The 142,490-nt window shown below is 45.3% G+C and overlaps 10 protein-coding genes and 1 pseudogene across 15 annotated transcripts; 3 read left to right on the forward strand and 8 right to left on the reverse strand.

Moving 5' to 3' along the window:
- Window positions 1-393: 393 nt before the first annotated feature.
- On the reverse strand, window positions 394-6,088 carry LOC124015348 (P43 5S RNA-binding protein-like). Its single transcript, XM_046330529.1, has 7 exons — window positions 5,948-6,088; window positions 5,372-5,476; window positions 5,049-5,123; window positions 3,610-3,657; window positions 2,972-3,202; window positions 2,005-2,058; window positions 394-1,590 (listed from the first exon to the last, which is right to left on the reverse strand). Exons 1-7 carry the CDS (start codon window positions 6,086-6,088, stop codon window positions 1,306-1,308), a joined length of 939 nt encoding a protein of 312 aa, XP_046186485.1. The 3' UTR covers window positions 394-1,305.
- Window positions 6,089-13,208: 7,120 nt separating this feature from the next.
- Window positions 13,209-14,798, reverse strand: LOC124015590. 2 transcript variants are annotated; one of them, XM_046330933.1, is made up of 2 exons: window positions 13,956-14,798; window positions 13,209-13,898 (listed from the first exon to the last, which is right to left on the reverse strand). In XM_046330933.1, the coding sequence occupies exons 1-2, from the start codon at window positions 14,793-14,795 to the stop codon at window positions 13,389-13,391; spliced, it is 1,350 nt and encodes a 449-aa protein (XP_046186889.1). In that variant the 5' UTR covers window positions 14,796-14,798; the 3' UTR covers window positions 13,209-13,388. The 2 variants fall into 2 exon arrangements, with proteins under 2 accessions (XP_046186889.1, XP_046186890.1); XM_046330934.1 differs by having other exon boundaries at window positions 13,209-13,886; window positions 13,944-14,798.
- A 1,474-nt stretch (window positions 14,799-16,272) lies between these two features.
- LOC124015231 (disintegrin and metalloproteinase domain-containing protein 11-like) lies at window positions 16,273-77,680 on the forward strand. Of its 3 annotated transcripts, XM_046330291.1 has the most exons (26): window positions 16,273-16,722; window positions 17,179-17,372; window positions 20,769-20,845; window positions 24,542-24,608; window positions 54,950-55,032; window positions 55,251-55,314; window positions 55,470-55,530; window positions 55,644-55,816; window positions 55,915-55,986; window positions 57,238-57,404; window positions 57,702-57,786; window positions 58,003-58,093; window positions 58,439-58,490; window positions 58,969-59,068; window positions 59,378-59,449; window positions 59,668-59,760; window positions 60,025-60,105; window positions 60,212-60,262; window positions 60,429-60,492; window positions 60,708-60,813; window positions 61,270-61,389; window positions 61,615-61,783; window positions 62,014-62,125; window positions 62,904-62,994; window positions 65,673-65,690; window positions 66,104-66,254. In XM_046330291.1, exons 1-26 carry the CDS (start codon window positions 16,665-16,667, stop codon window positions 66,117-66,119), a joined length of 2,337 nt encoding a protein of 778 aa, XP_046186247.1. In that variant the 5' UTR covers window positions 16,273-16,664; the 3' UTR covers window positions 66,120-66,254. The 3 variants fall into 3 exon arrangements, with proteins under 3 accessions (XP_046186247.1, XP_046186246.1, XP_046186245.1); XM_046330290.1 differs by lacking the exons at window positions 62,904-62,994; window positions 65,673-65,690; window positions 66,104-66,254 and adding exons at window positions 76,903-77,008; window positions 77,343-77,680; XM_046330289.1 differs by lacking the exon at window positions 62,904-62,994 and having other exon boundaries at window positions 66,104-67,260.
- LOC124015233 (endoplasmic reticulum protein SC65-like) lies at window positions 68,523-76,941 on the reverse strand. Its single transcript, XM_046330293.1, has 7 exons — window positions 76,325-76,941; window positions 74,928-75,077; window positions 74,071-74,242; window positions 73,012-73,140; window positions 72,692-72,837; window positions 71,209-71,292; window positions 68,523-70,385 (listed from the first exon to the last, which is right to left on the reverse strand). Exons 1-7 carry the CDS (start codon window positions 76,790-76,792, stop codon window positions 70,239-70,241), a joined length of 1,296 nt encoding a protein of 431 aa, XP_046186249.1. The 5' UTR covers window positions 76,793-76,941; the 3' UTR covers window positions 68,523-70,238.
- Window positions 77,681-77,913: 233 nt separating the features above from the next.
- Window positions 77,914-83,566, forward strand: LOC124015232 (peptidyl-prolyl cis-trans isomerase FKBP10-like). Its single transcript, XM_046330292.1, has 10 exons — window positions 77,914-78,261; window positions 78,970-79,115; window positions 79,287-79,476; window positions 79,569-79,714; window positions 80,858-81,047; window positions 81,147-81,292; window positions 81,446-81,635; window positions 81,978-82,120; window positions 82,266-82,429; window positions 82,653-83,566. Exons 1-10 carry the CDS (start codon window positions 78,068-78,070, stop codon window positions 82,839-82,841), a joined length of 1,698 nt encoding a protein of 565 aa, XP_046186248.1. The 5' UTR covers window positions 77,914-78,067; the 3' UTR covers window positions 82,842-83,566.
- A 2,794-nt stretch (window positions 83,567-86,360) lies between these two features.
- On the reverse strand, window positions 86,361-90,486 carry LOC124015970 (cytosolic 5'-nucleotidase 3-like). The gene is made up of 9 exons (XM_046331472.1): window positions 90,324-90,486; window positions 89,518-89,616; window positions 89,303-89,372; window positions 89,116-89,162; window positions 88,841-88,926; window positions 88,039-88,128; window positions 87,695-87,857; window positions 87,287-87,487; window positions 86,361-87,061 (listed from the first exon to the last, which is right to left on the reverse strand). Exons 1-9 carry the CDS (start codon window positions 90,324-90,326, stop codon window positions 86,951-86,953), a joined length of 870 nt encoding a protein of 289 aa, XP_046187428.1. The 5' UTR covers window positions 90,327-90,486; the 3' UTR covers window positions 86,361-86,950.
- Window positions 90,487-91,475: 989 nt separating this feature from the next.
- LOC124015099 (kelch-like protein 10) lies at window positions 91,476-93,621 on the forward strand. The gene is made up of 4 exons (XM_046330040.1): window positions 91,476-91,907; window positions 92,022-92,636; window positions 92,723-92,872; window positions 92,983-93,621. The coding sequence occupies exons 1-4, from the start codon at window positions 91,491-91,493 to the stop codon at window positions 93,349-93,351; spliced, it is 1,551 nt and encodes a 516-aa protein (XP_046185996.1). The 5' UTR covers window positions 91,476-91,490; the 3' UTR covers window positions 93,352-93,621.
- A 478-nt stretch (window positions 93,622-94,099) lies between these two features.
- LOC124015526 (kelch-like protein 11) lies at window positions 94,100-98,289 on the reverse strand. Its single transcript, XM_046330794.1, has 2 exons — window positions 97,712-98,289; window positions 94,100-97,400 (listed from the first exon to the last, which is right to left on the reverse strand). Exons 1-2 carry the CDS (start codon window positions 98,239-98,241, stop codon window positions 95,816-95,818), a joined length of 2,115 nt encoding a protein of 704 aa, XP_046186750.1. The 5' UTR covers window positions 98,242-98,289; the 3' UTR covers window positions 94,100-95,815.
- Window positions 98,290-98,829: 540 nt separating this feature from the next.
- LOC124015518 (ATP-citrate synthase-like) lies at window positions 98,830-127,548 on the reverse strand. 2 transcript variants are annotated; one of them, XM_046330776.1, is made up of 28 exons: window positions 127,363-127,548; window positions 122,532-122,711; window positions 119,214-119,336; window positions 116,948-117,010; window positions 116,406-116,596; window positions 115,089-115,168; window positions 114,099-114,229; window positions 112,530-112,648; window positions 111,724-111,922; window positions 111,497-111,614; window positions 111,166-111,320; window positions 109,734-109,827; window positions 109,175-109,204; window positions 108,289-108,430; window positions 107,950-108,118; window positions 107,770-107,874; window positions 107,470-107,666; window positions 107,298-107,379; window positions 106,933-107,043; window positions 106,661-106,788; window positions 106,436-106,529; window positions 101,446-101,600; window positions 101,144-101,294; window positions 100,836-100,979; window positions 100,632-100,745; window positions 100,456-100,538; window positions 100,221-100,297; window positions 98,830-100,072 (listed from the first exon to the last, which is right to left on the reverse strand). In XM_046330776.1, exons 2-28 carry the CDS (start codon window positions 122,688-122,690, stop codon window positions 99,978-99,980), a joined length of 3,309 nt encoding a protein of 1,102 aa, XP_046186732.1. In that variant the 5' UTR covers window positions 122,691-122,711; window positions 127,363-127,548; the 3' UTR covers window positions 98,830-99,977. The 2 variants fall into 2 exon arrangements, with proteins under 2 accessions (XP_046186732.1, XP_046186733.1); XM_046330777.1 differs by lacking the exon at window positions 109,175-109,204 and having other exon boundaries at window positions 127,363-127,547.
- Window positions 127,549-131,406: 3,858 nt separating this feature from the next.
- LOC124015688 (2',3'-cyclic-nucleotide 3'-phosphodiesterase-like) lies at window positions 131,407-137,284 on the reverse strand. Of its 2 annotated transcripts, none has more exons than XM_046331090.1 (5): window positions 137,117-137,284; window positions 134,920-135,647; window positions 133,782-134,802; window positions 133,540-133,667; window positions 131,407-132,919 (listed from the first exon to the last, which is right to left on the reverse strand). In XM_046331090.1, exons 2-5 carry the CDS (start codon window positions 135,625-135,627, stop codon window positions 132,458-132,460), a joined length of 2,319 nt encoding a protein of 772 aa, XP_046187046.1. In that variant the 5' UTR covers window positions 135,628-135,647; window positions 137,117-137,284; the 3' UTR covers window positions 131,407-132,457. The 2 variants fall into 2 exon arrangements, with proteins under 2 accessions (XP_046187046.1, XP_046187045.1); XM_046331089.1 differs by having other exon boundaries at window positions 133,782-134,796; window positions 134,836-135,647.
- A 932-nt stretch (window positions 137,285-138,216) lies between these two features.
- LOC124015349 lies at window positions 138,217-142,253 on the reverse strand (annotated as a pseudogene).
- Window positions 142,254-142,490: the final 237 nt, after the last annotated feature.

Below are 142,490 nucleotides of genomic sequence, written 5' to 3' on the forward strand. Positions count from 1 at the left end.
TTTGCTCAACCGAAGAATTTCTGCACAAACTGTCTCAGGGAAGCTCATCGTCCTCACCAGGGTGTTGACCTGACTGCAGTTCAGAGTCGTAACAGAGATCAGTGGGGAAATGTTCACCTTTGTTGGCCACTGGAGAAGTGCACTCTCCACAAAAGAATCCCGGTTTCAATTGTTCCAGGCAGATAGTGCATGGCTTAGTGTGGTTGAGCAGTTTGCTGATGTCAACATTGTGAACAGAGTGCCCCATGGTGGCAGTGGGGTTCTGTGAAATCCATAGACTAGGGCCCAATTTAACTGATTTCCATATCTGAACTGTAACCCAGTAAGATCTGTGAAATTGTTGCATTTATATTCAGTATTTATTTATTCAGTATTTATTGGACAAGTTCAGGTGGAAACTGATTGAATCACAGAGCGCACTCTGTAGGCAGCAACACAGCAGACTAGCCATTAGCAGTCAGCTGAAGTCATACAGAGTTCTGATGGAACAAACACTAGAAAGCCATCCACATTACAGAGCAATTCAGTTGAAGTGGCAGATAGGGGCAGAGACTGATGGAAGAAATGTTTGATACAAGCCGTCACTGGTCAGACTTAAATTATTCTGCAGTCTTTCAAAAGACACACCAATTGTAAAGCTGACAATTTTGTACTGCCAGTTCTCAGCTCTCCCCCTCTACCGGGGGTTTGGATTGAGGAGTCATCTAGTGACGTGGACCTGGTGCCTGAGCAGAGCCCTGCACTTTGAAGAATCAATGGTGGGGGACTCATCACTCATAGGTCAGGAAAAGTTCACGTCAATGCAAGTCAACCTGCACACCCACTATGGCACTAGGTCTGTATACTGACATCACACGAAATGGTTTGTGCCAAAATTTGCTTCGCTGGTTCCGGTTGCATTCCTTGGCATCATTAAAATGCAACCGAGTCATTACCTCCCTCTAATCAAAGGACACGACCCAAGCCGTATTTACACTAAGGACTGATGCAGGGTGATTGATCACCCTGACAGGTCATTACTGATTTAGTCGGAGAGAAACTAGGTGGCACAAACCCATCTTCCCTGAACATTTAGACAAACAACTTCAAATTATTTATTTATATTGGGTCAGGTCTGATCAGGCAAAGGATGCAAACAAAACTCAAGTGCTTCTATACAGGAAAACAATGAGACAAATAGCTTTATATGTACCATTAAAAAAATCATTCAAGATCTCAGTTTAGTGCAACTAAGAGAGCAATGGTACTTCACTAGTATTTACAATTTAACCTCAATATAGTACTACGGCACTTTCAGACAACAAGTTAAACCCTTGACCACAGTGATCTCTGGCTGTGTGACCTCCACAGGGCCTCGCTCTGCAGGGAAGGAGGCTTGAGGCTGAAGAGGTCACACAGGTTGACCTCCGATTCCACAAAGTGAGGGATCTTGCGCTCGTTGAAGAGGCCTGAGAGGTTAACCTCCACCGTGGCCCGTCGTGACACCCTCATGCGCAATGCGAAGAGGCGCCGCAGGTCGTCCTCCATCAGGGGCAGCTGGTGACCTTCCAGACGCTTCTGCCAGTCCTTCTTGGGTCGCTTGTGCTTCTGCTACAGAGAGAAAAACAAGATGCGACAGAGGAAAATGGATTTCGGAGGCATAAAATGTTTAGTGGAACAATTCACCACTACAACTGTTCAGAACAGTCATTAACTTTAACTGCCCAGTAGACAGGAAGCCTGTGTAGAAGGACTTCAGTTCCTGTAGGGGCTTCAGAGCCGGACAAATTGAGACAAGACCGACGTTGTGTGAGTAAACACCACCCCTCCCTCGAGCCCCACTATGCCCAAAGCTGCTATAGATTCCCATCAATCTACCAGACATCTAAGGGACTCCACTTTCAACTGGTTCAAAGACATGGTTCAGGGCACACATACAGACCAATGATCACCTAGCCAGAGCCAGACACAGTAGACCCACGTCATCTTACCCACAGAGGATAGTTGGCCTAAAACCATGCTTACCTTCTCAGGGTTGGCATCTGGGTCGTGGTGAGCCAGGTGTCTGCTTAGGCTCTCCTGGACAATTGAACAGAGGTGTTCATCACAACAATGATGGAGTACAAACATTATGACAGCAGGAAAGTATGAACATCAAATCTATTCTAAACATTTATACCGTACCAATGCCACGACGGCAAACATCTCCATCCACTACATGGACAAATATTTATTGGGATTAAAAATGACATTTTGTCCACGGGGAGGTGAAAATAAGCCACTAGTAGTTAATTGACAAGACATTCAGTGCCGACTTAGAAATTCATCAGGCTGCTTTGCACGCAGCGATTGAAACCCAACTGCACGTCGTCACTGTAGAAGACGAGACAGTTATGGATGCGTGTTCTTAGTAAGACAGCTGACAGGCAGGCTGAAGAGGCAGCTTAGGGCAGAAAGCTACAAGTGTGTTCAATAGAGAACAGCAAAATAGACTGCCTAAAATCAGGGAGAGGCATCTCCAGTCGTCAGAGACCGGAGCGGTGTCACCCACCCCCCATCCTAGCAAACAGCTGATTAATTGCATTCCAAGCAGATAATTGTTGGAGTGGTGTGTTAACTTAGGCAAAATTGGGACACCAATCAGGCCCCTCCCCCCTCCCCTCCCCGAGACTGGAGTTGCCCATCCCTCATCTAAACAAATTATATGCCTAAGACAATGGAAAGGGCAAACAGTTCCACTATACCTAGGGCCTTGAATGACTCAATGCCCTCTGGAAAGTTCACACACTTGTATAAATGAACTGCAAACCCTTACCTGGCCAGATAAAAGGAACCCTTAACCAGGGGAGCACAGGAAGTGTAACAACTAGGGTCCGTACTCAGTAGGAGTGTTGATAGAGGATCAGTTTCACCTTAGAGCATATTGAACTGCAGGACCTGATCCTAGAACACGAGTCTCACGCCGTCGGAACACAGACCCCACAGTACATACCCGCATGGCAAAGGTCCTGTGGCAGTCGGGGAAGTAGCAATGGTACTTGAGGAGCTGCAGGTGGGCCTTGCGGATGTGGTGCTGCAGGTTGAAGGTAGTGGAGAAGTAGGACTTGCAGCCACTGCTGGGGCAGAGCAGGACAGGCTTCTGCAGGGCGTGGGTCCGCTTGTGTCTACGCAGAGAGTCCACATGCTTAAACACCTTCTGGCACAGCTTTACAGGTGAATGTGGCTGCAGGGACAGGAGAGAGGCAAATGTCACTGCTGGATTCCTGCCCAACAAGTTGTCCATTAGTCAAAACAGATGGTATGAGCAGGCAGCTGGTGGCAGAGTAAAGGGTATGAATGTTCGACACGGAAGGTTACCAATAAAAATAAAACTTCCCCTTAATTGCATTAATAGACAGCCAACACATCTTAGGCCGTTTCCCCCAAACACTGTCACAATAGAACTAGCAGGGTAGAAGGCAGGACATTTACAGAAATGGTAGAAGACTGAGGAAAAATATTAAAAAGTGTGAAAACAATGACAGTCGAACAGTAAAGGCAGGTTGGCCTGGACTGGTACAGTAATTTGTGCTTTTTGTAGTCCTTCAGTAACCAGTTAAGGGGGTTTGGTGCGGTGCTTGTGCATTTTACCCCAGGTTTGCTCAAAATGATTGCATTCAGGCTGTGGGCAACGGTAACCTGCAGAGTGCGAGAGATGTATGGGCATGTGTTAGGTTAAGAGTCAATGACAACTGCTTACCGTCATCTTCCTCAACGTGATCAAGACAAAGGAGATTGTGGACTATGGGAAAAAGAGGACCGAGCACACCCCCATTCTCATCAATGGGGCTGTAGTGGAACTGGTTGAGAGCATCAAGTTCCTTGCTGTCCACATCACCAACAAACTAACATGGTCCGAGCACACCAAGACAGTCGTGAAGAGAGCACGACCAAACCTATTCCCCCTCAGGGGACTGAAAAGACTTGCCATTGGTCCTCAGATCCTCAAAAGGTTCTAGAGCTGCACCATAGAGAGGATCCTGATTGGCTGCATCACTGCCTGGTATGGCAACTGAGCAGAGCTACAGATGGAAGTGCGAACGGCACAGTATATCCCCGGGGCCGAGCTTCCTGCCATTCAGGACCTTTATACCAGGCGGTGTCAGAGGAAGGCCCTAAAAATTGTCAAAGATTCCAGCCACCCTAGTCATAGACTGTCCTCTGCTACTACACAGCAAGCGGTACCGGAGTGCAACGTCTAGGTCCATGAGGCTTCTAAACAGCTACTACCCCAAAGCCATAAGACTCCTGAACATCTAGTCAAATGGCTACCCAGACTATTTGTATTGCAAATGTTTCTTCTCATGGGCTTTTGCGAGCGACAATGCGTGTCAAACCTGACTCCACATCCTCTCTTTGAACATCTGAAGAGAAAAACCAGGGACCGAATAATTTAACCTTTAAAATCTACTAAAACGTCCACTTGTGTTTTAAATAGAGAGTGTGCATCAACAGCTTAGGCCTTGTGCAATTTTCAAAGGCTGTAAGGCCTACCGGATCAATTAAAGATTGTGACTTACTTGAAATCAGAACATATTCCACGCTCCTTCAAATGTAATTTATACACCCTCCGTTTCTTGAATGTCAATAAGCAGTTTGGGAAACTGCACTGCACATGGGGAAAATTAAGCAAGTCAATATAACATTCAGCACATTGAGATGATGGTAAATAAAAGGAAATGGTTTCTTAAATGGCAAGAACACATTTCATAACATACCACATGCCAGGGCCAAAGGGGTCCGTTAAAAAGGGAATAGAGGATACTGAATGTGGGCAATCTCCAAATAGCAACGTGGTTATTCGGCGCCATCTAGTGGACTAGAACCTTAAAGCACTTGTCCTTTTCGCCGTGGGCATAATGGGCGTGTCTCTTCAACTTGTCCGCGTTGAAGAAAGCAGTTGTGCGACTCACAAATGTGCATCTGTTGGGTGAAACATTAACCAGTGTGAGTGAAATCTGAAACTATAGCCGAACCCATGGGTACGAAATGAAACGTAAACTGAAATTTACACAACTGCATTTTTTCACCCAGGTGTGGCGGCTCAGGTGAGATTTCGGTGAGAAACGACGGCCACATTCAGCCACTTCGCATTGAAAAGGTTGCTGAGAAACGAGAACCAATAGGGCAATAAATTATAGTTTACACAATCGTAATCTTTGACTCCTATCACGAGGCTCAAACTTCAGAAGTAACTTTCCCATTCGAACTATCGCGAGTCTACACACTTCAGCAAAACATGTTTTTTTTTACACGAAATCAATTAGCTTGGGAATGGGGTTAAATCCACATGAACCATAGTTGAATTCGAATATCGCTCAATTATCAAGCCATGTCCCCATATCATATTTACTGCTCCTGTGTACACGGTCTCGTGCTCTTTCAAACGCCACTCCCGTTTGAACGTCGCCCCACAAAAAAAAAAACTGTTGTCGAGGACCGGAGTCCTGTTCCTGGGCTACGGCGTTCATTGCCTCTTGAAAACAGTCGTCTATTCGGTTACACATTGTCAATCAAGAGGAGAGTGTTCCCCACGCCAACAACTCTTGTAGCCTCTAAGAGTGCACTGAAAGTGAATTGACCCAGGTTGCACGTGTGCCGAATAAATTGCTAAAGTTAGGTGTCAGTGTTTGCAGTGAATGGCCGTGTTCCAGGCTGACTGATTACAGACATGTAAGATCTCACGATGCCTGAGGTGGCTACAGTTCGCTTGAACGTTTGCTACTTTGCGAGACGGTTTACAGTGAACGACACAATTTCCCAGCAATGGGGCGGCAGGTAGCTTAGTGGTTAGAGCGTTGGGCCAGTAACCGAAAAATTTCTCGATCGAATCCCCGAGCTGGCAAGATACAAATCTGTCGTTCTGAACAAGGCAGTTAATTGACTTGCCTATTGAAATAAAGCTACAAAAACATGTTATTGAACAGACCTCGGGGTACTTTTGGTGGGTGTGGCGGACTGGCTTGAAGCAATGCGTGACGTCTTTAAAGGCCAGTGGCCATGCTGACAGCGTTCCCAACCCATAAACCAAACCGTACCCGCTCTTCAACTGGTCGTTCAGTAACAGCATCGTTTCCGTTCAATTGAACATTCCAGAACTCAAAAACATACAAAACGCAGGTCACGTCAAAAATGTATCATATTATACATATATACATTTTTAAATCAACACAGATCACCACTGTTCATCATGTATTCAACACGCTGCGACGCAACTACTGTATTCTTACAGCAGAGGGTGGCTTATCTTACTACAGATTTGAGAGAGAGATAAGGTGCAAGAGTTGATTAATTCCTTCGTCAAACGAAACTATTATTACCGATCCCAAGGATTGGACGCAACATTTCTTGTTTACTGTTATTATGTTGGTAACTAGTTTATAATAGAAATAAGGCACCCCAGCCCGTGACCTGGAGTCCCATAGGGCAGCACACAATTGTCCCAAGTGGCACAGCAGTCTAAAGCACTGCATCTCAGTACTACAGACACCCTGTTTCAAATCCAGGCTGTATCACAACTGGCTGTTGAGTTTGGCCAATGTAGGCCGTCATTGTAAATAAGAGTGAGATCTTAACTGACTTACCTAGTTAAATCAAGTTTACACATTTTTACGTGGCTCTAGCGACTCCTTGTGGCAGGCCGGGTGCCTGCAGGCTGACTTCAGTTGTCAGTTGAACGTGTTTCCTCCGACACATTGGTTAAACACATTGGTTAAACGAGCGGCTTTTAAAAGAAGGGATTTAAAAATAATAATAATAATAAGGCACCTGTATCCAGGCACTCCTCATTGTGTCATGCATTTTTTAAACCTTTATTTAACTAGGCAAGTCAGTTAAGAACAAATTCTCATTTTCAATGACAGCCTAGGAACAGTGGGTTAAATGCCTTGTTCAGGGACAGAATGACAGATTTTTACCTTGTCGGCTCGGGGAGTTGATCTTGCAGCCTTTCGGTTATAAGTCCAACACTCTAACCACTAGGCTACCTGCATAGGAACATCCCTTATTAATGGTATATTGGCCATATACCACACCTCCTCGAGTATTTTAGCTTAAATACACCACGGATAGGGGCTGTTCGTATGCTGCCTTCATAACCTTTATTCATAGACGGTATTAGGAAAAATCATGAACGCCCCTCTTACTGGTAATCCCTGTGCTCCGACTTCTCTGACTTCTCCCACATGCATATACTTATACATTTTTAGATTTGTTGGTATTTTGATCCAGTAATATTATTTAAATTAATTTTATCCACTTTAAAATGGATATACCTCAATAATTTCAAATCTCACTACATTAAATTACACAGCATTTAACATCCCAATTCATAGAGAGTGTTACAAACTGGACTATATTTAGTAACTTTGAAGAGATGGTGATTAGGTCTAAATAGGCGTTTGTTAGTCTAAATTCAGTGTATTTGTCTTTAACTGCCATTTCCCGAAAGGCAGACTCTTCCCACACGCCAACTCGTTTTTTCTCAGCTTCAGAAGCATCTGCATTCATACATTTTTTTTAAATGGTTGATATGTTGTAAATTGTTTATTGTAAATAACACTTTCTTTGTAAAAATACGGCAAAATTGCATTTTACGTTTTATGTCTTTAGTATTTTACAGATGGAAATTTGAAAAAAATATTTATCCACAATCTGCTCTGGACAAGTCCGGTCCTGGAGTGTCTCAACAAAATTAAATCAAAATATTTAGGCTGACTTCATTCAGTATCCAGAAAAATGGATTTGCACGATATGCATATATTTAATGAGATTTCACCTCATTTGCACATTTTAATAAAGTGTTTATTTGAATGTGTAATATAAAATAGTCTTATATTTGTGTCTACATTCAACTGGTAAAAGTTGATTATGATATGATTAAGGTTGAAAAAATTACCCTATGAATTAAATGCAACAAAACTTGATTTATAAAAAGCAATCTATTAAATTATGTGAGCATGATAGCTGTAATTTTAGTTTATTGTTGACCCAGCTTGTTTGCCATGAGCTAATCAGCGTTTCTCAACAAGTTCAAAGCGCATGAATTCATTCAACTCATATTTACTACTTCACAACTGGAAATGACCAACTTCCCACTTGGTTATGAATATGAATGCAGCATTAGGCAGAACGCAAAGTTGGCAAGTGCATCTCAGTCATGGCCTTAGTGCACTCCAGCTATACGGGCTCTCCTGAAGTAGAAGGATGGTCTGGGTGGCCCATGGCCTGGGTGGCTGAGGAGAAGATATTCACTTTCGAGTTCTCATTTTTAGCACACAAATCTGAGGGACCAACATCACTATACTGAGAGTGTTTCCATTTTTAAAATGACATATTTGGGTATTTTTGGAGCATTTGTTCATGTTTTTTCAGAGCCCCCGTACTGCACGATGAGGATGAGGAAGTGAATTGCCTGTTGGGGTAAGTGTCTCAAAAATAAGTGAAATCTCCAAAAAAGTGGTCTTCTTGGGTCCAAAAAGTTGGACCTGGACCCAAACAGACCCGATCATCAACGAAACAAAGGAGGACGTTGACCGGAGAAAATCCGACCTGAACCCGAATAGACCCGACGACAACCAGACCTAGACTCGACCTGTACCTGTATCTAACGGGTTCCGGGTCTAGACCAGAACCGATTGGAACCGAGTAACCCAAAAATCAGCCAAGTTGCTATTTTTGTTAATAAATATGTATTTATATGTTAATAAATATGTCAATAAATTCACCATATTAGCGTAAAATAAATATGCTATAGGCTATACAAAGCTGTGGTCAGGTCCATTCGGTTCCACTCGAGTCTATCAGCTATAGTTACATAGACCCAAGACCCAATGACAAACAAACAGGACCCGAACCAGACCCGATGGAGAAGATAGAATTTTGGACCCAGACCCACTCGGTTCCCGGGCCAGGTCTCTGGTATTCGGGTTCAGTCAGAATAGTGAAGACCTCTAGTCTGGACCCTTCTATAACATTCCATTTAAATCAAAAATGTTGATTTGGTTGTAAAAAAAAAGCTAAATTCTCCTTTAATGAAATGGCACATTATGGCATGATTATTATTCTGTGCACAACAATAGCCCTCGTTCTGCACATTCAGCTATCTGTATGATCATCTAAGACATCCAACTTACATGGAGTCACCTCAGGACACTTCTTATCAGCTCCAACACACACACAGCCTGCTAGTCAAGCCCACTTCTTCCAACAATAGCTAGTCATCGCTCTTCACTGTCCCATTTATCGATGTGTGCCTGCAGCTTCTGTGTCTCCTCGTGGTAGTGGACAGCTGGAGATAGGGAGGGAGAATGGCGTCTCTATTTACCATACACACCTCTGGGCACAATGGTTGCACCATGTCCTGCTATTAGATACCACTTTTCAATTGCTGTGTGGATCTCCATTTTGTTCACTACAATACATTCTGTTCGTGAGTTTAGCTGCACCACAATACTGACCAATTTTTTCTTTTGGAAATGTTTTATTGACACAATTCCTTTAAAAACAGCTCATACATTTTTTACATCATTTACACACATAAAAAACGGCAAAGCATAAAACACAGCATTTGACAGTTACATTTAAATTTGTTAAAAAGTACATGTTGTTAAAACCAATGAAAACAACCTTGAATAAAAGTACTTTCTTTGTAAAAAAACATCAAATCTGTAAAAGCCATTTAAAATGTGTGCTGATGATCTAACAAAGGTAAAACAATTTTAAGGCATGAAAAACATGTTAAAAAGCCACTTTGTTAAGAAGCTGTCTTCAGTCCCTTGTACAGGAGCGGGGTGAGTCTTTATCAAGCTCACCTCATCCTGCTCTTCTGAATAGATCATCGTCCAGTCCTTCGGGGCCCAGAGGAGATCCCTCCCCTAGGCGCATCGCCCTAGGCGCCGCAGCGCTGTCAGGCCGTGGCCGCCGGGACCTAGGGTGTTGTGGGGGACCCTTCGCCTGGGGTCGAGGCCCCCTTCCTTTCGTACCACCCCAGGGCTTCCGTGGCTACCATGGCCACTGCCTGGGGGGTGGTCTCTACGTTTTTCGCTACCCGCAGGTTACGGGAGGACCACAGTGCTTCCTTCAGGCACGTGAGGGTGGGCCAGAGCTTGGTGAAGGTCTTTGATGGAATGGGCCTTCGGCCCACCCCATACAGCACGAGCTGAGGTGTTAGGTCCTCCCCTGCTGGCAGACAAGAGGATATCAGGGGGCCTGCTTCCTTCCACAGGTCCCTGGCGGCTCTGCACTCCCAGAGCATGTGCCTCACAGACTCTTCTTGTCCGCAGCCTGGTCGGGGGCACGCGGATGTCCTCGCCATGCCCCATGAGTGCATAACGGCCCTGACCGGGAGAATCTCGTGGGCGACCATCCAGGACAGGTCCCGATGCCGATTCAGGAGAGCAGGATGGGCCACGTTGCGCCAAACCGTTGTGGGCTCACCTATAGCGAGCCCACACACTGGACATACTGGTTCCCGCTCCTGCACAAGAGAGAGAAGAGAGCGGTGTTTTGTTAAGACCGTGACTGTTTCTTTTTCCAGTTTAAAATGTCTTAAAAACTTCTGGAGCTGGACTTAGGGCGGGGGTAGCAGGAAAGAGACTGGGGCTCGCAGGTCGACTGGGATCAGCCTCAGAGTCCTGAGGTAAGATCCCAGCCAGAACCGTGCGAGGGCCTGAGTCTTGTTGTTGACCGGGGAGGTGGCAAGAGTCAGATGTAACGCTGTGTAGCGGCTGCCCAGGAACAAGTAGAGGTCAGGCAAGCCTTTCCCCCCCCCCTGGACCTGGGCCTCTTGACCACCTCTCTCCTCAGCCTCTCCCACCTGCCTCCCCACAGGAAGTAAAAAAGCATTCGCTCCAGGTCTAAAAATACTCCTTCGAGGGGGGATAAAAACAGAACTGATTAATAAAAGCACAGGTAAAATCACAGCTTTAATGATTAAAACCTTGCCCTCAAAAGTCAGCTGTCGTAGTCCCCAAAAACCCAGTCTCTGTCTTACAGTCCCCAGGATTCCACTCCAGGTACCGCTCCCTCCTCCCCCCCGGTCAAACTTTACCCCCAGTACCCTTATGTCCGTCCGTCCGTTTAACCGTCAGAGGTAGTCTGGTCAAGTCTGGGTCTGCCCACGGTCCGAAGAATTGGGCCTCTGTCTTGTCTCTGTTCAGTCTCGCCCCAGAGGCTCGTCCGTACCAGTCAGTCCTGTCCAGAGTCCTGTCGACGGATAAAAGGTCAGTACATAAAATGTTGACGCCGTCCATGTAAAAGACGCACTTGGCGGTCATCCCCCCCACTCCCCGGGATACCCACCCCACTGATCCCTTGGTCCCTTCTCAAGACCTTTGCCAGTGGTTCAATACAGGCCACGAACAGAAGAGGAGATAACGGACAGCCCTGACGGACGCCGCAGTGTACTCCCACTGCTTTTGACAGATGCCCATTTACAAGGATTTTGCTGGTGATATCCCCGTACAGCAGTCCCACCCAAGCTAAGAACCTGTCCGGGAAGCCCATTTTTTGCAGTACCTTAGAGGTACTGGTGCGAGACCCGATCAAAGGCTTTTTCAAAATCTAAATTTAGGACTACAAGCCGCATGTTTCTGTCTCTCGCATAACAGATGGCATCTCGGATCAGTATCAGGCTGTCCGTGATCTTCCTTCCGGGCACGGCACAGGTTTGATCCAGGTGGATCACCTCCCCTAAAACAGAAGACATTCTGAGTGTTAAAACTTTGGTAAAAAGTTTACAATCAAAGTTTAAAAGGGTAATCGGTCTCCAGTTTTTCAAGTCTGTCCTGTCGTTTTTCTTGTATAAAAGAGTCACGATCCCCACTCTAAAACTGTCAGGTAGTCTGTCAAGGTGTTCGAAGTCAGTAAAAACAGTCAGAAGTTCGTCGGCTAAAACATCCCAAAAGGTCAGATAAAACTCCAAAGGGAGGCCGTCCTCCCCCGGTGATTTACCCCTCTTAAAACGTTTCAGTCCTTGGTCGATTTCTGTCCTCGTCAAGTCTTTTTTCAGGTCGTCTGTATTGGGTAGGGTCTTGTCGAGGTATGTTAAAAGGTCCCCCATTGTTCCCTCGCACACATCTTTTTCCCCAAACAGTTCCCCATAAAAGTCCTCGACCACTTCCTTTATTCCCTCTGTGTCTGTTTTTAAAACCCCGTCCTTGTTTTTCAATCCTGTCATAATCCTACCCTTGCTAACTATTTTCTTAAAAAAGTACCTCGTGCACTTCTCCCCCTCTTCTAATTCCCTTTCCTTGCTTCTTAAAATAACCCCCTTGCTTCTCTGTTCTGCTAAAAATGCCATTTCCTTTTTTACTTCTTTAATTTCTTGGTTAAAATCAAGGCCCTGTTGGCATAGGTTAACATACCTTTCCAGTCGCTTTTGCAGTCCCACCATGCGTCTATCTTTTTCTTTGCTTTTTCCTTTCCTATCTCTCTAAAGAAGGTCCTCGTCCTTCCCTTCACCATTTCCCACCACTGTGCTCCTGTGTCAAAGAAGTCCTGTAGCGTCTGCCACTGGCTGAACTGCTCTCTGTACTGACTAACTACTCTATCATCTTCTAAAAGGGAGCAGTTCAATTTCCAGGGCCCTCTTCCCACAGTCACACCCGAAGATAGTGAAAGGGTGCACGTCAGCATTACGTGATCTGAGAAGAAAGCAGGGGTTATTCTAGCAACAGTTGGGGGACAGTCCCGGGTAAACAGATAATCAATGCGAGAGGCTCTGGTGCCGTCACCACTGGTCCAGGTGAAGCCCTCCTCTCTTGGATGCAGGGTTTTAAAACAGTCGTCAGTTTAAAATCCCTGCACAGCCCTTGCAATAAAACACTTGACCTGTCTACCTTAAACTCCTCTCCTGCCCCTCTCCTGTCTGCTCTACTTAAAACACAATTAAAATCTCCACCCACCACTAGAGGATCCCTCCCTAGCATGTGGGACTGCAGGTCCTCTAAAAGTGTGCACCGTTCATGTTTGTCGTTAAAACCATATACGTTTAGCACGTTAAAATCCCTCCCCATAAAAGTACAATTGGCTAAAAGAGCACGCCCACCTACCACCACCGTGCTCCCCTTCACCACCACCTGTGGGGTCTTGATTAAAATGACAACACTGTCATTCTTGTTAAAATTGGAACCACTCCAAATGGAGTGCTGCCACTTATCCTCCCATTTCCTGTAAGAGGATAAAAAGGGTAGGCCACACTCCTGTAGTAAAAACACATCAGAGTTAAACCTTTCTAAAAAGGATAAAACCGACTGTGCTCTTATTGCTGTTCTAACACTCCTCACATTTATTGTGGTGATTTTAAAAGCCATAAAAGGGGTGAATAAAAACAGTGCTAAAAGCAAAGGCATTGAACAGTTAAAAGGGGGTTAGTTCTCAGGGACTTTCTCTCTCTCCCTCTGGGGTAAAGGGGTTTGGAAGGGAGAGGAGGTTAAAACAGGACTTAAAAAGGAGACTTGATTGGGGGAGTTGGAGGGGAAGGTTCTGGGTTCCTCCTCCCCCTGGGAGCTCTCCCACTCCACCTTTCCCTTTTTCTCCTCGCCCTGTTCGGGGTCAGAGAGCTCCTCAACATTTCTTTTACGTGGCGGGAGGTATAACTCCAGACTCTTCCCCTCCTCCCCCGTACCTTCTGACACCGTCTCCATGGTGCTTTCCGACACCGACCCTATGATGTCTGACCCGCTTGGGGAGCTTTCACTGAAAATCTCTCCAGAGCCGTCTTTCTCGGCACTTTCTCCTTCAGGGGTCACATTAGTCTGGGGCAGGGGGGTTGGGGTGGGGAGGGTTTTGTCCTCTCCACCCACTTCTTCCACCACTGCACCTTCCGCGTCCTCCACTACAACCACCACCACCGGCTCCACAACTGTCTCCTCCACCACCACTACAGACTCCACTACTACCTCCTCCTCCACCACCACTACTACCTCCTCCTCCACCACCACTGCTACCGGCTCCTCCACTACCACCGGCTCCTCCACAACCACCTCGGCAACTGCCGTTCCAGCCCTCTGGCGCTCGTATGCCCGGTCCGCGGCCGCCCACTTCCTCCTTCCCGCCTTGGCCCTGTTGGCCCAGGAGGAGGGGCAGTCGCGGATGAGGTGGGACCGCTCGCCACAGAGGTTGCACGACCTTCCATTCGTGCATTCCTCGTAGCGGTGGCCCACCTCCCGGCACTTCATGCAGACCACCTTCTGACAGGCGTCTGCAAGGTGGCCATGTTCACCACACTTACGGCACAGCTTGGGCTGGTCCTGGTAGTGAACATGGCCCCTGTTCTCTCCGAGGACTATGGTGGATGGGATGGCTTTCAACCCACCATAGCCCCCAGGGTCCTCCCTTTGCTGGACAGTGACCCTCCAGGCCCCTGTCCAGATCCCATCGAGGTCTTTAACCTGGATCAGGGGACCCTTCACGTTGCAGTACCTGTCCAGCCATACTGCAACGTCCTCCGGCTGTACGGTTTCATTGTACATACGGATAATAACTGTTTTAATGCTATTATCCGTCAGCTTGGTCACCTCAAACATTGCTGTGAGGGACCCCTGGGTGTTCAGGGCGTTCTGGAGTTTCCCCCAGAACTCCCTCAGGAAGCTGGCGTTAGCAAAACTGACATCGAAGCCCTTCCTATAGGGGAGGGCTAAGATGCAGTTTACCTGCGCGGGATGAAAGCCGAGCTCTTTCTGGAGGAATTTTCTGGAGAAATCCAATCGGGATAACTCCATTACTTTTCCTCCCCTCTCCTTTAGAAGAAGGCGCACTGCATGGTGCCTGCTCATGCCAGTCTGTGCTGCTGACATGATGGAGGCCCACTCCCTTTACAGCCCAACACCAGTGAGAGGGGAGGGGGGAGGGGAAAGTGTGAGGGTGAGGGAGAAGGGGGGGGGTGTAAAACAACCAAGGAACTAGCAGGCCCAGCCAGGCTATGCTGAACAGGGCCTACCAGTACCACGGGACACACAACAAACTATCTAGCACAGCACCAAACTAATCTTATCGACAATGGGAAGGGACACAAGGAGGGTTTTTTTTTGTGTGTAATTTTTAAAAATTAAAGACACGAAGGGGAAGGACAAAAATTAACAAGGCGCAAACCAAACAAAGAACGGGGGGGGGGGCGAACTAAAAAACAAATTTAGGTGAAGGGAAATAAGGGGAAAACACAAAAAAAGGAACACTGACCAACACAACACCTGCCAAACTTGAGGGCCGAGAGGGCTGGCCGGCCTCACCAGCAGACCAGGCCAAGCTGACCAGCTAGCGAGCCTCGCCAGCAGACCAGGCCAAGCTAACCAGCTAGCAAGCCGGCCAGCAAGGTCCCCCAGTTGACAACACAAAACAAGAAACAGAGACAAAGGCAATTTTAGGGGGTGAACTAAGAAGTACAAGGTGGATGAGAACAAGGAAAATACAGTCAGACAAACGCGCAACAATGCAATGCCTGCCGCGCCTAAAGGGCCAGGAGGCTAGCGTTCCAACAAGCCAGAAAGCCCCTCCGGCAAGCAGGCAACACAAAACTCAAACAGTAGGGAAAATTGAAGGCGGGGAAGGGTAGGATACAAAGGGGAGGAAAGGTACAAAACGGGACAAACAAGGGGAAAACTGAAATTTAAATAAAATAAGAAAGAAAAAGGACCAGAGGGCCTTCAAACTCACCCTACAGGTGCTGGTGCACCTGTAGTCCGCCACCAGAACCACCACCTAACCCAGGACAAAAACAATAGTGAAACAATACAACAATATTGATTTTAAACAAAAATAAATAGCACAAACTCCCGGCGCCCTCCGGCCTGCGATCGCTTCTCTGATCAGGCACAGCACTGTCAAGGACACTGCACGTGATCTTAGCCAAAAGGCCGAGAATACTGACCAATATGTAGGCCCCTGGACAATGAAAGTCCATTTCTATAGGATACTGCAGGCTATTGTGTTTTCTCTGAAGAACTTTTTCCCCCACCTCATCCATCCATGGATAAACCTATCTATTCAGGATCTTCATGAATTACTCCTGTTGACTGGAGCAATCCATAAATCCTCATAGAAAATGAATGAACACACAAAACCCTACTATGTTTACCTCAATTGGCACCTTGGTACCCGGGTTGTCGCATCCGCTCTTGTGCAGATAGAGAACTGCATGGCAACGGAAGGACGCTTGGAGATAGAATGAGGGGAGGGTACTATGGTCCCACGTGTCCTCATCACCACAGACCCAACGCAATTCTATTCATTTTCTATCTACCATTTCCACATACCGCAGATTCGCATACACTCATGCATACATACAGCTTACACACACACAATCATGTAGGATGTATGCATACGTGCACTCAAATCTCCCCATTTGACCTATTCTACATAATCTAGGCTAATTTGCCAATTCCAATATTGATCGGCTCTGGCATAGGCTATTAGGCCTGTTTTTTTCTTCATTTGGTGATAGGCTATTTAATTCCATTGCCTGATATCGGTGAGACTGTATGCTACGAGTTGAATGGGAGATGAGAGGACGAGCGTCAGCTGTCAACCAGATTCATTCGGTGTTTTTTTCTCTCTCGCCATAATCGTTTGAGAATCGGTTTTCTTTTTATCTGCGCCTGTTACATTGTAACGCACTCGATGTTAATTCGGGGGAATATGTGAACATCATGCTGGCGGTGTGGTGCTTGGTTTTTGCTGCAGTGGGTGAGAGGCTTGCCGTGTCAGGTAAGAGGGATGACGGGAGAGGGAGGAAGCACCCTTTTCATTTCCAAGTTTACCCCTGCCGGATGTAGGCTTTCCCCAATTTTTGCATCTGCAATCACTTCTTCCTCTGTAGACTAGTCTACAATAGTGTGTGTGTGTGTGTGTGGGGGGGGGGGGGGTAGCGCGCAGCGCGCAGCTGGAGATAGTTGCCCCTGTGCCAAGAACGTAGTGTTTTTAATAAGATCCCTCTCCTTCAGTTCTACGGATGCGGTAGATTTGCTGCATCAACACATTTTCACCGCAGCGCTGTCGCCTTTTATATCAAGGGCTTGCACGTACTGTAGAACCAGCGCCTGACGCGGTGCCATGTCAGCCTATTTATGTCAAATGTCATTTAAAAAAATAAGTATCGTTTTTCTGTGTGATAAACCGTGTGTGGTTTAAAGTTGGCAGTTATCAGGTCTCCTGCGTTTACAGGCGACGGCAGGTCGACTTTGCTGCGGGATGCGAGTTTGTGGGATTGGTTCTCGCCAGAGGAGCGGGGAGACCGTAACGACATTGCGGTCGAAGTCGCCTATCCAAAGCGGCTGGTGCAGCAGATGGAGTCGGAGGAAGAAATGTCCCACGGCTATTTGGATACTCGCATGAAGAATACCACGGGAGGTAGCCCCGTAAGTATAGACCACTGTCTGCAATGGAGAAGTGGGTGTGGCAACCCGTTCTTATTGGGGTGTTATTGATTCGTTTTCGTTCTCTCTCACGCATTACATTCCCAGTTCATTGTTGACACTGTCATGGTTTCTCCCCACCCAAATTACTTGTGCGAACCCTGTCTTGCCTGTTTTGGCCTGTCTCTTGTTTTCAAGTGTATCATAAGATCCATCCCAAACTGCACAAGTCTATCATCAGTCCCATAATGCCCTAACTTCCACTCTGTGACTGGCAGGTGTGCTGTTCTTACTCTGAACCCTCCAGGTGTCTTCAGCTTGCTTGTATATACACTGAACAAAAATGTAAGCGCAACATGTGTGTTGGTCCCATGTTTCATGAGCTGAAATACAAGAACCCAGAAATGTTCCATATGCACAAATAGTGTATTTCTCTCAAATGTTGTGCACACATTTGTTTACATCCCTGTTAGTGAGCATTTCTCCTTTACCAAGATAATCCATCTGTCTGACAGGTGTGGCATATCAAGAAGCTGATTAAACAGCATGATCATTACACCTTGTGCTGGGTACAAGAAAGGCCACTCTAAAATGTGCAGTTTTGTCACACAACACAATGCCACAGATGTCTTAAGTTTAGAGGGAGCGTGCAATTCACATGCTGACTACAGGAATGTCCACCAGAGCTGTTGCCAGAGAATTTAATGTTAATTTCTCTACCATAAGCCGCCTCCAATGTCATTCTTAGAGAATTTGGTCGTACGTTCAACTGGCTTCACAACCGCAGTATTTGCGTTGTGTGGGTGAGTGGTTTGCTGTTATGAACAGAGTGCACCATGGTGGTGGTGGGGTGATGGTATGGGCAGGTATAAGTAACGCACAGGCAATGAACACAATTGCGTTTTATCGATGACAATTGGAATGCACAGAGATACCGCGATGAGATCCTGATGCCCATTGTCGTGACATTTGTCTGCTTCTGGAAGCTGAAAATGTCCCCAGTTCTTTCATGGCCAACATACTCACCAGACATGTCACCCATTGAGCATGTTTGGGATGCTCTGGTGTCTGGATCAATGTGTACAACAGCGTGTTCCAGTTCCCGCCAATATCCAGCAACTTCGCACAGGCATTGAAGAGGAGTAGGACTACATTCCACAGGCCACAGTCAATAGCCTGATCAACTCTATGCGAATGAGATGTTTTGCATTGCATGAGGCAAATGGTACTGGCTGGTTTTCTGATCCACGCCTCTACCTTTTTTTAAATATATATCCGTGGCCAACAGATACATATCTGTAAGCTGTCTTAACAACCGTTCCACAGGTGCATGTTCATTAATTGTTTATGGTTCATTGAACAAGCATGGTAAACAGTGTTTAAACCTTTTGCAATGAAGATCTGTTATTTGGATTTTTACGAATTATCTTTGAAAGACAGGGGCCTGAAAAAGGGCCATTTATTTTTTCACTGAGTTTATGTCCCCATCAGTGATTCAACAGGCCTGTGTGAGAAGTGCTACTTGGGCTAAAATCTCCACTGGTACAAAATCCCCCTCTTTTTTCCCCTTTTATCTCTACCTCACCCTAAAACCCCTTTCTTTAAAGAAATAAATCATACACCTGCTCTCTTTCTCTGAAGAGGAAGTTGTAAGTGGGATTGAGGGTGTGATTCTATGTAGGTCTATATCTATCAGTGGGACACCAGAGATCAATGAGTTAACAAGATAACTCACCTAAATATTCGGAAATAACTTCATTTGTTTTAAGGATAAGCTTGAAATGAGTATGGTCGAAGTGATTCAACAACCAAAAACACATTTCTAAGTTAATAAGCTCTTAAAGAATCAGAAAATCAATAGCTATTTCTGGTTGTTTATCAATGTTACCTGGCTAACTTATTGATCCTGCTTTGTAATATACCCTTCTGGTGGGTTGAGTGTTGAGTTGAGTTGGTTGAGAGAATCATTACACTCATCTGGAGATAAATCTGGCTCTCATTACGCTGCTTGGTTTAACCTACCGTGGGATGTGATTGAAATATTTAAAGAGGCTCATGGGTATTTGGATGGGGATCGTGTAAAAGCCCGGTGCTGTTGTTTTTGGAGATGTTTTTGAGAAGTGGTTTAATTGGTAAAGGGTGATATTTTTACTTAATTAGGAAGGTTCTGTTGGTTACAAGTAATACATTTTTTTTGCCTTAGTTCTATTTTTTTTAAGTGATATTTTTCTTCTTTTTTTTAACTTTTTTTTTTACAGAGGATTCTAAATAAGTTTAGATGGAACTTTCCTAGCTGTCATTCTGACTCATGAATTGATCAATTTTTCCATAGGTAAACTTTGATTCCAAGTTGTACAGCCTACTGTTTCCTCAGATGTCTTTATTTAATCAATGGACTGGAAGTGAAGACACATCTGTTTCTACAGCATGTTTCAGATTGATTTACAATCACTGGTTGTTACTGAGTAATGAACCTGCTATCCCAAGGTTCTCAGAGGACTGACTGGCATGAGAACAGTATCAAGATGCCTTGATGTTACAGACAGGGGTGCTGTTGGTTGCTACCTAAATATCCTGAGGGATGTTATGATTCAGGGCTGGTAAATACTGATCGATTCAAACAAATCTACTGATCTATTGATTGATCATTAAAACGTTACAGAACTCCTTGGATTGATATCCATGACACCACATTTGAATCCTTCCTTTAGCCAAGCAGAACTGCCCTCGCCCTGCTCCAGCTGAAGTTGAGTGGTGTGGAATCATTGGAGGGAATGATTTCCGAATGGGAGTCTTGTCTCAGTGAAAGTCCAACGATTCACTGCAGCCTGTATCCTGCAGACAGAATTACAGTGGGCTGGGATTGAATGCTGGCACTGTTTGGGCTTTTGGCGACACTGTGTTTTGACTGCTATAAATCTCTGGCAGCCAGTAAAGCTCCTCATTGCCTTCTCCTTACCTCTCCATTTATTTTGGCTGCCGACAGTAGGAACACATTGGCTTCACACCAGCTTAATGTAGATGGAAATGTAAAGCTTTCTCCTTTCCCGTTAACCCTCTTCCCGTCCATCTCTATCGCTGAATCCAAATGCACTTCCTGGATGGCTTCAGTACTGCCTGTTGGAATGGATTCAGTCCAGCCAAATCAATGGACACTTTATCAATCCGACTATGTTAGCTGCTAAAGTGCTTTTGATACATATTTGATACATATACGTATTGCGCTGGCAGAAATGCATTTGTACAGTACATATGTTGGTTTGTGATACTTCTTACTTTCATTGTGACTCACCAAATGGGCGAACCGCTATTAGTGGTTTACTTTTAAGTGGTTCTTCCTGTAATGTCTCTCTCTCTCTCTCTCTTTTCGATCCTCATCTCACCTTCTCCCTATTTAAGCCAGTCCATTTGGCCCAGAGTTGTTTCCAGGTGGAAACCTTCGGACACACCTTCACCCTGGACCTGGAGTTAAACCAGTGAGTACATTTGATTTGTCAACTTGATTGACGTATTCGCCGCACCCCATTTCCATCAGTCCGTATTTCCTTAATCGCCACAATCATCAACGTTGGCATTTCCATAACCGCTACCGTTAGCAAATACACTTTTCTCCTTCCATGTATGACACATGATCAAATGCTTAGTGGAGCGTCAGGGACACAGAGACCCTGAGAGCTCCTTCAATACAGCTACCCACCCTAGAGAGAGAGAAGAGACAGAGAGAGACGGGAGACAGAAACAGAGAAAGAGGGTAATGGGGGGACAGAGAGAGGAGACAGAAAGAGAGAAAGAGGGGGATGGGGGGACAGAGAGAGAGGAGACGGGAGACAGAAACAGAGAAAGAGGGGGATGGGGGGGACAGAGAGAGGAGACAGGAGACAGAAAGAGAGAAAGAGGGGGATGGTGGACAGAGAGAGAGAGAGGAGACAGGAGACAGAAAGAGGGGGATGGGGGACAGAGAGAGAGAGAGAGAGAGGAGACAGGAGACAGAAAGAGAGAAAGAGGGGGATGGGGGACAGAGAGAGAGGGGAGACAGAAAGAGAGAAAGAGGGGGATGGGGGACAGAGAGAGAGAGGGGAGACAGAAAGAGAGAAAGAGGGGGATGGGAGGGCAGAGAGAGAGGGGAGACAGAAAGAGAGAAAGAGGGGGATGGGGGACAGAGAGAGAGAGAGGAGACAGGAGACAGAAAGAGGGGGATGGGGGGACAGAGAGAGAGAGAGAGAGAGGAGACAGGAGACAGAAAGAGAGAAAGAGGGGGATGGGGGACAGAGAGAGAGAGGGGAGACAGAAAGAGAGAAAGAGGGGGATGGGGACAGAGAGAGAGAGGGGAGACAGAAAGAGAGAAAGAGGGGGATGGGGACAGAGAGAGAGAGGGGAGACAGAATGAGAGAAAGAGGGGGATGGGGGACAGAGAGAGAGAGGGGAGACAGAAAGAGAGAAAGAGGGGGATGGGGGACAGAGAGAGAGAGAGGAGACAGGAGACAGAAAGAGGGGGATGTGGGGACAGAGAGAGAGATAGAGAGAGAGGAGACAGGAGACAGAAACAGAGAAAGAGGGGGAGGGACAGAGAGAGAGAGAGGAGACAGGAGACAGAAAGAGAGAAAGCGGGGGATGGGGGGACAGAGAGAGAGAGAGAGGAGACAGGAGACAGGAGACAGAAAGAGAGAAAGAGGGGGATGGGGGGCAGAGAGAGAGAGGAGACAGAAAGAGAGAAAGAGTGGGATGGGGGGCAGAGAGAGAGAGGAGACCGGAGACAGAAAGAGAGAAAGAGGGGGATGGGGGGACAGAGCGAGAGAGAGGAACAGGAGACAGAAGGTGAGAAAGAGGGGGATGGGGGGACAGAGCGAGAGAGAGGAACAGGAGACAGAAGGTGAGAAAGAGGGGGATGGGGGACAGAGAGAGAGAGAGGAGACAGGAGACAGAAAGAGAGAAAGAGGGTGATGGGGGCAGAGAGAGAGAGGAGACAGAAAGAGAGAAAGAGGGGGATGGGGGGCAGAGAGAGAGAGGAGACAGAAAGAGAGAAAGAGGGGGATGGGGGACAGAGAGAGAGAGGAGACAGGAGACAGAAAGAGGGGGATGGGGGGACAGAGAGAGACAGGAGACAGAAAGAGAGAAAGAGTGGGATGGGGGGACAGAGAGAGGAGACAGAAAGAGAGAAAGAGGGGGATGGGAGGGCAGAGAGAGAGAGGAGACAGGAGACAGAAAGAGAGAAAGAGGGGGATGGGGAGACAGAGAGAGAGAGGAGGCAGAAAGAGAGAAAGGGGAGGATGGGGGACAGAGAGAGAGAGGAGACAGGAGACAGAAAGAGAGAAAGAGGGGGATGGGGGACAGAGAGAGAGAGGAGACAGGAGACAGAAAGAGGGGGATGGGGGGACAGAGAGAGACAGGAGACAGAAAGAGAGAAAGAGTGGGATGGGGGGACAGAGAGAGGAGACAGAAAGAGAGAAAGAGGGGGATGGGAGGGCAGAGAGAGAGAGAGGAGACAGGAGACAGAAAGAGAGAAAGAGGGGGATGGGGAGACAGAGAGAGAGGAGACAGGAGACAGAAAGAGAGAAAGAGGGGATGGTGGACAGAGAGAGAGAGAGGAGACAGGAGACAGAAAGAGAGAAAGAGGGGGATGGGGAGACAGAGAGAGAGAGGAGACAGAAAGAGAGAAAGGGGGATGGGGGCAGAGAGAGAGAGGAGACAGAAAGAGAGAAAGAGGGGGATGGGAGGGCAGAGAGAGAGGGGAGACAGAAAGAGAGAAAGAGGGGACGGGGGACAGAGAGAGAGGAGACAGGAGACAGAAAGAGAGAAAGAGGGGGATAGGGGGACAGAGAGAGAGAGAGAGAGGAGACAGAAAGAGAGAAAGGGGGGATGGGGGCAGGGGAGAGAGGAGACAGAAGGAGAGAAAGAGGGGGATGGGAGGGCAGAGAGAGAGGGGAGACAGAAAGAGAGAAAGAGGGGACGGGGACAGAGAGACAGAAAGAGAGAAAGGGGGGATGGGGGCAGGGGAAGAGAGGAGACAGAAAGAGAGGGATGGGGGAGAGGGGAGAGAGGGAGACAGAAAGAGAGAAAGAGGGGGATGGGGAGACAGAGAGAGAGAGGAGACAGAAAGAGAGAAAGGGGGATGGGGGCAGGGGAGAGAGGAGACAGAAAGAGAGAAAGAGGGGGATGGGAGGGCAGAGAGAGACAGGAGACAGAAAGAGAGAAAGGGGGGGATGGGGGACAGAGAGAGAGGAGACAGGAGACAGAAAGAGAGAAAGAGGGGGATGGGGGGACAGTGAGAGAGAGAGGAGACAGGAGACAGAAAGAGAGAAAGAGGGGGATGGGGGACAGAGAGAGAGAGGGAGACAGAATGAGAGAAAGAGGGGGATGGGGGGACAGAGAGAGAGAGAGAGGAGACAGGAGACAGAAACAGAGAAAGAGGGGAATGGGGGGACAGAGAGAGAGGAGACAGGAGACAGAAAGAGAGAAAGTGGGTGATGGGGGACAGAGAGAGAGAGGAGACAGAAAGAGAGAAAGGGGAGGATGGGGGGACAGACAGAGAGAGAGAGAGAGAGAGAGAGAGACAGAAAGAGAGAAAGAGGAGGATGGGGGGACAGAGAGAGAGAGGAGACAGAAAGAGAGAAAAAGGGGGGATGGGGGGACATAAAAAGAGAGAGAGGAGACAGGAGACAGAAAAAGAGAAAGAGGAGGATGGGGGGGGGACAGAGAGAGAGATGAGACAGAAAGAGAGAAAGGGGGGGATGGGGGAGACAGAGAAAGAGAGAGAGAGAGTGGCCCGGATTGTCATGACTTTATTATTAATGTGCTTAATGTACTGTAACTCCCCTACAGCACAGTAAAGGAGTCAACACAGCAGCCAGACCACCGCTACTCTGTTATGGCTACTGCCTGGCTACGATAACGTCATAAATCACATCCATATGCTGTACGCTACAGCCATGCATTACACAACGCCCTCATGCATGAACTCTGAAATGGAATTCCGTTTAAGAACGGACCATATTCGTACAGACTGCGTATCTATTCCCAAGCAGAATAGATATGCAGAGAACGAGGATAAATCATAAACATGACGGATGCGCCTCGTTGTCTTAGACGTAGCGTAGAGCTCGGCTTGCGGTATACTTTGTGAGAGAGGTGTCTGTTCATAATAACAGAGGTTGCTCTGTGTTTTCTCTCTGCAGCAACCTCCTGTCCTCAGACTACGTGGAGCGGCACTTCCACCAAGACGGCAAACCCTCGCAGTCTATGGTAGTGTGTGTGTGTGTGTGTGTGTGTGTGTGTGTGTGTGTGTGTGTGTGTGTGTGTGTGTGTGTGTGTGTGTGTGTGTGTGTGTGTGTGTGTGTGTGTGTGTGTGTGTGTGTGTGTGTGTGTGTGTGTGTGTGTGTGTGTGTGTGTGTGTGTGTGTGTTATAATTAGGGCCCTGTATTTTGCATAATCATTTGATATGCCTGGATTTAAACCGTTGTTTAAAGCTTTTTCAACAAACTGTACCATTTCCTTTATATGTCAAATCCATCCTCAGACAACTGCTTTCATTTTTGGTATAAATCATTTTTGGATAAGGCTTAAAATACAGGATAAATTCTTGCTATGTCACATGATTGCGCGAAACACATGGCTTTAGTTATAATGGAAGTTCTAACCATACCTCTGAAAAAGCTACTGTGTTTTCTGCATACTGTAGACATACTGTAGACATACTGTAGACATACTGTAGATGTACTGCTGACATACTGCTGACATACTGTAGAGGTACTGTAGACATACTACTGACATACTGTAGATGTACTGTAGACGTACTGTAGACGTACTGTAGACGTACTGTTGACATACTGTAGACATACTGTAGACATACTGTAGACATACTATTGACATACTGTAGACGTACTGTAGACGTACTGTAGACATACTGTTGACGTACTGTAGACGTACGGTTGACATACTGTAGACATACTGTAGACATACTGTAGACGTACTGTTGACATACTGTAGACGTACTGGAGACGTACTGTAGATGTACTGTAGACGTACTGTTGACTTACTGTAGACGTACTGTAGACATACGGTTGACATACTGTAGGCATACGGTTGACGTACTGGAGACATACTGGAGACGTACTGGAGACGTACTGTAGATGTACTGTAGACGTACTGTAGACGTACTGTAGATGTACTGTAGACATACTGTAGATGTACTGCTGACATACTGCTGACATACTGTAGAGGTACTGTAGACATACTACTGACATACTGTAGATGTACTGTAGACGTACTGTAGACATACTGTTGACATACTGTAGACATACTGTTGACATACTGTAGACATACTATTGACATACTGTAGACGTACTGTAGACGTACTGTTGACATACTGTTGACGTACTGTAGACATACGGTTGACATACTGTAGACATACTGTAGACATACTGTAGACGTACTGTAGACGTACTGTAGACGTACGGTTGACATACTGTAGACGTACTGTAGACGTACTGTTGACTTACTGTAGACGTACTGTAGACGTACGGTTGACATACTGTAGGCATACGGTTGACATACTGGAGACGTACTGTAGACGTACTGTAGACGTACTGTAGACATACTGTAGACGTACTTTAGACGTACTGTAGACGTACTGAAGACATGCTGTAGACATACTGTAGACATACGGTTGACGTACTATAGACGTACTGTAGACGTACTGTAGACGTACGGTTGACATTCTGTAGACATGCTGTAGACGTGCTGTAGACGTACTGTAGACGTACGGTTGACATACTGTAGACATGCTGTAGACATACGGTTGACGTACTGTAGACATACTGTAGACGTACTGTAGACGTACTGTAAACGTACTGTAGACGTACTGTTGACGTACGGTTGACGTACTGTAGACGTACTGTAGACATACGGTTGACATACTGTAGACATGCTGTAGACATACGGTTGACGTACGGTTGACATACTGTAGACATGCTGTAGACATACGGTTGACGTACTGTAGACATATTGTAGACGTAATGTAGACGTACTGTTGACGTACTGTAGACGTACTGTAGACATACTGTAGACATGTGGTTGACATACTGTAGACATACTGTAGACATACTGTAGACATACTGTGGACATACTATTGACGTACTGTAGACGTACTGTAGACGTACTGTAGACATACTGTAGACGTACTGTAGACGTACTGTAGACGTACTGTAGACGTTCTGTAGACATACTGTAGACATACGGTTGACATACTGTAGACATACTGTAGACATACGGTTGACATACTTAAGACATACTGTAGCCGTACTGTAGACGTTCTGTAGACATACTGTAGACATACGGTTGACATACTGTAGACGTACTGTAGACATACGGTTGACGTACTGTAGACATACTGTAAACGTACTTTCGACGTACTGTAGACGTACTGTAGACATACGGTTGACTTACTGTAGACATACTGTAAACGTACTTTCGACGTACTTTCGACGTACTTTACGTACTTTCGACGTACTGTAGACCTACTGTAGACGTACTGTAGACGTACGGTTGACGTACTGTAGACATACTGTAGACATACTGTAGACATACTGTAGACGTACTGTTGACGTACTGTAGACATACGGTTGACATACTGTAGACATACTGTAGACATACGGTTGACATACTGTAGACATACTGTAGACATACGGTTGACATACTGTAGACATACGGTTGACATACTGTAGATGTACTGTAGACGTACTGTAGACATACGTTTGACATACTGAAGACATACGTTTGACATACTGAAGACATACGGTTGACGTACTGTAGACATACTGTAGACATACTGTAGACATACTGTAGACATACTGTAGACTTACTGTAGACATACTGTAGACTTACTGTAGACATCCTGTTGCCTTAATGTTGACATTGTATGCTATTGTCCAGTAGGCTACAGAGATCTGTTTAGTGTCCTACTGAAATCAGATACGTCCATCCTGTTGGCAGCACTTATCAGATTGAAATGACATTAGTATTGACCACCGTCTCACCAAAATGAATGAATGCTACAGTGTGATTGAGTGGCTTGTAGACTACTACAGGAATGTCAGTGCCTCTACAAAACTGTAGACATACTGTTGACGTACTGTTGATGTACTGTAGACATACGGTTGACATACTTTAGACGTACTTTAGACGTACTGTAGACATACTGTAGACGTACTATAGACATACTGTAGACGTACTTTCGACGTACCTTCGACGTACTGTTGACGTACTGTAGACGTACTGTAGACCTACAGTTGACATACTGTAGACGTACTGTAGACATACTGTAGACATACGGTTGACGTACTGTAGACATACTGTAGACATACGGTTGACGTACTGTAGACAAACTGTAGACATACTGTTGACGTACTGTTGACGTACTGTAGAGGTACTGTAGACGTACTGTAGACGTACGGTTGACATACTGTAGACGTACTGCAGACCTACTGTAGACGAACTGTAGACCTACGGTTGACAAACTGTAGACATGCTGTAGACATACAGTTGACGTACTGTAGACGTACTGTTGACGTACTGTTGACGTACTGTTGACGTACTGTAGACGTACTGTAGACGTACTGTAGACATACTGTAGACGTACTGTTGACATACTGTAGACGTACTGTAGAAGTACTTTAGACGTACTGTTGACATACTTTAGACGTACTGTAGACGTACTTTAGACGTACTGTAGACGTTCTGCAGACATACTGTAGACATACGGTTGACGTACTGTAGACATACTGTAGACGTACTGTAGACATACTGTAGACATACGGTTGACATACTGTAGACGTACTGTAGACATACGTTTGACATACTGAAGACATACGGTTGACGTACTGTAGACATACTGTAGACATACTGTTGACATACTGTAGACTTACTGTAGACATCCTGTTGCCTTAATGTTGACATTGTATGCTATTGTCCAGTAGGCTACAGAGATCTGTTTAGTGTCCTACTGAAATCAGATACGTCCATCCTGTTGGCAGCACTTATCAGATTGAAATGACATTAGTATTGACCACCGTCTCACCAAAATGAATGAATGCTACAGTGTGATTGAGTGGCTTGTAGACTACTACAGGAATGTCAGTGCCTCTACAAAACTGTAGACATACTGTTGACGTACTGTAGACATACGGTTGACTTACTGTAGACATACTGTAAACGTACTTTCGACGTACTTTCGACGTACTTTCGACGTACTTTCGACGTACTGTAGACCTACTGTAGACGTACTGTAGACATACGGTTGACGTACTGTAGACATACTGTAGACATACTGTAGACATACTGTAGACGTACTGTTGACGTACTGTAGACATACGGTTGACATACTGTAGACATACTGTAGACATACGGTTGACATACTGTAGACATACTGTAGACATACGGTTGACATACTGTAGACATACGGTTGACATACTGTAGACGTACTGTAGACGTACTGTAGACCTACTGTAGACCTACTGTAGACGTACTGTAGACGTACTGTAGACATACGGTTGACGTACTGTAGACATACGGTTGACATACTGTAGACATACTGTAGACATACTGTAGACATACTGTAGACGTACTGTAGACGTACTGTAGACGTACGGTTGACATACTGTAGACGTACTGTAGACGTACTGTTGACTTACTGTAGACGTACTGTAGACGTACGGTTGACATACTGTAGGCATACGGTTGACATACTGGAGACGTACTGTAGACGTACTGTAGACGTACTGTAGACATACTGTAGACGTACTTTAGACGTACTGTAGACGTACTGAAGACATGCTGTAGACATACTGTAGACATACGGTTGACGTACTGTAGACGTACTGTAGACGTACTGTAGACGTACGGTTGACATTCTGTAGACATGCTGTAGACGTGCTGTAGACGTACTGTAGACGTACGGTTGACATACTGTAGACATGCTGTAGACATACGGTTGACGTACTGTAGACATACTGTTGACCTACTGTTGACGTACTGTAGACATACTGTAGACGTACTGTAGACGTACTGTAGACGTACTGTAGACGTACGGTTGACGTACTGTAGACGTACTGTTGACGTACGGTTGACATACTGTAGACATGCTGTAGACATACGGTTGACGTACGGTTGACATACTGTAGACATGCTGTAGACATACGGTTGACGTACTGTAGACATATTGTAGACGTAATGTAGACGTACTGTTGACGTACTGTAGACGTACTGTAGACATACTGTAGACATGTGGTTGACATACTGTAGACATACTGTAGACATACTGTAGACATACTGTGGACATACTATTGACGTACTGTAGACGTACTGTAGACGTACTGTAGACGTACTGTAGACGTACTGTAGACGTACTGTAGACGTTCTGTAGACATACTGTAGACATACTGTAGACATACGGTTGACATACTTAAGACATACTGTAGCCGTACTGTAGACGTTCTGTAGACATACTGTAGACATACGGTTGACATACTGTAGACGTACTGTAGACATACGGTTGACGTACTGTAGACATACTGTAAACGTACTTTCGACGTACTGTAGACGTACGGTTGACTTACTGTAGACATACTGTAAACGTACTTTCAACGTACTTTCGACGTACTTTCGACGTACTTTCGACGTACTGTAGACCTACTGTAGACGTACTGTAGACGTACTGTAGACATACGGTTGACGTACTGTAGACATACTGTAGACGTACTGTAGACATACTGTAGACGTACTGTTGACGTACTGTAGACATACGGTTGACATACTGTAGACATACTGTAGACATACGGTTGACATACTGTAGACATACTGTAGACATACGGTTGACATACTGTAGACATACGGTTGACATACTGTAGATGTACTGTAGACGTACTGTAGACGTACTGTAGACATACGTTTGACATACTGAAGACATACGGTTGACGTACTGTAGACATACTGTAGACATACTGTAGACATACTGTAGACTTACTGTAGACATCCTGTTGCCTTAATGTTGACATTGTATGCTATTGTCCAGTAGGCTACAGAGATCTGTTTAGTGTCCTACTGAAATCAGATACGTCCATCCTGTTGGCAGCACTTATCAGATTGAAATGACATTAGTATTGACCACCGTCTCACCAAAATGAATTAATGCTACAGTGTGATTGAGTGGCTTGTAGACTACTACAGGAATGTCAGTGCCTCTACAAAACTGTAGACATACTGTTGACGTACTGTAGACATACGGTTGACTTACTGTAGACATACTGTAAACGTACTTTCGACGTACTTTCGACGTACTTTCGACGTACTTTCGACGTACTGTAGACCTACTGTAGACGTACTGTAGACATACGGTTGACGTACTGTAGACATACTGTAGACATACTGTAGACATACTGTAGACGTACTGTTGACGTACTGTAGACATACGGTTGACATACTGTAGACATACTGTAGACATACGGTTGACATACTGTAGACATACTGTAGACATACGGTTGACATACTGTAGACATACGGTTGACATACTGTAGACGTACTGTAGACGTACTGTAGACCTACTGTAGACCTACTGTAGACGTACTGTAGACGTACTGTAGACATACGGTTGACGTACTGTAGACATACGGTTGACGTACTGTAGACATACTGTAGACATACTGTAGACATACTGTAGACGTACTGTAGACGTACTGTAGACGTACGGTTGACATACTGTAGACGTACTGTAGACGTACTGTTGACTTACTGTAGACGTACTGTAGACGTACGGTTGACATACTGTAGGCATACGGTTGACATACTGGAGACGTACTGTAGACGTACTGTAGACGTACTGTAGACATACTGTAGACGTACTTTAGACGTACTGTAGACGTACTGAAGACATGCTGTAGACATACTGTAGACATACGGTTGAGGTACTGTAGACGTACTGTAGACGTACTGTAGACGTACGGTTGACATTCTGTAGACATGCTGTAGACGTGCTGTAGACGTACTGTAGACGTACGGTTGACATACTGTAGACATGCTGTAGACATACGGTTGACGTACTGTAGACATACTGTTGACCTACTGTTGACGTACTGTAGACATACTGTAGACGTACTGTAAACGTACTGTAGACGTACTGTTGACGTACGGTTGACGTACTGTAGACGTACTGTAGACATACGGTTGACATACTGTAGACATGCTGTAGACATACGGTTGACGTACGGTTGACATACTGTAGACATGCTGTAGACATACGGTTGACGTACTGTAGACATATTGTAGACGTAATGTAGACGTACTGTTGACGTACTGTAGACGTACTGTAGACATACTGTAGACATGTGGTTGACATACTGTAGACATACTGTAGACATACTGTAGACATACTGTGGACATACTATTGACGTACTGTAGACGTACTGTAGACGTTCTGTAGACGTTCTGTAGACATACTGTAGACATACGGTTGACATACTGTAGACATACTGTAGACATACGGTTGACATACTTAAGACATACTGTAGCCGTACTGTAGACGTTCTGTAGACATACTGTAGACATACGGTTGACATACTGTAGACGTACTGTAGACGTACTGTAGACATACGGTTGACGTACTGTAGACATACTGTAAACGTACTTTCGACGTACTGTAGACGTACGGTTGACTTACTGTAGACATACTGTAAACGTACTTTCAACGTACTTTCGACGTACTGTAGACGTACTTTCGACGTACTGTAGACCTACTGTAGACGTACTGTAGACGTACTGTAGACATACGGTTGACGTACTGTAGACATACTGTAGACGTACTGTAGACATACTGTAGACGTACTGTTGACGTACTGTAGACATACGGTTGACATACTGTAGACATACTGTAGACATACGGTTGACATACTGTAGACATACTGTAGACATACGGTTGACATACTGTAGACATACGGTTGACATACTGTAGATGTACTGTAGACGTACTGTAGACGTACTGTAGACATACGTTTGACATACTGAAGACATACGGTTGACGTACTGTAGACATACTGTAGACATACTGTAGACATACTGTAGACTTACTGTAGACATCCTGTTGCCTTAATGTTGACATTGTATGCTATTGTCCAGTAGGCTACAGAGATCTGTTTAGTGTCCTACTGAAATCAGATACGTCCATCCTGTTGGCAGCACTTATCAGATTGAAATGACATTAGTATTGACCACCGTCTCACCAAAATGAATGAATGCTACAGTGTGATTGAGTGGCTTGTAGACTACTACAGGAATGTCAGTGCCTCTACAAAACTGTAGACATACTGTTGACGTACTGTTGATGTACTGTAGACATACGGTTGACATACTTTAGACGTACTGTAGACATACTGTAGACATACGGTTGACGTACTATAGACATACTGTAGACGTACTTTCGACGTACCTTCGACGTACTGTTGACGTACTGTAGACGTACTGTAGACCTACAGTTGACATACTGTAGACGTACTGTAGACATACGGTTGACGTACTGTAGACAAACTGTAGACATACTGTTGACGTACTGTTGACGTACTGTAGAGGTACTGTAGACGTACTGTAGACGTACGGTTGACATACTGGAGACGTACTGTAGACATACGGTTGACATACTTAAGACATACTGTAGCCGTACTGTAGACGTTCTGTAGACATACTGTAGACATACGGTTGACATACTGTAGACGTACTGTAGACGTACTGTAGACATACGGTTGACGTACTGTAGACATACTGTAAACGTACTTTCGACGTACTGTAGACGTACGGTTGACTTACTGTAGACATACTGTAAACGTACTTTCAACGTACTTTCGACGTACTTAGACGTACTTTGACGTACTGTAGACCTACTGTAGACGTACTGTAGACGTACTGTAGACATACGGTTGACGTACTGTAGACATACTGTAGACATACTGTAGACATACTGTAGACGTACTGTTGACGTACTGTAGACATACGGTTGACATACTGTAGACATACTGTAGACATACGGTTGACATACTGTAGACATACTGTAGACATACGGTTGACATACTGTAGACATACGGTTGACATACTGTAGATGTACTGTAGATGTACTGTAGACGTACTGTAGACGTACTGTAGACATACGTTTGACATACTGAAGACATACGGTTGACGTACTGTAGACATACTGTAGACATACTGTAGACATACTGTAGACTTACTGTAGACATCCTGTTGCCTTAATGTTGACATTGTATGCTATTGTCCAGTAGGCTACAGAGATCTGTTTAGTGTCCTACTGAAATCAGATACGTCCATCCTGTTGGCAGCACTTATCAGATTGAAATGACATTAGTATTGACCACCGTCTCACCAAAATGAATGAATGCTACAGTGTGATTGAGTGGCTTGTAGACTACTACAGGAATGTCAGTGCCTCTACAAAACTGTAGACATACTGTTGACGTACTGTTGATGTACTGTAGACATACGGTTGACATACTTTAGACGTACTGTAGACATACTGTAGACATACGGTTGACGTACTATAGACATACTGTAGACGTACTTTCGACGTACCTTCGACGTACTGTTGACGTACTGTAGACGTACTGTAGACCTACAGTTGACATACTGTAGACGTACTGTAGACATACTGTAGACATACGGTTGACGTACTGTAGACAAACTGTAGACATACTGTTGACGTACTGTTGACGTACTGTAGAGGTACTGTAGACGTACTGTAGACGTACGGTTGACATACTGGAGACGTACTGTAGACGTACTGTAGACGTACTGTAGACATACTGTAGACGTACTTTAGACGTACTGTAGACGTACTGAAGACATGCTGTAGACATACTGTAGACATACGGTTGACGTACTGTAGACGTACTGTAGACGTACTGTAGACGTACGGTTGACATTCTGTAGACATGCTGTAGACGTGCTGTAGACGTACTGTAGACGTACGGTTGACATACTGTAGACATGCTGTAGACATACGGTTGACGTACTGTAGACATACTGTTGACCTACTGTTGACGTACTGTAGACATACTGTAGACGTACTGTAAACGTACTGTAGACGTACTGTTGACGTACGGTTGACGTACTGTAGACGTACTGTAGACATACGGTTGACATACTGTAGACATGCTGTAGACATACGGTTGACGTACGGTTGACATACTGTAGACATGCTGTAGACATACGGTTGACGTACTGTAGACATATTGTAGACGTAATGTAGACGTACTGTTGACGTACTGTAGACGTACTGTAGACATACTGTAGACATGTGGTTGACATACTGTAGACATACTGTAGACATACTGTAGACATACTGTGGACATACTATTGACGTACTGTAGACGTACTGTAGACGTACTGTAGACGTACTGTAGACGTTCTGTAGACGTTCTGTAGACATACTGTAGACATACGGTTGACATACTGTAGACATACTGTAGACATACGGTTGACATACTTAAGACATACTGTAGCCGTACTGTAGACGTTCTGTAGACATACTGTAGACATACGGTTGACATACTGTAGACGTACTGTAGACGTACTGTAGACATACGGTTGACGTACTGTAGACATACTGTAAACGTACTTCGACGTACTGTAGACGTACGGTTGACTTACTGTAGACATACTGTAAACGTACTTTCAACGTACTTTCGACGTACTTTGACGTACTCGACGTACTGTAGACCTACTGTAGACGTACTGCAGACGTACTGTAGACATACGGTTGACGTACTGTAGACATACTGTAGACGTACTGTAGACATACTGTAGACGTACTGTTGACATACTGTAGACATACGGTTGACATACTGTAGACATACTGTAGACATACGGTTGACATACTGTAGACATACTGTAGACATACGGTTGACATACTGTAGACATACGGTTGACATACTGTAGATGTACTGTAGACGTACTGTAGACGTACTGTAGACATACGTTTGACATACTGAAGACATACGGTTGACGTACTGTAGACATACTGTAGACATACTGTAGACATACTGTAGACTTACTGTAGACATCCTGTTGCCTTAATGTTGACATTGTATGCTATTGTCCAGTAGGCTACAGAGATCTGTTTAGTGTCCTACTGAAATCAGATACGTCCATCCTGTTGGCAGCACTTATCAGATTGAAATGACATTAGTATTGACCACCGTCTCACCAAAATGAATGAATGCTACAGTGTGATTGAGTGGCTTGTAGACTACTACAGGAATGTCAGTGCCTCTACAAAACTGTAGACATACTGTTGACGTACTGTTGATGTACTGTAGACATACGGTTGACATACTTTAGACGTACTGTAGACATACTGTAGACATACGGTTGACGTACTATAGACATACTGTAGACGTACTTTCGACGTACCTTCGACGTACTGTTGACGTACTGTAGACGTACTGTAGACCTACAGTTGACATACTGTAGACGTACTGTAGACATACTGTAGACATACGGTTGACGTACTGTAGACAAACTGTAGACATACTGTTGACGTACTGTTGACGTACTGTAGAGGTACTGTAGACGTACTGTAGACGTACGGTTGACATACTGGAGACGTACTGTAGACATACGGTTGACATACTTAAGACATACTGTAGCCGTACTGTAGACGTTCTGTAGACATACTGTAGACATACGGTTGACATACTGTAGACGTACTGTAGACGTACTGTAGACATACGGTTGACGTACTGTAGACATACTGTAAACGTACTCTTTGACGTACTGTAGACGTACGGTTGACTTACTGTAGACATACTGTAAACGTACTTTCAACGTATACTTAGACGTACTGTTAGACATACTGTAGACGTACTGTAGACCTACTGTAGACGTACTGTAGACGTACTGTAGACATACGGTTGACGTACTGTAGACATACTGTAGACGTACTGTAGACATACTGTAGACGTACTGTTGACGTACTGTAGACATACGGTTGACATACTGTAGACATACTGTAGACATACGGTTGACATACTGTAGACATACTGTAGACATACGGTTGACATACTGTAGACATACGGTTGACATACTGTAGATGTACTGTAGACGTACTGTAGACGTACTGTAGACATACGTTTGACATACTGAAGACATACGGTTGACGTACTGTAGACATACTGTAGACATACTGTAGACATACTGTAGACTTACTGTAGACATCCTGTTGCCTTAATGTTGACATTGTATGCTATTGTCCAGTAGGCTACAGAGATCTGTTTAGTGTCCTACTGAAATCAGATACGTCCATCCTGTTGGCAGCACTTATCAGATTGAAATGACATTAGTATTGACCACCGTCTCACCAAAATGAATGAATGCTACAGTGTGATTGAGTGGCTTGTAGACTACTACAGGAATGTCAGTGCCTCTACAAAACTGTAGACATACTGTTGACGTACTGTTGATGTACTGTAGACATACGGTTGACATACTGTAGACGTACTGTAGACATACTGTAGACATACGGTTGACGTACTATAGACATACTGTAGACCTACTTAGACGTACCTTAGACGTACTGTTGACGTACTGTAGACGTACTGTAGACCTACAGTTGACATACTGTAGACACTACTGTAGACATACTGTAGACATACGGTTGACGTACTGTAGACAAACTGTAGACATACTGTTGACGTACTGTAGACATACTGTAGACGTACTGTAGACGTACTGTAGACATACGGTTGACATACTGGAGACGTACTGTAGACGTACTGTAGACGTACTGTAGACGTACTGTAGACGTACTGTAGACGTACTGTAGACGTACTGAAGACATGCTGTAGACATACTGTAGACATACGGTTTGACGTACTGTAGACGTACTGTAGACGTACTGTAGACGTACTGTTGACATTCTGTAGACATGCTGTAGGCGTGCTGTAGACGTACTGTAGACGTACGGTTGACATACTGTAGACATGCTGTAGACATACGGTTGACGTACTGTAGACATACTGTTGACCTACTGTTGACATACTGTAGACATACTGTAGACGTACTGTAAACGTACTGTAGACTGTACTGTTGACGTACGGTTGACGTACTGTAGACGTACTGTAGACATACGGTTGACATACTGTAGACATGCTGTAGACATACGGTTGACGTACGGTTGACATACTGTAGACATGCTGTAGACATACGGTTGACGTACTGTAGACATATTGTAGACGTAATGTAGACGTACTGTTGACGTACTGTAGACGTACTGTAGACATACTGTAGACATGTGGTTGACATACTGTAGACATACTGTAGACATACTGTAGACATACTGTGGACATACTATTGACGTACTGTAGACGTACTGTAGACGTACTGTAGACGTACTGTAGACGTACTGTAGACGTACTGTAGACGTTCTGTAGACGTTCTGTAGACATACTGTAGACATACGGTTGACATACTGTAGACATACTGTAGACATACGGTTGACATACTTAAGACATACTGTAGCCGTACTGTAGACGTTCTGTAGACATACTGTAGACATACGGTTGACATACTGTAGACGTACTGTAGACGTACTGTAGACATACGGTTGACGTACTGTAGACATACTGTAAACGTACTTTCGACGTACTGTAGACGTACGGTTGACTTACTGTAGACATACTGTAAACGTACTGTCAACGTACTTTCGACGTACTTTCGACGTACTTTCGACGTACTGTAGACCTACTGTAGACGTACTGTAGACGTACTGTAGACATACGGTTGACGTACTGTAGACATACTGTAGACGTACTGTAGACATACTGTAGACGTACTGTTGACGTACTGTAGACATACGGTTGACATACTGTAGACATACTGTAGACATACGGTTGACATACTGTAGACATACTGTAGACATACGGTTGACATACTGTAGACATACGGTTGACATACTGTAGATGTACTGTAGACGTACTGTAGACGTACTGTAGACATACGTTTGACATACTGAAGACATACGGTTGACGTACTGTAGACATACTGTAGACATACTGTAGACATACTGTAGACTTACTGTAGACATCCTGTTGCCTTAATGTTGACATTGTATGCTATTGTCCAGTAGGCTACAGAGATCTGTTTAGTGTCCTACTGAAATCAGATACGTCCATCCTGTTGGCAGCACTTATCAGATTGAAATGACATTAGTATTGACCACCGTCTCACCAAAATGAATGAATGCTACAGTGTGATTGAGTGGCTTGTAGACTACTACAGGAATGTCAGTGCCTCTACAAAACTGTAGACATACTGTTGACGTACTGTTGATGTACTGTAGACATACGGTTGACATACTTTAGACGTACTGTAGACATACTGTAGACATACGGTTGACGTACTATAGACATACTGTAGACGTACTTTCGACGTACCTTCGACGTACTGTTGACGTACTGTAGACGTACTGTAGACCTACAGTTGACATACTGTAGACGTACTGTAGACATACTGTAGACATACGGTTGACGTACTGTAGACAAACTGTAGACATACTGTTGACGTACTGTTGACGTACTGTAGAGGTACTGTAGACGTACTGTAGACGTACGGTTGACATACTGTAGACGTACTGCAGACCTACTGTAGACGAACTGTAGACATACGGTTGACAAACTGTAGACATGCTGTAGACATACAGTTGACGTACTGTAGACGTACTGTTGACGTACTGTTGACGTACTGTAGACGTACTGTAGACGTACTGTAGACATACTGTAGACGTACTGTTGACATACTGTAGACGTACTGTAGAAGTACTTTAGACGTACTGTTGACATACTGTAGACGTACTGTAGACGTACTTTAGACGTACTGTAGACGTTCTGCAGACGTTCTGCAGACATACGTTTGACGTACTGTAGGCATACTGTAGACATACTGTAGACGTACTTAAGACGTACTTAAGACATACTGTAGACATACGGTTGACATACTGTAGACGTACTGTAGACATACGGTTGACGTACTGTAGACATACTGTAAATGTACTTTCGACGTACTGTAGACGTACTGTAGACATACGGTTGACGTACTGTAGACATACTGTAAACGTACTTTCGACGTACTGTAGACGTACTGTAGACATACGGTTGACGTACTGTAGACATACTGTAAACGTACTTTCGACGTACTGTAGACGTACTGTAGACATACTGTAGACATACGGTTGACGTACTGTAGACAAACTGTAGACATACTGTTGACGTACTGTAGAGGTACTGTAGAGGTACTGTAGACGTACTGTAGACGTACGGTTGACATACTGTAGACGTACTGCAGACCTACTGTAGACGAACTGTAGACATACGGTTGACATACTGTAGACATGCTGTAGACATGCTGTAGACATACTGTTGACGTACTGTTGATGTACTGTAGACATACTGTTGACATACTTTAGACGTACTGTAGACATACTGTAGACATACGGTTGACGTACTATAGACGTACTTTCGACGTACCTTCGACGTACTGTTGACGTACTGTAGACGTACTGTAGACCTACAGTTGACATACTGTAGACGTACTGTAGACGTACTGTAGACATACTGTAGACATACGGTTGACGTACTGTAGACAAACTGTAGACTTACTGTTGACGTACTGTTGACGTACTGTAGAGGTACTGTAGACGTACTGTAGACGTACGGTTGACATACTGTAGACGTACTGCAGACCTACTGTAGACGAACTGTAGACATACGGTTGACATACTGTAGACATGCTGTAGACATACAGTTGACGTACTGTTGACATACTATAGACGTACTGTTGATGTACTGTAGACGTACTGTTGATGTACTGTAGACGTACTGTAGACATACTGTTGACATACTGTGGACATACTATTGACGTACTGTAGACGTACTGTAGACGTACTGTAGATGTACTGTAGACGTACTTTAGACGTTCTGTAGATATACAGTAGACATACGGTTGACATACTGTAGACATACTGTAGACATACTGTAGACATACGGTTGACATACTTAAGACATACTGTAGACGTACTGTAGACGTTCTGTAGACTTACTGTAGACTTACTGTAGACATACGGTTGACATACTGTAGACGTACTGTAGACATACGGTTGACGTACTGTAGACATACTGTAAACGTACTTTCGACGTACTGTAGACGTACTGTAGACATACGGTTGACGTACTGTAGACATACTGTAAACGTACTTTCGACGTACTTTCGACGTACTGTAGACGTACTGTAGACCTACTGTAGACGTACTGTAGACATACGGTTGACGTACTGTAGACGTACTGTAGACATACGGTTGACGTACTGTAGACATACTGTAGACGTACTGTAGACATACTGTAGACATACGGTTGACATACTGTAGATGTACTGTAGACGTACTGTAGACATACGTTTGACATACTGAAGACATACGGTTGACGTACTGTAGACATACTGTAGACATACTGTTGACATACTGTAGACTTACTGTAGACATCCTGTTGCCTTAATGTTGACATTGTATGCTATTGTCCAGTAGGCTACAGAGATCTGTTTAGTGTCCTATTGAAATCAGATACGTCCATCCTGTTGGCAGCACTTATCAGATTGAAATGACATTAGTATTGACCACCGTCTCACCAAAATGAATTAATGCTACAGTGTGATTGAGTGGCTTGTAGACTACTACAGGAATGTCAGTGCCTCTACAAAACTGTAGACATACTGTTGACGTACTGTAGACATACGGTTGACTTACTGTAGACATACTGTAAACGTACTTTCGACGTACTTTCGACGTACTTTCGACGTACTTTCGACGTACTGTAGACCTACTGTAGACGTACTGTAGACGTACTGTAGACATACGGTTGACGTACTGTAGACATACTGTAGACATACGGTTGACGTACTGTAGACATACTGTAGACATACTGTAGACATACTGTAGACGTACTGTAGACGTACTGTTGACGTACTGTAGACATACGGTTGACATACTGTAGACATACGGTTGACATACTGTAGACATACGGTAGACATACTGTAGACATACGGTTGACATACTGTAGATGTACTGTAGACGTACTGTAGACGTACTGTAGACATACGTTTGACATACTGAAGACATACGGTTGACGTACTGTAGACATACTGTAGACATACTGTAGACATACTGTAGACTTACTGTAGACATCCTGTTGCCTTAATGTTGACATTGTATGCTATTGTCCAGTAGGCTACAGAGATCTGTTTAGTGTCCTACTGAAATCAGATACGTCCATCCTGTTGGCAGCACTTATCATTACATTTACATTACATTTAAGTCATTTAGCAGACGCTCTTATCCAGAGCGACTTACAAATTGGTGCATTCACCTTAAGACATCCAGTGGGACAGTCACTTAACAATAGTGCATCTAAAACTTAGGGGGGGTGGGGTGAGAGGGATTACTTAACCTATCCTAGGTATTCCTTAAAGAGGTGGGGTTTCAGGTGTCTCCGGAAGGTGGTGATTGACTCCGCTGTCCTGGCGTCGTGAGGGAGTTTGTTCCACCATTGGGGGGCCAGGGCAGCGAACAGTTTTGACTGGGCTGAGCGGGAGCTGTACTTCCTCAGTGGTAGGGAGGCGAGCAGGCCAGAGGTGGATGAACGCAGTGCCCTTGTTTGGGTGTAGGGCCTGATCAGAGCCTGGAGGTACTGAGGTGCCGTTCCCCTCACAGCTCCGTAGGCAAGCACCATGGTCTTGTAGCGGATGCGAGCTTCAACTGGAAGCCAGTGGAGAGAACGGAGGAGCGGGGTGACGTGAGAGAACTTGGGAAGGTTGAACACCAGACGGGCTGCGGCGTTCTGGATGAGTTGAAGGGGTTTAATGGCACAGGCAGGGAGCCCAGCCAACAGCGAGTTGCAGTAATCCAGACGGGAGATGACAAGTGCCTGGATTAGGACCTGCGCCGCTTCCTGTGTGAGGCAGGGTCGTACTCTGCGGATGTTGTAGAGCATGAACCTACAGGAACGGGCCACCGCCTTGATGTTAGTTGAGAACGACAGGGTGTTGTCCAGGATCACGCCAAGGTTCTTGGCGCTCTGGGAGGAGGACACAATGGAGTTGTCGACCGTGATGGCGAGATCATGGAACGGGCAGTCCTTCCCCGGGAGGAAGAGCAGCTCCGTCTTGCCGAGGTTCAGCTTGAGGTGGTGATCCGTCATCCACACTGATATGTCTGCCAGACATGCAGAGATGCGATTCGCCACCTGGTCATCAGAAGGGGAAAGGAGAAGATTAATTGTGTGTCGTCTGCATAGCAATGATAAGAGAGACCATGTGAGGTTATGACAGAGCCAAGTGACTTGGTGTATAGCGAGAATAGGAGAGGGCCAAGAACAGAGCCCTGGGGGACACCAGTGGTGAGAGCGCGTGGTGAGGAGACAGATTCTCGCCACGCCACCTGGTAGGAGCGACCTGTCAGGTAGGACGCAATCCAAGCGTGGGCCGCGCCGGAGATGCCCAACTCGGAGAGGGTGGAGAGGAGGATCTGATGGTTCACAGTATCGAAGGCAGCCGATAGATCTAGAAGGATGAGAGCAGAGGAGAGAGAGTTAGCTTTAGCAGTGCGGAGCGCCTCCGTGATACAGAGGAGAGCAGTCTCAGTTGAATGACTAGTCTTGAAACCTGACTGATTTGGATCAAGAAGGTCATTCAGAGAGAGATAGCGGGAGAGCTGGCCAAGGACGGCACGTTCAAGAGTTTTGGAGAGAAAAGAAAGAAGGGATACTGGTCTGTAATTGTTGACATCGGAGGGATCGAGTGTAGGTTTTTTCAGAAGGGGTGCAACTCTCGCTCTCTTGAAGACGGAAGGGACGTAGCCAACGGTCAGGGATGAGTTGATGAGCGAGGTGAGGTAAGGGAGAAGGTCTCCGGAAATGGTCTGGAGAAGAGAGGAGGGGATAGGGTCAAGCGGGCAGGTTGTTGGGCGGCCGGCCGTCACAAGACGCGAGATTTCATCTGGAGAGAGAGGGGAGAAAGAGGTCAGGGCACAGGGTAGGGCAGTGTGAGCAGAACCAGCGGTGTCGTTTGACTTAGCAAACGAGGATCGGATGTCGTCGACCTTCTTTTCAAAATGGTTGACGAAGTCATCTGCAGAGAGGGAGGAGGGGGGGGAGGGGGCGGAGGATTCAGGAGGGAGGAGAAGGTGGCAAAGAGCTTCCTAGGGTTAGAGGCAGATGCTTGGAATTTAGCGTGGTAGAAAGTGGCTTTAGCAGCAGAGACAGAGGAGGAAAATGTAGAGAGGAGGGAGTGAAAGGATGCCAGGTCCTCAGGGAGGCGAGTTTTCCTCCATTTCCGCTCGGCTGCCCGGAGCCCTGTTCTGTGAGCTCGCAATGAGTCATGAGCCACGGAGCGGGAGGGAGGACCGAGCCGGCCTGGAGGATAGGGGACATAGAGAGTCAAGGGATGCAGAGAGGGAGGAGAGGAGGGTTGAGGAGGCAGAATCAGGAGATAGGTGGGAGAAGGTTTGAGCGGAGGGAAGAGATGATAGGATGGAAGAGGAGAGAGTAGCGGGGGAGAGAGAGCGAAGGTTGGGACGGCGCGATACCATCCGAGTAGGGGAGTGTGGGAGGTGTTGGATGAGAGCGAGAGGGAAAAGGATACAAGGCAGTGGTCGGAGACTTGGAGGGGAGTTGCAGTGAGGTTAGTGGAAGAACAGCATCTAGTAAAGATGAGGTCGAGCGTATTGCCTGCCTTGTGAGTAGGGGGAAGGTGAGAGGGTGAGGTCAAAAGAGGAGAGGAGTGGAAAGAAGGAGGCAGAGAGGAAAGAGTCAAAGGTAGACGTGGGGAGGTTAAAGTCGCCCAGAACTGTGAGAGGTGAGCCGTCCTCAGGAAAGGAGCTTATCAAGGCATCAAGCTCATTGATGAACTCTCCGAGGGAACCTGGAGGGCGATAAATGATAAGGATGTTAAGCTTGAAAGGGCTAGTAACTGTGACAGCATGGAATTCAAAGGAGGCGATAGACAGATGGGTAAGGGGAGAAAGAGAGAATGACCACTTGGGAGAGATGAGGATCCCGGTGCCACCACCCCGCTGACCAGACGCTCTCGGGGTGTGCGAGAACACGTGGGCGGACGAAGAGAGAGCAGTAGGAGTAGCAGTGTTGTCTGTGGTGATCCATGTTTCCGTCAGTGCCAAGAAGTCGAGGGACTGGAGGGAGGCATAGGCTGAGATGAACTCTGCCTTGTTGACCGCAGATTGGCAGTTCCAGAGGCTACCGGAGACCTGGAACTCCACGTGGGTCGTGCGCGCTGGGACCACCAGAGTAGGGTGGCCGCGGCCACGCGGTGTGGAGCGTTTGTATGGTCTGTGCAGAGAGGAGAGAACAGGGATAAACAGACACATAGTTGACAGGCTACAGAAGAGGCTACGCTAATGCAAAGGAGATTGGAATGACAAGTGGACTACACGTCTCGAATGTTCAGAAAGTTAAGCTACGTAGCAAGAATCTTATTGACTAAAATGATTAAAATGATACAGTACTGCTGAAGTAGGCCAGCTGGCAGTGGGTGCGTTGTTGACACTACACTAATCAAGTCGTTCCGTTGAGTGTAATAGTTTCTGCAGTGTTGCTATTCGGGGCTAGCAGGCTAGCTAGCAGTGTTGTTTACGTTACGTTGCGTTAAAAGAACGACAATAGATGGCTAGCGAACCTAGAAAATCGCTCTAGACTACACAATTATCTTTGATACAAAGACGGCTATGTAGCTAGCTAAGTAGCTAGCTACGATCAAACAAATCAAACCGTTGTACTGTAATGAAATGAAGTGAAAATGTGATACAACCTGTGAATGCGACCGGGTAGTTGAGTTCTATACAGAAGACGTTGGCTAGCGTTGGCTAGCTGTTGGCTAGCTAGCAGAGTTGGCTAGCTAGCAGAGTCACCTACGTTAAGGACGACAAATAGCTGGCTAGCTAACCTCGGTAAATTAAGATAATCACTCTAAGACTACACACTCTAAACCTAAACAACACAATTATCTTGGATACGATGATACGATGATACGAAGACAGCAAAGACAGCTATGTAGGTAGCTACCCCTAAACTAATCAAGTCGTTCAGTTGAGTGTAATAGTAATAGTTTCTCAGTGCAGCTAATCAGTGGACGTTAGCTAGCTGGCTAGTGAAGACTACGTTAGGACGGCGAAATACGATAATTACGCAATTATCTTTGATACAAAGACGGCTATGTAGCTAGCTGAGAAGAAATTGCTAAGATAAGACAAATCAAACCGTTGTGATATAATGAAATATAATGAAAAAGTTATACTACCCGTTGGAGCGACGTGCAGATGCGACCACTCGCTCCAACCGGAACCGGAAGTAAGATTGAAATGACATTAGTATTGACCACCGTCTCACCAAAATGAATGAATGCTACAGTGTGATTGAGTGGCTTGTAGACTACTACAGGAATGTCAGTGCCTCTACAAAACTCTAGACATACTGTTGACGTACTGTTGATGTACTGTAGACATACGGTTGACATACTTTAGACGTACTGTAGACATACTGTAGACATACGGTTGACGTACTATAGACATACTGTAGACGTACTTTCGACGTACCTTCGACGTACTGTTGACGTACTGTAGACGTACTGTAGACCTACAGTTGACATACTGTAGACGTACTGTAGACATACTGTAGACATACGGTTGACGTACTGTAGACAAACTGTAGACATACTGTTGACGTACTGTTGACGTACTGTAGAGGTACTGTAGACGTACTGTAGACGTACGGTTGACATACTGTAGACGTACTGCAGACCTACTGTAGACGAACTGTAGACATACGGTTGACATACTGTAGACATGCTGTAGACATACAGTTGACGTACTGTAGACGTACTGTTGACGTACTGTTGACGTACTGTTGACGTACTGTAGACGTACTGTAGACGTACTGTAGACATACTGTAGATGTACTGTTGACATACTGTAGACGTACTGTAGACGTACTGTTGACGTACTGTTGACATACTGTAGACGTACTGTAGACGTACTTTAGACATACTGTAGACGTTCTGCAGACATACTGTAGACATACGTTTGACGTACTGTAGGCATACTGTAGACATACTGTAGACGTACTTAAGACGTACTTAAGACATACTGTAGACATACGGTTGACATACTGTAGACGTACTGTAGACATACGGTTGACGTACTGTAGACATACTGTAAATGTACTTTCGACGTACTGTAGACGTACTGTAGACATACGGTTGATGTACTGTAGACATACTGTAAACGTACTTTCGACGTACTGTAGACGTACTGTAGACATACGGTTGACGTACTGTAGACATACTGTAAACGTACTTTCGACGTACTGTAGACGTACTGTAGACATACTGTAGACATACGGTTGACGTACTGTAGACAAACTGTAGACATACTGTTGACGTACTGTAGAGGTACTGTAGACGTACTGTAGACGTACGGTTGACATACTGTAGACGTACTGCAGACCTACTGTAGACGAACTGTAGACATACGGTTGACATACTGTAGACATGCTGTAGACATGCTGTAGACATACTGTTGACGTACTGTTGATGTACTGTAGACATACTGTTGACATACTTTAGACGTACTGTAGACATACTGTAGACATACGGTTGACGTACTATAGACGTACTTTCGACGTACCTTCGACGTACTGTTGACGTACTGTAGACGTACTGTAGACCTACAGTTGACATACTGTAGACGTACTGTAGACGTACTGTAGACATACTGTAGACATACGGTTGACGTACTGTAGACAAACTGTAGACTTACTGTTGACGTACTGTTGACGTACTGTAGAGGTACTGTAGACGTACTGTAGACGTACGGTTGACATACTGTAGACGTACTGCAGACCTACTGTAGACGAACTGTAGACATACGGTTGACATACTGTAGACATGCTGTAGACATACAGTTGACGTACTGTTGACATACTATAGACGTACTGTTGATGTACTGTAGACGTACTGTTGATGTACTGTAGACGTACTGTAGACATACTGTTGACATACTGTGGACATACTATTGACGTACTGTAGACGTACTGTAGACGTACTGTAGACGTACTGTAGACGTACTGTAGACGTACTTTAGACGTTCTGTAGACATACAGTAGACATACGGTTGACATACTGTAGACATACTGTAGACATACTGTAGACATACGGTTGACATACTTAAGACATACTGTAGACGTACTGTAGACGTACTGTAGACGACTTACTGTAGACATACGGTTGACATACTGTAGACGTACTGTAGACATACGGTTGACGTACTGTAGACATACTGTAAACGTACTTTCGACGTACTGTAGACGTACTGTAGACATACGGTTGACGTACTGTAGACATACTGTAAACGTACTTTCGACGTACTTTCGACGTACTTTCGACGTACTTGACGTACTGTAGACGTACTGTAGACGTACTGTAGACCTACTGTAGACGTACTGTAGACATACGGTTGACGTACTGTAGACGTACTGTAGACATACGGTTGACGTACTGTAGACATACTGTAGACGTACTGTAGACATACTGTAGACATACTGTAGACATACTGTAGATGTACTGTAGACGTACTGTAGACATACGTTTGACATACTGAAGACATACGGTTGACGTACTGTAGACATACTGTAGACATACTGTTGACATACTGTAGACTTACTGTAGACATCCTGTTGCCTTAATGTTGACATTGTATGCTATTGTCCAGTAGGCTACAGAGATCTGTTTAGTGTCCTACTGAAATCAGATACGTCCATCCTGTTGGCAGCACTTATCAGATTGAAATGACATTAGTATTGACCACCGTCTCACCAAAATGAATGAATGCTACAGTGTGATTGATTGGCTTGTAGACTACTACAGGAATGTCAGTGCCTCTACAAAACTGTAGACATACTGTTGACGTACTGTTGATGTACTGTAGACATACGGTTGACATACTTTAGACGTACTGTAGACATACTGTAGACATACGGTTGACGTACTATAGACATACTGTAGACGTACTTTCGACGTACCTTCGACGTACTGTTGACGTACTGTTGACGTACTGTAGACCTACAGTTGACATACTGTAGACGTACTGTAGACATACTGTAGACATACGGTTGACGTACTGTAGACAAACTGTAGACATACTGTTGACGTACTGTTGACGTACTGTAGAGGTACTGTAGACGTACTGTAGACGTACTGTAGACGTACTGTAGACATACTGTAGACATGTGGTTGACATACTGTAGACATACTGTAGACGTACTGTTGACATACTGTAGACGTACTGTAGACGTACTTTAGACGTACTGTTGACATACTGTAGACGTACTGTAGACGTACTTAAGACATACTGTAGACATACGGTTGACATACGGTTGACATACTGTAGACGTACTGTAGACGTACTGTTGACGTACTGTTGACGTACTGTTGACGTACTGTAGAGGTACTGTAGACGTACTGTAGACATACGGTTGACATACTGTAGACATACGGTTGACGTACTATAGACGTACTGTAGACGTACTGTAGACATACGGTTGACATACTGTAGACATACGGTTGACGTACTGTAGACGTACTGTAGACGTACGGTTGACATACTGTAGACGTACTGCAGACCTACTGTAGACATGTGGTTGACATACTGTAGACATACTGTAGACATACTGTAGACGTACTGTAGACGTACTGTAGACGTTCTGTAGACATACTGTAGACATACGGTTGACGTACTGTAGGCATACTGTAGACATACTGTAGACGTACTGTTGACGTACTGTAGACATACTGTAGACGTACTGTAGACGTACTGTAGACATACTGTAGACATGTGGTTGACATACTGTAGGCATACTGTAGACATAATGTTGACATTGTATGCTATTGTCCATTAGGCTACAGAGATCTGTTCCACTCTTACTGAAATCAGATACGTCCATCCTGTTGGCGGCACTTATCAGATTGAAATGACATTAGTATTGACCACCGTCTCACTAAAATTAATGAATGCTACAGTGTGATTGAGTGGCTTGTAGACTACTACAGGAATGTCAGTGCCTCTAGAAAACTGTAGACATACGGTTGACATACTGTAGACATACAGTTGACGTACTGTAGACATACAGTTGACGTACTGTAGACGTACAGTTGATGTACTGTAGACGCACAGTTGACGTACTGTAGACGTACTGTAGACGTACTGTAGACATACGGTTGACATACGGTTGACATACTGTAGACATACGGTTGACGTACTTTAGACGTACTGTAGACTTACTGTTGACGTACTGTAGACGCACGGTTGACATACTGTAGACGTACTGTAGACGTACTGTAGACATACGGTTGACATACGGTTGACATACTGTAGACATACGGTTGACGTACTTTAGACGTACTGTAGACTTACTGTTGACGTACTGTAGACTTACTGTTGACGTACTGTAGACGTACTGTAGACGTACGGTTGACATAGTGTAGATGTACTGTTGACGTACTGTTGACGTACTGTCGACGTACTGTAGACATACTGTAGACATACGGTTGACATACTGTAGACGTACGGTTGACGTACTGTAGACATACGGTTGACATACTGTAGACGTACGGTAGACGTACTTTAGACGTACTGTAGACTTACTGTTGACGTACTGTAGACGCACGGTTGACATACTGTAGACGTACTGTAGACGTACGGTTGACATACGGTTGACATACTGTAGACATACGGTTGACGTACTTTAGACGTACTGTAAACTTACTGTTGACGTACTGTAGACGTACTGTAGACATACGGTTGACATACTGTAGATGTACTGTTGACGTACTGTTGACGTACTGTCGACGTACTGTAGACATACTGTAGACATACGGTTGACATACTGTAGACGTACGGTTGACGTACTGTAGACATACGGTTGACATACTGTAGACGTACGGTAGACGTACTGTAGACATACGGTTGACGTACTGTAGACATACGGTTGACGTACTGTAGACATACTGTTGACGTACTGTAGACATACGGTGGACGTACTGTAGACATACTGTTGACGTACTGTAGACATATGGTTGACGTACTGTAGACATACTGTTGACATACTGTTGACGTACTGTAGACATACTGTAGACATACTGTTGACTTACTGTTGACATACTGTTGACGTACTGTAGACGTACTGTAGACATACGGTTGACGTACTGTAGACGTACTGTAGACGTACTGTAGACGTACTGTAGACATACGGTTGACATACGGTTGACGTACTGTAGACATACGGTTGACGTACTGTAGACATACGGTTGACGTACTGTAGACGTACTGTAGACGTACTGTAGACATCCTGTAGACATACGGTTGACGTACTGTAGACATACGGTTGACTTACTGTAGACATACGGTTGACTTACTGTAGACATACGGTTGACATACTGTAGACATACGGTTGACATCCTGTAGACATACGGTTGACGTACTGTAGACATACGGTTGACGTACTGTAGACATACGGTTGACGTACGGTTGACATACTGTAGACGTACGGTTGACGTACTGTAGACGTACTGTAGACATACTGTAGACATGCTGTAGACATACGGTTGACGTACTGTAGACGTACTGTAGACATACTGTAGACATACGGTTGACATACGGTTGACGTACTGTAGACATACGGTTGACGTACTGTAGACATACGGTTGACGTACTGTAGACATACGGTTGACGTACGGTTGACGTACTGTAGACGTACGGTTGACGTACTGTAGACATACGGTTGACGTACTGTAGACATACGGTTGACGTACTGTAGACATACGGTTGACATACGGTTGACGTACTGTAGACATACGGTTGACGTACTGTAGACATACGGTTGACGTACTGTAGACATACGGTTGACGTACTGTAGACATACGGTTGACGTACGGTTGACGTACTGTAGACATACGGTTGACGTACTGTAGACATACGGTTGACGTACTGTAGACATACGGTTGACGTACTGTAGACATACGGTTGACGTACTGTAGGCGTACTGTAGACGTACTGTAGACGTACGGTTGACGTACTGTAGACATACGGTTGACGTACTGTAGACGTACTGTAGACGTACTGTAGACGTACTGTAGACATACGGTTGACGTACTGTAGACGTACTGTAGATATGCTGTAGACATACGGTTGACATACTGTAGATATGCTGTAGACATACGGTTGACATCCTGTTGACATAATGTTGACATTGTATGCTATTGTCCAGTAGGCTACAGAGATCTGTTTAGTGTCCTACTGAAATCAGATACGTCCATCCTGTTGGCAGCACTTATCAGATTGAAATGACATTAGTATTGACCACCGTCTCACCAAAATGAATGAATGCTACAGTGTGATTGATTGGCTTGTAGACTACTACAGGAATGTCAGTGCCTCTACAAAACCATTGAGGAAAAGTAGTGTTTTTTCTATTTGGTTCATTGTACTACACACATTACTAACTGCCCCTCGCCCCCAGCCTCAGCAAGAGCTTCCCTCTCATCCCCACCCCACCAACTCTCCCTCTGCCCTCACTAGCCAATCAGGAGCTTGTTCCCATGGCAACAAGTCAGCTCTGCAGTGTCATTAAGTTCTTAGCAGAAAGGAGAATTAAAGGAGAGAGAGAGAGAGAGAGAGAGAGAGAGAGAGAGAGAGAGAGAGAGAGAGAGAGAGAGAGAGAGAGAGAGAGAGAGAGAGAGAGAGAGAGAGAGAGAGAGAGAGAGAGAGAGAGAGAGAGAGAGAGAGAGAGAGAGAGAGAGAGAGAGAGAGAGAGAGAGAGAGAGAGAGAGAGAGAGAGAGAGAGAATTTGAGTTCAGTGGCAGGATGGGTGATGGTATCAGTGAGAGAGTGTGTGTTTGCAGACAGTTGGTTCCTTTAGAGAGCAGTGGTGTGGGTGGGAGGTACAGTACAGTATGCCTGCAGGGATGGAGCCACATACTCACACTCCCAGACCAGGCAGAGCGCTTGACTCTATGCCAGCTGTGGTTGCTGTGTCTCCATCTCTGCTTTTATTAGAGTGGTTTTGTATTCCTGCTATCCCAATCTCATACTCAGTAGTGGCTCAATGACTACTTTAGATCAGCCATTACGGGAAAGGTTTTCTAATCTTTTGAAGGAGACTAAGTGTGAAGGAGAGGCCTTCACCTGGGCTTGAGACTTATACTCAGTGGCCACCCCGTTCATGAAAATTGTTCGCTCCTACAGACAGTGAGTCGCCTTGCTATATAAAGCAGGCAGACAGGCATCAAGTCATTCAGTTACTGTTCAATTGAAAGTCAGAATGAGCAAAATGAGAGACCTAAGCTACTTTGAGTGGTATGATCGCCGGTGCCAGGAATGCCAGTTCCTGGCGTGCCAGTTCCAGTATCTCAGAGACGTCCGAACTCCTGGGCTTTTAAGGCACGACAGTGTCTAGGGTTTACCGAGAATGGTGCGACAAAAAAAAAAAAACCCATCCAGTCGGCGTCAGTGCTGTGGGCGAAATCAGCTCGTTGATGAGAGGTCGAAGGAGAATGGCTCGCTAACAGATGGGTCACAAACAGGCAAAACACGGCTGAGTACAACAGTGGTGTGCAGAACGGACAACTGCGGAGTGGAAAAACATGGCCTGGGCCGATGAATCCCTGTGACGTTACGCTGATGACAGAGTCAGGACTTGGTGTAAGCAGTGTCCATGGCCGCATAGTGCCTGGTGTCAACGGTACAGGCTGGTGGCGGTGGTGTAATGGTGTGGGGAATGTTTTCCTGGCACACGTTAGGTCCCTTGATACCAATTGAGCAACGTTTCCATGCCCCGAAGAATCCGGGCTGTTCTGGAGGGCAAAGGGTGTTCCGACCTATTACTAGATGGGTGTACCTAATAAACAGACCACCGAGTGTATAACTGTCCAAGCATGTAGCCTAATATGCTTGTCTTTGTATTGCTGTTTATTTGCCATTCAATTCAAACATTCCCTAGCGTGTCCTGATTACTGGCTGCACACACCCCAACTGCTAATTGTCTTGTTAATTGTTACCGTGTTTAATTGTTACTGTGCTTTCTAGCCATGTGTAATAAGTGTTTGGGTAGTTCTCCAACCAAGGGGATGTTTTTACTGCCGATAGTTTTATTTGCTCTGCACTTTTAAAAGTCGTTGTTTGAAACATTTTAAGTGTTACAGTCGGCCCAGCTCTTTCACACCAATGAAGGATGGGGCTCAGGTGGTTGCAGGCAAGGTCAATGTTTTACTCAGAATGAGCATTAGTGTTGTAGCTGGATGCCCTCCTCCTCATCTGTGTTGAGGTCTCGTGTGTGTGGTCCTCCTCTTCCACACTTTGACATCCACTGCTCAATTTAGCATTTTAAATGGAACCTTTATTTAACTAGGCAAGTCACTTAAGAACAAATTCTTATTTACAATGGCGGCCTACACCGGCCAGACGACGCTGGGCCAATTGTTTAGCCGCCCTGTGGGACTCCCAATCACGGCCGTTTGGGATACAGGTTTATTCTTAGCCAGCCCAATGCATTCTCGCTCCATGTTGTTCCTTCCAAGCTGTTCCCACTGTGGGGCAACATAATGTTGGATTTATTTATAAACTCCCTGCACAGAAGACCCCTCCATTGTCAGACCGGTAGCTAAAGTAGAGTGGAATAGAGTAGAGTGGAATAGAGTAGAGTGGAATAGAGTAGAGTGGAATAGAGTAGAGTGGAATAGAGTGGAGTGGAATATATTAGACTGGAATAGAGTGGAATAGAGTAGAGTGGAATAGAGTAGAGTGGAATAGATAGAGTGGAATAGAGTGGAATAGAGTAGAGTGGAATAGAGTAGAGTGGAATAGAGTGGAATAGAGTAGAGTAGAATAGAGTAGAGTGGAATAGAGTAGAGTGGAATAGAGTGGAGTGGAATATATTAGACTGGAATAGAGTGGAATAGAGTAGAGTGGAATAGAGTAGAGTGGAATAGAGTAGAGTGGAATAGAGTAGAGTGGAATAGAGTGGAGTGGAACAGAGTGGAGTGGAACAGAGTGGAGTGGAGTGGAACAGAGTGGAGTGGAATAGAGTAGAGTGGAATAGAGTAGAGTGGAATAGAGTGGATTGGAATAGAGTAGAGTTGAGGACTAGTAGGTCGCGTATAGTACATACAGCAAGCAGTATAATGGAGGGAGGGAGGAAGAGAGGGAGAGAGAGAGAGAGAGAGAGAGAGCGACAGAGAGAGAATAGAAGTAGAAACTGTTTGAAGCACAACTCCTGGGGACTCCATGTTGTTTTTTTAGGGGACTGTGAAATGAGCATCACCGTCTTCCTCAGTCAGTGTGTGGAAAGCTGCAATCCAATGTACCTCTACACAGTCAACTTACTTGAGCATGTGACTGTATATTAACAATGGTATGATCTTTGTGTCCACAGGGAGGGGAGCACTGCTACTACCAAGGGAGGTTGAGGGGCTTACCAGAGTCCTGGGCAGCTCTCTCCACCTGTCTTGGCCTATGGTGAGATTCTCCCCATAGCTATAAACTGTCTGTCAATGGCCTTGCCTCACCACACTGACTCGGTACAGTACTGGCACTATGGCTTTGATAAGCTATATGGTATCTTTGATCTTCATGTACTAATATTATTGCTATGCAATGGGAGTCTTACAGATATATAATAAATGTGTTCTCTCTCTCTCTCTCTCTCTCGTTCTCTCTCTCTCTCGTTCTCTCAGTGGTATGTTTTCTGATGGGATGTTCTCTTATGGGATTGAGCCTCTTTTCGACAGGACCAATCAGGTGAGTGTGTGGTGGCTGGGAGACAGCGGTATAGGTAGCCCTGTGGAGTAGTGTTGATGTTATTCATTCATTCATTCATAGTAACATGAGGAATATGGAGCAACGTAGTAAAGATGGTATTGTTTTCTCCTGGTGTCTCATTGACTCCTCTCCAGACTGAGGGGGCCCACCTAGTGCGTAGGATGCCTGATGTCAGACTATCCTCAGACTGTCAAGGTACTGGCAACATCCATTCATGTTCATACCTACCAATGAGAAGACACATTGATATTGGTCGATCCATGCTATTTGATGTCATTTCTCAGTCCTCTGTGTTATATTGTGTCCAGACTGCACAGACGACAGTGGGGGGGATAGAGCCAGAGGTAATGGTGATGAGCAGATGAAGGATCCCCGGGTCAGTGAGGTGCTGAGGCGCTCTAAGAGACAGCTGCCGCGCAGGCCCACCGTGCAGTCAGAGACCAAATACATCGAGCTGATGGTGGTCAACGACTACGAAATGGTGAGTTGGCCATTTCTGAAAAGAACTGATGTGTGTGAGTCCGTGCGTGTGTGTGACGCGCGCACACACTGTACCTAACGTTTGCTGTCTGTCTGCAGTTTGTGCAGCTGCGACGCTCCACTACCCAGGCCAGGAACTTTGCCAAAGCAGTGGTCAATATGGCTGATGCAGTAAGAGCTCTGTCACTTCATACTTACCTTTTGTACTGATACCCATCGTCATTTATGATGATATTGTTATGTTGAAGTTAAAGCCATATCAATAATCATAGGCTAAGTTGTAGCCTATAAGAACAATCGCACATAAACTCAGCAAAAAAAAATAAACGTCAACCGTCAACATCATTTATTTTCAAGAAATTTAACTTGTAAATATTTGTATGAACATAACAAGATTCAACAACTGAGACATAAACTGAACAAGTTCCACAGACATGTGACTAACAGAAGTGGAATAATGTGTCCCTGAACAAAGCGGGGGGGTCAAAATCAAAAGTAACAGTCAGTATCTGGTGTGGCCAACAGCTGCATTAAGTACTGCAGTGCATCTCTTCCTCATGGACTGCACCAGATTTGCCAGTTCTTTCTGTAAGATGTTACTCGTCAGAGAAGAGCACTTTTTGCCAGTCCTGTCTGGTCCAACAACGGTGGGTTTGTGCCCATAGGCGACGTTGTTGCCGGTGATGTCTGGTGAGGACCTGCCTTACAACAGGTCTACAAGCCCTCAGTCCAGCCTCTCTCAGCCTATTGCGGACAGTCTGAGCACTGATGGAGGGATTGTGTTTTCCTAGTGTAACTCAGGCAGTTGTTGTTGCCATCCTGTACCTGCCCTGCAGGTGTGATGTTCGGATGTACCGATCCTGTGCAGATGTTGTTACACGTGGTGTGCTACTGCGAGGACGATCAGCTGTCCTTCCTGTCTCCTTGTAGCGCTGTCTCACAGCATCTCACAGTACGGACATTGCAATTTATTGCCCTGGCCACATCTGCAGTCCTCATGCCTCGTTGCAGCATGCCTAAGGCACATTCACGCAGATGAGCATGGACCCTGGGCATCTTTCTTTTTAGTGATTTTCAGAGTCATTAGGAAGGCCTCTTTAGTGTCCTAAGTTTTCATAACTTTGACCTTAATTGCCTACCGTTTGTAAGCTGTTAGTGTCTTAACGACCGTTCCGCAGATGCATGTTCATTAATTGTTTATGGTTCATTGAATAAGCGTGGGAAGCAGTGTTTAAACCCTTTACAATGAAGATCTGTGAAGTTATTATGTATTATGTAAATGTATGTATTTTTACGAATGATCTTTTAAAGACAGGGTCCTGAAAAAGGGATGTTTCTTTTTCACTGAGTTGATCTTACTTATTATGTCCATGCTCCTAGATATGAATTTGTGTATACCAGCAGTGTATGTTTGGCCTGCAGATTTATAGGGAACAGCTGAACACACGCATTGTGCTGGTTGCCATGGAGACCTGGTCATCAGCCAACATGGTTCCCGTGGTGACCGACCCGTTGACGACGCTGCAGAACTTCATGAAGTACAGGAAGGACAGTATTAAGGAGCAAAGTGACACCGTGCACCTCTTCTCGTGAGCGCCTCCCTGTCTATGTCCCCCTGAAATTAAAAATAGAGGAGGTTGATATGCTCCTGTATCTAACCTGGGGCAGTCTGTGGCTTGCGTCCCAAATGCCACACCATTCCCTCAATAGTGCACTACTTTTGACCAGAGGGCTCTGGTGAAACGGAGTGCACTATAAAAGGAATGGGGTGCCATTTTGGACGAGATCAGTATTGTTGACTGGTTGCAGCCGGTTTATATATACTACAATATGTCCTGTGGTCCTTTAGTCCAGGTTTGACCCCTGTTCTCCTCCATCTGCTCCAGGGGGCGTACGTTCCAGAGCAGTCGCAGTGGGGCGGCCTACACCGGAGGGGTGTGCTCTCTCACCAGAGGAGGGGGCATCAACGAGGTAAGAGAGTGTGTTTCCTACTCAGCTTCAAAGGACTGTGACTCACAACAATGGGCTCATAGTCCATGCTCATGGTTTAGGAACTGACACAACTGCTACATTTAAGAATGACTCTTCTTTGACTTCTTTGTTTCTTCAGTGAAGAATGTGAGGATCGTAACTTCAGTCAAAGAGAACGCCACTGATACAGGGTGGATGTGTGTGTTTGTGTTCCAGTATGGGAACGTGGGTCCTATGGCCATCACTCTGTGCCAGAGTCTGGGTCAGAACATTGGGATGAGGTGGAATAACATACGCAGCTCTGCGGGTAAGGATGGTCAAATCAGGGGGATGGATGAGGGAGGGAGGGAGGAATAGTGTAAAGACTAAGGCGAGAGGCAGGGACAGGAGAAAGGAGCCCATGGATTCAGTAAAAGGAGGGAGGAAGGGATGGATGGAAAGAATGGCACAGGCAGCGATGGATTGAGTTTATTTCAAACTTTACTTGTGAAATTATTTTACAAATTTCTCAAGGATTTACCTCATTAAATAAACGTAAGTTCCTTCTAGTCAAGATTAATGTCATTAACCATCTCATTTTTTTCGCACAACTTTTCACTCCCTCTTTCACCCTCCTTGTTTCCCTTTCCCTCCCTCTCTCCATCTCTCTCAGGAGACTGCAGATGTCCTGATTCTTGGCTTGGTTGTATCATGGAAGACACTGGGTAAAGATTGACTTTAGGACTACATATACTTGTACATAGAGTACATCAGTCGACAGAACACATAATGTTCTCACAAGCGTTTGGCTTCGGCTTATTTAATACCAGATGGTACAATTGTGATTTGATAAGCTATTGTCAAATCCATCTACTACAATTAGCAGATTTCTTACCACAGATAGTAACATTTCAGTCAGATTGCAAAATTGCAGAAAAAAATTGTCACATTTGATTTGGCACTTCATTTTGGAAAAAACACTATCATTGGCTTTGACCATTTTATCTCTCTCTCTCTTCTCTCTCTCTCCGTGTGTGTGTGTGTGTGTGTGTGTGTGTGTGTGTGTGTGTGTGTGTGTGTGTGTGTGTGTGTGTGTGTGTGTGTGTGTGTGTGTGTGTGTGTGTGTGTGTGTGTGTGTGTGTGTGTGTGTGTGTGTGTGTGTGTGTGTGTGTGTGTGTGTGTGTGCTTGTTTTGTGTGTACAGATATTACCTGCCCAGAAAGTTCTCTCGCTGCAGTGTTGACGAGTACATCCAGTTCTTGCTCCAGGGGGGCGGGAGCTGCCTCTTCAACAAGCCCAACAAGGTGAGGCTGGTGTGGGTGAGGGATGTGGGAGGCTGGCCTAGCCTGATGGTCTAGTGGGGAGTGGCGTGTAAGCTGAAGGTCCCAGGAGTGGCGTTATATATAGCCTAATTAATTATCCCAATGTCCTCATTTCTCCATATTAGATATTTACATCCAGCTCTGTGCCCATCCTTGATTATCTCTCTCTTCCTCTTCTTTACGACCTTCCCTTGTCCCTTCTACCCCTCTTTTCTTCCTCCCATCCTACTTGTCTACTGTCTCTCCCTCCGTCTGTTCTCGCCTGCCTCTATCCCTCCGTCTCTCTGTCAGCTGTTGGACCCTCCTGAGTGTGGGAACGGCTTCGTGGAGACAGGGGAGGAGTGTGACTGTGGGTCTCAGCTGGTGAGGGTCTCTTTAAGGAACTGTAACCCATACATGATGAGGGACCAGAACCCTCCAGCATGGATGGGACTACTACCACAGCCCTATGGGCCCTGGTTAAAAGTAGGGCACTATAAAGGTACTAGGGTTCTGTTTGAGACAGACACTGTCACGGTGACACGAGAGGGTTAATGTTGGTAGGAGGAACAGTCTCAGTGACTGTGTGTGTTTGTCTGTAGGAGTGTGCCCGTAGTGGAGGAGCGTGCTGTAAGAAGTGTACCCTGACCCACGATGCCATGTGCAGTAGTGGACTGTGCTGCAGTGGGTGCAGGGTGAGTCCTCTCTACTCCACTCCCACCACCGCCTCATTTACATATTACTCATCACACTAGCTAGTCCACTCTATGGAGGCCGGTGCCTCTTCAGTATTTAACTCGTTCATTACCAAACATTTCATTGCCAAACCTTTTTATTAAGAAGTTTTAATGATAAAAGCATCCGATCTTGAGCATTACGGGTCTGTTGGTGCTACTACGTGGCCCACCTCTCGTGACAGTAAGAGGTCATGTGTGTCTGATGTTGTTCTTGTGTGTCAGTATGAGCTGAGAGGAGCGGTGTGCAGACAGGCTGTGAATGACTGTGACATCCCAGAGAGCTGCACAGGAGACTCCAGCCAGGTACGATGCTACACGATCTCTCTGGTGCATGCTGGGAGATGGAGTCTTTGGGAGCATGAGTTGGTCTGAGGTAAACCATACTGTATGTCATTTTCTTCTGTTGCAGTGCCCACATAATGTGCACAAGCTGGATGGATACATGTGTGACAGTAGTCAGGTAAGAGACACCTTTGTTTGAATGGGGTTTTGCTCTGCAGTCAGTGTGTTGTTGAGATATGCCTGTCCTGCTGTTATCCTTTGTTTTCATCTTCCTCTTCTCTCTCTCTCTCTCTCTCTCTCTCTCTCTCTCTCTCTCTCTCTCTCTCTCTCTCTCTCTCCCCCAGGGTCGTTGTTATAGTGGTAGGTGCAGGACTCTCGATGGCCAGTGTAAGGGACTGTGGGGCTACAGTAAGTACTCATGATTAATTCATTTCTTGAATGTCTTTCACACCCCTGATTTATTCACTTGACAGTAGTAATGTCTTGGTACTGTTTCTATGGCTATGCCCATGCCCATGACAGTCCTATGCCATCTTGTGGACTGATATGGAACTTCATCTGAGTTACAGACGGCGGTGATATGGATCAAATGTGTGTTGTGTTGTGTGTGTGTGCTGTCTCAGATTCAGCAGACCGCTTCTGCTATGAGAAGCTGAATGCAGAGGGCACAGAGAAGGGCAACTGTGGGCCGAGTCCTGAGGGCCAGGGATGGCTGCAGTGCAACAAGCCGTGAGCCTTCTATCACATGAGTGATAAGTCATTATTACACAATAGACATGACCAGAGTTGTATTATTCTGATTGTTTTTCTCCCCCATATTCTTTCCTCTCTCTCCCTCTCTCTCTCTCCCTCTCCCTCTCTCCCTCACTCTCTCCCTTCTCCCTCTCTCCCATTCTCTCCCCTCTCTTTTTCACTCCCCTCTCATTCTCTCTCCCCTTCTCTCTCTTTCTCTCCCCTTCTCTATCTCTCTCTCTCTGTCTTTCTCTCTTTCTCTCTCCCTCTCCCTCTCTCTCTCTCTCTCTCCTCTCTCTCTCTCTCTCTCTCTCTCTCTCTCTCTCTCTCTCTCTCTCTCTCTCTCTCTCTCTCTCTCTCTCTCTCTCTCTCTCTCTCTCTCTCTCTCTCTCTCTCTCTCTCTCTCTCTCTCTCTCTCTCTCTCTCTCTCTCTCTTCTTTCTCGTTCTCTCAGGGATGTGCTGTGTGGTTTCCTGTTCTGTGCCAATATGACGGTGACGCCAAAGTTTGGGGATCTGGAGGGGGAAGTGACCAGCCATACAATATACCACCAGAACAAGTACCTGGACTGCCGGTGAGTTGTACCTTTCTACCCCTTTAATGTTTTATGTTCGGGAGACTCTTATAGATTGATATTTTATCCCTCGTCGCCTCTCCCCCTTCTCTCAACTACTCCTCTTTCTCCTCTTTCTCCTCCTCTCCCTCCTCCTCCTCCTCTCCCTCCTCTTTTCTCCTCTCTTTTTTTAATCATCTCCTCTCTACTCTTCCTCCTCTCCCATCTGTGTGTCTGTGTGTCCAGAGGGGGGCATGTCCTGCTGGAGGATGGGTCAGACCTGGGCTATGTAGAGGATGGTACACCGTGCGGCCCCAACATGATGTGTCTGGAGCGCCGCTGTCTCCCCGTGGCAGCCTTCAACCTCAGCACCTGCTCCGGCTCCACGCTGGGACGCACCTGCTTTGACCACGGGGTGAGGAGACAGACAGGGACCACTCCACCGCACATGCTTGCATTTAAATAAAGGGATATTACCTTGTTGGGTTTGTGCTTTCAAAAGTAAACGTTGATTACTGTAACAATTACTGTCTCCTTTGTTTTAATATTTCTGTTTCTCTCTCTCTCTCTCTCTCTCTCTCTCTCTCTCTCTCTCTCTCTCTCTCTCTCTCTCTCTCTCTCTCTCTCTCTCTCTCTCTCTCTCAGACATGCAGTAACGAGGTGAAGTGTATCTGTGACAGGGACTACACCGGGAAGGACTGCAGTGTCTTTGACCCCATCCCTGACCCCACGCCGCCTGCCAGCACAGAGAAGAAAGGTCCAAAGCTCCTCTGTCTGTCTGTTTGTCTGTCTGTTCTCATCATATCCCTCTCATTGTCTGTCTACCACCACGTTATCTCTTTGTGTACATATATGGAGTGTAGGTTAGCTATAGTCTACCTTTTCAGATAGCTATCGCCTTAGTGATGTTTTGGATGAAAGGGCAGTGGAGTAAAGTAAGTGGAACTGACTGACTTTGTCTCTACATGTGTGCGTATACTGTATGCGTGCGTCTGTGTGTTTGAGTGGGTGTTTCTATAAGTTACAGGCACCTGGCTTCTATCTTCAAGTGTCTTCCTTCCTACCTTACAGTCTGTATCTGATTCAGAGGGGTTGGGTTAAATGCAGAACGCACATTTCGGTTGAATGCATTCAGTTGTACAACTGACTAGATATCCCCCTTTCCCTTTCCATTGACACAGGGCTCATAGGCCACAAAAACCAAATCCACCCTAAGCAAGAGGGTGTCCAGCTGAAAGAGCAAGGAGAGGGGGATGAGAAAGAAGTAATAAAAACACCCTCCTTTTTTTTTAACTCTCGTCTCCCTGATCTCCCCTCGCTCTCCCACGCGCTCCCCCTTTCCTCCACCCCACTTCCTTTCTTATTCTCTCTTTCTTTGGGTACCCTTTCTCTCTCTCTCTCTCCTCTCTCGTTCGCTCTCTCGTTCCGGATGTTGTTGATGTACAGTGTCGATGCTGTCCTCTGACGTGTGGTTTTGGTGGTGTTGTTTTTGTTCCCCTCCCGCACCCTTCCTCCCCCCTCCTTCCTCTGCGCAGGTCCCAGTGGCACCAATATCATAATAGGGTCCATCGCAGGTGCTATTCTTCTGGCAGCTATAGTCCTAGGGGGGACAGGATGGGGATTTAAGTAAGAGTTCTGGCATGCCTCTGTGTACCTGTCTGCTTCTCCCCAAGGCCCCCACTCACATCCCTCCAAAAAACCCGACTTCACCCACTTTGCAACTCATTGCCCCACCGACGGTGGGGTCACATGGGTCGAGTTCCCCATCCAATTGCTTGGAAACATATGGACATATTTAGTGTGTGTATCGGCCTGGTACCTCTGATACTTCACTTTGTAAGATCTGGTAGAATTGAACCCTGACCTCCTCCATACATCTCTCCAGCAAGAGAAAGAGATGCCTCCCCTGCACACCTTCCGACTGGCTCCAACCCAGCTCTCCTGCCAGGTTACAGGAGTGGACAGTTCCCCTGTAGTCTCCTGTGAAGTTCCCAAACTGTTGTGGTTCTCTTTGAAGCCTCCTTGTGTAGTGTCCATTCTATGACACCTCTCCTTCTCTCCTTGGTGCAGCTCCTCAGTTGGAGTGTCTATAAAGTAGTGACCACTCAGTAGTGCCCTAACCAAAGTGCCCTCGCTGCAGTGGCTGTCTCTGTAGAGCCCTAGCTGTGTGCATGCCTGGCCTGCTAATGCCTGTTCACTCCTTAGTCTCTGAGCCAAAAGGATTACATCACTTCCCTGTCATCACTTGCATCAAGAATGATCAAATTTGTGTTACATTTCTTTGTCTGGTTCATGAAACTTCATTTCTCCAAATAGTTCATATTTTGCTGGGAATAATGAGTAATCCTTTTGGGGGGCAGGGGTAACTGTGTGTGCATGTACGCATGATCTGTGTCAATATTAATGTGGTCGGTTAAATATCTTCTGCAATATCTTCTTGTCGTAGTAAGCCTTACGCTCATTTGAACCAACAAGAACATTGTTTATTACTACTACGGCTGTAACGGTTGTTAGTCAGCCAAATGACCGGGGTTCGTTCCACACACACAGATACACACAACACATTTTTGTTATGACGGTTATTTCATTTCATGGTGGCCTTCATCCATAATCGCCAGTTACATGATTATGCGGTAATTGTGCCAGCCCTAATTACAACACAATTAGTTTGGGTATGAAAACAAGTGTCAAAGATCTGGACTTCTTGGAGTGAGCAGTGGGAGAACACTGTCTACTACACATCACTCTGAATAGGCTTTATAATGTGCCTTGCAAAACTATTCAGACCCCTTGAATTTCATCAAACGTTATTGTGTTACAAAGTGGTTTTAAAATGGATTTGATTGTCATTTTTGGTCATCAACCTACTCAAAATACTCTAATGTCAAAGTGGAAGAATAAAAAAAAGAAGAAACATGATTTATAGAAATGTGATAAAATATAGTTCTTGCCTAAGTATTCAGCCCCTTTGTTTAGACAAGCCTAAATGAGTTCAGGAGTAAACTGTGGCTTAACAAATCACACAAGTTACATGGACTCACTCTGTGTGAAATAATAGGGGTTGATATGATTTTTAAATGACTAACCCTTCCTGTCCCCTATACATACCACATATGTAAGGTCCCTCAGTCAATAACTGAATTTTAAGCACAGATTCAACTACAAAGACCAGGGAGCTTTTCAAACGCCTCATAAAGAAGGGCAGTGATTGGTAGATGGGTAACAATAACAAATCAGACATTGAATATATCTCTTTAAGCATGGCCAAGTTAATCATTATGCTGTGGGGGATGTATTTACACCACCCAAACACATCAAAGATACAGTCATCCATTCTGAACTGAGCAGCAGGACAGGAATGAAACTGCTCGGGGATGTTACCCTGGTGATATTGAAACCATTACAGAGTTCAATGGCAGTGATGGGAGAAAACTAAAGATGGCTCAACAACATTGTAGTGACTCTGCAATACTAACCTAAACGACAGAGTGAAAAGAAGAATACAAATATTCTGAATAAAAATATTCCAAAACATGCATCGTGTATGCAACAATGCACTAAAGTAATACTGCAAAGAAACACGACAAAGGAATGCACTTTTTCAAGCATGGTGGTGGCAGCATCATGGTATGGATACTGGTGAGTTTTTCAGGATAAAAAGAAACGGGATGGAGCTAAGCACAGACTAAATCCTAGAGGAAAACCAGATTCAGTCTGCTTTACAGCAGAAGAGGAATTCACCTTTCAGCAAGACAATAACCTACAACACAAGGCCAAATATACTGGAGTTGATTACGAAGAAGACAGGGAATTTTCCTGAGTGGCCAGGAATCTTGACAATTGCTGTCTAGCCATGATCCCCAACACCTTGACAGAGCTTGAAGAAATATGAAAAGAATAAATGGGCTGATCTTTCACAATCCAGGTGTGTAAAGACTCACAGCTGTAATCTCTGCCAACGGTGTTTCTAACATGTATTGCCCAGGGAGCTGAATACTTACACATCGACCATATTTGAGTTATTACATTTTTCTATGAACCTTTTACAATGTGAACTATTTTTTGCACTTTGACATCACGGAGTATTTTGTATAGATTGTTGACCAAAACAACGACAGTTAAATCCATTTGAAGGGTTTGTGAATACTTTTGCAAGGCACTGTACCATGATTGTGAAATGCTTTTGTCATCACTACACAGTATTTACTGTTGTTAAGCCTACTTTGTCTCCTACTGTCACTGATGTTTCTCCTCTCCTCGTGTCTCTTCTCCCAATGTGTTGCTCCTCATCTTTCTGATTGAAGGAATATCCGAAGAGGAAGGTATGGCCTAGCCCCTGACACTGCAGGGTGACATCCTTCACCCCCCCCCCTCATCCCATAGCTCTTCACAGCATGACCTCAGACCCCATCAGACCCCATCTCATTCACAGTTGACCTCTGACATCATCCCACCTCTGACCTTAAACCTCATTCCTCCACTGACCTAATTTCACAGCTGATTTCATCCTCTGACCTAATCCCATATAGCACAGCAAAACTCCAGCGTCAGTCTCAGCCTTTGTCTTCTCCACCTCATGAATCTATTCCACCCAGAATGCAGTTTTCTTTCAGTTCCATTTCATGTCTTGTTTACTCTCCTCACACCAAGTCCTTACAATCACCTTATGTCAACTGCTCAACTTGTTTACAACCTTACAACTTTTAGTCTCTTACTCAGTTTCCTTTCTTTCCAGATCTGGTGGAGGATAAGATGTCTGTCCGTCTGTCTGTCTTTGTCTGTCTGCTCCTGTCTTTCTCTCACTCTGTGATGTTTCCAAGTCGGAGAAGAGGGAAAAAGAACAAGTCTTCCACTCCTGTCCCGAACCTCTCCAGGCCTCTTCTGTTAACATCTCCTCTCCTGTCCACTTCCTGTCTGTCCACCTGTCCATCTCCGGCCCCTCCGGGCCAGTGTAGCACCTCCCACATTGCATACCAGCCAATTATATTATCCAATCAGGATAAAGTCTTTGCCATGGACAGAATGAGAAGGTTGTTGTTGGTCCCTAGAGGGGCGTCAGGGTCTTCCTCCTTTCCAGCGACTAAGTATTCTGCACTTCGGTGTCTGCGTACTGTAGTTCCCTTTCCTTCCGCTTACGACAGTCCAATGAAGAACATGTCAACAGTGGACAAATTCAGTATGAGACATGTCTTTCCAATGCTTGTCTGGAAACACACTTCTGGCCACTGTTTGAGAATGCTGGACTGGCCCAGACCTGCCATCTGAAAAACGATTTAAATCATAGGATGTTGTCAAGGAAACACAGAAAAACAAACATTGATCAAAGACTCAAGTGGCCATTGGATCAGTTGAACTGCCCCTTTCAGAGAGGCCATGTCAGGTGACTGGATGACAACCCAGATGCAGACATGATCTAGTTACAACAACACGGATGTGATCAAAGAAGAGTCCTGTATGGGACGTGTTGTGTACAGGCCATTTCCAAAGAAGGAAGAGCAACTTATTGTGAGAATGACTATGAAACAAAAGCAGAAGACCGTTCAAAACATCATGGACTGATGTAGGTTTATGTAGATTGTTAATTCTTTGTTCCTGTCTGTTGAGATGTGTTGAAATGTAGGAAGGGGGAGTTAGACCCTATGGTTTTGGGATCATATTTAAAATGCAGCAGAGACCGTAACTCAGTGTTTTCAACTGTAGATCTACCAACACAACATTCCACATAGTGTTAGTTAACAGAGCCTGTCTGTATGTGTCTGTATTCTATTCGCCACCTTCTTAAGAGGCCCAAAGTGTGTATGGTAAAGGAGGTTGAAACTCTGTGTGTGTCTGTCTGTCTGTCTGTGTGTGTGTGTGTGTGTGTGTGTGTGTGTGTGTGTGTGTGTGTGTGTGTGTGTGTGTGTGTGTGTGTGTGTGTGTGTGTGTGTGTGTGTGTGTGTGTGTGTGTGTGTGTGTGTGTGTGTGTGTGTGTGTGTGTGTCAATATTTCCAAGTTTTCTGGAAATCCTGGTTGGAAGATTCTCGGAATTGTGAAGGAATAAGCAGGGAAATATGGAATCCTCCAACCAGGATTCCTGGAAAACCAGGGAATGTTGAGAAAGTTACTGGAATTTTGTGTGTGCGTGTGTGAGAGAGATTACGCGAGGAAGAGAGCAGGTGAATGAGAAAGGTACGTGTTGTGTTTGGGACAGTTATGCCCTTGTTCACCGTGACACTCCTGCCAACAAAACACTGATAGATAGTTTATAGATTTTTACTTCGAGAAAAAGTTATCTTTCTGCCTGGCTTTGTGCTCGGGAGCCAATGGCAGCACACTAACAAACAAATGGTTTGTATTGAATATGTAACGACCAACTTAAACGAGCACTAGCCCTACAGAATGTGGGAACACATATGCACATCTATTTGTATATACAGTATGTACAAGAAGATAATACTGAATGTTGAATACAATGTATGAAATTGTTTTAAAATGCAATGCTAATATTGATTCATTTGATCTGTTTCAACTAAGTATCTATCTGTCTCCTGCCATACAACTGTCCATCTCCTTTAAGCCATTCCTAGCTGTCCATCTATTTGTCTACCCGGCACACTGCCTAGTAAGCTAGCAATCTGGCCATCTATCTATTATTGCAGCTGTCAATCTAAATGCCATGTAAATATTGGACACTTATTGATAGGCTCTGAGCCTTACGCTGATGATGCTTCAACACAGTGAGTTTGAAACGACCCCAGGACTCTTCCTCGGTGGAAATGTGATGATGAGGTGCATTGCTATTGACCAGGGCCCGTAGTGCACTGCTGGTGAAAAGTAGTGCATTATAAGGTAATTAGGTACCATTTGGGACACAACCTGGGGTCTGGTACACTATGTGTATGGAGAGGTCTGTTTGATTCAGCTGAGTGTCTGCACTATGGCAGATGCACTATAGTTCTTCACCATATGTACAGAATGTGTACAATCTTTAGATGGTGGCCAGTTTGCTTGCATTTTGAATTTAGGAAGCAGAGAAAACGCATCATATCCCATATTTTTAAACACTATCTTTTTAAGTAGACTATTGAAATAAACAATGTAGATGAATTGAAATGAAGGGGAAATAAAAGATTAAAGTCAAAAGTATTTATTTCCTCTGGTTCCATTGCGTGAATATATCTGGGTTGCTATGACAATGGTGTCATTACTTGCGGCCTAGATTTATGTACTTTGCCTAATGTGTTTAATTGTTGTTTAGTCGTTCAGTAACTACTTCCTAAATGTGATTCACTATATAAGACTCTTAAAGGGACACTTCAAGAGACTAGGAAAACGTGTACATTGCCTTGTATTCTATGTTCTTGAACTTGGCCAACGATAATACTGTACATTTCCATTTTTTTACACCTTTTTCTTTTCCGTAGATGTATTTCTAGTTTCCGACTTCATTGCACCTCATTGAATGTTCTCTTAAATGATGATGAGGAATGGCAGTGGTCCACACTCCTCTCTGCAAGCCTGCACACTCCCAAGACCTATCCATCACGGTTCACAGCTCCTCTCTGCAAGCCTGCACACTCCCAAGAACTCTCCATCACGGTTCACAGCTCCTCTCTGCAAGCCTGCACACTCCCAAGACCTCTCCATCACGGTTCACAGCTCCTCTCTGCAAGCCTGCACACTCCCAAGACCTCTCCATCACGGTTCACAGCTCCTCTCTGCAAGCCTGCACACTCCCAAGACCTCTCCATCACGGTTCACAGCTCCCAGCTTGTGCCATCAAACCCCTGCAACTTATCCAGATCGCTGCACCCAGCCTGGTGTTCAACCGTCCCAAATTCTCCCCATGTCACCCGTGCTCCTCCACACACTCCACTGGTTTCCAGTCAAAGGTCGCATCCACTGCAAGACCATGGTAGTTGCCTACGGAGCAGCAAGAGGAACTGCCCCTCCCTACCGGCAGGCTACGCTCAAACCCTACACCCCAAAACCGAGTTGGGGTCTGAACACAACGTCTCAAACCCTACCTCCTTAGAGTATCTCAGATAATCCCACCAATAATTGGGCATAAGATCAGCATTGGGCTGCCTGTGTAAACACATCCTAAGGATGTCATCAATACGTTTCCACTATACTGTATGTCTGTACTGCAATGGAGGTGCTGAAAGAGACAAGAACAGAGATGTACTAAAATAATACGTCACTTTATTCCACACTTTCTGCTGTTGTTCACTTAGAATTTTGTGTGGATTTTTATCGTACCGCTGGACAGACAAAATACACCTCCAATAGGTCAGAATTCAACATCAACCATCCTAGATATTGACAGAAGGCATAGATCAGTGCCATACTACCAGGGCTATGGCACAAAAGCAAATCATTTCATGAAATAAGAAAGGCAACAATAACAGTCATTCAGTATTAACATTTATAATACACCTTTCGAGGGGTTGGGTTAAATGCGGAAGAGACACATTTCAGTTGAAGGCATTCAGTTGTACAACTGACTAGGTGTCCCCCCTTTCCCTTTATTTTCCCTCTCCTTATGCCAAAAGCAGATGCACCATTTAGCTTTCAGTTCCGACATGGACAGCTCTGACCTTCAATAAGTCATTTGTGGGTGTTTGTGTGATCTTGCTAATGGTGGAACTGTGTGCAACTGGCAATGTATATTCTCCCTTTTGCGTTCCTTAAGCTGGGAAATGATGTGTCTGTGTGTGTTTGTATATATACCATGGAACAATTTAACGTGTGGGGTGTACTAAATATAGTACCCTGGCATTTCTGGATGGGTCTGGCTCTGCAGGGCTGTCCATATTCTTTGAGAGGGGATTTGAGAAGTGTTCTGTTTGGGGGAGGGGTTGTGTTCATGGTGGAGTTGGTGTTTGGGGTCAGGCTGCAGGTTCCCCAGCGTCCCCCTTGGTTTTGGGTTCCTGCCACCAGTCTGCTACGAAGGACTCCTCGTAATCTCCTATCCCCTCAAACTCAGCGTCAGGGGGGGCCGAGGGAGCAGCCACCTCCTCTGGACTCACCACATCCTGCCAAGGAACACAACACTGATTTACAGACATACAACAACACATCTACACTTCAAGATGAGGCTTGATTTCACTTGGCAGACATCTCAGGGACGTAATGCTAACACATGTCGTCATCGTTCTCACACTTTCTTTGCCTTTCTCTTGGCTCTTATTTTCTTTCCCTATGAATCTCTCACTACTAGTGCATGCTGTGATTTCCTCTCCCTCCCTCCCGTTCTCCTTCTCGGTCCTCCTCTCCCCTCTCAGGTCTAAGCTGAGGCTGTGTGGTTAGCTGGGAGGGGCTGACCAGAGAAAAACACATGTGGCAGTGTCTGACACCTCCCAGCTACATACCACACTCCACTGTCGGAAAATACAACGCTCCTCTCTCTCCCTATCAATCTCAATCTCTCTCTCCATTTCTCTCTCTTCCAGCTACTGACCCTCTTTCAACCTCTGTCCATCCCACTCTCTCTACAGTAGTCTCCCTCATACATCCCCTGTAGTCAGAATCAGAATCAAAGTAAACACTGTGATTGACTGGTCCCCCCCCTTCCCCACTTCTTTCCATGAAGTTCATTCAAACACTTTGCCGGCCATTTTTCAGTCACCTCGTGCAAAACAAAGTAGCATACTAGCTATTATACCCGAAAATTGTTCTGCACTTTGGAAATATTCTCGGCAACCCAAAATCAAAATCTCACCAGATTTGAAACGAACCAGACAATTTATTACAGTTGATTACTTCTGAGTTTAGTGCTTCTGTCCAGAATTTGTCCTGCACATAAAAACTGGTTTCTTCTGTGACTTCCATCTCCACCCCTTTGCAGGCAAGCCTTACCTCATCATCTGTCTGTAGGTAGTTCAGTGCAAACTCCAGCATCTCCCTCTGCTTGGTCGTTTGGTTAAAGTACCTCAGTGCCTCCTGCGCAACAAACGTGGCGCGTCAATATCATTGGTTGACACAAGAAGCAAGGAGAACACAAAGCTACAGCCCCCCCCCCCAAAAAAAAAATGTATTTGCGCTAGTTGTTTCACTTTATTTGAATGCTCCTTTTCCCTCCAGTTAGCATACCATGAAGTATCTGCAGCACTTGAATGCAGCACTCCATTTGAATGATCACAGTTTTAAAAAAGGCCAATATGTTTCAGGGAGCTTTGTTGGTTTTATTGAATTGATGGCGTTGCTGCTGCTGTAAGTGCTGTACTGGTAGGGCATAACCAATAAATCATAGGACCTAAACCTTTTCAATTTGAATATCAAATATTTTAATTGCCACCTTTTGTAGGGAGTTGGTGTTCACACCAAAGCTATGTGTCACAGCTTTCCTTTTCTTGGTTTGTGTGGAGCTGTGGTGCTCCATAGCATATTTTAGTAAGGAAACAACAGCTAGTCCATACCCCAAATCTGAAACTATTACACACCTTGTTTGGAATCAGGTTCAGGAATGAGGTTAATCTGGGTAAAGTTTATTACCATAATTCTAAATCAGTGGTATTCAAACGTTTTCAGCCAGAGTGTCACGCCTTGGTCATTGTATCTTGTGTTTTTGTTATATGTTTGGGTAGGCCAGGGTGTGACATGGGTTTATATGTTGTATTTCGTATTGGGGTTTGTATTAATTGGGAGTGTGTATTAGTAGGGGTGTGTCTAGTTAGGCTTGGCTGCCTGAGGCGATTCCTAATTGGAGTCAGCTGATTCTAGTTGTCTCGGATTGGGAACCGTATTTAGGTAGCTTGAGTGCGCGTTGTATTTCGTGGGCGATTGTACCTGTCTTAGTGTTAGTCACCAGATAGGCTGTATTTGTTTCACTCGTTTGTTGTTTTCGTATTTTCAGTTATCTCATGTACCGCATTATTCTTCATTAAAAGTCATGAGTAACCTACACACTGCATTTCGGTCTGACTCTCTACTAACAACAGAGGAAGTTCATTACACAGAGCCCCATTTTTTCCCCGGCAGAATTTATGGGGATCCCACCCCAAAATCGATCCATTTTTATTTTTACATGAACAAATAACCTTTAACTCATTGCATTTTCATCTCTCATCAAAATGAAAAGAAACCAATAAATACATTTACTCAGTATTTTGGGGGGGTCCCTTCAGATTATCTTTCGCCAAAACGTTTGTGTATTGTCCCATACAACAACAAAAGAAATTGCCCATCCCACTGCGGTTCTCAGGGTCGCGACCCTGACTTTGAATACCACTGTTCTAGATGATGGTTTCTATTAATCAGAAATGACACGTTCAGTCTTGACAGGGCACATCGGGATGCTGAGTTAGGCGCAAAGGTTATATAAAGCTAACGGGTTACTCACCGGGCGAGGCAGGAAGTGCGTCTCCTCCAGGCCCCACTGTTCTCGGTAGAAGCGGTAGTACACCATGTTCTGCTGCATCACCTGGTCGTTAGCGTCAAACAGCATGTAGCTGGCCGCACACGGAGCCGCGTTACGCACGTCGTTCACTGCACACAGGGAGGGAGGGAGGGTCATCTGACAACTGCAGGACAACTTTCTACTCAAGTAATGTAACTACACAGTGTTATTACATTGAATAGTTGCTGTACAATTCTGGTCATGAAATGCAAGTGCAGTAGAGTTCGGAGCTCTATCGAGGTGTGACACTTTCATGCCCTTACGTTTATAGTAGGCAAACTGGAGGTAATGGTACATGGTAGCCACAAACTTTTCCACAAAGAAACCACCGACGTTGGGCTTCAGGTTCTCCTCACACTTCACTTTACACTTCAGAACTTCCGTGTAGAGATCTGAGAGAGAGAGAGAGAGAGAGAGAGAGAGAGAGAACCAAATCATGAGAAAACAAAAAGATAATTATTTAACACATTGGAAAGAATTAACAAAAAAACAGAGCAAACTAGAATGCTATTTGGCCCTACACAGAGAGTACACAGCGGCAGAATACCTGACCACTGTGACTGACCCAAAATTAAGGAAAGCTTTGACTATGTACAGACTCAGTGAGCATAGCCTTGCTATTGAGAAAGGCCGCCGTAGGCAGACATGGCTCTCAAGAGAAGACAGGCTATCACAGCAGCAAGATTTGTGACCTGTTGCCACGAGAAAAGGGCAACCAGTGAAGAACAAACACCATTGTAAATACAACCCATATTTATGCTTATTTATTTTATCTTGTGTCCTTTAACTATTTGTACATTGTGTATATATATAATATGACATTTGTAATGTCTTTACTGTTTTGAAACTGTTGTATGTGTAATGTTTACTGTTAATTTGTTTTTTAAACTTTATATTCACTTTGTATGTTGTCTACCTCACTTGCTTTGGCAATGTTAACACATGTTTCCCATGCCAATAAAGCCCTTGGAGAGAGAGAGAGAGAGAGAGAGAGAGAGAGAGAGAGAGAGAGAGAGAGAGAGAGAGAGAGAGAGAGAGAGAGAGAGAGAGAGAGAGAGAGAGAGAGAGAGAGAGAGAGAGAGAGAGAGAGAGAGAGAGAGAGAGAGAGAGAGAGAGAGAGAGAGAGAGAGAGAGAGAGAGAGAGAGAGGAGAGAGAGAGAGAGAGAGAGAGAGAGAGAGAGAGAGAGAGAGAGAGAGAGAGAGAGAGAGAGAGAGAGAGAGAGAGAGAGAGAGAGAGAGAGAGAGAGAGAGAGAGAGAGAGAGAGAGAGAGAGAGAGAGAGAGAGAGAGAGAGAGAATAGTGGGGGTTTGTCAGACACTCACCTGCCAGTGTAGGGTAGAAGTCTTTGTACTCTGTGACCTCATATGACCCTTCGCAGCCTGCCAGGCAGAGGTCGTACATTTTGAGGTACTCCGTAGTGGCCTGCTCCATGTCCCGAGTACTGCCGCTGAAATCTCCAGAGTTATACAGTTTCACAGCCTTCAGGAACACAGGCTGGAGTACAAAAAGGACAAATCAAAGTGTTAGAGACACTAGACATGGGCTGAAAGGACAACAGCCAGGGGTCAGAAAGGACAGCACAGTTAGAGACAGTAGATATGTGCTGAAAGGACAGGATAGGAGGGATGCAAAGTAGAAGGACTGGGGGAAACATAGCACGCAGTTGCAGAACAACAACCAACATTTGAATAGAATTCGAACCTACATTCTATTCAGAGACTTTTTGCTAACAGTTGTGAAAAAATACTATAGTATTTCTCAGCCATTCTTGTTTAGATTGAGAAAGCCATCGATAACATACTAGCCAACACATATTTTCAATGAATAGTTTGAGTACTGTGTCCAGGTGGACCTTCGCGCTTCAGCAAAGAAAGGAAAGGAGGGGTGTTCAACAACAATGGCAAAAAATCATGAGAATAGCTTACCAAGAAAAACTTCCAAAAGGACTAATTTGAGGTAGAAAAAAGGGAGTTGAAGCACTCGGAAGAAAAGGCAGAGATTGATTTCGTTTTGCTGACAGCCTTTTTTTGTAAAGTACTCCAACTCCTTTTTATCTCGAATTAGTCCTTTTGGAAGTTTTTCTAGGACAGCCATTAGTTCTAGTACCGTGCCAGGTGACGGGTATCAGAGCTAGTTGTGATGTGTATGGGGGCTGGTTGTGAGCTGACCTCACACTGACCTCGTAGGGACGCTCCTCGTGGTCGATGAGGTACTCGTCCAGCTCAAACAGGGTCTTGTAGTAGTTCATGTTCTTGGAGATGAAGGGGTCTTCTGGGTTCTTCTGGAGGAACGTGTGGGCCGCTGACACGGCCCTCTCTATGTTGTTTAACTGTGGGAGAGAGGAGATACAGAATGTATCATCATTATTGTTATGGGTCATATAGGGTCCAGTTGTCTGATTGGTCGGTCTTGGCTCCCAGGTACTTAGTGTCATCGTTGGATGACTTCTACAGACACTATCTCTCGTTCTAACGAATGCCTAGCTGAAGCAAGGGGTTCTCTACATGCAGCAGGTCTTGCTAACACTAGTTAGTCCTCAGAATAGCATGGCTTCTAACCTCAAATCACCTCACCAACTGCTAAGAGGTGTGCTTCAGCCACTGACTCAATATGGCTTTAAGGCATGTGCTGAAATGATCAACTGTCAATCAACACTTTTGGCAGTAAGGAGAACACTGTATGCCTATATTCAAAGATTACTATGTGGTAGTTAAGCCTGGCAATTGTCAAGAGCCCATGCTGTGTAGATTAAAACAGTGTTCTTGGTCTGTTTTATGGAGGATGGTTTTTGGAATACTGCCTTATATCTGAACAAGTGAAGAAACAGAGCCATGAGATCACCAGTTTGGCTGACACACGCACCTGGAACACCTATGAGAACGTCTGGATGTGAATAGAGGCAGATGCTGATCTGAGAAGATGCTCTCCTATGGAGGAGTGGGCTTGCCTGAGGAAACATTCCGATTATAACACTCACGTGTGCGCACAGGCCGTAGAAATGGTTGTACGCGTATATTTTACGCACATTCCAATGGCACGCGTTTGGCTTACTTTCACTTTAAAAGTAAATTCCCTTTATTTTTGCAGGGGGGACGCTGTTGATTTGCCTGCTTGGTATTCTACCTCATGTGGTGTTTGCTTTGGTAGAAAATAATAAGGCGATTGTTCTTACTGGGGGACTGTTTACGGGGCGCTGTTAGAGAGACGTGGCATGTGTGTTCAACTCCTGAGTTTGAGGAAAGTCTATGAAAAACTTGATGGTTTCACGCTTGTGTCACAGTCTTGCTCATGGAAAACAAGCTACTTAACAGTTGATATTTCATTCGAACGAATATTACGTATTCGTTTTACGCATAACGGTGTAATAGGTGTGCCAGGACAGGTTGTTACAATTTTATGATAATATTATAATGAAGAATGTATTCCACATATCCTAAGATTCTTACAATTATGCCTATTATCTACTAAAGGGGAAACCCACGGTGACCATCAGTATTATAGTATTATATATATTATTATCTTACCCTGAATGTATTTAATATCCACCCATCCAGCAGAATAACTATTTGATCTCACCTGGTAGTAAGCATATTGTATGTACCGGTAGGGTACCCTCTTCTCAAAGGCTTCCAGAACATCTCTCTTTGGGTAGGCTACTGTAAACACTGGTAATGTTGTTTTGCACTTTTTAAGGCATGAAGCCCGGAGTAAGAAATGCCGCATGATGCGGAGACTGCTGTCCGCGAAGAGGGTATCATTGTCCCGACTGACAGTGCTACAGTTCTGGCTGCAAAACGCTTCGCTGTCTTTCAGGAGCCGGTGAAGACGCAAACTCAATTCCAGGTACTTGATGCTGTCCCTCCAGTTCTGCGCTGCATACTGGTCCAGAGCATGTCCATACGCAGATTCAAGTGGCATTATGTCGTTCTGTGGGAAACTCTTAAAGCTATATTTCTCATACTGGGCTTCGACCAGAACCGGGGCGACCAAAACTACACAGAAACCAAATGAAAGCCAGGTATCTTTAACGTTTGTAGGGGCCATTGTGCTTATTCTTTATTATGCCCTCCGTTTCTCCAACCAAATACGATTTCGGGATAATTTCTCCAGGGTTTTCTTCACCAGTGAATGGCCATGTCTGTTTACACGTACAGAGCCTTGGCACGGCTTGGAGAGACGGAGAGGAGGGGACAGAAAAGTCAGGGTTCCCCTGCAGGAGTTTCACAAGGAGTCAGTCAGAGGCAGTGATTTCGGGGTGAGGTTAGTCCCTGGGTCATAACGCCCTCAACATTTTTGAATTAACATTGACCAAGTTACAGTAGAATACAACAAAAACACTTTATTGATTGGCCGATGGTAGGCCCTACATTATATATTACACATATATATATATATATATATATATATATATATATATATATATATATATATATATATATATATATATATATATATATATATATATATATATGGAGAAAAATAACACACTGGAAAAAAGTGCATAACATATGTAAATTAGGACTGTGTGGTGGTCTAATAAGGAATATGCTATTATTGCCATATTTAAACATCTAAAGCAAATACTTTTTCACAGATTCCACAACTCTTCAATGTTGTCTTTGCCTGGGTATGTTTGTTGGATCTAACGAACATTCCAGCGAGCATGTTGGAACACGGAATGCCAGATGAGATGGTCACGGAGAGGGGTGTGTTTTTTAATTCTTTATTTTTAACAGTGAAAATATGAGCGGCAAATGAACATAGGCCTATTTGTAAACGTTAGATACATAACAGTTCATATTTAAATAAACTGTCCAAAGGTTGGAATTTAGGACCTGCGAGAGCGTCATTCTGGGCCTTTCTTTTTCCGACTCAGCCAGATGGGCGCCTCCCGGTTAAATGAGCTTCTCTATAGAAACGGGTGTGGTTTTCCCACACAGTGCAAATAACCCTCACTCACTGTCTATGTTCGATAGGCATACAGATAATAAGGCTTTGTAAACAGTATATCACAAACGTTATTACATAGTAGGCCTACGCTAAATAACGCTTTATTATAGGCGTGGGCTATGCTTTAAATCCTTTCCTCTGGCTTGCGCTCGAGTCTACCTAGGCCTGTTATATATGGCGGAGGGCGACTTTACACGTTTACAGAATTCCTCTAAAAAAGGAGGGAGTGAATTGGATTCACACCTCCCCTTTCTGAATGAGCTGAAGCTACGTCCGCACTTCTCTCTCTCCATCCATAGACGGTAACCAACGGAGAAGTCATCTGTCCATTTGTCATACTTTAACAAAACACAAAAGAATAGATTTATAATGGAGTCAATATTTGCGTTATTTTTTCTCTGTGTAACGGGAACCCATGTAAGCTGTAGCCCGGGCCCGTTAGAAGACGTGGTTATTGATCGATATGACATTCCAAGAGTTTGTCCCAGAGAAGTGCAAACGGGAGATTTCGTCCGTTATCATTACAACGGTACCTTCACCGACGGCAAGAAGTTCGATTCAAGGTAAGCTACGACGCACGACTAGCTTGTATAGGTCTATTGACATAGTGCAGAAGAGCATCAAAGCGATCTGATTCCTGTGCAAATAAATTATGTGTCGGCTGGAGGACATTTTTTGTTCGTTTGACTATATGGTCTCACGCAGTTTGCCTGTTGCAGACGTGTCCGGGCTCGAAATTTGCAGCACCTCTAAGCAACCATTTTGAAACTTTGAAGACCCTGTGATTCACATATACATTGCAACTTTGCCCCTGCGCTGTGTATTTCTGCACAGATACTTTGCAGCTGCCGTGTGCGTTAGTGCCTCCCCGAACGAGGCCTATGTGGCGCTCTCCACAATATCGTTCAATATGGGGTTTACTATTGCGACATGCCACGCGCACTCAATGCTGGCGAACAGCTGCATTCAGTTCGCTGACAGGCTAGGCCTAGGCGACATCTTAAAATGCATTATTTAGGCCTATTCACTTATTTTACGATGGCCTACTTTTGTATTTTGATCATTACTTATTTCATTCTTTGCACATAACCCATTCAGATATGGTTAGATACATGGTTTACAACCAGTTAACATTAATATAATAATAGGAATAGAATAACTTTAGTAGACCCAGCCTACCGACCATTGAAATAAGTATAATATGTGTACTCTTGAGGAATGTCACTTCTTTTCTCTCTCCCCCTCTCTTCTACCCATCCCCCCCTCTTCAGTCATGAACGTGGTGCACCCTTCAGTGGCCAGGTGGGACTGGGGCGTCTCATCACTGGTCTGGACAGGGGAGTTCAGGGCATGTGTGTCAATGAGCGCAGAAAAGTTACCGTCCCCCCACACCTTGCCTATGGAAGCATAGGAGCAGGTAACAACTCATTTCATTCACGTATATGACCTTTACATATTTCCTGGCGACAGGTCGTGTGCCCTGTACAAACTCAATTCCACAAATAGTTATCCTCTGATGTTGGCCCCAATCGTATATTCCAGTGGCACACAAATGATTTCCCAACCTGTCTCTCTCTCTCTCTCCTAGGTGATGTGATCCCTGCTGACACTGTGTTGGTGTTTGACGTGGTTCTGCTCGACATCTGGAACACAGAAGACAAGGTCCAGACACGCAGCCTCAGCAAACCTGAGAGCTGCAAGCGCCTCGTAGAGGCTACTGACTTCATCCGTTATCACTACAACGGCACCCTGCTGAACGGCGTGCCCTTCGACTCCAGGTGGGGTCCATATCTACTCTGGAAGACCAGTCATGCTGTATGTGTGTGTGTGTGTGTGTGTGTGTTAACCGTTCTGTCCATGTCTCTTTCAGCCACTCTAGGAACGGCACCTATGACACGTACGTGGGCATGGGCTACCTCATTAAGGGCATGGACGAGGGTCTGATCGGCATGTGTGTGGGAGAGACACGCACCATCATCATCCCACCCTTCCTGGCCTATGAGGAGAAGGGATATGGTAACTACTAGTAACCACTGTTTATAATTCCTAGCCTATGATGAGAAGGGATATGGTAACTACTAGTAACCACTGTTTATAATCCCTAGCCTATGATGAGAAGGGATATGGTATCTACTAGTAACCACTGTTTATAATCCCTAGCCTATGATAACTACTAGTAACCACTGTTTATAATCCCTAGCCTATGATAACTACTAGTAACCACTGTTTATAATCCCTAGCCTATGATAACTACTAGTAACCACTGTTTATAATCCCTAGCCTATGGTAACTACTAGTAACCACTGTTTATAATCCCTAGCCTATGATAACTACTAGTAACCACTGTTTATAATCCCTAGCCTATCAAATCAAATGTATTTATAAAGCCCTTCTTACATCAGCTGATATCTCAAAGTGCTCTACAGAAACCCAGCAAGCAATGCAGGTGTAGAAGAAAGGTGGCTAGGAAAACCTTCCTAGAAAGGCCAAAACCTAGGAAGAAACCAGGCTATGAGGGGTGGCCAGTCCTCTTCTGGCTGTGCCAGGTGGAGATTAGAAACCTAGAGAGGAACCAGGCTCTGAAGGGTGGCCAGTCCTCTTCTGGCTGTGCTGGGTTGAGATGAAACAGAACATGGCCAAGATGTTTATAATACCTACCTTATTTTACACTTATTTAACTTGGCAGGTTAGTTAAGAACAAATTCTTGTTTTCAATGACGGCCTAGGAACAGTGCCTTGTTCAGCGGCAGAATAACATATTTTTACCTGGTCAGCTCAGGGATTCGATCTTGCAACCTTTCGGTTACAAGTCCAACTCTCTAACCACCAGGCTACCTGCCACCCCTATGATGAGAAGGGAACTACTAGTAACCACTGTTTATATTCCCTAGCCTATGAGAAGAAGGGATATGGTAAACACCATTTATAACCCCTAGCCTGGGCCCTTAACAGCTGATAAAAACAGGAAGTGTAGAGTAGGCTACATAGAGTTTAGAGTCTAGAAATGTTTATTCAAGTGTCACTCCACAACAACAGTTGCCGAGACATATTACAGATGGAAAACTATGGTGTGGACCAACCCCTCTGAGGAAGTAAGATTTGCATTGGGCTGTGTACAGATAATATAACGGACTCCAAACACCCATCCTGCTCTTCCAGGCACCGTGATTCCATCCCAGGCCACCCTTGTGTTTGAGGTCTTCATGATCGACCTGTTCAACCCTAAGGATGACATTGCCGTGGTGGTCAAGGAGGTGCCTAAGAGCTGCACCCGTAAAACCGTGGTGGGAGACTACATCCGTTACCACTACAACGGCACCTTCCAGGACGGCTCTGGCTTTGACACCAGGTAGGAACGTGTTAGGTACATCTACTGTCTGTCAAACCAAGACTTGTGTGAGTCAATAGTGACTCTAATTTGCATTTGCTATGTTTCCTCTTCCTGCAGCTACCAGCGCAACAGCACATACAACACCTACATTGGCATGGGCTATGTGATCCAGGGCATGGACAAGGCCCTCCAGGGGTTGTGTATTGGAGAGAAGAGGCGTGTCATCCTTCCTCCTCACATGGCCTATGGGGAGAAGGGAACTGGTGAGTATTGTGGCTCTGTGGCATTGGCCATAGGTTTTGGGGTGGGAGGAGTCAAGAGGCGCATTTACACATTACTGTCCAGTGCCCACGATGAGTCATGTCCCTACTCCTATTCAAATTCATTACTTCTCCCCCCCCCCCCCCCCACTCTAGGAGACATCATCCCTGGCTCGGCCGTGCTGGTCTTCGACATCCACGTTATCGACTTCCACAACCCTAAGGACCTCATTGAGATCGAGGTGACCAGCAAGCCCGAGAAGTGCAACCTGACCAGTGAGGTGGACGACCTGATCCAGTACCGTTACAACTGCTCCCTGATGGACGGCACCCTGCTCTACTCCTCGTGAGTAGGAGCGCCTCCTGTCCATCGCACCGCCATACTGCAACGCCACACTGCAACGCCTGATCCAGTCATGTAATCTAATCACCCCTGGCTACTTGTCTGACTGATATCACTAGGCCTCCACGCCAACAGACATGAAGACTTATCGGCTACGTATGTTGTGTAGAAATTCAAATATAACCAAGATATAGAAACCAGCCATATCTATAACTATATACTGTATCTTACATATTATATACATCTTAATGTAGGAAGTATAGGGCTACATACTTAATTCCTACTGACTGATCGCACGTTGGAGCATCGTCCAGGGCCTTGATCAATATCTCCCTCCTCTTCCAGGGACCACTATGAGAAATCCCCCATCACCACCCTGGGAGCCAACAAAGTGATTGAGGGTCTGGACGAGGGCCTGAGGGGCATGTGTGTGGGAGAGAAGAGGGTGGTGATCGTCCCACCCCACCTGGGACATGGAGAAAATGGAGGTGAGTGAACGGACTAGTCATGGATCACTTTCATCTTGAAACCCAGAACCAAATCCTGCATGGAGATATCTTGCATTTGGACATGACATTATTCGGACATTGTCTCAATGTCTCTCATCGTGCTCTCCCCTCCATGTCCCTGCAGCCAAGGGCGTTCCCAGCAGTGCCGTGCTGCACTTTGAGCTGGAGCTGTTGGACCTGCAGAAGGGAGTGCCTGACGGCTACATGTTTGTGTGGCTGGGGGACAGCCCAGATCCCCTGTTCCCTGCCATGGACCTCAACAAAGATCTATCTGTCCCTCTGGAGGAGGTAAGATAACACACGCCAGACATTTAGCATGATCCATCAATCAAAGTCAGGATTCACCCGATACATTCTGCCCTTTGCTTGGTAAGGCGCTGGTGCTGGTAGCATCCTTGTGTAGGTCAGGACAACAAGTCAGGTGACCATCTAAACCTGCAATTATTCTTTAAACGATGTAGTTCTTGAAAGGACAACTCTTCATATTTCTCTCTGCTCTCCCTCTCTCTAGTTCACAGCCTTCATAAACATCCAGGTGGCAGAGGGCACAGGTCGCCTGAGGCCAGGGATGGATGCCGGCGGCATCATCAAGGACATGTTCAACAACCAGGACCGCAACAGGGATGGCAAGATAGTGGCTGAGGAGCTCAAACTGAAGGTGGAGGAGGATTCTGACAGGGCCAGACATGAGGAGTTGTGAGGGGGTACTGTCGGGCCGGGCGGAAGGGTGCGGGGGGCGGAGAGAGACACAACAGACTGACAGACAGAATCTATGCAATTAAGGGGTTGCTAACTAGCGGAGCTCTTAAATACATTTTATTATGTATAAAACACAGGAGGTTGGTGGAGTCTTAATTGGGGAGGACAGGCTCGTGGTTACGGCTGGAACGGACTAAGTTCAATGGTATCAAATACATCAAACACATGGTTCGATGCCATTCCATTTACTCCGTTCCAGCCGTTATTATGAGCCGTTCTCCCCTCAGCAGCCTCCACTGGTTGAATATAACCCAAAATGGTCCATACTTATTTAAACGAAGGACTGCTTCCATATGTGTTGTAAATTGCCTTGTGAAAATGTGGTTCATCTGTACTTTTTATAAATAACTTATTCTCATCAGCCTCATTATGTTTGACTCTGAGACACATTTTGCTAAAAGCACTTTCATTGAACTACCTTGTCAGCCATTTGGGATGGTCCTTCTTCCCAGGATGCAATGCAGTTGGCTTCAAAATGGCTGATAGGAATAAACAGCCGTCTCCCACTCCTCCCCTTCTTCCCAGATATGAAAATGATTTTAAGACTGTAGGTTGTATATTTTAAGAGTGGATATTTTGTGCAATACAAGATTTTGTAAGTGCCTTGCAGTAGAACATACATCACAAAAAACATCTGTTTTCTAAAAATAAAAACGATAAAAAATGCATTGTTTCCTGTGTTTGGGATCCATGTCCATTGTCTAGGGATTGTGTAGACTGGGAATAACATTAGTATAGAGTTCCCTGGGAATGGCATTAGTGGTGATTACAAAATTGGATTTTGGCATGTTTTGCAAAAAGGAAATAGACCTAGATGAAATGAAACGAGGGTTCCGTGGCCACATTTTATTTACAGTTGTGGAGAGGTTATCCTGTTATGCCTACATATCTCATACAGGCAAAAAAATACAATCTAGTGACACTCAGTAGAGGATGTAGTTGACACTGTCCCCTCAGTAACACACGTCACAAGAGAAATGTATGACCTGATTCTTGCGCACTGTACCAGTGACATCACCATTTAATATGAACGGAGTTCCACTTCAAATCTTTAAACATGTAACTGGGTGAAACTATAATTTGGCAAAACATACTAATAATAGCAATAGAATCAGATGCCATGGCTTTACCAAGAACTAAAAACCTCTGTTTATGTGGCAATGAAATGTTTTGCCATCATACAAAAAAATAAAAAGTACTAAATATTCAGATGTTCTTCACCATAGACCAAATTGGTCAACCATTACTTTCACAGGACTCGGAAAAAAAGGCAACTATTGGCCTCTAAAAGATCAAACATAATCAAAACGACACTGTTTTACAGAAAGTGATGGCATTTCAGAGAAAATACAAACACGCCAAATATTCAAGGACTCATGTACTTTCAATGTATTAAAGGCTGAAGGTGGATGGATTCTTTGAGACCAGCATGGAGTGATACTGTAAATGTCAATATATACACATGGCTCGAATTACTATTACTTTTACCACATGGTGGCACTGTGGCGCCAAAAAAGTCCATTGTAAAACGTAGCCACGCACACAAACCTATGCCATAATACCGAGGCACAGTATCATCAGATTCCATACTGATGACATCCACATAAAACAGTAGTCTGTTATTAAGATCTGAAAGTAAATAGGCGTCTAACATGAACATAATTTACTGTAGTCACTCTCATAGAATAGACACTTTTCAAGAAAAAAAGGGAGAACAAAGTCTTACGAAACAAAAAAAGACAGTGTGTATAGAACACTGAGATAAGACACTGGCGTTTCAAACTGACAAGGTAAAAGTACAGTTAGATTTGACCTTTATCCTGTCTTCTTTCCCTTTATATAACAAAGATATGTCCCACAAGACAAACAAACTGTAACTCCTTCACCTTTCATCTATAAAGAGAAGACAACAACATCTAGATCCATACAACAGTTTGGACACAGTGAAGACATCAAAACTATGAAATAACACATGGAATCATGTATTAACCAAATCAAAATATATTTTATATTTGAGATTCTGCAAAGTAGCCACCTTTTGCCTTGATGACAGCTTTGCACACTCTTGGCATTCTCTCAACCAGCTTCATGAGGTAGTCACCTGGAATGCAATTTCAATTAACAGGTGTGCTTTGTTAAAAGTTCATTTGTGGCATTTCTTTCCTTCTTAATGCGTTTGAGCCAATCAGTTGTGTTGTGACAAGGTAGGGGTGGTATACAGAATATAGACCTATTTGGTAAAAGTCCATATTATGGCAAGAACAGCTCAAATAAGCAAAGAGAAATGACAATCCATTATTGTTTTAAAATATGAAGGTCAGTCAATGCGGAAAATATCAAGAACCTTGAAAGTTTCTTCAAGTGCAGTCCCAAAAAGCATCAAGCGCTATGATGAAACTGGCTCTCATGAGGACCGCCACAGGAGAGGAAAACCAAGAGTTACCTCTGCTGTAGAGGATAAGTTCTTTAGAGTTACCAGCCTCAGAAATTGCAGCCCAAATAAATACTTCTCAGAGTTCAAGTAACACACATCTCAACATCAACTGCATGAATCAGGAGGAGGAGACTGCATGGTCGAATTGCTGCAAAGATACACTACTAAAGGACACCAATAAGAAGAGATTTGCTTTGGACCAAAAACACGAGCAATTAGACTGTCTTTGTGAGAACAGATGATCTCTGTATGTGTGGTTCCCACCGTGAAGCACGGAGGAGGTGGTGTGATGGTGTTTTGCTGTCTGTCATTTATTTAGAATTCAAGGGACACTTAACCAGCATGGCTACCACAGCATTCTGCAGATACTGTCACGCCTTGGTCATTGTATTTTGTGTTTTCGTTATATTTTTGGTCAGGCCAGGGTGTGACATGGGTTTATGTTGTTGTATTTCGTGGGTGATTGTTCCTGTCTCTGTGTAGTTTCACCAGATAGGCTGTAATAGGTTTCACGTTCCGTTTGTTGTTTTCGTATTTGTATAGTTATTTCATGTATCGCTTTTTTCCTTCATTAAGGACATGAGTAACCACTACGCTGCATTTCGGTCCGACTCTCTTTCCACAAACGAAGAACGCCGTTACAGATACGTCATCCCATCTGGTTTGCGCTTAGTGGGACTATCATGTATTTATCAACAGGAAAATGACCCAACACACCTCCAGGCTGTCTAAGGACTATTTGACCAAAAAGGAGTGATGGAGTGCTGCATCAGATGACCTGGCCTCCACAATCACCCAAACTCAACTCCATTGAGATGGTTTGGGATGAGTTGGACCGCAGAGTAAAGGAAAAGCAGCCAACAAGTGCTCAGCATATGTGGAACTCTTCAAGACTGTTGGAAAAGCATTCCAGGTGAAGCTGGTTGAGAGAATGCCAAGAGTGTGCAAAGCTGTCATCAAGGCAAAGGGTGGCTACTTTGAAGAATCTCAAATCTATTTTAATTTGTTTAACACTTTTTTGGTTACTACATTATTCCAAATGTGTTATTTCATAGTTTGAATGTCTTCACTATTATTCTAAAATGTAGAACATAGTAAAAATAAAGAAAAACCCATGAATGTGTAGGTGTGTCCAAACTTTTGACTGCTACTGCATATTCCTCATATGTAGACATATCACCAGTAACATTTCTCTCCCTACGAACCCAATACACATTTACCAGATGGGGAAGTCACCTAGTTTTCCTGTCCCATTTCAGTTGGACTATTGGTGGTTCGTAAACAATTCAGAATGTGACAGTAGGGTTGTCGAGTAAATCGAATCAAATTGTAGGACTGTAAAGGATGTTGCTCTCAAGTTGTAAGTGTTCAACAAGGATTCAACTGGAGGAGCGTGGAAGGGAGACTCCAAAACACAGTCTGGGATCCATCCCAGCGGCCCACACAAACAGCCATTAGTAAAAGACAAACAAAAAACAATACCATTCTGACTTGACTCATGGTATCTGACTACTGGCACTTCCTGAGCAAGAGCTTCCTAAACCAGTACGACAAACTTCCTGTAGCGTCGGAAGGCTCGTTACTGATTGGCCAGTGAGATGAATTTCATGGCCAGGTCACTTGGTGCTGGTGAGGTGGAGCAGCAGGGCGTTCAGCACTTCCATGGTCTCATCCTTCACCAGCACGATGTCATAAGCATTCAGGTAGGACGTCTTCCTCTCCTCCACCTGAGAAAGATCATGCCGAGGGGGAACGGTTAGCAAGCGGCCAATGTCCAACGACATTTAAACAGTGCTTGAATAAGCTGACTGTGCATTAAAGCAAGCACTCAATTGCCTTAAAACAATAAAACTTCAGAGTAAAAACAAAAACATTTCTTTTTTGCGTGGTTGAGGGTTTATTAGGGTGTGAAAGAGAGAGCTTTGGTGTACATGTAGCCAGTACTACCGTACCTTGTCGTTGAGGAAGCCGATCTTGAGGATGTTCTCCATGCTGTGCACCCCATCAGCCATGGTCAGGTCCCCCAGAGAGTCTCCCAACAGCAGGACGTTGTGGCGTGACTTGAGCTCCTGGAAGTGGCCCTTGTTCAGCAGAGCTCCCTCCCTCTTGTTATAGATGTGGATCAGCTCCCCTTTGAAGGCCTTCAGCACTCCCTGAGAATGAGGGACACCAATGGGTTAAATCCTCATTCAAACCACTAACCTTTCACCCAGTCTTTGCGTGGTCACTAGCATAGGAAAAGCGCATTTAATGCAATGAAACCAAGCGTTTTCATGACAACCCCCTCTCCTCACTCAATTCCATTGAGGCTACCTGTATCGTATATACTGTGATTTGTGTGTGAGCGATAGCCTACTCACAGCCTCATCAAAGTCCATGTAGTTGGAGAAGACCTTGATGTTGGGGTGAAAGACCCCGGCCTGGCGGATCACCTCCTCCAGCACGTCTCCTAGCCCAGCAGAGAAGATGAGCAGAGGGATGCTGTGCTCCTGCAGGTGGTCAAAGAACAGCTGGTAGCCCTCCCTGGGGAGACAGCGGCATAGATAGCGCTGTAATCACTACCATTACAGTCATCATCCTGGTCGTTATTAACATTACTGACTTGATAAGGCTTCATCATGTGGTACCATACTGTGCTATCGATGACTGTACCCTACTAAACAGCCATAATTGTGGCTTGGCAACAGTAGCAGGGTCTTCTCACCTGAGCATAGCATCGGACTCCTTCACCACATCCTGCAGCAGGTCTTTCCTGATGCGCTGCTGCACCAGAAGAGTATGGGCTTTAGTCCACCTACGGGATGAACGGCACAAGGGGATTGGTTAACCCGATCAGTCCCGAGACCCCAGCAAAAATCGTCTTTTCATTTATCCGACTTTCATTTATCTGCATGTCCAGCCCTCATATTTAGCCTCACAATGAAGTGCTTTTCCATTTTATTTTCAGGACAACCAGGGCTACAAGTAGAACACAGAACGACTTGACATAAACAGTTCCATTCATGAGTTTATTGACACATGTCAAAAAGAAAAGAAGGTCTGCTGAAGCAAAAAGAAAACTGATCAAAATGAATTAATATGAATGCTGTAGAGAAATAGTTTGCTCTGTGGGAATGAATATCCAAACGGTCAATGACAACTGTGTGAACTTATTACAGTATTATAGACACTATGTCCTAGGATTTCCTATGACCTTCTGCGTAGAAGAACCCCTTACATTCGCGCCATAGAGCAAAACGTGTGTGTTCCGTGAGAGTCTCAGCTTTTCACACAGACTAATGGTTGGATGCAGAAGAATAAGACGAATCCGATTGGTACAACCCAGAAGTCAAACCCAGAAGTCAAAAAACGCGGCAGGATTACAGTGGGACTTCATTGGGTAAATGAGACCGCACAGGGAGGTGCCTATGTCTGATGTAGAACAGAGGGTATTGGTCAGTTTGACAGCAAAGTGATGCGTTCCTGGTCTAGAAGGGCAGTGATTGGCTCAGAGAGCTGTGACTCACCACTCCACCATGAGGGGCAGCTTCTCCTCCGCTGTCCGTTTGGAATCGATCTCTATGGGGTAATATGTGTTGAGCAGGTCCTTCAGCTGAACCGAGGGAGAATGGACAACACTCAGAAAGGGAAAAACTGGCTAGTACGCATCTAGAGAAGACACATTTATATGTAAAGCAATGAATCTTGGGTCATCGTTTTTTTCTAAACTACACAAATGTATCTGCCAAATCGGAAGAAGTTCTGTGGTCTAGTTGTTTTTCTGATGACATTTGAAATATACCTGTGCTTTGCACTCCTCACTGATGAGCTTGCTGTTGTCCAGGATATCTATAAAAATAATACTGACGCAATCATCATCATTCTCGTGGGATTGTCGAAAAAAACATCAGTGACAAGATGTGGACCCCTTAACTCTGCGTACACATTGGTATCTTCTCCGTACAATCTATCCCAGCTTTTGTACTTACTGTGACTGGTAGGGCACCGCTTCCCATTGTAGGCAAACCGTGTGAGGGTCATGTCAAAGTCTGAAATGACCTGAAAAAGCAAGAGACATTGTCAGCATATTTTCAAGCAAACCTCTCGGGATGGAACTAGGAGAATAATACATCGAAACACGTGGGTGTGGTACCCATAGGATGACGTATACAATCCCAATTGAATAGGATCTCTGTGGTGGTACCTGAATCTTGCTGGTGCCAGCCTTCTGCATGGTGTTGATGATCTCCTCCACCCTGGGAGGGTCCCTCATACACACTGAGGGACTGGACAGCTCTGGGATCTATGGAGGAGGGAGACAAGTAGTGAGGAGAGAGAAAAACAGAATAAGCAATGAATCTATATTTTTTAAACATTTTAGCAGACACTCCTATCCAGGGTGACATACAGGAGCAATTAAGCTTAAGTACCTTGCTCAAGGGCACATTTTTTCACAGATTTACCACGGCTCTGTGAATCGAACCAGCAACCTTTGGATTACTGACCCGCCACTAGGCTACCTGTCGCCCCTAAACACTTCTGTGACGATAAACCCTAAAGGCCACTGTGCTTGCTCCTGTTTACAGTATTGACCATATACAGACCACAGAATAAAGTGATTTGCCAGCAGCGTAGCTTTGGAACACAACATCGGGAGTCTTGTGTATTGGTTGGACTGTGCTGTGGAGCTGTAGCCTACAAACCTATTCACATATCTATTGCATGTCATCGCCTCATTTGCAGCTGTCGTCACAGTTAGGACTTTAATTAATGGCATCTTACACTAGGATAAACTAACACCCCAATCACATACTTAACAAGCATTTTCCTTTTTGGGATTGTAATGTTATGTCACTGTCTAACAATAGGCATAGCCATTCTACTCTGAGAAATTAGGCAGCTAACTTAGTTTGTAATAACTAACGTTAACGTTACGTTACGTTACGTTTGATAGCTAGCGAGCCATCAGTCACTCGTTCAGTGGCAACCAGGAAAATAAAGTACACGTACCATGTTTCTAGAGAGATGTTGTTTAATTCAAGAAAAGATCAAAGAGCCAAACGATGGACCTAGCTAGAAATGCAATCAATAAGTTATATAGCTAGCTAGTCAGCTATGCTGCAATAACCAGTCTATACTGAGGGCACGCATTTACTTGCATAAATTGAGGAAGTAAGTGTGTGCTTTTAACATCTTCCCCAGTACCACAAAAGCAGTATTAAAATGTTCCTAATATAATTTATGTTCTGATAGAGCAGAAGAAAGTATTATGGCAAATTGTGTGCTTCTATGTATTCTTAATTCACGATTTCCCTCTCACTCCATCTGGAATGGACTGTATTTAATCAACTGTATTACGTAGTGTCAAATATTAGTGTTAAATGACTGTTACACATTCACTGTACGATCAGTAGGCATAACAGTCAGATATATCAAATTAAACACAAACCTTTTATGACAGGTGAGGCTGATGCTCTGATTCCATTTGCTCATCGCTGTGATGTAATAATGAACAATTCTGGAACATAATATAAGTGGAACATTCACAATTCACAATCCCTAGATGAACACAGCTGCTGTAGTAAACCAACCAAATGTCTAAGCTGAAGAGCTAGCAAAACCCCATTAAATATAGCAAGGAATGAATGAACTGGAAGAGACAGCCACCTCCACCAAATTTCAAAGATGCAACATGGAGAGGAAAATGAGTGCTATGACCTGTACAATCTTTAACGAGTTACGCCTGGAGGGAAAACTCTGTGATGTGGTCATCAAAGTCAATGGCATGGAGTTCAATGCACACAAGAACATCCTGTGTGGATGCAGCTCATACTTCCGGTGAGTAGCTTCACTTGGTTTGGATAGGTTGGGTTGGGATGTGCTGGCCAGAGGACATTCCCATTCTGGCATCACTTGACTGAATGAGAATGCGAGAACATTGTAGATTTATGGTTACTCTGGCTTGGTCCAACTCTGTGATTATTAGCTACTTTTGGGGAGTCCTGAGGAACTTTGTTCAATTGCAATGCTGTAGTGAGAAGAATATTGAGACCTTGATGATGTTTCTTTCTCTCTGTGCTATTATATCCCTGACCCTTGACCCACAGTGCTCTCTTCACAAGTGGCTGGAACAACGTTGAGAAGCGGGTCTACAGCATTCCTGGTGTGAACCCAGACATGATGCGCCTGATCATCGAGTATGCCTACACACGTTCCGTGCCTGTGACTGCGGAGAATGTGGAACCGCTCCTGGCGGCTGCAGACCAGTTCTGCATCCTGGGGATCGTGAGGGCCTGCTGCGACTATCTGGAGGCCCAGCTCTGTCTGCAGAACTGCATCGGCATCTGCAAGTTTGCAGACTTCTACTCCTGCCCTGATCTGCGCCGCCGGGCCTACCTCTTCATCCTGCACCACTTTGAGATGGTGCGTTTCTCAGAGGAGTTCATGGAGCTCTCTCTGGCACAGCTCTGTGACATCATCGAGAAGGACGACCTGAATGTGAAGCAGGAGGATGTTGTGTTTGAGGCGGTCCTACGCTGGATCAACCACTCGCCTCAGGACCGCAAGGCCCACGTGTCTGTGCTGCTGCCCAAGGTGAGAGGTGAACAATAGTGTCAATGTTTTACTGCTGGATAACTTTTGTAAGTTTGGGTGTCGTGCTAGTCAACTGCTAGCCAAACGTCTGTCTGTCTGTGTCTGTGTGCTTAGGTCCGCATGGCCTTGATGACAGCCGACTACTTCATGAACAACGTGAAGAACAATACCTTGGTGAAGGACAATGATGACTGCAAGCCTATCATCATCAGTGCCCTGAAGGCCATGTACGACCTGAACATGAACGGGCCCTCCAATACTGACTTCCGCAACCCTCTGACCCGCCCACGCCTGCCTTATGCCATCCTATTGGCCATAGGTGGCTGGAGTGGTGGCAGCCCCACCAATGGCATTGAGGCGTACGATGCGCGGGCTGACCGGTGGGTGAATGTGACCCAGGAGGAGAGCCCTCGAGCCTACCATGGAGCTGCTTACCTCAATGGCTTTGTCTACTGTGTGGGTGGCTTTGACAGCGTTGACTACTTTAACAGTGTACGTAAGTTCAACCCTGTCACACGGACCTGGCACCAGGTGGCCCCCATGCACTCTCGGCGCTGCTACGTCAGTGTGGCGGTGCTGGATGGCTGTATCTATGCCATGGGTGGCTTTGACGGCTACGTACGACTGAACACCGCTGAGTGCTATGAGCCTGAGACTAACCAGTGGACCCTGATTGCACCCATGCATGAGCAGAGGAGTGATGCCAGTGCTACCACACTACATGGCAAGGTGAGTGGAACAGAGGGACCTGGGAGAGAACTTCATGATGGATAATGACTTTTGATTATAAAATGTTGGCATGATCTTTTCTCTAGGTGTACATCTGCGGTGGCTTCAATGGGAATGAGTGCTTGTTCACAGCAGAGAGCTACAGCCCCCAGACCAACCAGTGGACTCTGACTGCCCCCATGAGAAGCAGGCGCAGCGGTGTGGGGGTCATTGCTTATGCGGAGCAGGTCTATGCGGTGAGCAGAACATCCATATGCAAGACATGCACAATGCACTTCAACGCCTTATTCAGTAAGAGCTGAAAGTTAAGAAATATTTGACTCAAGTTTCCTCTGTCCTCTCCCAGGTGGGCGGCTTCGATGGGGCTAACCGCCTGCGTAACGCTGAGGCCTACAACCCGCTGACCAACACATGGCGCACGGTGCCCACCATGTTCAACCCGCGCAGTAACTTTGGCATCGAGGTGGTGGACGACCTCCTGTTCGTGGTGGGGGGCTTCAACGGCTTCACCACTACCTTCAACGTGGAGTGCTATGACGAGAAAACAGAGGAGTGGTACGACGCCCACGACATGGGCATCTTCCGCAGTGCCCTCAGCTGCTGCGTGGTGCACGGGCTTCCCAACGTGGCCCAGTATGCAGCCCCCCGGGACTCCCTCCAGTCCCCCCGGGAAGAGCTGAAGCTCTCCGCTTCCAACAGTATCCTGTCTGTGTGACGTCCCCTCGCTCCTATCCCCCACCCTGACCCCTTACTGCCCACCGTATCCCACCTACCACTGGCATTTATCATGAGCAAATAAATCCACTACTGTATGTCCCAGAAGAAATCCCATATGCATATATACATTTCTATATTTCTTATTGCATCTGCAAGGGTGATTGTACTATTATTTTCCTACTGTGTTAGAAGGGAAGATTGACTGTACTGAATGTGTTACTGTAATTGGCTCATGCCCAATGACTCTGTGCATAGTACTCAGCATAGTTTGATGGCAACGTGTATGTATGTAGCTTAGTTCCATAGAAAATGATAGAGGCCTCTAGTGGCCAAAAGACTGTTTTAGCATTGGCAGCAACATTGAGGGCTTCCAACATTTGAATGTTGTCAACTGGGTGGGACTTCCAACTTTATTGGCTGATCCCTCATGGTCATCAGGAGGGATCAGCCAGTTGTGAAGAAGAAAATGGACAACTTCAAAATGGAGAATGCCTCAATGACACTGCCCATGCTCTCACAGATGCCATAATCGGAACTATATAGGGATGCTCTCTATCATTCTCTATGCTTTGTAAAAAATAAAAAATAAATAAAAAAAGGAGGTTGTCACATTGGAGGAGAAAATTCCACCCAAGAAAAAGACAAGATGTTTATAGAGCTAGTCTTGAAAACTGCCCAATAATATTGGCCAAAATGACATTCAGAATTTAGATAACCCCTTACACAAGATAGATGGTAAACCAAGGTCGTATAAAAAAATGGACATTTTAATTGCAAGTGATGACATCAGCATTTTCTTTTTTTTACATCCAATATATTGACACAATGCCCGACTGCCACATGCAAAGCAAAATATATATTGCCAACATATGTCAATACAATTATTTCAAATGCTATGCAAGAGAAACAAATCTGAGGAAATACACTTGCATTGCATTCTCAAAATCATAGTGCTCTATGTTATAAATGAGCTTCAGGGATAGTGCTTATAACAATTAATGAACTCTTGAACTCAACACATTCACCTTGATATGATCATTCCGCTCAGTAACATAAGGATACCGTCTAGTCTATACCAGTGGTTCACAACCTTTTTTGGTTACCGTACCACCAACTGAATTTTGCTCTGCCTGGAGTACCCCCCCCCCCCCCAACTGTCTTTGGAGGGTGAAGAGAACATGCAACAATGTGGCCGGATCTCTCAGATGAACCCCCGAATAAGCCCTGAGGTACAGCAACAGGGCTGCCTCACACTTCACATCACATTCATTTTGGATTACTAAGCAAATCACTGTAGTGTACATATTTTCTCACATGGGAACAGAATAGATTATCGGCTGGAGTTGGATTAAATGATAAATACAAAAATAAAAATTGGCCAAATATAACAGGTAAACCCACTCGGACATAAATATTACTAACTGATTAAGGGTAGAAGTGCACTACTAGGCATGCTTTTCACCAGCTTTGCCAAGCATTCTTACCGTACTCAAGACACACACATTATCAAGTCCTCCAACAGAACTACACCCTCCAGCCGTTAAACTCAATAAAACCAATGCAGACAAAAATAAAAAGAGAAACATTCACTCACAAACTGCCACCTAGGGCCTTCCACACAATGTTTCCTACCAACAGGAATGTGACGAGCAGAAGACTGAAGAATAATTCAACGCAATGGTTGATGGAATGTTACCATGTTAAGACTGAAAATGTAAAAATATTTGTGGAAAAATAAATGTCTCTGGATGAAAACATTAAATGTTTGTTTTCCTAAAGACGTTAAATCTGCTTCGTGTTTCGTTCACTTGCCACAACACCAACGAGCATCGCGATACTGGTATTGTCCCGACCCTACAGCTGCACAGAGTGTGTGTATGTAAGTGTGTGTGATATTTGCATGGAGAGACTGTCAGTGTGGAATGTCATAGAGAACGACTGACTTCACTAAGCACATTGGATTGGAGGAATGTAGATTCTGCCGTACTTAAGTGTCACATTGCCTACATCATATAAGCATAAAAGGGAGACACAAAATATTTATATATAATAAAAGTATACATATACAACTATATACTATATGCATGTATAAAAAGATAAACATCACCTGTGCCTGACGTACATACGTAGTGTAGTCCGATGTTGGTCACTGTACAACACTCTATTCACATTTGTAACATTCAGTCTGTCCTCCCCACATAGACAAACACCTGGCCAGCACAGAGTCACATCACTCCCACATCTCCCAGCCTTGAACACCACAGTCACTACTAACACCAATATCTCAACCTGATGAGTTCTCTTGAAAATGAACCAACATGAGAGCAACATAGGAGCCGCTGCTCCAGCAGGTTATGGGTGGGGGTTGATGATGGCTGCCAGGGGATGTTTGGGGCTTGGAGCGGGACTGGGCTGCTCCCCCACTGGGGTGGGTGTGATGGACAGACAGGGGTTGCGACAGCTCAGCACTCGATCTGAGACTGCAGCTGCCTGCGCAGGGTGAGGGTGCGCCGGTGTAGCTGCTGCATCTGCTGCATACGGTCCCGCTGGCGGGCCAGGTTCTGGGGCATGGGGTAGCGCTGGCAGCCGTACAGGAAGCGGTAGGGGATGCGTACGTGACAGGCGGTGGCGCGGCAGCGGGGCTGGGGCATGGGCGGCAGCAGCATCCAGCGCTTCCTTTCGGCAGAGTAGCGGTAGGCCTCTTTGCGGTACTGCTTGTCCACGTCATCGCTGTTCTTCCAGCCGCCGATCACAAACACGTCCTCGTCGAAGTGGCAGATGGCGGCGCCCTCGATGCTGGTGACCTCGGGCGGCAAGCTCTCCAGGATCTCGTCTGAGATGTGGGCGCTGATCTTCTGCTTGGCGGCCTCGTCCCGCACCGTGTAGCTCTTAGGGCAGCAGGAGGCCGTATGGTAGAAGTTGGTGGGGGCCACGGCCATCTGGAACACACAGTAGTTGTCTATGAGCGGCAGGGAGTCCACGTCCTGCCACTGGCGGCTCTCTGTGTCGTAACGTGTGGTGACCGTCTTCAGCCCGTCCTCGTTGTCTGTGTCCACCGGCGTGCGCGCCGTCACGTATACGTAGCGGTCCTCCACGCTCACCGCCTTCACGTCCCGCAGGATCTTGGGCGCTGACTCCAGGTTGTGCCACTTGTCCAGCTCAGGCTCGTACACGCTCACGTCCTTGAAGCCGGGGCTGAAGTTGCCGTGGCCACCGATGCTATACAGGATGTCCTTGATACAGGTGAGACCAAAGGAGTGTTTACGTGTGGTCAGGTTGCTCACCTGTTCCCAGGTGTTGCGGTTGGGGTTATAGCGCTCCACGGTCTTGGCGAAGCCTGGTTCCATGGATCCCGCTACGTAGATGTGGGACTCTGTGGTAGCGATGGCGTGGCCATCCAGGTGGTTGTGGATGTGGGGCAGGTTAACCCAGCGGTCCTCGTAGATGAAGTAACCCACACATTCACTCAGGTAGTCACCCCCCTCCGACACCCCGCCCACCACCATGATCACGTCCATGTTCTGGCCGAAGCGCGGCTGGAAGGAGGCCATGTAGGATGACCAGAACTCCAGGTCAGCTGACTTGAGGTTCTCACAGCGGATGGCGTGGCCCTCCACGGCATCGGACACCAGGCGGAGACAGGCCTCGTTGGCCGCCACCAGTGCCTCGTTCTTCACCACGCGCGTCAGATAGGTGGGCTTAATCTGGGGTAGCCGGAGGAGACGGAACAACTCCTCAAAGTACCTCCCCCGCTGTTCTGTGTTCCTCTGGACCCACTTCACCACAGCCTCAAACAGCACCTCTTCCGCGTCCACGGTGATCTCTGCGTCAGACAGCCAGTCCCTCACCAGGTGGAAGGGCAGGGTGTAGAACTCCTCGTCCTGGATGACCTTGTGGAAATTGCGTCGGATCATGTCTGCGGCCCGCAGAGCCAGCTGGTCCAGGGTGTACATGTGGGCCAGACTGTGCACCGCCACACAGTTGGCCAGGCTCAGCTTCTTCTTCAAGAACTCCCCACAGAACTCCTTCAGGTGCAGCAGCAGGAACCTGCAGGCGACACACACAATCAATAACAGAACATGAGAAACAAACATGGGCAAGGCCATTTATGACACCCATGAACTCACCACACTCAAATTCAGGTTTGACAGGTTACAGGATGGTCAGTGCTATCCGGGATCCATGGGACGTCCCGACCATAAACATTAACCGTGCCAATATGCTTCAGTGACACCTCCAGTAAAGCCAAAACAACATTGTTATGTCACTGAACTACATACAAATAATCAAGTACTAGCAGGTGGCAATTAAATGGATTATGTACATTAAAAGGAACACTAATTAAATTGTAAACAAACCTGTCAGCAAGCTCTAACACTTCATGCACATTGCAGGTGCTAACACGTATTTCTCCCGTGTACATGTACTGAATGACACTCTCCACCGTCTCCGGGTCTGGTCCCAATTCAGCGCTCCATTCCTTCATCTCAACCCGACCCGACAGCGACTCGGAGAACTGCCCTCCCAGCAACGGCGTGAAATAGTCCGTAGCCGCGGCCAGTACAGAACGGTGAGCGGAAAACTCACAGCTCTGAACATTCCCGGTTGCCGCCCCACTGCTGAAGGCCAGCGTCACGTCGCAGAACAATCCCTGCTTCCTCTGTTCGTTCTGCCGCCGAGACAGCTCTGTGCAGTGGGAGGAGGAGGTGAAGTCCTCGGCCTCTTCCGTGTCCCCGTCCCCGACAAGGACGCTGGGCGTGCTGCTACCGCTACTACCCCGACTAGAGTCGTCTGTGTTCGGGGGTGCAGCTGCCATTCTGGCGGTGTTGGTGAGAATTCGGAATTGCAGTAAACTCGTGTGGGAAAGAACACACACGCAGACACACATACATAAACTGAAAACACAGACGGAATTACTGACATGCGCAGTGGACGCAAGGCGTGACTGCTCGGCGTGTGACGTAAAGCCCCTCCCACTCACTTGTGGCTGACAGGAGAAGCATTTGTGCTTCTTCAACCTCCGCTTTCTCTGCCGAAGCAGGGTATCATCAATTCACTTTCTCTGAGTGGTCTGCGAAGCAGGGTATCATCAATTCACTTTCTCTGAGTGGGTGTCTTTGAATGACCTGAATGGAAGCTACACATGGATGTTTCCTTTCATTTCATGTGCTGGATGTTGTTTCATACAAGGGCACGGTCAATACATAGTCCCCGCTCCGTTACATAAGTGAGTAGAATCACTTTGCCATGCATGTACAGAAATGACACCCCGGAGCATAGAACAGGTGGACTGAGGTCTGAAGAACGAGCTCTAAAGTCGTCTAGTAGACCCTCATATGCACTGGCTGTTTGAGAAAACGAAGATAGCTCCTAGTAGGCCACTACATCCTCTGTTGTTCTTGGATATGATATCATAAATGTATCTGTTTTAAAACCAATGATTTCATAAACTGATGGATGAAGCATGACACAGTGAAACAATTACAGCACATTTATTTTATGATCCGCGACACCGGAAAAAACAGACAGAGCTGTGTTCCAATGGGTCATCTTTAATATACTCAGTCTCAACGTTCTGAAAATATATTACAACACATCTCTACAGAGGCACGTTCAGTTCACTAATCACATTAAATCAAACAAATTGTGTTGACATGACAACACAAATAGTACATACAGGCAGATAGACACATCTTACGAGAAATAGCCGGTCACAATGGAGCTAGTCTAGCTAGTGACGTTCAGATAAATAATGCTGCATTCTATGGTACCTTTGCCAAACTGGACACCGTCCTGTTTGGGACACAGGATGAGCTTTTCACTGTATTTACAGCCCAATGTGCTCGGTCAGCTGCATATCTTACGGTCTAAACACAACAGTTTCGTGGGCATTTACAGTACATCAAAACAATGTATGCTAATACTATCTGTTACATGTATTTACTCAGCTGTTAAAACATCTATACATAAATAAAGTTATAATCTATATAACTGTAAAGCAGTAGCTAGTATTATTGCACTACGGCTCACCCCTGATAGAAAGCGTATGATTTTAATATGGCACCGACACACTTAATAAGAAAGAGAACTGCACAGCGACACACAGGAAGTCTGTGATACACAGACACATGCTTGTTTACGGAGAGAGATGATAGTGGGAGATAGTCTCATCAACATACTTCACTGTAGGCATAGGTGTAGTACAGTAGTAGTAGTAGTAGTAGTATTGGCAGTAAATAGGAAGACAATCATCTGTATCCCTACTGGTAATCTTGGGAAGAGAATTGCATTAACTGCACTCCCACACTATTAAGGGTCAACCAACGAATGAGCCTCTTTTCACACTCTGCAGCTTGCTTGATCTCTCTAGCAGACACAGACTGAGAGCGGCTTCACAGTTTTGCAGGCCTTGCTATTATTAACGGGGTTGCAGCATGTTTTATCAGCCAACTGATTAAAAAAAAACTGAAACTGTATTCATTTAAAAAGGGTTGTCCTTATTACTGTTGCAAAGACACATCTATAATAATATCAGTCCTCATTGTTGCTCTCCCACCACTTGGGGCTGACCGAACACAGCACAGGTGGGGGTGGAGGTTAGGGTCCATGGCCTGGTTTCTGTGATTACATGGACATATGTTCGGGGAGAACGTAGGAGATGTCGTCCCAAGGGTGACGGTACAGACCCTGTTTAAGCCTCTTCTGGTCCAGGTAGTGTCCTGAGGGAGAAGTAGAAACGTAGGTAAGGTTCCAATTTTAGCAATATCATATTGCGTATCCTCCGCTCCTTACACCATAGCCCCTTTCCCATTACCATTTCTAAGGGTCAAACTCATCAGGGTCATGACCCCCTGACCCCCAACTCACCAATGAAGCCCATGCTCCGCCCCAGGACAAAGATTCCATTCAGCGCTCCGATCTCCACAAACTCATCAGCCTCGTCCCTGAGGGGGAAGACAAACACCAGAGGGCAATGATGAGTTGATGCAACACTGAATGTAGGCGAAGGCCAACAAAAGGGACAGCCGGATGACCCAGACACAGTAGTATAGTTGCATTGTGTAGAATGTAATTGACTGGAGATAAATAGCATAGGATTTACCGTGTAAATCCACCACAGTTCCTGAGCAGGTCCACAAAGGCTACTCCGATGAAACCGTCCACATTCAGGATCAGGTTGGGTTTCTGAAACCGCAGCAGAGAGGAGAAGACATGGTTTAGAACAGATGATCCCAGTGGGGTGATCCAGGGTGCAGGAGAGGATGACAGGGTTAGTACCTTGGCGGTGGTGATCTTCTCTACATCCATGGCGTAGTCCAACAGCTGGGTGGAGGGGAAGTTCTTCTTCACAAAGTCCTTCAGGATCTGCACCCGCATGTCTGGGTTGTTGATCTGACACACACACACACACACACACACACACACAGTAAAAAATATGAAAGATACATGACATCCAAACAGAGACACAGGGACGGTGCTCACCGACTTGACCCGGTGTCCGATGCCCATGATCAGGTTGCCCTCCTTCTTCATCTTATTGACAAACTCCATGGGCAGCATGCCGCTGTCAAACGCCTTGCTGAACTGCTTGGCTGCAGCGTCCAGGGCCCCTCCGAACCGGTCCCCCTGGAAATCACACACACACACACAAAAATAAAACACTCAAGAGAGACACTTACCAAAGCTCAATTAATTAATTATTTAAACAGAGGCATTGTCTTCAGAAGAGGCTACTCTGCTGGTTTTAAGTGGGCCTAAGAATGTCGAGGTTGACCCGACTATGGTCGTACGATGGTGAGCAGGCCAGAGGTGAGGCTAGAGATGAGGTCTTTGCCAGCACGGGCACACACGATGGTGTTGTGGGCACCGGAGACGGCAGGACCATGGTCAGCAGTCACCATCAGACACATCTCAATGAACTTGGCAGCATAACTGGGCAGCCTTGGGGCAAGGAGGAGGGAGGACACAGAGACATAGAATTGTATTCAAATTCAATTATGATAGTGTACGTTTAATGTTTTATGTGAACAATGGCAGTATATGTATTATTGACCGGTTTCCCGGTTTCATGTTTTGGGGGACAGAAGCATACCTCCTCTGGAACCAGAGCAGTCCCAGGGTTCCTCCCAGGCCCATCTCCGACTTGAACACCTCAGTGATGGGCATTCCAGCGTAGATGAGCTCCTGGCCCCTCTCATCACAGATACTGGTCATAAAGGAGGCTGGCTTACGGATCAGACCCAGCTCCTACAGCACAGAGGGATAGAGAGAGGGGGAAAGGGAGGGAGAGAGTCACCACACCCTCCCATTGCTCTCCATCTGTTTCAGTTTAACGCAGTCTGATGTGGTTCGTGAAGTTAGCCTTATATGGAAGTCAATAGCATTGTCCAGAGCCAATAAGAGATCCTGATTCAGCGCTAACTCATAGCTACTGTTTACAGGCCTCCTAGGCCATATAGAGTGTTCCTCACCGAGTTCCTATCAGACATTGTAGTCATGGCAGATAAGATTCTAATTTTTGGTGACTTTAATATTCACATGGCAAAGTCCGCAGAACTTTGGGCTTTCGGAGCCATCATCGGCTCAGTGGGTTTTGTCCAACATGTCTCCGGACCTACTCACTGCCACAATCATACTCTGGACCTAGTTTTGTCCCGTGGAATAAATATTGTGGATCTTAATGTTTTTCCCTCATAAACTTGGACTATCAGACCACCATTTTATTATGTTTGCAATCGCAACAAACAATCTGCTCAGACCCCAAACAAGGATCATCAAAAGTCGTGCTATAAATTCACAGACAACAAAGATTCCTAGATGCCCTTCCAGACTCGCTCCTCCTACCCAAGGATGTCAGAGTACAAAAATCGGTTAACCACCTAACTGAGGAACTAAGTTTAACCTTGTGTAATACCCTAGATGCAGTCGCACCCCTAAAAACTAAAAAACATTTGTCATAAGAAACTAGCTCCCTGGTTTTCAGAAAATACCCGAGCTCTGAAGCAAGCTTAAAGAAAATTGGAACGGAATTGGCTCTACACCAAACTGGAAGTCTTCTGACAAGCCTGGAAAGACAGTACCGTGCAGTATCGAAGAGCTCTCACTGCTGCTCGATCATCCTATTTTTCCAACTTAATTGAGAAGAATAAGAACAATCCCAAATGTATTTTTGATACAATCGCAAAGAGAACTAAAAAGCAGCATTCTACAAGAGAGGATGGCTTTCACTTCAGCAGTGATAAATTCATGAACTTCTTTGACGAAAAGCTAATGATCATTAGAAAGCAAATGACGGACTTTTTAAATCTGCGTATTTTTCCGAAGCGCAGTTGTCCTGAGTCTGCACAACACTGCCAGGACCTCGGATCAAAGGGAGACACTCCAGTTTCTTCATACTATATCTCTTGACACGTTGATGAAAATAATCTCGGCCTCTAAACCTTCAAGCTGCATACTGGACCCTATCGATCACCACATTCATTTGGAGAGATTGGAAACCCAAATTGTTCTACACGGACAAGTTCTGGCCTGGTTTAAATCTTATCTGTCGGAAAGATATCAGTTTGTCTCTATGAATGGTTTGTCTTCTGACAAATCAACTGTACATGTCAGTGTTCCTACATCTACTTTGTGCATGACACAAGTCATTTTTTCAACAATTGTTTACAGACAGATTATTTCACTTATAATTCCCTGTATCACAATTCCAGTAGGTCAGAAGTTTACATACACTAAGTTGACTGTGCCATTAAACAGCTTGGAAAATTCCAGAAAATGATGTCATGGCTTTCGAAGCTTCTGATTGACTCAAATGATGTCAATTAGCCTATTGGAGGTGTACCTGTGGATATACTTCAAGGCCTGCCTACCTTCAAACTCAGTGCTTCTTTGCTTGACATCATGGGAAAATCAAAAGAAATCAGCCAAGACCTCCACAAGTCTGTTTCATCCTTGGGGGCAATTCCCAAACGCCTGAACGTACCACGCTCATCTGTACAAACAATAGTACGCAAGTATAAACACAATGGGACCACGCAGCCGTCATACCGCTCAGGAAGGAGAGGCGTTCTGTCTCCTGGAGATTAACATACGTTGGTGCAAAAAGTGCAAATCGATCCCAGAACAGCAAAGGACCTTGTGAAGATGCTGGAGGAAACAGGTAAAGTATCTATATCCACAGTAAAACGAGTCCTATATCAACAACCTGAAAGGCCGCTCAGCAAGGAAGAAGCCACTGCTCCAAAACCACCATAAAAAAGCCAGATTTTGCAACTGCACATGGGGACAAAGATCGTACTTTTTGGAGAAATGTCCTCTGGTCAGATGAAACAATCATAGAACTGTTTGGCAATAATGACCATCATTATGTTTGGAGGAAAAAGGGGGAGGCCTGCAAGCCGAAGAACATAATCCCAACTGTGAAGTACAGAGGTGGCAGCATCATGTTGTGGGGGTGCTTTGCTGCAGGTGGGACTGGTGCACTTCACAAAATAGATGGCATCATGAGGAAGGAAAATTATGTGGATATATTGAAGCAACATCAAGACATCAGACAGGAAGTTAAAGCTTGGTCACAAATGGGTCTTCCAAATAGACAATGACCCCAAGCATACTTCCAAATTTGTGGCAAAATGGCTTAAGGACAACAAAGTCAAGGTATTGGAGTGGCCATCACAAAGCCCTGACCTCAATCCTATAGAAAATATGTGGGCAGAACTGAAAAAGCGTGTGCGAGCAAGGAGGCCTATAAACCTGACTCAGTTACATCAGCTCTGTCAGGAGGAATGGGCAACAATTTATTGTGGGAAGCTGGTGGAAGGCTACCTGAAATGTTTGACCCCTGACATTTCACATTCTTAAAATAAAGTGGTGATCCTAACTGACCTAAGACAGGGAATTTTTACTAGGATTAAATGTCAGGAATTGTGAAAAACTACGTTTGAATGTATTTGGCTAAGGTGTATGTAAACTTCTGACTTCAACTAAGTGGATGGCGGAAAATGTTTTACTTTTAAACTCGGACAAAACAGAGATGCTAGTTCTAGGTCCCAAGAAACAAAGAGATCTGCTGTTAGATCTGACAATCTTGATGGATGTACAGTCATCTCAAATAAAATTGAAAGACCTCTGCGTTACTCTGGAGCCTGAACTCTCTTTTGACGAACATATCAAGAATATTTCAAGGACAGCTTTTTTTCCATCTACGTAACATTGCAAAAACCATAAACTTTGTCCAAAAATGAAGCAGAAAAATGTATCCATGCTTTTGTCGCTTCTAGATTAGACTTCTGCAATGCTCTACTTTCCGGCTACCCGGATAAGACTAAATAAACTTCAGTTAGTGCTAAACACGGCTGCTAGAATCTTGACTAGAACCAAAACATTCGATCATATTACTCCAGTGCTTGGCTCTCCACACTGGCTTCCTGTCAAAGCTAGGGCTGATTTCAAGGTTTTACCGCTAACCTACAAAGCATTACATGGGCTTGCTCCTACCTACCTTTCCGATTTGGTCCTGCCGTACATACCTACACGTACGCTACGGTCACAAGACGTAGGCTTCCTTACTGTCCCTAGAATTTCTAAGCAAATAGCTGGAGGCAGGGCTTTCTCCTATAGAGCTCCATTTTTATGGAATGGTCTGCCCATCCATGTGGAAGATGCAGACACGGTCTCGACCTTTAAGTCTTTATTGAAGACTCATCTCTTCAGTAGGTCCTATGATTGAGTGTAGTCAGGCCCAGGGGTATGAAGGGGAACGGAAAGGCACTGGAGCGACGAACCGCCCTTGCTGTCTCTGCCTGGCCGGTTACCCTCTCTCCACTGGGATTCTCTGCCTCTAACCCTATTATAGGGGCTGAGTCACTGGCTTACTGGTGCTCTTCCATGCCATCCCTAGGAGGGGTGCATCACCTGAGTCACTGAAGTGATCTTCCTGTGCTGGTTGGCGCTCCCCTCGGGTTTGTGCCCTGGGGGAGATCTTTGTTAGCTATACTCGGACTGGTCTCAGGGTAGCAGGCTGGTGGTTGAAGATATCCACCTTGTGGTATGGGGCTGTGCTTTGGCAAAGTGGGTGGGGTTATACCCTGCCTGTTGGGCCCTGTCCGGGGGTATCGTCGGATGGGGCCACAGTGTCTCCTGACCCCTCCAGTCTCAGACTCCAATAGTTTTCTAGTGTCAGTCTGTTATACCTGGAGTATTTTGCCTGTGTGAAGTGAATTAATTGATCTCTCTCTAACTCTGAATGATCGGCTATGAAAAGCCAACTGACATTTACTCCTGAGGTGCTGACCTGTTGCACTCTCTACAACCACTGTGATTATTATTATCTGACCCAGATTTGGCATGGGTCCTCAAATCCTCAAAAGGTTCTACAGCTGCACCATCGAGAGCATCCTGACTGGTTGCATCACTTCCTGGTATGGCAACTGAGCGGCCTCCGACCGCAAGGTACTACAGAGGGAACTGTGAACGGCCCAGTACATCACGGTGGCCAAGCTTCCTGCCATCCCGGACTTCCAAACCAGGCTGTGTCAGAGGAAGGCCCTAAGAATTGTCAAAGACTCCAGCCACCCTAGTCATAGACTGTTCTCTCTGCTACCACACGGCAAGCGGTACCGGAGCGCCAAATCAAGGTCCAAGGAGCTTCTAAACATCTTCAACCCCCAAGCCATAAGACTCCTGAACATCTAGTCAAATGGCTACCCAGACTATTTGTATTGCAAATAGTTGTATTTGGCACATGTGACTAATAACATTGTATTTGATTTTGCTGGTCATCTATGAACGTTTGAACATCTTGGCCATGTACTGTTATAACCTCCACCCGGCACAGCCAGAAGAGGACTGGCCACCCCTCGGAGCCTGGTTCTTCTCTAGGTTTCTCCCTTTCTAGAGAGTTGTTTTCTAGCCACCGTGCTTCTACATCTGCATTGCTTGCAGTTTGGGATTTTAGGCTGGGTTTCTGTACAGCACGTTGTGACGTCGGCTGATGTAACGAGGGCTTCATAAATACATTTGATTGATGGGATTGATTGAGGAGACATGAGCCAGCGTGGCACTGACTGGTTGTGATTACTCACCCGGGCCCAAGAGTAGTCCATTGGTACCGTGGGAGGGGGCACCTCCATAGCTGGAACGATGACTCCTTTGCCAACGAGGTCGTCATACACTGATCTGTACATGAGGGTGGGAAACTTCAATTTCACAACAGTGCTTTTGCACATTTATTAAAACGGTCAATTTTACGTTGTGGCTTGGATGTATGTTTTTCAAAATCATATAAGTGTGTGATTTTCTGCACTGACTTAATAACATCTCCCAGCTCGTCAAAGCTCTTGGGTACGAAGGCTCCGGCCTCCTTCAGAGCCAGGTTCTTGGCCACGGCTGTCTCTGAGGCCTGGTTGGCACACGCTCCAGCATGACCAAACTGGACCTACAGGAGACATCATAGGAAAGTCACCAATCCCATAACCAGACCCTTTCTTCCAGTATGCCTACCCTGTAAGTCTCTGTGATATCAATCCAATGACCTTTAACCCCTCCAGCCCAAACGCTTCCCGCTGCACATCACACTCACCTCTGAGGAGAACATGGTGGCACAGGTCCCGATGCACCAGCTCACCACAGGCTTGGTGATCCTGCCTGACTTGATGCCCTGGCAGATCGTATACTCCTCTGTGCCGCCAATCTAGATGGGAGACCAACAGTGCTTTTAAAAGGAAGTCCACACACACACACACACACACTTGCAGAGGCGAGTATCCAAGCATGGAATTAGTCTGGTCATAGATGTCGACGATAATTAGCTATGCTTGATGAAAATAAATTAATTGTGTTAAAAGGATCAGCTTTATTTTTCTATGGTTAGTTTATACTCATTGGAGGGGGCCATTAGCAGCAATGATGTAGCCGTGTGTGTGTGTGTGTCTTTCAAATCCTCACCTCTCCCAGCATTACGATCATCTCTACCCCTGGGGTGTCCTGGTACCTCAGCACATGGTCTGTGTAGATTGAGCCTGGGTATCTAATGAAAAAAATAAGCATTAATTATACACAGACATACATCAGTAATCTTATCCACACCATTCACACACACACACAGCCACACTCTTACCGGTCTCCTCCAATGGCCACTCCCTCGTAGACTCCGTCAGTGGTGCGGGAGATGATGTTGTTGAGCTCGTTGGACATGCCTCCAGAGCGGGACACGTAGGCCACACTGCCTGGACGGTACAGCTTAGAGGCCAGGATGTTATCCAGCATGCCCCCGGTGTTCCCGATCTTAAAACAGCCAGGCTTGATCCCTCCAACCTGGCCAAGGGCGCACACACACAGAATTAGATAAGACACTCTACACCTTTAAAAGCAGGCCTCACATACTGTAAGTGAGGGGTGTAGAGTAAGAGGGGTCTACCGTTGCCGGGCCGATGATAGTGATACCCTTCTCGTCCGCCCTCTTAATGATCTTCCTGGTCTGGGCTTCAGGGATGCCCTCGGCTATGATGGCGATGGTGTGGATCTGAAGGGGTGGGGATAGGAAGCATTACAGTGGGTCAGATCTACTGCTCGCTCACCATTAGATGACACCACCAACCTGCGGGTACTGCATGGTCTCCATGGTGCTGTCGAAGGAAGAGCGGAGCGAGGCGAAGCTGATGAGCACGTCCACCTCCGGGTGTTTCTTCATGGCGTCGCCCATGTTCTTATAGACAGGCAACAGGATCTCCTTATGGCCCCAGTAGAACTTCTGCTTGTGGTCCCCACTGGAACACACACAGACAGTCACAACGTTAAGTATCGAAAGATGAACCAGACAAATAGATAAGCACGTGTGAACGCACAACCACACACACCTCTCTGTGGTCTCGGGGCACGGCAGTTAGAGTGGTATACAGGAAGTCGAGAGACAGGAAGTAAAGAAAGAGACACCTACGTGAATGGGTAGACCATGGCAGACACAGAGGGCTCATCCCTGGAGCAGGTGTAGTCAAAGTCCAGCATGCCCTGCACGGCCCGAGTCTGCATGCCCCACACGATGGACTTGGTCTGCTTGCTGAAGAGAGTTGATGCCTTGACTGTAGGGACAGGAACACACAGGGGACAAGGAAGGGAGAGGGAAAGGAGGAGAGAGATAGAGATGGAGGGGAAGGTTAACTACAAAATGCAAAGTGACTCAGACAATGAAGAGAGGTTTGGCGTGCACACACACACACACACACACACACACACACACACACACACACACACACACACACAGAGGGAGAAAAATAGCTTGATCTCCTTATTACCGCACCAGGAGAGAAAGGGCTTTTAACACACTACAGAGAGGTACAAGCTTTAAAGAAGTCTCTTGCTCTGCTAAGAGGTGTGATAGAGCAGGGCACACAACATCAACAGAAGACACATGGCAGGGCAAACAGTTACTAGACAGTGAAGGAACCAAACACTGACAGCCAGCCGCTGACTGAGACATCACAACCGACAGGAAACCACAGGGGTTAGTGAGACAGAAGCTGAACCCGCAACCATCCAACACAACATGTTAACACTGTATGTTTCTGGATGTCAGAAACTCCCCTCTAAGGACTACAAATGTGATCAGAAATGTAGTCGTCTATACGTCAATATTGTCTCAGTTGTTCCCCATGGATGAACCATTACAACACCACAGAAATAAAAGCCACTTCTAGCACAGGCACGTGAGAGAGACGAGAGGACAGGAGCACATGACCCAGCTCGAGGGCTTCACATGTGGGCTAGGAGGAGAGCCATGTCCCAGGCCCACCCTAGTCAGTCTGTCTGACAGGGGAGTGTCCTACCTCCTGGACTGTCTGACGTCGCCTGTCGCTCTGTGGCGCCACAACAATAAAATAAATAAAATAAAAACAGAAACAATATAATCAATGTTATTACATTCAGAATTTGCGTAGATAATGCCCTCCGAAAGGGAAGGTGATGGGCTGTGAGACCCCTAACGGCCACCAGGGGGAGCTGGGACACAGAAACTCACATTTTATGAGAGCAGGGGCTCTCAAGGAAGCCTCTTGCTACCAGGGTTGGGGTCAATTCCATTTCAATTCAGGAAAATAAACAAAATTCCACATTTTCCTAATTAAAAAGCATTGAAGAGAATTTAAATGTCAGTGTACTTCCTGAATTGACTGGAATTTAAATGGAATTGACCCCAACCCGGCTTGTAAAACTGCACTCCATTAAAACGTGGCAAGACTTTTACATAAATACATGAGAAGCATCATTCTTACATTTCATGTGTGTGTGTGTGTGTGTGTGTGTGTGTGTGTGTGTGTGTGTGTGTGTGTGTGTGTGTGTGTGTGTGTGTGTGTGTGTGTGTGTGTGTGGTCTCATCAAGGAACTCACCTGGAGGGGCCCCTGACTTGGCCTTCTTGGCAGCAGAGGCCCCGGTGCCAGCCTTGTTCTCAGAGAAGGAGGCTGTCCTGCTGGAGGCTGGGGTCTGGAGAGGACAGAGAGAAGACAGAAGAAGGAAGAGTTACATTCCGTTGAAGAGCTAACCATGTTAACACCAGCTCTGACGCACACATGCCTTCCTAGAACAGCCTCGATTTCAACGACTTGCCTAAAAACGGTCATGTTTTATTTGCGACAGCACCACATTACCTTGAGAGAGAGAGAGAGAGAGAGAGAGAGAGAGGGCGAGAGAGTAACCTGGTGCGAGCTTTACAATGAAGCTTTGTGTGATAAACCTGCAGTGATGCCAGTGGCACAGTAGAGCCCCTATGTACAGACTACATCTGTGGCACAGTGGACTCGTGTTGAACCTGCTTTAAAAACAATCTACATGCTGGGCCCGCACACAGTTTAAATTCATTCAAATTCACTAAACGACATTCAGTTGAGCTGTGCTTAGAGTGAGATTTGCACCATTGGCACTTTAGCGAACCTGTGCAGGTGTATTTGCTGCTTTCATCTTTTCCCCCTTTTGCCCTGCCATCAGCCATCATCAAGTGGAAGTGGGGCCCCCTTCCCAAAACACACGCATGACCACGGACGCAGCTCTCTGAAAGCCCCGGTGCAGCACATTATTACTGGAGCCCTGCAGGCTACAGCACAGGCCTAGTGTATTGTCTCCTGGCTGCTATTTATAAACCACAGCAGCATACAAAGCCAGGCAATGCTCTACGCACAAAGACGCACTCCAGATGACCTCAACGTGCCAGCATGGGAAACACGTCCACCGTGAATCTCAGTGTTTGAAAATCACCGTTTTTAAAATGTTGACATTTTTTGAGGTCATCGGGTGTAACAGTCTTATTTTCATATCATCACTGTTTGTCTAATAAATCACTGTGTGTGTGTGTGTGTGTGTGTGTGTGTTTATTTCGTGAAAAGAACTAGAATTTAAAATGATAATTTATTTCCCTGAGCCTCCTTTTGCCATTGAAATGCGCTGTCTGATCGTGTGGGCGTGCTGAAACAAATGTTCATATATTTACATACAGTCCTGATTAGGAGATAGGATCATCTAGACTCTAGACTCTAGAGCCCACCCCAATTGATTACCCCTTCAAAGTGGGAGGATACATATATGCAAATAAATGGTGACTGGTCATTGGTCAGAATAATCAGATCAGATTATCCCACCTGAACAGGCTGAAATTTCAGGCATTTTTGTTCTCCAAAATCTCATACATTAGAAAGTCATTATCATAATTTTCACAATTTCAGAGTGTTATTTTGGAAATATCCTAAAAAACAGCAACATCACATTTTTGACCGCATTGAAAAATGATAGAATTGCCCTGTAGCTAATTATAGGCCCAGTGTAACCTACTGATGAACTGGCACTGGAGTTGAGCAGGAAGTTGGCGGTGTGGGCGGCGACGGGAGGCTCTTTGGGTATTGGTCGGTGGCCCAGTGCCATGCCGACAATGGCAGTCATGTGAGTCTCTGTGCCGAAGACATGGATGGGGATGCCAGTAGTCTTACCTATGGAAACATGGCACACACACAAACACACACAATGTCTTCAGAAGGTCGAGTGTGTCAATCAAAGCTAAAAAATAGCATTGGCTTGACCTTTTATCACAGAGGAAATTAGGAGAAATACAAGACCATGAACATCTCTTGCTAAAGGTACTTTTATTTATTGTGGAGCTACTCACCCACTTCGCCCATGACCCTGAGGCCTTCCTGGTAGTTGGGGCCCCCACGGCGGACAAATATGGTGATCTCATGCTCCTTTATGGGGCCCTGGTAGTCCCGAATGGCTCGGACAATGCCCTGGAACCCAGACAAGAGTGGATCTCAGAGTAGCCTAACGCTAGGGGAATCTAAATCACAATTGCTTCAGATATTGTGTTCAACTCGGTGGATGCCTTTTTAGATCTACCTTAAATGTGGCTGCAACGTTAGTGAAGTTTGCAATGCTTCCTCCGATGATCAGGACTTTTCCGTCAGGGTGTTTCTCGCGGGTCATCAGGGACAGGATGGTCTTGGCATAGTCATAGGTCTGCTGTTCGCTGGGCGCTCCTGAATACTCCCCGTAATTGGCCAGCTCGTCAACTCCACCCAGGTCACAGATAGTGTCACTGTGTAGGAGGGATCCCATTGGATAAAAAATTTAACACACACACAAACACGGGGGTGCAGGGGACAAATCACACAATCACCCCAAGAAAACCTACAGTATACTGTACATTCAGTAGAGTAGTGCATTGTGAAAGTTGAATTATATCAACCAAGTCTCTCTCTCCCAGTCTGTCAACACTGTTAAAACAATCTATACAGACACTAGTCCAATCCACAGAAGCATTCCGTCTCAGTAGGCGTGTCTGTGTAAGTTACGCCTCATGCCTCTGACAGACGGAAGGCTCCTCATTCCTCCAGACTCTCGTTAAGAGGATCTCATTTAGCTCTCTGCAGAACAAGCAGCAGCGTCTGGTCTCGGCTGCGCCATCAATCTGACTGTTGCATCACTAGCTGGTGCACTCGCCTAGTGCCAAACCCAATTACAACCGAGGTAGCGTAGCCTAGGAGCCAGCCAGAAACTAAGCTAACAGGGCCATTAGCAACACCACAATGAAAGAATATGGGAGTGTTGAGAGAAAACTCCAAACATGTTATTGGTAGCATTGTTTGGCATGCTGAGGTGAAGACGCATGGCTGAGATTGAGACATTGTGATAGGCGACTCTACCTGTAGACGACGGAAGCCCCTCCTCCTGCCACCATGGTCCAGATTCTTCCACGGGGGTTGAGCAGGGTGAGTTTGAGACTGGCACCACTCTTGGCATCCAGGTCTGCAATATAGGCCTCCTGCAAGAGCCAAAGGGGGAGGTTTAGCTGAAGGTTCAGTGGGGGTAGTGGGAACGCACGGTTTCCTGACTACAGCAGTGACCAGGCCATCAGTTTGTGAGCACCACTTCATTAGGATGTAATACCCCACTCACGTCGTTCCCTTTTCAAACTCATTTTGTCCTGGTTCAACGACAGAGGATAAACATCTCTGTTAGCCCATGGTCCACACTTTCAAATATGAGTGTTTCTCCTCAGATTAAAAAATAAAGAATTATGTGCACCGGCTCATGTGGGATGTTCTTGCGTGGTGAAACACTCATTTCTGATACTATTGGATACTAAAATAAGATACATGGACATTTCCAGGCAGTAAAAACAGCCTGCTGCTAATCAGAGCTGGTTGTTTGTGACAGCGAGGGACACAGCTGGGGACACACCCAATCAAAGGCACCCGCTGGTACCGTGGCTCCACCCCAGACTGACAGCAGCCCAATTAAAAAACGGGCCTGTCTGGTTGCCGACCCTCTGTCTCAAAGCAGCTCAGACCCGCCAGAGCCACACACACACACACACACACACACACACACACACACACACACACACACACACACACACACACACACACACACACACACACACACACACACACACACACACACACACACACACAGAGAGAGAGAGACCATTAAACATACTGCCAAAAACAACTATCAAAGCACAAGCCAATTAAATCGTCAAAAAAGACACAAAACACTGGTCTAACATTTTAAGTCTAGACTGGGCCACAGAAACGGAGACAAATTACTACAATATCTAGGAATAGAATCATAACGTCTAATGAGGTCACTTACATCCCTGTTGTCCCTGTAGCCCTCCACCCTGACAACCGTCGCTACTGGGGTGTGCTATGGTATCGCCATGGAGATAAGGTACTAACTCAGTATGAGTCAAGGCTGATTATTCTCTGTGCTAGTCACTCCCCCAGTCCGTTTCCTGATCAACATCCCTCTCCGTAGCTGGGACAGCCAGAGGACTCATCAAATAGTCATGGAAGGAACGGAAACCTTGATCACTGTACAGGTGTGCATCTAGTCAGCAAAAGTAACTAATGAGGATCCCGATTCAGCATGTAGATCTGTGATTCTTCTGCAGATTAACTTAGGTGGAGGCTTATTTGAAAAGATATTTGAAGTCTTTATCAGGGTTGGGGTCAAATCCATTTCAACTCCAGAAGTACACTTGAAATTCAAATTCTCTGCCATGATTTTCAATGAGGAAAATGTTGAATTGATTGGATTTACTTTCTGAATTGACCCAAACTCTGGTCTTTACATGATACACAATTACTTGTAAAGCGATTGTATAATATGTTAGGACTTCCTTGAAACTGCCCTTATCCTTCTAGTTCCTTCTATGTAACAAAATGGACATAGCAGCCTCTGGCTAGCAGTCAGGTGATTGTCCTCACCTCAGGGTAGGCCTCCCTGCCAAAGGGTGGAGGGAACTCCACGTCGCCCCACTTGGCCTTACAGAGGTAGTCCGCCGTGGCATCGATCTTAGCCGCCATGTCCAGCACATACACGCCATCCTTCGTGACCACTGAGAGAAGGAAACCAAGAGAGAGACACACACGACATGGAAGGCAAATAGAAGCACGTTAGCCCGGGGCATTGTGGGGTTAAATACAGAAGGCAAAGAACCACATCCTCTTATTGACATTCACTTGGCTTCTTCCACTCTGAATCAGAGTACTGTTCTCCATCTGTACCTCACTGCTTCTATACTACCTAAGTAGATTTGTTCTGGGGTCAGGTATGGTTGGAAACGGCACGGTTTTGTTTAGATAAACACTGACACTGTGTTCGTTTGTTTAGTTTCCACAGAGACCTGCTGGTCTCCAGCGGTGCCACTGTGTGGGTGATCTCTAAAATAGAACGCAGGGGAAATGAGAGAGGACCATGTACACCCCCAGGGGGCGTCCTAACCTCCCTAGTCCCTACTCACACTGCAGGAAGGGGAGATTGGAGAGGCAGGGGGGTGTGGGGGAGACATCAAAGCAGGAGGGGAGGTCTCAGCAGCCCCAGTCCTCTCCCCTCCACAGGAACAGCTGCCACGAGGCATATAACCTGGTACTGATGACCAATTACACCCTGATAAAACACACTGCAGTCATCCAACAGCAGGAACATGAATTATTGAACCAGTTTCCCCCCTCAGAATTAGAATGTTGCAATGAACTTCTGCTCCTCTATATGTTTTCCTACAAGGAGATGTTTTCAGATTCCGTCAGATCTTTATCCCCCCCCCCCCCCCCCCCCAAACGTCTTAATTCGATGACAAAGTGATGAGGCTGTGAGTGTTTGTCTGGATGAGGGAGTTGTTCAGAGCATCATGTTTAGGCTGTGGTAGGAGGTTGGTAGGAGGGTTGGATGTGGTAGGAGTGTATGACAGGACCTACCCAGTGGGTTGATCTCAAGGTAGGTGAAGTACAGGTCTTCATACAGGTTGAACAGTCCAACGATGAAACTGGCCAGAACCCTGCAGGAAGAAATAACCAGCCAACAAAAACTGTTTTATAGCTACACCTTGACCTTTTAACTTTCCCTAAAACGCAGACAGACCCTTTCTCCTCCTTAGTATGTGCAGGGAAATAAATATGGTTCAGTGGAAGATCTGCCAACTGACTGTTCATTCTAATTCATTTCCCTTAGTCATAGAACTTTCCTTTCAAACAGTGAGTCACACCCTTTATATAACACTAAATCCATAAAAACCAGAGCCAACATTAATAAGGAAGAAGTGAGGGAAAGAGGGAGGGGTGGAGGCAGTGTTGGAGGAGGAGCCAGCTCTATTCCACTGCACCTGTAAATTAGCCGGTGAGCGTCGCTTCAATGAAGGAAACATCTCATTTACTCCCGCCTCCTCCTGTCCAAACAGATGGGTGGCTGTGGTGGGGGCAGTATTTCTTCCTCTCTCCCTGCCTGCCTGTCTGTCTGTCAGCTGTGCAGGCAGCTCTGTGGCCTTGTGACCACGTCTGTCTCCTGTCTGTCAGGAGGGCTACTCTAGCTACCAGGAGAACCCTGGCCTCAGGGAGTGAGGGGGTCAGGCCCGACACATTGCACTCACAGTGACTAAGCTCATCTCCTACTGACAGGTTCTGATGGGCCCACCACTCCGTTCGGGGATCCAAAGGAGGGAAGTGGGTTTGGGGGGGGGCGTGAACAGTGCAGAGCCATCTTCCTCAATGTCAGCCGAGACTGTGGTGAGCCCAGCCCCAGGCCCTGCCTGCCTTCACAGAGAGCATTTTGGAGTGAAGGGGGGGGGGGGGGGGGGCACTGTATCACGCCCATCAAAATAAACGTCAGGCTCCGGGAACGGGCTCCTCAGAATAAGACTAAGGGGGATGAAAGGAGGGGGATGATTGAAGAAAGGAGAGCTCGTGGTGGAGGGAGTTTGTCATTTCCCTAATGGAACTCACCCTCCTCCTCCTTCTCCCTCCAGCATTACTGCATTATCACAGAGTACCTCCCCATCGCTTTCCCCTGTCTGTTTTGTAGTGAGTGGTGCTTCCATTGCTTGCCAGCCAGCTTTAGTTTTACGCAACAACAACAGGTTCTCTCTAACCCTCCACTTCACTACCTCAGAATGAACGAGGTTCTCTCCCATAAACACACATGTCATTCATCTAGTATCCTGTTATTTCAGCGTGCAAATTCTCTCCCTCACAAAGTAGAAATCTGTTTTGAAATGAATGCACTGCCTTCGCGCCACTCACGCTCTTTTGTCCGCAGCGACATGGGTCAGGAGCTGTTTCCTCACTGCGTCTTCAGTCAGCTTCTCGTCCACTCCTACCAGAAGCTTACTGGCCTTAGCGTCCACATCCCCCACGTCTACCCCTCCTTCATGGTGGAACAATACGTAGTCTCCCTCCCGCGTGGCGTAGACACACACGTAGAACTCCTCTTCCTGAGGGATAGGGAGACACACACCGGTCAGTTATAGGCGACCAGAGACGTGTACGCCATAGAAGCCAGTTGGGTAATTCACTCCCAAAACTATCTTCATCGCCCGTTTTCGTTCTGCACTTAAAGTGCTCAATCCTGACAACTTGACTGCTGACGTGCGTCACCGTTTGGGATGGCATTAACAGTGGACAAATGAATAAAATACTATAGTATTGCTTCTTTGGTGAACTGTCCCTTTAAAAGTATCTCACACAACTCACGAATAAAATTAAAGTAAGTTGGAAAACCTGTTCGGCTGCAGTCCTCTGTGAGGTGGCTAGACTAGAGAAATCTCATCACGTAGATAGTTCACCTGCTTGTGGGCTACGAATGGCTCGATGAGGAAGTTCTTCAGGATCCCCTTTGCTTTTCCCACCTGAGAAACACACACACACACAGCACTTATTTAGAAGCTCACAGACAGACATTGTGTTGGGGAGAAATAGAGAATTGATGGAGCAAAAAGGCAGCTTTTAATTTGGCAAAACCATCATTGATTCCCACAGGAGCTGTAGCGAGTCAGAAGGATCCATCATAACGCAACACTGCATTTGTTTACAGGTACGCCCTCAGGACTAATAGAGGGAGAGAAGCAGAGAGAGAGAGAAAACGAGAGAGGGAGGCTATAAAAAGCAGTATGAATGAACACACCGCAAGGCCCCAAAGTGAACACAAAGTGGCCACAGAGCAGACACAAACTAAATAGTCAGGCCACGGGACAAGAAAGTGTAGTTGAATAAAGCCTGAAAAAAGGAGGCCCAAACGGACAGAGGATGACGTCCACACAGAGCAGCGGTCTAGTATAGTCCTAGGGGAAACAAGAGCTCATTTAGCTGGCTGTCACACTGCCTGTGTTAAAAAGGTCCCCAGGCATAAAACAACCAGGGACTGCCCGGGAGAGCAGTCAGCCGACGGAAGAAAAAAGAGAAAGGAGAAAAAGGAGAAGGTTGACATTTCCGAGAGATGGAATAAAAAGGGAGGGACGATGAAGGGAGAAAAGAGGCCATCGGATTAAAGACGAGCTGAGGCCAAACTAGCCTGAAATCATCTCCATACTGATTCTCTCACTGCTCCCTAGAGAACGAGGGAGGAGACGGCGGAAGAGAGGGGCGAAAAGGTTGGAGGAATATATTGATTATGGAGCTCAAAAGTTGTTTTTTTTTAAGTAGAAACGGTGAAACATGATTGAAGTTTTACACAAACTTAAAGTAGGGACCAAAAATGGGTCAATTCAACTGATATGATGCATAATAACCACTGACCGTTTCACACCCATTCGCCTGGTAACACATGCACTATCCTGGTTACACCCTATCACTGAGGGACGCTATGTAGTCAAAGAGTATGGGGGAAATAGCCAGGCGAGGAGTCATCAACCTCTGGGAATAGCGATTTGATAAGATGGGGAGAAACAGAGTGATGGGTTGTGAGAGGAGAGCGAGAACAAAAAGTCGAGCTGACAGACTGAATTGTTCACAGTTACTGAACTCTACCCCACCTCTTCTCTTCTCCGGACACAACACCCTGTCTCTTTCAGACACACACACACTATAGAATGTCATTCACTTACACAAATAACACATACTGTAGCATAATACCCAGTACCACCCTCTAATCTCAATATCCAGCTACTGCACAAGCACCTACCTACACACACATAGATTCTGTGTTGTACATATGTGGTAGTAGAGTAGGGGTCTGAAAGAACATACTTAATGTGTTGTGAATGTATTGTACTGTTTAAAATTGTATAACTGCCTTCATTTTGCTGGACCCCAGGAAGAGTAGCTGCTGCTAAGAGGGATCCGTAATAAATACAAATACACTAACGATCCCATCTACAGCTACCCAAAAACACATCTAAGCCATGAAAACACACAACATATTGTGAAACATGTTCTATAACAGTAACAAGTTAACCAGATTCTAAAATAACAGCAACGGCTGTTCAAGCCAGTCGAAACAAAAGGACTAATCCAGATCGACACCATCTTAACGGTGAATTCATTTATTTCTTATTGATGGTCTGCAGCAGCGACTGACGTTTTCATCTAAAATGTCTGGCCAGTGATATATCCAGCAGCCCACAGCTGCCTACCTCTAACGCAAGCCCGCGCGCACTCCCTCCCTCGCATAGCCCATGGTTTATGAAGCACACAAACATGTACGTGGCACACAGAGTGATGGACCTACTGTAGCGTGCTCGGCTTACACCGAAACCCGTTTTACTCACAGGCAGGACTCTCCGTTCTCGGCTGACTGGCTCGATTGACTAGCACCTGACCGAGAGCCGATTAGCAACCTGTGCACCTCTGGAGGCAGCGTTTAACATGCATCAAAAACAAACACACTTAACCTGGATGGGTAGTACTAATGGGCATGGGAAAGAGGGGATGAAGAGAGAAATAAGAGAAGAGAGAGAGAGGGCTGAGTGGAACCAAATGCTCTGCAGGAGACAGGAGTAAACAGTGAGCAGAGTGAGAGAATTCACTACAGTGCAGACTGAAGAGCCTTGTGGGAGGTGGGTTTCAATGTGCATGACCAGGAATGTGTGTGTGTGTGCGCGCACAATGACCTACCATGGTCTCTCTCATGAGGTGGGTCTTCAGCCACTCTCGGACACCTTTCAGGTCCAGGTTGACACCCACCAGTCCCAGCTTCCCCCGCCGCTTGATCAGCTGGTCTGGCTTCACTACCAGCCGCTATGGACCAGACAACACGGGTCCAACTGTTAGCATCACAACACCAGGATAATGGACATAAAGTGACTGTGATTTAGTGATCATCCTTAGACAAGACTACCCATGACAGGATAACGTAGTTCGCCTCACATTAACACATTGCTCATTTGTTGTTTTATGATAACAGGTTATATGCCGACGATGACGTTTATGTGTGGGGGCAAAACGGGCGAGTTCACTTCAGGTATCATTATAACACTTCAAATCCTCAGCATTTGAAGCCCATCTTGATGACAGCCATATCTGTAGGTCAGGAGGTAGGTTTACGGGTCCTCCCTCAAATCAAAGTTTATTGGGAGCGTACACAGATTTGCAGATGTTGTCGCTGTTGCAGCGAAAATGCTTGTGTTTGTAGCTCCAGCAGTGCAGTAACACAAACATATTGCAAAAGAGTACAAATAAATAAATATCAGAACGAGTCTGGAATATTACATATAGTGCATCCGGGAAAGTATTCAGACCCCTTGACCTCTTCCACATTTTGTTACGTTACAGCCTTAATTCTAAAATTGATCAAATAAAAACATTTCCTAAATCAACAAAGTGAAAACAGGTATTTTGACATTTTTACAAATGTATAATTTAAAAAACACACAAATACCTTATTTACATAAGTATTCAGACTTTGCTATGAGACTCTAAATTTTGCTCAGGTGCATCCTGTTTCTATTGATCATCCTTGGGATGTTTCTAAAGCTTGATTGGAGTGTGGTAAATTCAATTGATTGGACATGATTTGGAAAGGAACACACACACACATATATATATATATAAAAAAATAAATGTCCTCTCACTGTCAACTAGATTTATTTTCAGCAAACTTAACATGTGTAAATATTTGTATGAACATAACGAGATTCAACAACTGAGATATAAAACTGAACAAGTTCCACAGACATGTGACTAACAGAAATTGAATAATGTGTCCCTGAACAAAGGGGGGGGGGCAAAATCAAAAGTGTGGCCACCAGCTGCATTAAGTACTGCAGTGCATCTCTTCCTCATGGACTGCACCAGATTTGCCAGTTCTTGCTATGAGATGTTACCTCACACTTTCACCGAGACAGGGTGTCAGGATGAGCCTGCAGGAAGGGTACCACATGAGGGAGGAGGATGTCTTCCCTGTAACGCACAGCTTTGGGATTGCCTGCAATGACAACAAGCTCAGTCCGACGATGCTGTGACACACCGCCCCAGAACATGACGGACCCTCCACCTCCAAATCGATCCCGCTCCAGAGTACAGGCCTCGGTGTAACAATCATTCCTTCGACGATAAACGCAAATCCGACCATCACCTCTGGTGAGACAAAACCGCGACTCGGTAGTAACCAAAAAAACAAATCAAAATCTATTTGAGATTCTTCAAAGTAGCCAAGAGTGTGCAAAGCTGTCATCAAGGCAAAGGGTGGCTACTTTGAAGAATCTGAAATATATTTAGATTTGTTTAACACTTTTTTGGTTACTACATCATTCCATGTGTTATTTCATAGTTTTGATGTCTTCACTATATTATTCTACCACGTATAAAATAGTAAAATTGAAGAAAAACCCCTGAACGAATAGGTGTGTGCAAACTTGACTGGTACTGTATATATTTTTATTTAACTAGGCAAGTCAGTTAAGAACAAATTCTCATTTACAATGACGGCCTACCCTGGTCAAACCCTAACCCGGACGACGTTGGGCCAATTGTGCGCCACCCTATGGGACTCCCAATCACAGCCGGTTGTGATACAGCTTGGAGTTGAACCAGGGTCTGTAGTGACGCCTCTAGTACTGAGATGCAGTGACTTAGACTGCTGCGCCACTCGGGAGCCCACTATATAGACAGTATATGAATAGAAAAGGTGTGTACAGCAGTAGTTATAGAAGATAAGCCATGACTAGAAAACAGTATATACATATGATGTAGGTAAAACAGTATGTAAACATTATTGAAGTGACCAGTGTTCAATCAATCTATGTACATAGGGCAGGAGTCACTAAGTTGCAGGGTAGAGTACCGGGTGGTAACCGGCTAGTAACAGTGACTACACTGTTGGCCTGGAGATAGAAGCTGTTTATCAAAAGTCTCTCGGGTCCCTCCTTCCATTCCTCCATCCTCCCCCTGGCTGCTACCTCTCTTGGGTTAATCAGAGATGGAGAGAGAAGGGACTTTATGAGACTTGAGCCATTATCATCTGGAGTGCTGCCAGTAAAACCAGGCAGAGAGGGCCCAGAGAGAAAGTTAATGTAATTTCCTAATCAATCCTGTCAAACCGGTTCATGTGTATCTGGGTCTACACCCGCCCTCCTCTATCCTTCTCCTCATCCTCCTCCACGCCCTAAAACAGCCTCCCAGCTGAGTGAGTGAGTGAGTGAGTGAGTGAGTGAGTGAGTGAGTGAGTGAGTGAGTGAGTGAGTGAGTGAGTGAGTGAGTGAGTGAGTGAGTGAGTGAGTGAGTGAGTGAGTGAGTGAGACAGACAGACACAGGAGGAGAGAGAGATATATATATATTTTACCCTGGGAGATGAGTCATACTGTAATTCCATTAGACCCCTCTTTCTCCCAGACTCCTCCTCCTCCATCTCTGAGGTAATTATGACTGCTCTTAAAGAGAGTGTCTCCTCCCATTGTGGATGTCATTTTTTTATTCCTCCTGATGCATTCCGATGACGATGCGGACATTCATTCTCCTCTATTCTATTCTCCTCTCGACCTTGCTTCATGTACGTTTTCACAGCCAGAAGAGTGGCTGGAATGAAGATGGCCCTGCTTGCCAGGACGTTAGGGTCCTAACGAGAGCCAGGAGACCACTCTACTCTCTCTTCCATTAGCCTAAGTGATTGTGTCCGCAAACAAAATGTAGCATTTCACACAGGCTGCAGTCGGGGAAGGTGGCTGCTGTGATAAGTCATAGAGACAGATTTATGACTATAAATGTAGCCAAACTGAATCTACTGACTGCAAAGTAATGTAATCCTTGTTTTGAGCAAACATTTAACCTTGCGTGGGTCAGTCATCCTTATGAAGAAATAGGTGATGTCTGAAAAGACAGTCGTGCCATTGACCGTTGGTGATTGAATGACATAAGAGCTGCTGTTAAGACATAGGTACTAGGTCGGTATTTGGTTCTAAAGAAAAATGGGCCTTCGATGGGTCAGCTATTCCTTACCTCAGTGAGTAGCCAGGGGTGGTCCTGTGCCAGCCGGTCAAAGTCGGTCTCAGTCGTCACGTTGGCATAGCGGAACCGGTTCTGGACAGCTGCAGATGTACAGATATACTTATAGAGGAACTCCTTCCCCGTCTGCTCCGAGATGGCTTTGGCTGACATGGTAGATCAGAGAACAGTGGTCTGAGAAGAGAGAGAGAGACAGGTCAAAAGCGAGAGATTAGGTAAACCCGATTATAACCACAGGTGCATACCAGTACAGGGTGACTAGCTTAAGTCCAAGATATTCTAGTTAATGTTCCCAAATATGACACATCAGAGAGGATAGGGCCAGCCTTTAAACAACGACAGCCTCTTACATGATAACTATGGTATATAGTGAGCTATTCATTTACACACAAACTGCAGATCGGAGGTCTCTATGTTGTAGGATCTGCCCTGTCATCTCTTCAGTATGCGATCCTTTATTGGCCCAGCTATAAAATAAAAAAACCTTGTTCAGGCAGGCAGTGATGCTGACGCTAAGTTGATTAGCCCAGGTCTAGGATCTGCACTCTAATGGAGTAATGATCCCTCATCTGGCTGCCACTCAAACTCAGGTGAACCCCTAGACAGACACACAGCTTTAATCACCAGAGACAGCACAGAGAGGGGGCCTGGAGTTTGTGTAGAGGACAATAACCAGACAAACACACACACACACGATAAAACAACCTTCAGAGAGCCTGATGCATTGCGGTCTCAAAACAAACACCGAGAAACAATCACCCACACGTAGACACACCTTGAACCTACTGCTATTGAATAAAGGGTGTAGTCAGCGTTTGTACTGCTAGGGATAAACAGTTGGTAAAGGACATCACACCAGAAGGAGAGGACTCTCTACTATGAACTACACATTATGAGACGTGTCAGTGTCAGAGGTGCAGCCTCATACACAAACAAGATGAGCCTGATGGCCCGATTGTCAGACTACGGCGATGTCATGGTCGCGTGTATAAACCCTGTAACGGGTAAAGGGTCGTCCTGGTATGACGTGGTGACCCGGAACTCCATACTTGGGATATTGAGGATATTCCCAAGAGACTATCAAAGGCAGCTGTCTGTCAACACGCATGTATAAACATCAGAAATGAGATATTTGGAGAGGGTCAGGACAAAGGATTTGATCATTCTTAAAATGAACATTTAATTATTATTCATTATACAGCAGAATGTGGTACCTGGATGTCCAGACTCACAGTACCAAACGTGACCAACCCCCATCCTCCACCACACCCCCTGCCCCCTCGTTATCCCCCAGCCCCCCCTCCCTTTCCTTCCGCCAGCACAATGTGGCAATTCTGTTGTTATTGATCTGGCCTTGGTTTCCTGATACACTCACTAGGCAGAGCGTTATCATTGCTTTTACCACAGACCAGATGGATATCAATGATGACAAACGTGTCCCATTACTGTGCTGATACAAACCCACTCAGGTCACTAGTCTCCGTAATATCACTACTAAGAAATTGACAATAAAACAACAAGTTGCTCTTCAGTATTCTTGCAGTGATGGACCACCCAGTCAACTTGCCCTCTGTGTCCTTCATCAGATAAAGAGCCCTGTGGCGCAGTGTTGCAGCGTCACTACAGCCTGGGGTCCGATCCCAAGTGGGTGCTAAGAGGCATAGCTTGGGCGGGTCATGTTTCGGCAGACACATGACCCGACCTTCCCCTCTCCAGAGCCCGTTGGGGTGTTGCAGCAATAAGACAAGATGGTAATTGGAGAGCATTTGAAAGTCACGAAAAAGGGGGTAGAATTCAGATAAAGAGCCTGGTATCTACCAGAGAAGGCTTTGCTCTGGGCTGCTGCCCTGCTAGCCCTTGATTAGCCCTTGATTAGATAAATGAATGGAGGTGGTGTTGGAGCATCTTCAGTATCGATCCCTCTTCTCCTCTTCTTCCTGAGTCACTATAGCTCTGGTCCGAGGCCAATATAACACTGGATGGGAGGAGAGACAGACTCACTACAGTAGATCTGTCTATTTCCTCTCTGCTAGAATCTTGTCAGCGCTATGAAATATCACCCCTCCTCGCCAACATAAATGATCCAGCACGGATAACATTGATCAAGTGTGGTTGAAGCACGCAAACACACACAGATGAAGGCACACACACACACCAGAAAATATGCATATCACACACACACTTATCAAAACCACTGACACCTACAGCAGAAACACAGGCTTCTTCTGGTAAAAATCTGATTTTTAAAAAAGCACTGTCTTTCACAGCACTGAAGTCAGAATGCAATTAACCTTAACCTGGCCTGGTCCCCTACACCTCCAGATTGCCTTCCCATATACTACAATAACACCGAAACATCTGCACCTGGTTCTGACAGGTAGAAATTACAAATATACTTCAGTCCTTCAAAAATTTAAAGAAGCATCTGTCTGCCTACTAGAGAAGACATCTGTTCTGGACTAATGAACTTGGGGAAAGCAAGGAAGTGCTTTCAAAAAAAGCAAGAGCTGTGTTTTGAGAGTGGACTAATAATGCATGATTTGTGTCAATTAAGATTCTCTATGAATCGGATTCCAAGTTTATTAAAATGCATGATCACTTGAATATTCTGACTTAAAAAGAAAACCGAAGGCAAAGGTAGCTGAACTAAATGACTATGGCACTCACTTCTGTCATCATGAAGTGCTTTGAGAGACTAGTCAAGGATCATATCACCTCCACCTTACCGGTCACCCTAGACCCACTTCAATTTGCGTACTGCCCCAATAGGTCCACCGATGATGCAATCGCCATCACACTGCCCTGTCCCATCTGGACAAGAAGAATACCTATGTAAGAATGATGTTCATTGACTACAGCTCAGCATTCAACACCATAATAGCCTCCAAACTCATCATTAAGCTTGAGTCCCTGGGTCTCAACCCCGCCCTGTGCAATTGGGTCCTGGACTTCCTGATGGGCGGCCCCCAGGTGGTGAAGGTAGGAAACAACATCTCCACTTCGCTGATCCTCAACACTGGGGCCCCACAAGGGTGCATGCTCAGCCACCTCTTGTACTCCCTGTTCACCCATGACTGTGTGGCCATGCATGCCTCCAACTCAATCATCAAGTTTGCAGATGACACAACAGTAGTAGACTTGATTACCAACAACAACAACGAGACGGCCTACAGGGAGGAGGTGAGGGCCCTCGTGTGTGGTGTCAGGAAAACAACCTCTCACTCAACGTCAATAAAACAAAGGAGATGATTGTGGACTTCAGGAAACAGCAGAGGGAGCACCCCCCCTATCCACATCGACGGGACCGCAGTGGAGAAGGTGGAAAGTTAAGTTCCTTGGTGTACACATCATGGACAAACTGAAATGGTCCTGAAATAAGTTGCAACAGTGCCTCTTCAACCTCAGGAGGCTGAAGAAATTTGGCTTGCCACCTAAAACTCTCACAAACTTTTACCAATGCACAATTGAGATCATCCTGTCGGGCTACATCACCGCCTGGTAAGGCAACTGCACAACCCATAACCGCAGGGCTGTCCAGAGGGTGGTGCGGTCTGCACAACGCATCACTGGTGGGCAAACTACCTGCCCTCCAGGACACCTACAGCACCCGATGTCACAGGAAAGCCAAAAATATCATCAAGGACAACAACCACCTGAGCCACTGCCTGTTCACCCTGTTATCATCCAGAAGGCGAGGTCAGTACAGGTACATCAAAGCTGGGACCGAGAGACTGAAAAACAGATTATATCTCCAGGCCATCAGACTGTTAAACAGCCATCACTAACACAGAGAGGCTGCTGCCTACATACAGACTTGAAATCATTGGCCACTTTAATAAATTATCACTAGTCACTTTAATAATGTTGACATATCTTGCATTACTCATCTCACATGTACATACTGTTTTATATACCATCTATTGCATCTTGCCGATGCCGCTCTGTCATTGCTCATTAATATATTTATATGTATATATTCTTATTCCATTCCTTTACTTAGATGTGTGTGTATTAGGTTTTGTTGTGGAATTGTTAGATTACATTTTAGATATTGCTGCACTGTTGGAACTAGAAGCACAAGCATTTCGCTACACTCGCAGTAACATCTGCTAACCATGTGTATGTGACCAATCAAATTTGATTTGATTTAGTCAAAGACATAAAGTTAAATAAAGGTCAAATATAAATAAATAAATGATTCATTCATTATGACTTCCATTCTAACAGAATGAAATAGGTGAAAATGATTAAATGGCAATAAATAACTACATTAAAAGGGTAAAACGGACATTTTCTAAACAAATAAACATGCCACAGCCCATGAGTTGACACATACATTTAATAAAAATAACTATAGTAAATTAAGCCGTGGCCACAACGCTTTCATATAAGGTCTTCATTCTGTATGAAGTCAAGACTGGTACTGTTGATTGACCAGTTCAACTCGTCTTGTGTCTCTCTTTCTTTCCCTTACCAAGTCTCTCTCTCTCACACACACACACACACACACACACACACACACACACACACACACACACACACACACACACACACACACACACACACACACACACACACACACACACACACACACACACACACACACACACACACACACACACACACACACACACACACACACACACACACACACACACACACACACACACACACACACACACACACACACACTTTATTTGTGTTAGCTTTTTAAATTTGATTTACTGCGGATGTTACACTACTTGATGTAACTTTCAAGTCAGCTTTCAATTACTCTTTGCAATCTGTAAACATCCAAATAAATCTACATCTAGATATACCTCACCTTTATATCTTGAGAGTTGTGGAAAAGATCTCCCAGGTTTTCTGTTGAGAAGATTAGGATCGTTTGGGTTGAGAAACGATATGAGCCGGCAATGATCCCGCTAACTGCTCCTTCTATCTGTGGCTTCGCTGTCGGCGTGGACCACTGATTTCACTTCTGGGTTCTCAGTTTTCTCCCCTCTTCCTATCTGACGATAGACTTGGCTGATATCCCTGCTCTCTGATTGGGTCACACCACCCCATGGCTGTTGCTTCATAACGCTCACGCCCACCTGTCGTTGAAAGAAACGACTACGCTGTTCAACTGTAGGACACTGATTGGCTGGCATTGTCTGTTTAGTACTGTAGCCAATCAGAATGGAATAACGTCATCATATAAAAATAAAAAAAACAGTAAAATTGTCTCCATTTTTCAATTAGACTAAAGGTTTATAACATTCTGGCACCAGTGAACTGAAGTCCATCTACATTAAGGCTATTTATATTTTCCCGTTGCTCTTGGCCTTGACCATATATAGATACATATATAAACATGTAGCCAATGACTCACCAAAGGCATTTTCATTCAGTGGCCTTCAAGTAAATTGTACAAACTGCAGTAGTGTGCTTTTTTTTAACACTGGTATTATTATTTGTGTGAATCCCAAACGATTTGCTTTTGAGTTTGATTAATCAGGATACCATTTTTTTGTTTATTTTGTTCGAGTAATATTTGAAAGGGGGAGGTGCCTTTATGCACCTCAGAGTCTTTTGGGGTTTCGTGGAATCTGAGATCCTTGAGACGTCCAATAATGCATTTAAACCAAACCAAGGATTGCTGATGCTTTGTCTTTGGCCATTGAGCGGCTCTGAAGCCGCCGGTCGGCCATATTGGCCCTCCCCAGTAGGAGCAGTCCTCCATAGGAATACATTGAATTCTATTTCAATTAAGTGTTTTAAAGGAAGAAAATATAATGTATTTAAGTATATTTTTAGTTATAGTGGGGACAGTAACATTAGTCATCTAAAAAAAGTATACTTTAAGGAAATGTTTATATATATATTAATGTTTAGCTCACATAATATAATTTAAAAGTATGCATTAAGGTGTCTTTAATATAATAAATGTGGCAAAACGAGTGTAGACATTAATAAATGCATTTTATAGCTTCCAAAATATATTTTACAACGGTGGGGGTGTCAAGATGGAGGCAGGGTGGCTTCAACACAACGCCCGAATGAATCATCTACTGTATATATAAACCTGATTTTAGTTGAATTTGAAAATGGTTAAGGATTAAGGTTAGATAAGGTTTGTGGTTAGGGTAAGGGGTTAATGTTAGAGTTTAGGGTAGGGAAGTCCAAAGAATCCCAGGCCATAATCATTTTTTACCTATCCTGCACATGCACTTATCACTTGCTTTTTTAAAACTCTCGTCACATCGTTTTGTATTGTCTTGTGCACACATAAAGAAATTCCAAATAAAATAACGCTAACAACGTTTTTTTAGCAACACCAGCAGAATGGCTGTCTAACCAATGCAATATATTTTCTAGGATAGATAGTACATTATAGTATGACGAACAGAACCAGGGTGATACATTCAAATGTGTAATAAAATCAGACCATTTCAAGGTGGAGCAATTTCATTTGGAAGGAGCAAGACTCGTTTGCATCATATTAGTCAGATGAGCCAAGTGCCCTGTACAGTCAGTGTGTGTAATCCTCAGTCTAGTGCAGCTGGCAGTACAGACCTTGGTAAGAGTTGCAAATTCTTTCTCTCATACACACCGGTGGGTAAATGATTGATATCAAAACTTGCACAGTTGTGGTGCAATATGGTGCAATGGAAGGTGATGGCGCACCACTAGACAGTCTGACAATTGGGTCATTCAACTCAGAGCCTCTCCAGAGTAAAATGTAACGAAGGTAGGATTGTGTGTGTTGTAGTGGGGTGTTCCAGAGCCTTTGGCCTTGGATACACTTCCTCAAAAGTGGATGCAACCAGTATGCCACTTCAGTTTTGGGAGATTCAAACATTGACTGGCCTGATGAGAAATATACTTCAGGTCATGTTCTCTTCATACATTTTACTAATAGTATCCGGAGGCTGAGTGCCATCTGCTGGTCAACTTCTCCAGCTACAAACAAAATGGCTGAGTCTCACTGTACAGTGTCAATAGTCAATAGCTTCCTAACTGTTAAAATGGGTGTGCAGCGTTGGCGACACGTCATTCAGGGCAGCCCCACACTTTTAGCACCATGGTCTCTTGCCTGTTTTGCATGTTATTTTGGCATTAATACATGTCACATATCAGTTTGCAAATGTAATACAAATCTATATATATCATTGAGTTTATAACGCCGCATATAAACATGGTCTACTTTTTGTTTTCTTGAGTAAGGCAGCTCCAAAATGCAGGTGTTTCTGCCAAGCTCAGTGCTTTCTCTGGTGGTGGGGCAAGCTGTGATTGGCTCAGTATTCTGTCACTCATGTGGACACTACGTCACCGCCATGTCTAAGGGTTTAGCTCTAAAATTCTAGCCCCTTGGATGCTGCCATAGAGTTACATTAGAAGTGCCCATCCAAGAAGGCTCAAGCTCATTGGCCACAGATAAAATTATGTCAAATCCTGTTATATCTACAGTAGCTTTGATTGGACTGATCATCATTCAACATCATACTTTCAAAATCTTAGCTGGCAGTCATCATGAATCAAGTCAACAATCTACTGGCTTAATCGTTGTCATATGAAGAGAAGTAATGAAGAGAAATGATAGATACAACGTATTGGTGCTCATCGGCCATTGGACATAAATGGCCGATGGAAATCGCAAATTCAACAATGAGTGGTTTGGAAGGAATCAGTGGCTAACTGCAAGCATTGCAAAGCAATCATTCGGCTGCTATTCATTGGAGTGGCTGTAGTTGTGTGGTCCCAAGTCTAAGATTAAGGGTCTCTTCCTAGTTCAAAATTATAAACATTCAACATTGGCCATGCTGTCAATGAAGCATGATTTATGCCATGCTCAAAAGTGCAAAATCAGACGTTAGTGAGTTGAAGACAATTGGGAACTCTGGAAAAACTAGCTACGACTGGGAAAACATGTTTTGAATTTTCATCCAACTTGGAATTGTAGACCGGGAACTCGGGCCTCTTTCTAGAGCTACGACCTGAATACCACTGACGTCATCATGATTAAACTTTTTCTTCCTCCCCCGAGTTCCCAGTTGTCTTGAAAGCACCATAAATCCAGAGAACGCCAGACTGACAAAATTTGCCCACGAAGGACCACCGCTCCACCTTCCTGTTCAAGTGAGCACAGCACAAGAGTCCAAAAATGTGTGGTATGCTGCTGCATAAAGGATGTAATATGCCAGGGATATATGTATACTGTAGCTAAGAAAGTAATACTATGTTGTGTAGTAAGCTGTTAGTAGCCAATGTGCCTCACCCTAATATTTTAGTCTATTTTCACCTCCTGTTCTGACTTGGGCACATGTAGCCTATAACCTGTTGAGAAATGTAATCAAATATTGTAAAGAGCTGTCATGGGCTGCTTATATGCCATCTTTATGCTACAGTTCTGACTTTGTGTACAGGGAGAGCACTGTAAGAACGGCCCATGTTCTGAATTCTGTCACTGTACATTTCAAAAGTGCTGAACATATAGTTGACGTCGGTCCAAGCATGCTCATGCCTTTATCGAAATTACAACTTGCCTCTAATCTTGTCGTCCCCTTATGCCATAGTTTGTACATCTCAAATGTCAGTAGAAACCACATTTGTTTATTAAGTCACTCATTACAGCAGTTGTTTAAAAAAAATAATTTAAAGGCAGTAAATGAGGCTGAATGAACTGTTTCGCTGCCAGACAAGGCTCTGCTGACAGCCAGGTGGAGCAGTGGTAAAGTGCAAAGAATGTATTGTTTAGTGTTGTGGCTTTGCTGGCATGGATCCCACTTGCCCCACCAAGATTTACATGACAAAAATCACAACTAGTGTACAGACAAGGCCACAGTCTTGAACCGGGTGTAACAGTACACATTGCATTAAGACAATATTTGGCGCAAAGCAAATTATTTTATTAAGTGTACAAAACATGTGCAAAAACAGTGACTCATTGGAAGAACTAAACAAGCATGGCTTTGCCCTAAGAAACCTACACATCAGTCATGAACAGACAGCAGATACATACAAGTTGACATGCAAAACCTAACTGTGGTTGACAGAAAGAGGGATGATCCCAGGCTGCAGTCTCCTATACTACAGAATTGTGGCCTTGGTTTCACAGCATTTGATAAGTACCAAGTAAGTGCCAGCTAATGAAACAAACTGCACATTCATCAGCATTCTCCCTTTGATTTCTGTAGCATCGTGCAAAAAAAAGAAAGAGTTAATTAGGAATGGCCTCTGAAGGACATTCACAGTTCAGCACATCAAATCAAGCACACACAGACACCCTTTTTGGCCCATGAGCTACTTGTGAACTTACCCAACTCTTTCCTTCGTACCAAACATACAAACACATGGCTAAACTGACCAAACCACAGGAAATGACTGAAATAGATGTGCAACTTCTTTTGCGAACAAGCTAAATCATGACTAGAACTACATCTGCTAAACCTGGCATGCAATGAAAACACTATGAGCCACTCACACAAAACATGAAAATATCTAAATGCTTAACACTGACATATGCGGAAGGTTTTTTTAAATATAGTGTTAGACATGAATTGAGTAGGGAAAATAGTGGTCAAACGGTGAGAAGCGGTACTAGGAGAAGCAGTACTACATCTGTCAAAACTGCAGCTGAGCCATGAAATCAGGCCTAGTCTTCAGAAATCCTATCCAATTGCAACTATGCCACTAAAAACGCATGACAAGACACTGAACAAGATGCTAAGCTTGACCTAAACTGTGGTATAAAGGCCTCTTGGGTTGTGCAGCAAAGCAATAGAGAAAGGCACACAGCTTGTGAATTTGGGGTGGGATATCCAAGACGCCTCCCAAACCCCAAAAGTAGCACAAACACACAAACTTCCCCACAGACCAATCAGAACACTAGTACGCCACTCATCCAGAGCCATCCATTTCCACCTTCCCCCTCTCCTTTACAGTATGGTGCACTTTTGCTTCTTCTTCTTGTCCCCGTCTTTCTTGGTCGAGTCAGCCTTCTTGGGCCCGTAGAGGCTGGAGAAGCAGGCCTGGGCGGAGATGGGCTCCCTCAGACTGAGTAGCCACCTCCCCTTGCCGTAGTAGGCCAGGGAGCCGAGCTCCATCTCCTCCACCAGCTCTCCCTCCTGACCCTCTTGCTGCAGCGCTAGGATCTCCAGCAGGTCGAAGCCCGTCTGCTGTGGCTCAACGCCCTCCGCACAGCCCAGGGTGATGTGGGCACGGCTACCAGCGGGCAGGGTGGCGGCGGCCGGGACTACAGACACCACCTCCTCAGCATCGGCAGGCCACAGGGTCAACTGATCCTCAGAGATTGAAACCCGGGCACCAACAGTGCGAGGTGTGACGAAGAGGGCACTGAGGGACAGCTCGAACGCAGAGCCATACAACTCTTTAACAGCCTAGAGTGGGAAAAGAAAATGGGTTATTTCAAAATGGATCCCCCGAAAAGTTAAAAATACATTTAAACAATGCACTGGTCATCAGATTTTAAAATAGATAAAACAAGGCCAATATGAGCGGTGTGGTAAATAGGATGAGGTTGCATTTGACAAATAATTACCATCACCAATATACACAAAACAAAAATAAACGCAACATGCAAAGTCTGTCCCATGTTTCACGAGTTGAAATAAAAGATCCATATGCATTTTGCACAGATATGTTTATATCCCTGTTGATGAGCATGTCTCCTTTGCCAAGACAATCCATCCACCTGACAGGTGGCATATCAAGAAGCTGATTAAACAGCATGATCATTACACAGGTGCACCTTGTGCTGGAGACAAAAGGCCACTATAATTTGCAGTTGTGTCACAACAATGTCAGATGTTTTGAGGGAGCATGCAATTGGCATGCCTCCCAAGTGGGTGGGCCCACCACTGCCCAGTCATGTGAAATCCATAGATTAGGGCTTAAATTAATATATTTCAATTGAGTGATTGTCTTATATGAACTGTAACATCATTGAAATTGTTGCATGTTGACTTTATATTTTTGTTCAATATACGTTCAGACTTACTGGTTTGTCTGCATATTCCTTGGCTCCCTCAGCCTTGCCATAGTCACAGAATTTGGTAGTGCAATGAAGAACGCCATTGGCTTGGAAATACTGCTCCAGGTCCACCTCTTTCTCAGCCTCAACAGTGACTGAAAAAAACAAAACAAAGCAAGCTCAGTTGTCGCAGTCAAGCTCAAGAGACTAAAATCAGAGTCAGATATAAACAATAGGAGTCTATCATAAGACTGTTGTGCTGTACTCACAGTCAGGCAAGTGCTTCTTGAAGGCCTCAAGCGTGTCCAGCGTCTTCAGGAAATCCATGGACGTGCACCTGACCTTGTCCTGGATGCCAGGGAGAAGGAACCAGCCAAAGAAAAGGGGTAGGGACGTCTCCTCAAGAGGAACTTTCATAGCCTGGATCTGGGCCTCCTCTAGCCCCCGCTGAGTTCTCTTGGCCAGCTGTGGCAAGTCTCTGCTCCACTCAGTGCGGGGCTCCAGAAACATGGCCACCAGCCGGTGCTGCTCTGCCAACTCCCCAAGACGGGCCAGCCGATCATGGGTATGGTTGGTGTCATCCACCACAATCACTTGAGCAGATGTTCCTACACTGCAGCAGGCTACCACAGCATCGTCAAAAGCCTTGTACCCATCTGCCGACGCGTCTGGACTCTCCGGTTTCACACCATGGTCATCAGCACAGCAGACCGTGCAGAGACCCTGGTAGTTATCTGCAATGGCACGTGCCAAGAGGCTCTTGCCGCTGCCGGGGAGGCCTCGGAGGATGATTAGAGTGCGAGAGGTGCGAAGTGTGGCTTTGGTCTGCTCATGCTCCAGGAAGGCAAAAGACAGGGTACCAGGAGCGGGAATCTGCTCGACAACGTCGGCCTTCTGCTGCTCCACTGCATCTGCCTCACCTGCTGCCCGTTTCTCGGACTCTACTTCTTTAACAATTTCAGCTTCTACCCGTTTCTCTTCCATCACAGCCCCAGACTCCACTGGTTTCTCTGCTTCCACTGTCTTCACAGCCTCAGCCTCGACTGGTTTCTCTGCTTCCACTTTCTTCACAGCCTCAGCCTCGACTGGTTTCTCTGCTTCCACTTTCTTCACAGCCTCAGCCTCGACTGGTTTCTCTGCTTCCACTTTCTTCACAGCCTCAGCCTCGACTGGTTTCTCTGCTTCCACTTTCTTCACAGCCCCAGCCTCGACTGGTTTCTCTGCTTCCACTTTCTTCACAGCCCCAGCCTCGACTGGTTTCTCTGCTTCCACTTTCTTCACAGCCTCAGCCTCGACTGGTTTCTCTTCTTCCACAGCCTCAGCCTCGACTGGTTTCTCTGCTTCCACTTTCTTCACAGCCCCAGCCTCGACTGGTTTCTCTGCTTCCACTTTCTTCACAGTCTCAGCCTCGACTGGTTTCTTTGGTTCCGGTACAATTTCAGCTTCGGTCTGTTTGTCTGCCTCCACTTCCTGTACAGTTTTAGGCTCCGCTGGCATCTCTGGCACCACCGCCAACACAACACCAGATTCTGCCTGCTTCTCAGATTCCCCAGGCTCTTTCTCTTGGAGCAGTTTCACGTCCTCAGATTCTGGCTGTGTGACAGGCTCGGGCGCTGCCTGCACAGACTGTTTAACAGCCTCTGGGACGGGTTCAGCCATTTTCTCTGGCGCAGTGTCAATGTTATTCTCTGCTAGAGGCTCATCTAAAGGCAGAGGCTCTGGTGTTCTCTCTGGCATTGGCTGCTTTTCAGGCACTGTGGTCTGTTTTTTGTCTGGTTCGAAGTACAATGCTGTAGCTGACTCAGAGACCTCTGAGCTCTCTAGTTCTGGTTGTTTTTCTGGGTACTTCTCTGCTTTCGTCACTTCTGGAGATGTCTCTGGAACCTTCTCAGGAGATTCAGACATGTTCTTTGGTGATTTTTCTGCTTTAGGCGCCGTCTCTTGCACTTCTTCTGACATTCCTGACAAACGCTCCATTTCTTGCCCATTCACTGGAGATCCTGCAGGATCTATTGGAGAGTCGAGTTGTGACTGGGGGCAGTCTCCTGCTCCAGTCTCCTGTTGCTCTCGAGTCTCTGACGCGGTGTCCAACACCTGGTTCTGCTCAGCATCCATATCTGGGTTCCTCAATGGACCTAATGATAAACACGGGTTTAGACAAAAGATTTGCACCCTGAAAATACATACAATAATAATGATACAAATTAAACTCATACAAATGCAATACTTGGGAAAACAGGAAATGTATATTTGAAACTGTACAGCGTAAACAATGAAATGGTGCTGGAATTCCTTTAGAACTTCCAAGCTGTAATATATATATATATAAATCTTCCCTTGTGCAAAGATTTGGGATACCACACTATCACTTTCTGAGGGAGTCAAATTATCTCTTCTGGTATTTCTAATAAGACTTATAGGGAGCAGCAGACTCCTTATATAATTACTGTACTGCAGCGGTTTCTCTGTGGAGTCCTGCCGAATCAGAACTCGTTGTGGGCAAGGCCTCCACCGGTTTGCGTCCTGGACATCAGATTATTCCGAATAATAAATCAAAGTGATAAAGGGCATTGGGTGGTTGGCTTGGCTCTATCGACCTTGATTACTAAATGGTTTAAGCACAGCTGGCATCTTTGGAGTGGTATGTGAGACGTGGATGTGTGTGTAAAGCATGCCTTCATGGGCTCTGAATTCTCAAAACATCCACATAATCGGCGTGAACTACTGCCCGTCTTGCATTATACGTGTAGGTGGGAAACACGTAATTGGGAAACAAGCGTCAATTAGAATGCATTAACATTAATCCATAAAACCAATAATAAAAAAAATGCATCAGCAATTTGGTACTGAATTAGGTCGATTAATGAGCGAGGTTCAGATATAGGTTATGCAAAATCGCCGAACAAAAAGTAGCGGCGTGCGCTCAGCCTCCGGCGACTAGGCCGGGGTGAGAAATTAACACCTGCGACTGATTATACCAGCCTTTTGTGTGGACAAGGGCTCGTATATCCGCTTTTTAAAAGCACTTGAATACAAATATATATATTTTTTAATCGTCAAGGAAAGTATGTAGAAGTTATATTTTTTTGAGTAACAGACGGTCAGTAGCGCAATAGCCTACATGTTCGTGAAATAAGATTAATATATATTTTTAAAAAGCATGGTCATCCCCGTTACAGGCTAGACAAGTTCACCAAGAAACAAACGACATTCGAAACAGCACATCGAAGGCCAATATTTATGGTGAGTGAATCTTCTGTAAAAGATCAGATGAGAATGTTTTTAGTGCGACGGTGTAAACGCGGCTTCTACCGTGTAACAATGAAATGATGAAATGATGAAACGGGGAGTGGCTGCAATGCAATCACCACCCTAACAGACAAAACAAAATCAGCGTGGCAATGTCATGTCCAAACTCAAGATGCCACGTTTGAACAACAGCAATAGCCTATTTCAAAGCGAAAGAAACTAGATTTGTCTGAAAAGCCAGATTTTGATCACTTCGGTCAAATTCCAAGATCGTACTATATGACGAGCAGCTTCTAATCGGGCTAACTATGATATTGACATGAATGGGACGAGATTACCGACGGCGTTTTCTTACCGTGCCTGTTGTGTCAGGAGTATGCCGCTGACTCTGCAATTTAGGCGTTTTCAAAGCTGGAAAGCAGAGGACAGTCGGCGCTGCGCGCAGAAATCTGCCCCCAACACTAGGAAAGAAAACGGAAACTACGGGCTCTTGAGCACGCGCAAGGTTTAGTGCTCTTGAGGGTGGGGTGTTTTCTATCGTTTGCGCGCCCCCGCTCTTATCAACGCGAACGTCCCATCAATGACAACGTAGACCTGGCTCCTGGCTGAGAAGAAAATTACATATGCGTTTTGTTGAATTTAAATTCCGTAAACCATGGCAATAATGCCAGGGAGTCTGATAATTCATGGCATAAGTGACAACAATGATACATTTTGTATTTTGGCAGTTTGTGATTTTAGGTCCTCATCCACAACACAAACTCCTTGAAAAACAAAGCTCTGTGTACATTTTCCCCCCAGAAATGCATGTTCTGTAAAGGAAATTTGCTCAAGTCTGTGGACTCTATGAGATCAGATGTGTCTGATCAATGTCTGATCTGATAACATGGCAGGATGTCATAATACCCATATAAAGGGAATCAGCTACTTAGTGAATCACAGAATTGTCAGCATGCCAGTTTAAAACAATGTTATCAGAGTGCAGAAGTAAAGGGAACGAGCCTTGTAACCAGGTAGAAAAACACTACAGGGAAACGTGTACACGGTTCTAAAGAATTGCAGATGATCTTTGACTGGGTGCATTGTGCCAGTCAGTACATGTCTGTTGTTTTCGTCTCCAATGGCCTGCTTACATGCACATTGGCACAGGCAATTAAACCCAAGTTACCCAACACCTGCTAACAGGCTCTGCTGAAAAATGTGCCAGATCAGCAAGATTTCACAAGTTTCATAAGGCAATCCAAACACATCTTAACCATCTTTCTAACCTATATTTCCTTATATAAAGCTTCTGGGCCATTCTCTCTCTCCCTCTCTCAGATAGTTTTAATTAGATTACCAATACCATGTGTGTCGAGTGCCAACGACTCAACACACAGTAATTGCTTTCTGGATCATTAGTCGGTGGCACGTTACACTGCAAACAAAGAGGACTCCAAAACAACTAGGCAAGGCTTAACAAAACGCTTTATTAAACGAGACACTACAAAACATTACATTGGAAACGCGCATGTGTTGCAGTACTACAGGAAACGCATCAATGAAAAGGAAGACATCAACTTATACTTACACAGCTGTAATGATTGAATTCCTGTGTAGACGAATAATACATTTTCAAAGTAATGCATCATAGCATAATTCAATTATGTTCACCACCCAAGTGAAGTCCTTTCCTCAGCTGTATCTCCTAAGTTTATTCTGTAAGGGGTATGTACATTTTGTATGTGTGCAATTGTTCCATACATAAAATAAGCAAAGCAAATAAAAGTATACAACAAACTCAAGTGGAGGTCGGAGAAGCATGTTTAAAATAGCGCTTTTTATTACACTGTCCTTGACCATCTGTCTGTGGCTACTCTTCAGCCATCTTCTGACGAGCGCTCATAAACATTGCCTTGTCTCACGGAGAGCTTACATAAGGGCATCAAATATTGCATCAGTGAGCCATTGTGATTTGACAATAGGAAAGAAGTGACATGAATTGACAAGGATGTTCAGGTATCCTTCTGGATGGCATCCCTAGCAGGGTCATCCTGGAGAACCGTAGCCCTGTCCAAAGCTCTTTCAAAGTGCGCAACACCCGATTTAAAGTTGACAAGCTTCACTGGGAGGGGACACAGAATGAAAAGACTGTTAGGACCAGTTCGATGCTTTGACCAAGATCAAGTAGACAAAAAGACTAATCACAGTTTCCATGAAATCATCACTTGTGTCCCCAGGTTGTAATTCTAAAGAATCAGCATTGATATGCTGTCCACATCTGAATGTTCTCATTCAATCCCATAAACGTCAATGGAAAAGGGATACCTAGTTAGTGGCACAACTGAAAGCATTCAACCGAAATGTGTCTTCCGCATTTAAGCCGACCCCTCTGAATCAGAGAGGTGCGGGGGAGGGAGGGGGGCTGCCTTAATCGATGTCCACGGCATCGGTGCCAAGTGAGCAGTTGTGGGAGTTTACTGCCTTGCTCAAGTGCAGAACGGCAGATTTTTCCACCTTGCCAGCTCGGGGATTCGAACAACACTGTCCCAACACTCTAACCTCTAGGCTACCTGCGAGTGAGCGAACGCCGTAGTCCCGGGCCGACCATTGGCCAGCGGGATCTTTTCCTCCCAGCTGAGAATGGAGAAGGAAATACACAAACAACAGTGAATAGAATACGTACATTAGGAGTCCTTTGTATTCAACTATTTGCTTCATCACACAACCCAAACATAAAAACACAGATGTGCCATATACTTTGAGTTTCCACCGACGCATCAATAGCCTGTGGGAACTTTCCTATTCTGGCGTACACTTGGCCAACATTATCACGTGCCCTTGACTTTGCGTCTGGGGGTTTGCTGTTGGACAACAAAGAAAGAGGGAAAAAAACAGTGTTAAAACAATAAGATGCAGTGTGTGAAAAGCACTTGATTTGAAATGTGGGACGTTAGAAAAATCACATACGCTCCCCTATGTGTTTATTTTGGATAGTGAAGCTAAAACTCTTAATTTGGCTCTGTACTCCAGCATTCTGGACCTGAGATCAACTGTTTTATGAGCCGACAGTACAGAATGTCACCTTTTTATTTGAGGTTATTTTCATACGTATCTGTTTTACCTTTTAGTTATAAATGCACTTTATGTATCTTGTCCCCTCGTTTGAAGGTGTCAAGTATTTGGACAAATTCACTTAGTGTATTAAATGGAGTCAAAAGCGTAGTATTTGGTCCCATATTCCTAGTACGCAATGACGACATCAAGCTTGTGACTCTACAGACTTGTTGGATGTATTTGCTGTTTGTTTTGGTTATGTTGTGCCCAATAGAAATGAATGGTAAATAATGTAGTGTCATTTTGGAGTCACTGATTGTAAATAAGAACAGAATGTTTCTGAACACTAATTAATGTTTCTGAACACTAACTAATATGAATGCTACCATGATTAAGGATAACCATGAATGAATCGTGAATAATGATGAGTGAGAAAGATGTACCAAAGATCACACCCCCAATACATGCTAATAAGAGTTTACCGTTGACCAGGATGTATTGTTAAGCATCAAACTACCATATTCATCCTTGGGTCTGTTCTGTCTTATCAGCATCAATCTCTTCCAGGCTCTTGAGTACAAAACGGGTGGGATCAGAGGGAGGGTTCTGCCGGGTCTTGTTCCACTTCTGCTGCATGAGCTTGCGGTCTCTCTCCCGCGCGTAGATGGGCTTCTGCTGGCGCCAGAAATCAGTGTGTGTGTCCAGATAGGTCCTGCAGTCTCTCCCCTCCCCACATATTATTTATGACCTGAGTGGAATATTTGCCCTTTACCACACACTGGGCTCTGTAATTCATGCTGATAATAATGACTGTGTAAAGAGAATCAAAGGACACGTAAAGGCCAATTCTCCAGATAGGGTATGTGATAAAAGAGCATGTTCCCAAGTGTGACAGTGTATTGCTTGTGTACTGAAACTAAGGCAAAAGAGTGAACATACAGGCTAAGTAAAATATTTCTGGCTGCCCTACCTTCATATTTCAGTCGCTTCTCCTTATCGCTGTAGAGCTCTCCCAGAAGCTGCTTGGTTGTCTTCTCACTCTTAGGCGTCTTCTTGTTCTGCTGCCTCAACTCCCTTCTCAGGGGGTGAATCAGCCCCTTCGGCCGTCCCTTCTTCCCCCGCCAATCAATCGCACACACGGAACTCATGCCGAGGATGACACGCATGTAGAGGTGGGAGGAATTATGAAAAAGATGCAGCTCGTCGTCTCAAGGCTTTACCATTGACTCACCTCATCGGCCTTGTGGAAGAAGGACAGGTCGCCCTTGTTTTCCAGTTTCACAGACGAGGAGGGGCCTGAGGTGGTAGAAAGGTACGATATTTAGAAAACCAGATGGAAAACTCACAAAAACTGCATTATGAGAACAATGAGGTACTCAATCTGTTGGTCTTTTACAAAAATATTTTTGACCCAGTACTTACAGCCCACAGAGTTGTCGATAGCCTCTTGGGCCTTCTGGATTCCCAGTCTAAATTCCTGCAGCTCTGGCCACTGTTTGTGCCCCCTGTGGTAAAACACCAGGGCAAACTCAAAGTCTCCCATGGTGTATAAAGCTTCCGCTTTCTGATACAAACCCTGGGAACGGAGGGATACAAATAAATCAATGGATTTTGCTTGGGAAATGATGACTAATCAGAAACAACAGTGTGCCCTAGTGGTCATTGAAAATAAAATAAAAAAGCTTTGAATTTCAGTACAGTAGTTGGCCAACAGGGGGATTACAGCTGTTCCGTTCCAAACAAAACAGACAATACAAAGCTTCCCTCAATAACGGCAAACACTGGCTGAGAGACAATACAATGACTGCTACACAATAATGCCAAAGGCTGAAAATAGAACAGGGCTGAATAATGATGCCCAATGTTTAAACTGCACCTTTAAGAATTATTTGTCCTCTTTGAGAGAGGCAGCTGCGTCCCTCAATGCATTATCAGAATCTCCAATCTTTACATAACACTTGGATCTGGCAACCAGACAATTTTTTGTCATGTGGCTGAAGAATCAATGTCTGAAAGAAATGTATAAACTGTCATTAGCTACGAATACAAACTTGACATACATGTAGTGTAGACTTGAGGTAGCAAAAAAAGCCACTGACTGAGAAGACAGCCCAAACGACTTGGCAACCAGTGCGTGCATACGTTTTCGATTGACAGCTGTGTAAACAGAATAAATTGTCTAAATGCATATACACAGAGATTGCATTCAACCACACGCATAACACTCAGCAAATATATTAAATAGTCATAGCTAAATAGCTAGCTATGACTGGCTAAATGTTTACTGTTTAGCTATCATTAGAGCTTCCCCAAATATATCATCTATGCTACTAGTCGTTTCCTGGACACCCGCGATTCAATCAGATCACTCATTACACAAACTCCACAGCAGGGAGAGGTAATGCATCTTTTGTCATGTCACTCCGAGCATGCGCACACTGCATTGTTAACTTGTGCTGCCCAGTCCCCAAGAGGGCACGTTCGAGCGGATCACTTTTGTCGCCCTTTCAAAGTGTGTTGCATTATGGGGATAATAATTCTCCGACTTGCGCCAACATGTCAACAGCATGAACATTACAAAGATCATGTGATCAAAAAGTCATGACGTTTTGACTGCAGTCAACTGCACGTTTCTGCAGTGCATCTTCATAACGTCATCCTGCAGCCATCGCTTGTATTGTTTGGTTATGATT

The sequence above is a fragment of the Oncorhynchus gorbuscha genome, linkage group LG26 (genome assembly GCF_021184085.1).
Source record: "Oncorhynchus gorbuscha isolate QuinsamMale2020 ecotype Even-year linkage group LG26, OgorEven_v1.0, whole genome shotgun sequence".
Lineage (NCBI taxonomy): Eukaryota > Metazoa > Chordata > Actinopteri > Salmoniformes > Salmonidae > Oncorhynchus > Oncorhynchus gorbuscha.

Excerpts from the sequence above, each read along its gene's own strand:
- LOC124015348 (XM_046330529.1), bottom strand. The coding sequence starts at position 6,088 with ATGCTGTTACTGAACGACCAGTTGAAGAGCGGGTACGGTTTGGTTTAT. Across the intron at positions 5,477-5,947 it reads CCCACCAAAAGTACCCCGAG|CCCAGGAACAGGACTCCGGT; the intron begins GTCTGTTCAATA and ends TGAACGCCGTAG. Across the intron at positions 3,203-3,609 it reads TCATTTTGAGCAAACCTGGG|CCACATTCACCTGTAAAGCT; the intron begins GTAAAATGCACA and ends CTGTCCCTGCAG.
- LOC124015590 (XM_046330933.1), bottom strand. The coding sequence starts at position 14,795 with ATGAGCAGGCACCATGCAGTGCGCCTTCTTCTAAAGGAGAGGGGAGGA. Across the intron at positions 13,899-13,955 it reads AGGAGCCGGTAGCAGTGGTG|GTGGTGGAGGAGACAGTTGT; the intron begins GTGGAGGAGGAG and ends GAGTCTGTAGTG.
- LOC124015231 (XM_046330289.1), top strand. The coding sequence starts at position 16,665 with ATGCTGGCGGTGTGGTGCTTGGTTTTTGCTGCAGTGGGTGAGAGGCTT. Across the intron at positions 55,033-55,250 it reads TCCACCTGTCTTGGCCTATG|TGGTATGTTTTCTGATGGGA; the intron begins GTGAGATTCTCC and ends TCGTTCTCTCAG. Across the intron at positions 58,094-58,438 it reads TAACATACGCAGCTCTGCGG|GAGACTGCAGATGTCCTGAT; the intron begins GTAAGGATGGTC and ends CATCTCTCTCAG.
- LOC124015233 (XM_046330293.1), bottom strand. The coding sequence starts at position 76,792 with ATGGCCCCTACAAACGTTAAAGATACCTGGCTTTCATTTGGTTTCTGT. Across the intron at positions 75,078-76,324 it reads TACAATATGCTTACTACCAG|TTAAACAACATAGAGAGGGC; the intron begins GTGAGATCAAAT and ends TCTCTCCCACAG. Across the intron at positions 70,386-71,208 it reads ACCTACAGACAGATGATGAG|GATGTGGTGAGTCCAGAGGA; the intron begins GTAAGGCTTGCC and ends GTTCCTTGGCAG.
- LOC124015232 (XM_046330292.1), top strand. The coding sequence starts at position 78,068 with ATGGAGTCAATATTTGCGTTATTTTTTCTCTGTGTAACGGGAACCCAT. Across the intron at positions 79,477-79,568 it reads GGCGTGCCCTTCGACTCCAG|CCACTCTAGGAACGGCACCT; the intron begins GTGGGGTCCATA and ends TGTCTCTTTCAG. Across the intron at positions 82,430-82,652 it reads TATCTGTCCCTCTGGAGGAG|TTCACAGCCTTCATAAACAT; the intron begins GTAAGATAACAC and ends CCCTCTCTCTAG.
- LOC124015970 (XM_046331472.1), bottom strand. Across the intron at positions 89,163-89,302 it reads GCGGTGCCCTACCAGTCACA|ATATCCTGGACAACAGCAAG; the intron begins GTAAGTACAAAA and ends TTATTTTTATAG. Across the intron at positions 87,488-87,694 it reads ACATGGACTTTGATGAGGCT|GGAGTGCTGAAGGCCTTCAA; the intron begins GTGAGTAGGCTA and ends CCTCATTCTCAG.
- LOC124015099 (XM_046330040.1), top strand. The coding sequence starts at position 91,491 with ATGATGCGCCTGATCATCGAGTATGCCTACACACGTTCCGTGCCTGTG. Across the intron at positions 92,637-92,722 it reads CTACCACACTACATGGCAAG|GTGTACATCTGCGGTGGCTT; the intron begins GTGAGTGGAACA and ends TCTTTTCTCTAG. Across the intron at positions 92,873-92,982 it reads ATGCGGAGCAGGTCTATGCG|GTGGGCGGCTTCGATGGGGC; the intron begins GTGAGCAGAACA and ends GTCCTCTCCCAG.
- LOC124015526 (XM_046330794.1), bottom strand. The coding sequence starts at position 98,241 with ATGTGTGTCTGCGTGTGTGTTCTTTCCCACACGAGTTTACTGCAATTC. Across the intron at positions 97,401-97,711 it reads GTGTTAGAGCTTGCTGACAG|GTTCCTGCTGCTGCACCTGA; the intron begins GTTTGTTTACAA and ends TGTCGCCTGCAG.
- LOC124015518 (XM_046330776.1), bottom strand. The coding sequence starts at position 122,690 with ATGTCAGCCAAAGCCATCTCGGAGCAGACGGGGAAGGAGTTCCTCTAT. Across the intron at positions 106,530-106,660 it reads GAGCTGGGAGATGTTATTAA|ATCAGTGTATGACGACCTCG; the intron begins GTCAGTGCAGAA and ends CCTCATGTACAG. Across the intron at positions 100,746-100,835 it reads TCGGACACCGGGTCAAGTCG|ATCAACAACCCAGACATGCG; the intron begins GTGAGCACCGTC and ends TGTGTGTGTCAG.
- LOC124015688 (XM_046331089.1), bottom strand. The coding sequence starts at position 135,627 with ATGGATGCTGAGCAGAACCAGGTGTTGGACACCGCGTCAGAGACTCGA. Across the intron at positions 133,668-133,781 it reads CAAGAAGCACTTGCCTGACT|TCACTGTTGAGGCTGAGAAA; the intron begins GTGAGTACAGCA and ends TGTTTTTTTCAG. Across the intron at positions 132,920-133,539 it reads AGGAATATGCAGACAAACCA|GCTGTTAAAGAGTTGTATGG; the intron begins GTAAGTCTGAAC and ends TTCCCACTCTAG.